This window comes from Argentina anserina, chromosome 3, assembly GCF_933775445.1.
Source record: "Argentina anserina chromosome 3, drPotAnse1.1, whole genome shotgun sequence".
NCBI lineage: Eukaryota > Viridiplantae > Streptophyta > Magnoliopsida > Rosales > Rosaceae > Argentina > Argentina anserina.
This window is the reverse complement of record NC_065874.1, coordinates 11,703,512-11,847,360: the sequence shown is the minus strand read 5'-3', so window position 1 is coordinate 11,847,360 and position 143,849 is coordinate 11,703,512. Positions and strand designations below refer to the sequence as shown.

The 143,849-nt window shown below is 36.7% G+C and overlaps 13 protein-coding genes, 1 long non-coding RNA gene and 1 pseudogene across 19 annotated transcripts; 7 read left to right on the top strand and 8 right to left on the bottom strand.

The window, feature by feature from the left end:
* Positions 1-439, top strand: part of LOC126789164 (metal tolerance protein 11-like) — a 635-nt pseudogene extending 196 nt beyond the window's left edge.
* A 14,550-nt stretch (positions 440-14,989) lies between these two features.
* On the bottom strand, positions 14,990-15,457 carry LOC126789165 (protein GRIM REAPER). The gene has a single exon (XM_050515259.1). The coding sequence runs from the start codon at positions 15,455-15,457 to the stop codon at positions 14,990-14,992; it is 468 nt and encodes a 155-aa protein (XP_050371216.1).
* Positions 15,458-32,343: 16,886 nt separating this feature from the next.
* On the top strand, positions 32,344-37,296 carry LOC126789141 (dynamin-related protein 5A). Its single transcript, XM_050515221.1, has 8 exons — positions 32,344-32,749; positions 33,275-33,466; positions 33,546-33,752; positions 33,915-34,343; positions 34,622-34,849; positions 34,944-35,139; positions 35,595-36,261; positions 36,905-37,296. The coding sequence occupies exons 1-8, from the start codon at positions 32,378-32,380 to the stop codon at positions 37,089-37,091; spliced, it is 2,478 nt and encodes an 825-aa protein (XP_050371178.1). The 5' UTR covers positions 32,344-32,377; the 3' UTR covers positions 37,092-37,296.
* Positions 37,297-47,680: 10,384 nt separating this feature from the next.
* Positions 47,681-48,961, top strand: LOC126789159 (VQ motif-containing protein 4). The gene has a single exon (XM_050515254.1). The coding sequence runs from the start codon at positions 48,014-48,016 to the stop codon at positions 48,797-48,799; it is 786 nt and encodes a 261-aa protein (XP_050371211.1). The 5' UTR covers positions 47,681-48,013; the 3' UTR covers positions 48,800-48,961.
* A 4,893-nt stretch (positions 48,962-53,854) lies between these two features.
* On the bottom strand, positions 53,855-58,953 carry LOC126789149 (probable bifunctional methylthioribulose-1-phosphate dehydratase/enolase-phosphatase E1 1). The gene is made up of 12 exons (XM_050515237.1): positions 58,655-58,953; positions 57,999-58,135; positions 57,503-57,598; positions 57,195-57,314; positions 56,632-56,721; positions 56,088-56,255; positions 55,749-55,904; positions 55,103-55,252; positions 54,924-55,025; positions 54,656-54,765; positions 54,422-54,540; positions 53,855-54,070 (listed from the first exon to the last, which is right to left on the bottom strand). The coding sequence occupies exons 1-12, from the start codon at positions 58,869-58,871 to the stop codon at positions 53,979-53,981; spliced, it is 1,557 nt and encodes a 518-aa protein (XP_050371194.1). The 5' UTR covers positions 58,872-58,953; the 3' UTR covers positions 53,855-53,978.
* A 7,543-nt stretch (positions 58,954-66,496) lies between these two features.
* On the top strand, positions 66,497-72,729 carry LOC126789152 (uncharacterized). The gene is made up of 12 exons (XM_050515244.1): positions 66,497-66,789; positions 67,100-67,164; positions 67,700-67,798; positions 68,278-68,410; positions 68,823-68,882; positions 69,152-69,211; positions 69,733-69,855; positions 70,134-70,205; positions 70,764-70,901; positions 71,024-71,179; positions 71,665-71,769; positions 72,489-72,729. The coding sequence occupies exons 1-12, from the start codon at positions 66,571-66,573 to the stop codon at positions 72,519-72,521; spliced, it is 1,263 nt and encodes a 420-aa protein (XP_050371201.1). The 5' UTR covers positions 66,497-66,570; the 3' UTR covers positions 72,522-72,729.
* Positions 72,730-76,924: 4,195 nt separating this feature from the next.
* LOC126789162 (early nodulin-like protein 2) lies at positions 76,925-78,152 on the bottom strand. The gene is made up of 2 exons (XM_050515257.1): positions 77,813-78,152; positions 76,925-77,654 (listed from the first exon to the last, which is right to left on the bottom strand). The coding sequence occupies exons 1-2, from the start codon at positions 77,985-77,987 to the stop codon at positions 77,098-77,100; spliced, it is 732 nt and encodes a 243-aa protein (XP_050371214.1). The 5' UTR covers positions 77,988-78,152; the 3' UTR covers positions 76,925-77,097.
* Positions 78,153-80,340: 2,188 nt separating this feature from the next.
* On the bottom strand, positions 80,341-86,841 carry LOC126789150 (GTPase-activating protein GYP1). 2 transcript variants are annotated; one of them, XM_050515239.1, is made up of 11 exons: positions 86,752-86,841; positions 86,530-86,659; positions 85,879-86,023; positions 85,607-85,790; positions 84,508-84,578; positions 83,729-83,866; positions 83,537-83,628; positions 82,269-82,540; positions 81,969-82,054; positions 81,693-81,794; positions 80,341-80,786 (listed from the first exon to the last, which is right to left on the bottom strand). In XM_050515239.1, exons 2-11 carry the CDS (start codon positions 86,649-86,651, stop codon positions 80,622-80,624), a joined length of 1,377 nt encoding a protein of 458 aa, XP_050371196.1. In that variant the 5' UTR covers positions 86,652-86,659; positions 86,752-86,841; the 3' UTR covers positions 80,341-80,621. The 2 variants fall into 2 exon arrangements, with proteins under 2 accessions (XP_050371196.1, XP_050371195.1); XM_050515238.1 differs by lacking the exon at positions 86,752-86,841 and having other exon boundaries at positions 86,530-86,716.
* A 4,071-nt stretch (positions 86,842-90,912) lies between these two features.
* Positions 90,913-92,513, top strand: LOC126788805 (uncharacterized). The gene is made up of 2 exons (XM_050514815.1): positions 90,913-92,005; positions 92,140-92,513. Exon 1 carries the CDS (start codon positions 90,997-90,999, stop codon positions 91,822-91,824), a length of 828 nt encoding a protein of 275 aa, XP_050370772.1. The 5' UTR covers positions 90,913-90,996; the 3' UTR covers positions 91,825-92,005; positions 92,140-92,513.
* Positions 92,514-95,189: 2,676 nt separating this feature from the next.
* On the top strand, positions 95,190-96,140 carry LOC126788667 (uncharacterized). Its single transcript, XR_007671401.1, has 2 exons — positions 95,190-95,408; positions 95,526-96,140. It is a non-coding gene; the product is annotated as an uncharacterized LOC126788667 (long non-coding RNA).
* A 2,330-nt stretch (positions 96,141-98,470) lies between these two features.
* On the bottom strand, positions 98,471-100,495 carry LOC126786072 (GDSL esterase/lipase At5g55050-like). Its single transcript, XM_050511778.1, has 5 exons — positions 100,237-100,495; positions 99,710-99,849; positions 99,307-99,540; positions 98,953-99,196; positions 98,471-98,688 (listed from the first exon to the last, which is right to left on the bottom strand). Exons 1-5 carry the CDS (start codon positions 100,493-100,495, stop codon positions 98,471-98,473), a joined length of 1,095 nt encoding a protein of 364 aa, XP_050367735.1.
* A 6,106-nt stretch (positions 100,496-106,601) lies between these two features.
* LOC126786071 (GDSL esterase/lipase At5g55050-like) lies at positions 106,602-108,710 on the bottom strand. Its single transcript, XM_050511777.1, has 5 exons — positions 108,391-108,710; positions 107,873-108,012; positions 107,510-107,743; positions 107,163-107,406; positions 106,602-106,960 (listed from the first exon to the last, which is right to left on the bottom strand). Exons 1-5 carry the CDS (start codon positions 108,650-108,652, stop codon positions 106,743-106,745), a joined length of 1,098 nt encoding a protein of 365 aa, XP_050367734.1. The 5' UTR covers positions 108,653-108,710; the 3' UTR covers positions 106,602-106,742.
* A 10,750-nt stretch (positions 108,711-119,460) lies between these two features.
* LOC126788328 (GDSL esterase/lipase At5g55050-like) lies at positions 119,461-122,150 on the bottom strand. Its single transcript, XM_050514303.1, has 5 exons — positions 121,807-122,150; positions 120,915-121,054; positions 120,392-120,616; positions 120,043-120,292; positions 119,461-119,951 (listed from the first exon to the last, which is right to left on the bottom strand). The coding sequence occupies exons 1-5, from the start codon at positions 122,090-122,092 to the stop codon at positions 119,731-119,733; spliced, it is 1,122 nt and encodes a 373-aa protein (XP_050370260.1). The 5' UTR covers positions 122,093-122,150; the 3' UTR covers positions 119,461-119,730.
* Positions 122,151-126,450: 4,300 nt separating this feature from the next.
* On the top strand, positions 126,451-129,123 carry LOC126789567 (lactoylglutathione lyase GLX1-like). The gene is made up of 9 exons (XM_050515767.1): positions 126,451-126,477; positions 126,975-127,099; positions 127,206-127,333; positions 127,459-127,523; positions 127,620-127,835; positions 127,970-128,020; positions 128,112-128,222; positions 128,350-128,502; positions 128,787-129,123. Exons 2-9 carry the CDS (start codon positions 126,990-126,992, stop codon positions 128,859-128,861), a joined length of 909 nt encoding a protein of 302 aa, XP_050371724.1. The 5' UTR covers positions 126,451-126,477; positions 126,975-126,989; the 3' UTR covers positions 128,862-129,123.
* LOC126789566 (probable tetraacyldisaccharide 4'-kinase, mitochondrial) lies at positions 128,888-132,144 on the bottom strand. 5 transcript variants are annotated; one of them, XR_007671538.1, is made up of 9 exons: positions 131,927-132,144; positions 131,579-131,702; positions 131,209-131,438; positions 130,649-130,802; positions 130,331-130,540; positions 130,094-130,153; positions 129,729-129,806; positions 129,280-129,524; positions 128,888-129,007 (listed from the first exon to the last, which is right to left on the bottom strand). XR_007671538.1 is itself a non-coding variant. In XM_050515763.1 (8 exons), exons 1-8 carry the CDS (start codon positions 132,097-132,099, stop codon positions 129,363-129,365), a joined length of 1,191 nt encoding a protein of 396 aa, XP_050371720.1. In that variant the 5' UTR covers positions 132,100-132,144; the 3' UTR covers positions 129,267-129,362. The 5 variants fall into 5 exon arrangements, 4 of the variants coding, with proteins under 4 accessions (XP_050371720.1, XP_050371721.1, XP_050371722.1 ...); XM_050515763.1 differs by lacking the exon at positions 128,888-129,007 and having other exon boundaries at positions 129,267-129,524; XM_050515764.1 differs by lacking the exon at positions 128,888-129,007 and having other exon boundaries at positions 129,267-129,524; positions 131,579-131,746; positions 131,927-132,072.
* Between the last annotated feature and the right edge of the window lie 11,705 nt (positions 132,145-143,849).

Below are 143,849 nucleotides of genomic sequence, written 5' to 3'. Positions count from 1 at the left end.
TATTCGCACCTGGTCAATGACTATTTTGGAAAATGTGAATTCCCTAGTTGGAAAGACAGCTGCTCCTGAATACTTGCAAATAACTGACATACCTTTACTGGAACCATCACAAGGCAGTACGCCATATCGACACAGTCCGCGCATACACCTTGGCTCACACTACTTTGTCGAGGTTGACATTGTCCTCCCAGCAGCCATGTCCTTACAAGAAGCTCATGACACAGGTGAAGCATTGCAGAAGATGCTCGAGCTCCTGCCTGAAATCGAGCGTGCCTTTGTTCATCTAGACTATGAGTTCACACTCTTACAAACCCGAGCATGCACAATCACACTCTTAAAAACACGGAATATCAGATCCCGCTGTGCATCAACTTTAAAGATAGCAAAAGGATTCTGAATGGGAAGGCAATATCAAAGCTGGAAAATGTGTAGATATTTGTTGTCATGTAGGATTAAAAGATACTAAAAAAAAGGAGCATAATCATTGAATTGATTTCGGTTTTGGTGGAATCATTGGTGGCTTGATGCTATCTTTCAATAGTGGAATCGTTGGTGGCTTGGTGGAATCATTGGTGGCTTGGTGCTATCTTTCAGTAGTAGAGTTGTAAAGAGATGTGTAGTACAGCTTGATCATTGAATTGATTCCGGTGGAGTTGTAAAGAGACATGTAGTAGCTTGAGAATGATTGATTTTTTCTATGTCTGGTACTATTCCATTGTCCTTAGGAGAGCTGTCAAACCTTGAGGAGTTTATGATCAAGGTCACTGGTTCAATATCTTCCAGTCTCCTAATGGAACACAACTTCAGGGTGCAGACTAAGATGAAACCTATTTTTTTAAGAATCTTCGACAGGGTGGATGGAAGATTGAACATGATGGGATCGATTCAAAAAAAGTTGATCACATTCGTTTTAGTGAGCTCAATGATTGACTTACAATTTGAAAGACTGAGTGTAATTTGAAGGACCAAGTAGCGGGACACATTGATTCACTAGAGCCCTAAGTTAACCTCATTGTATTGTGAGACAGATGGTACATATTTGAAGTTGATGTTCATTTGTAAATTGTAATTTCAATGGTCAGAGAGTAACATTCTCTGTAAGGTCTCAGACATTGTTTCAATTTCTACAAAATTACTACAAAATTTGCGGAGCCTCGGCAGCTAGCCCTACAAATTATCAAAATCAAAGTGCATACTTCAAGCTATGTTTTCGGCACGTGATGACAGCATGTCTGCATCACGACTTAAGTGAGGGCATTTGTAGACACATGAAATTTAATGAAGTAAATCATCTTCATTAAATAATTAAATCGACCAAGGACCTGACGAAATTACACACGAGACCCAAAAATCAACAAAGTTGGTGCGGATCCGAATAAAACTCGTGTCAGCACATAAACGGATGATCGTAATCGAAGCTACGTGATTCCGACTTGCATCGAAAAATTGAATGTCGTTGACGATTCGAAATGGTAATCAGACATTTGATTAAATTAATAAATTCCTTAACGGTTATAATTAAGTCAATTATTTTCTGTTTAATTTAATTATGAGAATAACTAATTTTAAATTAATCGGAAAATAAATATTGATTTAATTATACAATTAAAGAAATTTATTATTTTAGTGTCATTAAAATATTCTACAAAATAGAAGCCTTGACACTATAAATATCCCCTTTAACATGAAGAGAATGAGACTTGAGAAGAAGAGAGAAAATCACTTGAGTAAGGTCACTCTCGAGAAATTCCGAAGTCTCCCAAGTCCACGAAAAATCATCAAGCTGTGAAGTTGATCGTTCTTCATCAAATCCAAACTCAAGTCCACGAAAAATCATCAAGCTGTCAAGTCGATCGTTCTTCATCAAATCCAAACTCAAGCCCACAAAGAATCATCAAGCTGTCAAGTCAATCATTCTTCATCAAATCCAAATTCAAGATCACAAACAATCATCAAGCTGTCAAATCCATCGTTCTTCATCAAATCCAAATCCAAATCCAAACTCAAGTCCACGAAGAATCGTCAAGCTACCAAATCGCTCGTTCTTCATCAAATCTAAATCCAAACTCAAGTCCACGAAGAATCATCAAGCTGCCAAATCGCTCGTTCTTCATTAAATCTAAATCCAAATCAAACTCAAATTCTCAAGATCAAGTGCACGTCACCCTTGAGCCAAGTCATATACGGAGATAGAATCAGATGAGTTCACAAAGATTGTAACCCCGTGCCTGATTATAAATAAATCATATTTTTATTTGTACACGTGTCTGCACTCTTGTTTGTTTTCAGATTCTCGTTCTACAGGTTAATGGGAAGTAGAGAAACACCTTTTGACAAGTAGAGTCTTTGAAGTCTTTGGCTCAATGGGAAGTACCGTAAAACCTTTTGAGGAACTCTAGAACCGCTTGCATTCTCTGAATTTGCAGCTCCCTTATAGCGTGAAGCTCCACATGTGTCTTGTAGTACAACATACAATCATTCAGGCATGCATCAATTTTTTCATATGATAAACCTAAGTCTGTAATGAACTTCTTCACCTTGTAGAAGGATTCAGGCAAATCGACATTCGGAAACCACTGTTTTATCAGGATTAACAATGCATCAAAACATGAATCGGTCATATGATGCATAGTTTTCAACTGGTATAAACGGACCAAAAATAATAACTTCAATTTGCCACAACCTGGATAAAATTTTGTTTAGGCCTCCTCAACCATTTTGAAGAACTTGGTAGCATATGCAGTAGGCCCTTGTGGAGGAGTTGATGGCGGATCAACTTCAATTCGCTCTTGTGGAGGACATGATTGTTCATCACCAACATTTGGTTCAGGCATATAATCATGCATACCAAAGGCATCAACCAACAAACTGGACATATCTTCATCATTAAAAAAATGGGGATTTTCATCAATGACATTAGGCACATCCTCACCATGCTTGTCCCATATACCATTAGCATATGTATTATCCATTCCACTGATTTGCAGGTGGTCTTCAACAACATCTTGAGGTGACAGCTGATATCTATTGCAACAAACTGTAGATTTTTCCATCAATCCCAACAACTAAAACTGCGTGGGAGATGAAAGCTCTTAGGCCAAGCATAAATACATCACTACGTTGGTGTTTAAATATCCACTCTTTGTCCATTAGCCTCCAAATACTAAATTTTACAGCTTTCTTTCATATGCAATAATAGTCTGCAGTTAATAGAAGCATAAATTAGAATAGATAAATTTTATTACATCCTTAATCAATTTGTACTAAAGTATGCAAAAGATAAATTGTCAGGGATAACAAAGCTCAATGATGTTCTTACCAATCAATCTAAACATAAAGAAGTTCTTCTCTCCTGCAACATTATAATTCAACTTTCCAAATATATGTTTCATCTCCTTTGCTTCTCAATGCAGAGTGGGATTATAACAACTTTTCTTTTGGACTAAACAGAATAATAAAAGAGAAGCCATCGATCACATTCCTGCTCTAGGTAGAGGATTGAAATATAAATCTTTTTATTAAATTCATATTAGAAGCTTTGAAAACATAACATTATTGTTTCCATGATAATTCATCGATTATTGTTAGGAATAAGAACTAATTGCAACAAACTCTAATACTCAAACTGGATGAAATTTTTTTATCTTATTCAACAGCAACGTTGACTAATATATAGCCTCAAACTCTAACAGAAGAACTAAAAACATGCTTGGGTATCGGCTACAAGCATCCACACATATAACAAAAACAAATACTAATTCAAAAGCAAATCCTAAGTCCAAAGGACTAGGACTTTATTTAACTGACTAAAAAAACCTGAAGACTAGGTACAGCTCTTCAATTATGTCAATAGGATTATCTGTATATCTCTTTAATTTGAAGTACTCCTCATCAAAATTGAAAAGCTTTTTCCTACTTGACTGTTTGTTGACAATACACCATAATCCAATACCTCTTCAAATGAAAATTCATACTCTATTGGAAAATAATTGAATTCAATTTATAACAGAACTTATCAAACAAACATTAAACACTACCAATGTTTATTCAATTGAGACTTACGGCAAACATAAGCATTAAAATGGTATCAACAGTGATGATGAAGATGATGATCTTTGAGGACTGAGGCAGCAACAGTGCGGAGGGTAAGCAATTAAGCCTTCATCAAAGCCATGCGCCTCACTGGGTCCTGGTAACTACTGCCATGAGTACTTGGACTTGGGTATGAACTCTCTACATAATTCACATGGAATACAATTAAGCACAGAAACCCATTATCAGCTTCACTAACGCAACAATAACTTTCCTATGCATCGTGTCTCAAAAAGATGCCCGTACCTTGAAATAGAATTGCAGCAGCTCCACTCTTAGTCTGGGTATTCTACTAAGAGTGAGAAGAACGAGAATTGTTATGAGAGAAATTTTTTGTCAAAGATCTCCATAGATATGGGTCAGAAATAACAGAGATGGAAAAGAGTCTAATATTGATAGATCTGGGCGGTAATGATCGAGTTAGTACGATGGCGCCAAAGGGTTTTCTGTATGGCGCGGTATTTCCCGGATAAAAGAAAGAGTGTGAAGAGAGTATTCGGTATTCTACCATTTGTCTTGGAGAAGCAATGGTATATTCTACCACCCAAATATACATTTTGTGTAGTTTAGGGACATATATATGTCTTTAAACATGAGTATGAATATACTTTAAGTGTTTAGGGACACATAAGTGTGTCTTTTGCATATATAGGGACACATGATTTGTACCAAATTTATATTGAGGGACACAAGCTAACATAAGTCCCTAAAGGCAAGAATATAGGGACACTTGTTTATTTGTTCCTAAACTAAATGTTCCTTAGCCCCAATTTCTAGTAGTGTACGATCGCGAATCCAATTGTAGAGAAGGTACGTAACTGCTCCAACTGTTGATGATCGAGCAAGCCAGGCATTGTTCGAATACCGGAAGAGGTACGTAAGTAGAACAAGATATATATCCCAGGATCAACTGCAAGTTCAGTTCCCACTCCAAGTATTAACGTCAAAATTTATAGTGATAATTACAGTTTTTAAGATTCTAGCTCAAATTCAGCTTGATACCATTGTTGTAAATGACTAAGTACCAGTTGGAGAGCGATTGGAGCTTTGGTACGGTTGACATGAATAATGTAGAATCTAGTGTTCATCAAGCTAAATTTTGTTGGGGTAATCTGGAAAATGAAGAACCACTTGGTCATCATACATATATATGCTCAGAGCTAATTAATTAACTTCTTTTTGTTCATGGTTTTATGAGGGTGATCAACTTTGGAAGATGAGACTCTTCTTAAATCCCTCACTCAATCTCAGAAGAAAAAGAAGAGCACAAAAGATTTAAGGGGTTGAAGATGAGACTCCGGTTGTGCCTTTTGATCTTTGAGCAATCGGCTCTAATTATAATTACTCATGTTTTTTATTGTCTTCTTTCAATTGCTTAGAAAAACCCTAGATCATACTATTGTAACCTAAAAATACACTCGAGTATGGCCATGGGTTGTTTGCTACCCACTATATATCTTCAAAATTTGGAAGTAATAATAAGTTAATTTGCACAAATCACAACTAATATAATCTCAAATATGGGAATTGAAGTAATAGCTAGGTTTGCCACAAATCAAATGTTTGGAAAGAAAGCAAGGAAAACTATCAAACTAATATTCCGAATTTTCACAACTAAATAACACTAGTATATTAAGGTTCCAGGATCCAACCCACGCTGAAATGCAGAAATTTTTTATGCAACAGAATGAAACCTGAAGTAGCATTCAATTTAATTAATGAAGTTCATCTCTTTATCCTGCCAACCGCAAGAAACCACATAAAATCACATCTCAAGCTTTTCTAAAGTTCACGAGTTGAATAGCAGTTTCATAGATGTCACGATCTCAAAATTTCGAGTATAAAACTCAAATTTCGAAGTCATAAAAAACTCTAAAATAATCTCAATAAATCGAAATCATTTTAATGTCACAACGGATCATTACTGAGTTCATGGTGCAACTCAGTCAAATTGATTATTACAAACTAAATTTATAATTCAACATTATATCAAATGTAAATATAAAATTCCTCTCGAATCCTCACCACAAGATAGAATAAATCAACTTCTAGTCTTCAGAGTTGTACGTCGATTTCCGATAATCCACACTTGCGGAATTATCCCATACATCATCGAATAGGTGCATCAGGATTGTAAACACAAACCCGGTAAGCTTTGCAGCTCGTATGAGTAAAACAACAATATAACTCGTATAAAAATATATACAAAAATCCACAAAGCATCAATCATAAATGCACTCATGAGTCATTGGACGACCCATCTGGTTGTCCAATATTGTCAGAAAATATATATGCTCATGAGAAATCGGGCAACCCCTATGTTTACCCAAATGCATTTATAATACGGGAACTCATGAGCGCTGGTACACCTCTGTTACCCCTCATTTTACTACGCCGCCCGACATTGGGCAACCTCTCGCCACCCAATATCAAAAAAAATATGGGTACTCATGAGCGCTGACACACATCTGTTACCCCTCATGTTAGTACCCCGACAAACAGACAAGAGCTCTAACAGAATCGAACATGTCGCCCGGCCAAGGCTAGGTTCCGACATGCTAACATGTCCGAAGACAGGTCCATAGACCACAAAAAATTTTTAACATCACTCACCTTAAAACCACGTACAAAAAATCATCAAATCATATTGTAAATATAAATCGACATGCTCAATAAATAAACATCTACACTAAAATGAACTTATTCGCAACGGAAATTACGACAGTATATAATATAGCAAACCATATATATGTACCTATTTTACCATTTATACACATACACAATCCACCTTATACTCCTGAGCGTAATTTCCAAGATTCCAAACTCGAATCATTTACTTGTAGTGTCGATCACCTAAAATAGATAAGAAGTGAATTTAGCAGCGTTACGTAAAACCTTAAATGCCGAAACAGTAATAATGTTTTACTGTTCAACAATTTCTAGTTTTTACGAAAATATTGTTCACGTAATTACTATTCACATATTACTGTACAAATACATATTTTATTACATATTCATGTACGAGTACATACTGTTTTATGCATTTATATACGTATACATACTATTTACGTATTCATGTACATCATGTACTTATTCAATCGTAAATACTATCTCAACAAATTATAATTACTGATTTACTCTTCAGAAATTACTTTTACAATTATTGTACGTAATTTACATTTACATTTACCGTACGTAAAATAAATTCACATTTACTGTACGTAAATTATTTTTTACATTCACCGTATGTAAAAATAATTTTTACAAAAATTACTGTTTGAAATCGATGTTCACGCGCCGCCGCACGTGCCGGCGTGGGGTTTACGCGCCACTCACTGTGGCAACGCGTGGGGCCCATGCGCCTCTCCTAAAATCGGCGCGTAGCTCGCCACCGCCGCCCCAAAACCCCTCCATTTTCTCTCATCTTCCCCTCCACTGCCCAAGGCCACCTCCTGCCCCTTCTACGCTCTCTCACGCGCCGCCTAAGGCAGCGGTGCTCTCTATCCTCCTCCTCCTCCTCCGATTCACCTCCGATTCCTCCCCAAATCTCCATCAATTGAACAACAAACAATTTCAACAATCAATCAAGAAAACCCTTACCTAGATAGAGTTTCAAAATCACCAGAAAGCTCGTCGGAGATCTTGGATCGACCGTGCTCGATTCATGGTGAGGAGCGGCGCGATTCGAGTTTCCCTTCCGATCACAGGTGGCACTGAGGGTGAAGAGCGGTGGAGGAGCGCTTGCGTTGAGCCCTGGCTTCGTCAGAGGAGAGCTTGGACGGCGGAAGCAGTCTCCGAGCTTCGGGATTTCGCGAGGAAGCTCACGGCGTCCAGGCGAGGTGCGTTGAGCTCGAGGTAGGATGCGGAGGCCCTCGTGATTCTTTTGGGCGAGGCGGTGAGGGCCACGGCGCCCCAAGGAAGGGAATCGCCGGCGAAGAGCTTCTAAGGGAGAGGGAGAGGTCGGGGAGATGGAGAGAAAGAGAGAAAGAGGGAGGCGGGGTGAGGGTTTCCAAAAATGGAAACCCTAGCTCCAATTAATTCATTTTTATACCTATTTTCAAAATCAGAAACTGACTTCCGTCATTAATAACTTTCACGTACGATGTCCGATTAGAACACGTGACGTGTCCACGAACTCGTATCGACGAGCTCTACAATCTTCGTGAAGGAAGTTTTCACAAACGAGTAACGGAGTAAAAGTCGATTCTCGCGTCGCGGAAACGTAACGTTTTTCTAAATAAAAGTTCCGATAATGTTTCCGTTTTCGATTTTACATTGTCGCAAAGCGAAACAAACGCGCTTTAATCACTTTTACAAACTTATCGAACTCTAGAAATTTAATAATTGGTTTCCGAAAAAATCGGGTTATTACAATAGATCACCAAACCATATGCCCAATAATATGAAGGCGGGTTACGTCTTAACGAGTCATTCTTGGCTTCAAGAGTGAGCTCAAATATGAAGACTCGGGGTTCTGAAATGTTTCTCTGCCTCTGCCGGAAACCATGTTGACAAAAAATAATTTATTTGTAGCTTTGTTGTTGTATTGATAGACTGCTGCTTCTGCCATTCTAATTGCTTCTTCGCTGCTTGGGTCCATAGGCACCCAATCAGAGGGAGAGGGCGAAGCAGTGGCAGCGAGAACGAGAGGAAGAAAGATAGCAAGGAGCATAAGAAGGAAATGAACGCATTTTCTTAAGTTGTTTGATTGACGTCTGTAATAGATACGCAGCAGCTTGAATCCCCGTGGTCCTGATCCAGGGATTTATATTTATGGTTCATTCATGGTTTGATAACCAATTAAGTTACAGAAGGTACAGAGAATGGAAAGAATCTATACTATAATTACATGAAAATCACAATGGATAACATATCAATGTACTAATTGGAGAAGATTCTGACTCGATCGTAAAGAAGATATCTCGCAACATCCTAACATGCACAAAGTTTGTCCATTGAGCGCTATTTTACCCTTTCATTTTCAGTTACGAGGATGTCTAATTGTACCTAGTTAATTACATGAAAGAATTAGTAATTAGTATCAAGGCAGCGAATCATGTATAGAAACCTGTACGAAAAATGATGTACAGTATAGAAGAACAAATTATTATAATAGTAATACACTAATAGTCTAATACGCTGTAGTGGACATTTTAACCTTGTAATTAATTGTAATTAAGTACAGTAATTTGTGATGGCAATGTAAGAGTAAATCTTTAATTAAAAGTCTATTTTTCATGAGGTACTTCAAAAATTTAAATATCGATCGACCTAAAAGACATAGAGCTCTAATAACACTATAACAGTGCAAACCTATCGATCACCACTTGATACACAGATGGTCACTTCACACCTGCATATATACTGTTTTGTGGAGCGAGGTATACACCACTGCGCCTCGAGCTCTCAACGTTGTCCACACCATCCTTCTTTTAAACACATCAGCTGCTGCTTGTATGATTGTTTCATTTCCCCACCCATGATATTCGGAGTTCATATGCTCACAAACTCTACATAAGCTTCCCTCACGAACTCATCTCTTGTCTCCGATATCTGGAGTTTCACAAAAGTCAATGTTTATGCATGTATAGTTGCTCTTGCGCCACACTTTTTTATTTTTATGAAGTATGAAATGATATAGCGATCGAGATGGAAGATACCATTGATACACGTCCGGCATAAGATTTGGTAAATCATGTAAGATAGCTGATAAGCAACCGATAGTGAAGTAGAAATATATTGCGACCGTCTGTATTTGTTGGAACATGTGAGAGTACGCCGGCTAACTGAAAATTGTATGAATCTTTATTCTAATGTGATCCTGTGGTCGATGCTATATATTATCCTGTTGAGACAGATCAATATGTAGTCTCATTTCCTCTCTTCCATTCATTTGTTACGTACATCGATTTCAATTTGTGTGTTACGAACTTTACGGAAAACAGAGCAAGTAATTATTGTGTGTACCCGTCACACCACGTGACACTGTCATGTGGTGTACCCAGTCAATCATATTACGCCATGGTATAATTAACATGCATGCGGTGAGAATGACAAAAGTTTATTTACATATAAAAACCAATCAGAAACAATCACAGTAAAAAAATATATCAATAACATTAACGGAGTACACCACGTGGGATATGTGGTGAGTATATCTAAGGTTGAGATACACGTGCGTTATGTTATTAGGTCATTGCATGTCGGAATTGCAATTTTCCCATTGATAATTTTTCGAAGGACAAGTTGAAAATTTAAATATGATGATCAATCATAGGGCTGGGCATTTGGTCCCGAAATCCCGATTCCGTCCCTAAATTTACCGGGACGAGACGGGATTCATGTTTGAAAAATGCATATCCCGTCCCATCCCGATCCCGTTTTAAAATAACGGGATGGGATCGGGATCAGACAAATAAGGCCCGTTACGTCCCGTCCCGTCCCGTATTAAATATAAAATTAAAATTATTGTATTTTATATACAATTTGACTTCATCTCACCCGTTGAATTGTTGATAACTTCATCTCAGCCGTTAAAAAACACTCTCTCAGTCTCTTATACCTCAGTGTACTAGAATGAAGTGGCCGCAAGACCTTGTTCCCAATTTCTCTCTCAAACACAAAAACACTCTTTCAATCTCTCATACCTCCCTTTCCCCTCGAGTTGATCTCTCATTCTCTCTAATGAGTCTAATCTTTCTTTCCCTGCATCGGATCCCTCTCTAATCTCTCTCTCTCTCTCTCTACTCTCTCTCTCTCTCTCTCTCTCTCTCTCTCTCTCTCTCCATCCTCTTCCAATCGATGGCTAGAGGGAAAAATGTTGTTCCTCGGCGGAATGAAGAAGTTTCAGGCCTTGGAGATTCAAACGACATCAGATTCTCAGCGACATCACCTCCTCAACCCTATGAGCCCCTTCAAATTGAACCAGCAAACGAGGAAGTGCAAGAAGCTCATTCAATCCAGCAAACTCCTTCGAGCCAACAAACTTCTTCAACCCAACAAACTCCTTCGACCCAGAAAGCTCCAGGTGATTCTAATGTAGTCAATACTTTGGTTAAACGTAGTAGCTTTGTTTGGGAACACTTCAAAGAATACAAGAAAATTATAAAAAGTAAGGATGCAGAGGGAAACCCAATAAGCATCGAGCAACGTCGAGCCCATTGTATCCATTGTCCTAGAGGGAAAATTGGAGATTTTAATGTGGATAATAATAGTGGGACTTCGGGGATGATTAGGCATATTAACCAGTTCTGTAGGTATTTCCCAACAAGACTTAATAAGAATCAGAAAGTTCTAACTGGTGATAAGTCTAGTTCAAACAACATAAGTGCAATAGGTTATAATGATGATGACTATGTTGTTGCTACAATTGAAATGATTGTCATAGATGAGTTGCCTTTTAGCTTTGTTGAGAAGACAGGGTTTAGGAGGTTTTGTGCTAGGGTGTGTCCTCTGTATAGTCATTTACCCTCGCGTAAGAAATTGGTTACACGTTTCCACAGGTTGTATGTTGTTGGTAAAAAAGAGTTGAAGAAAACTTTGAAGGGTTATAGGGTCAGTCTCACTACTGACACTTGGACTAGTGTGCAAAATATCAACTATATGGTACTTACTGCTCACTTTATTGATCAAGATTGGAAAATGCACAAGAGGATTTTAAACTTCTGTGTTATCCAAAATCACCAAGGGGCAACCATCGGCCAGCTTATAGAGTCGTGTTTACTGCAGTGGGAGATTGAGAAAGTTTTAGCAATTACTATGGACAATGCTGCTGCCAATAAGTCACCTATAGAGTGGTTGAAAGCAAAGATGAATGATTCTAATGCTTACAAGTCTGTTTTAGGATGTAAGTACATGCATGTGAGATGCACAGCACATATATGCAATTTGGTTGTAGGACATGGCTTGAAGAAGCTGCAGAAAAGTGTTTTAGCAATTAGGAATGTTGTCAAGTATGTTAGGTCTTCCCCTAATCGACTTGAAAGTTTTCGCAGAGCTGTGGTAGCTGAAAAGCTTGGGAATACTGGTCTAGTTTGTCTAGATGTCCCAACAAGATGGAATTTTACTTATCTTATGTTAGAGGCAGCCATCAAGTTCAAGAAAGCCTTTGCTAGGATGTTAGAAGATGAGGATCAGCTTTATGTGAATTATTTCAAGGAACCAGAAGAGGAGATTGATGAGGATGGCTTTGTTATTGTTCCAGAATGTTCACTTAGTCGAAAAAATAGAGTTGGACCTCCTAGAAAAGAAGATTGGGAAAAGGCTGCTGTATTTGTTGAGTTGTTGGGTGTGTTTTATGATATCACTCTACGAGTTAGTGCAAGCTTGACTCCCACTGTCCATACAACATTCCATGATGTTGTTTTAATGGAGAATAACATCAACAGCCTCTTCATTGAACCTGAAATGGCAACTGGATCTGAAACAGAGAAGACATTAATTGAAATGGCTGCAAATATGAGTTCTAGGTTCTTGAAATACTTTGGCAACTTTACTGACATTAATCACTTGATTATTTTCGGGCTTGTACTTGATGCAAGATTCAAGCTTAGAAATTATACACATGCTTTGAAGGAGGAAGGTCTGGATGAAGATATTGTGGAATACAAAACCACTGAAATCAAATCTCTATTGATGGCACTCTACAATGAGGTACAACTCTTAGATCTCTATATATTGATTATATATGCTAAGTTTGTACTATTATGCTTCTCTTGTGTGAGTTTGTTTATGTTAATATGATATTCTTTCATACAAGAAGTGTGATCAGTTAATATAAGCTTATTTAAATAACTTTAGCATATATGATTCATGGTTATGAATTGTAATCAGTGTTTTATATTTTCTGCTGAGTTTGATTAGCACTCTATATACATAAATAGCATTCTATATACAATCACTTTGTCTTATGTAGTTATGTTCCCCTAGGATATAAATAAATCATTTTCTATACAATCACTTTGATTAGCATTCTATATACAGTCACTCTGATTAGTAGTGCTACACTTGACAACAAATTCACATTTATATCATGATTTATAATACGATTTCTTTGTCTTTTTTTATTTCTTAATTTTCAGTATGCACCACATGTCGATGGTGGTAGACATATCCGCAGATCAGGAAGTCCCACAAGTTCAAGTAGCACAATCACTACTTCAACCTCCAATCCTAAAAAAGGTGTGAGGGGTAGGATGTTGAACAATTGGAGAAGTATAGTCCAAGAGACTGATGAGACAGTGTTAACTCATGAAGTGGATCAATATTTGAATGCTCATCTTGAACCTATTGATGATAATGATGATAATTTCGATATATTGTGTTGGTGGAAGATAAATGACCCTAAGTATCCTGTTATAGCAGTAATAGCAAGAGATGTACTTGTCATTCAAACATCGACAGTTGCATCAGAGTCATGTTTTAGCACTGGAGGTAGAGTGATTTCTCCATTTAGGAGTTCATTGACTCCTAAATCAGTGGAGGCTTTAGTTTACTTGCAAAATTGGTTGTTGGGAGATGACATTGCTAAAGTTAAAGTTGAAGATGAGTTGCCTTCGACTGAGAACATAGAGTTCTATGAAAAAGCTGAATTAGGTACAATATCAATTTGCTTCTCTTTCTTTATTATTCTATGTTCTTTTTCCAAGTATTTTAACTATTTTTACTTCTTGTGTTTGGTTTGTTGGTTAGACCATGAGAACACTGCCTCAAGTGTTCCAGTGTTTCCCAAATCAAAGGGGAAGACCAAGGCTGTGGTGCATGTTGTTGATTAGATCTTTGTGTAACCTAGAGCTAATGTTGCTGGACATTAAGTTGTTTTGCTGTTGTGTTGGACTATTGGTTTGAACTCCTAAATTCCTAAATATGTAATTGAGTAATCTACTATATGATTTTGTTATGTATGAGACTTAATATGTGACTTTGTCATTAGTTTAGTATGAGACTTAATATATGACTTTGTTATGTTATAAATATTTGCTTTTGAATTGCAGGAGTTTAATTTTATGTATGAAATTCTTGCTTAAATTGATGAATAGTCCCGTTTTGATCCCGGTCCCATCCCGGTCTCGAACGGGATACGGGCCTGGCATGATCACTTTTCAAAAAGTCTAATCTCGTCCATGTCCCGTTCCTTTTAAAAATCTGCAGGACAGGACCGAGATCAAGTGAATCCCGGCATGTCCCGGCCCATTCCCAGCCCTAATCAATCATCAATTAGTCAAGGCAAGAAGGTGAAAACATTCTTGTAGAGCTTAACACAACTCAAGACTTGTGTTGATTGAAGAATTAAATTGCAGGAGCTAACACTGCCTCTGTTGAAAAACTAAACTCGTTTAAGTATAATTATTGTATCATGTTCTCTCTAGGATGCCTAAATTATATATCTTATAAAGTAATAAATTAAGGAGCTGTCAGCTGCGTACGTGATGCATCATGAGATCAACGAAGTCGGACGATCAAAACAAATCTCCTTTTTTTGTTGGAAGAAAAATTGGAATAAGTTTGAAGAAAACATCTAAAAAAAAGTGAAGTCCCTCGTAGTAAAAATGTATGCCAAGGCACCAAACCATGCGTCAGCTGGTGTTATTATAGATTATCAAATCAAGTAAACACTAAACACTCAAAAATCACCTTACGTGAGTACGTTTATCAATATAGTGCGACACAAATTAATAGCTAATAATTACGTATACACTCGGTAAACAAATACAAAACTCGGGAGCTATCTTCTAGCTAGCTAGCTCAGTTCGGTGTAAACCATTTATTCATCTTCCTCTTTACATGCAGGCATGGTAATACTATAATTCTGTTCACTCTATTTTGGTCCTTGTGCGAGTATAATCACAAGCCACGTATGTACTTAATCAATATTTATTAACGCGTACGAAACTATAGTTTAGGCATACCCACAGTATCCATACTCACATTTCACTCCAGCAGAGCACTTCCTAGTACATTTGCCACAGTGTTTGGGATTGTAAGCGACATTAGTACACTTTCCATTGCAGCAACGCTGTGCAAACTTGCACTTGTTCCCGCACTTCCCGCAGTTATTCCTGTCTCCGAGAATGTTACGACAATGAGTCTTGCAGCAGTTGAGTATGCTCGTCCCGTTGTTTGCCCGAACCCCATTGCAGATGTTGTACTTGACAGCGTCGCAGTGTGCACCTTTCTTGATAATGCTGACAAAGAACCTGCCTCTAAGTCTGAAGTTCGGGTTGGGGGCATCGAGCACGTACTCCTCCAATTCGTCATCGTCTTCGTCCTCGAACTCAGACGAGAATGCCGTAGGGTATTGCGAAGCTAGAAGCAAAGCCGAAACCATAAGGGAGAGAATGGTGGAGAGCTTGAGGAAGTTGGCCATTCTCTCCAATATGAGTATCGGCTACAAGAGTGTAAAGGAGGGAAGAGGTGGGTATTTTAAGGGGCAAGCTTCTCATAAAATATCATATTGATTAATTACATTTCATTAAATTGGGAGAAGAAATGTTAATTTATAAAGCTATGAGAATAATCCCATTTTAGGCTGCCGAGTTGAGCATTCTCAATTAGTGCAATGGGTTCGGTGAAGCACATGAAGTAACTTGACAAAATAAGGGTGGCTTCCAAATTATCCGGCTCTCCGCCATGGGAAAGAGCCTTAAATTTGTTGTATCAATGCCACCCTCAAATTAGGGTTTGCAGGGTAGCTAGATTTTCAACTAAGAATTAATTATTCACTTGTTTAATAGCAAATGCTTTTAGATCGATCTGCATGTGCTTCTGCTATAAGAACCTGATATATAGTTTAATTTAGCTCCCATAAATATGTATCAAGCTTTTCTTTGTTCAAATTTCTTAGATCTAAGAGCATCATCGATTATCGTATTAATAAAGGCAATGTTCTTATATACAGAATGATCGACCTTGTTTATCAAGCCGTAATTATACATTATGATCGGAAATGACCACGCCAACTCCGGGCAAGTATATTGACGTTCGGGAAGTCGATTACAAAATGATACTTCCTAGACAATCACCTAGCCTCCTTCACCCTTGAAGCCTTGAAGCTAGGGTGATTAGTAGACGAACTACATAAAAAATCATTAAACCAACTCAAGTCAGAATTAACAGAAACTAAAAGATTATCAGATTAATGCATGGTGGCTTAATTTTAGAGCTAATAAGTATCGATGTGCTTGTTCATGGTCGACGCAAAGTGACAGATCCACTCGTGTAGGGGATCTTCTACTCCGGCGGAAACTGCGTTAAAGTTACAAGAAGGTCACGTTACCGATCCATTCGATAATGACGTGTTCAGTTCTGCTTGGTTGATGGAGGTTCCGTGAATGTGAATAAACAAATCAGGACCGCTGTACATAGAGGGTTGACAACTGCGGCTGTAAGGCACAACCTCTGCATGCCCTAGTTTTCTGACCAAATCAAACCGGGATTGCGCGTATTGCCCCGGTTACCTACTAATTAATTGCAGCTGCTAGATCATATGTAATGTCATATGTGCATGTGATACTAGCACTCACCTATCAGACTTATATCACAGATTCATTTTCGTACGTAGGTATGATCTGTAGTTGAATTCTGGCCAGAGAGAGAGAGATATACACACACACACACACACACACGGCAGCACGCACAGCCAGCAGACTTCCATACTTGAATCTGAAATATGAGAAATCATCCGAACTAATGGTGTATATATATTGATCCAATTCGTACAACGATTATTAAGGTCACGATTTGAACAAATTGTTCGAGAAATCTGTTCGATGTCCCAATAATATATAGACGCCGGCCACCACAACATGAGGCTTTGCGGGAACACAAACGTACTATGGTTAGTTTTAGAGAGATCAATTATCAATGTGTATGTGCAAACCCTTTTTATGGAATTAGAATGTTAACTTTTGCAGTTAGAAGTTAGAACCCTAGCTTGCCTCTACGAAATGAACATAGCATACTTCGATCGACAGAATATATGAGGCATCTCTATATATATGTGCAGAAGCATGACCACAACTTCGTGAAAACATTTGAACGTTGCAGGCGTGGCTCGCTCCCAGAGATGATTTGTGAGTTCTACATGCTTACTGGATCATTTGTCAAAAGGTTAGGGTTTATATGTAGTTTCATACTTGCATAATATTCTAGCTCGATCAAAGCCTCAAACATACTACAAAACTCCAGTATCACTAATCTCAAGAACAACGGCGTCATGCCATTACCCGTGATCGACGGGACCATTGCTTCGCAATTACTTCATATGCGTATCATTACATTTTTCTAGACTATACCTATTACTTCGCAATTACTTCCATTTGCAGGAGACCACAGTCCCTTGTCATGAAAGAAAGAAACTTTGTCTTTAATTCTGGGTAGCCTTGGAGAATACAAAGTACGTAGAGTGGCCTGGCGTACGTCTGTAAGTTGTAAAAGGTATTTTATAATTTATAATTAAGAGAGTCTCGAAAGAGATCCACATAGACCGGTGAGACAAATATAGTTCCAGATATTGCGACGATTCTTTTTCCTAGCTGGTATCAATTTTTCGAGGTGATCTTCACTTTGATATATAGGACTCATGTGTCTTCTTTTGATGTTTGAAAGTTAAACGGACCAAAACCGTGATTATGTTGTAATTGAGATGACCTATTTATTTATCGGATTGACCCATTTATTTTAGTGGTGGGCACGGGACGGGATGGGACGGGACAAATACCACCTTCCTATGAAATTAAATAAAAACCTATATTTTTACTTTTTCATTAACAAAGTAACATTCAATAATGAAATTTTAACAAAAAAAATACATATTATGTTCAAAATATTATAATTTACCATTACTATTTGAGTTGATATAATTTTGGAGTTATTAAGAACATAAATTAGTTTCATTTTAATACAAATGTATAAGAATTTTTAAGTTTTATTAAAGGTGGGACGAGACGGGACGAAGTGGGATAAAAATTATTCGTCCCACGTCCCGTCCCACTATTATGAAACGGGACGGGATCGGGACGGGACGGATATTTTTAGACCTCCGTCCCGTCTCGTCCTTATGAATTTCGGGACGGAATCGGGACGGGATCGGGATTTCCGTTTTTTATGCCCACCCCTAATTTATTTAAACATTAAGTCTGACAAGCCAGTCTCATGGTCCAAGCCCATGTTGGGTCAAGATCAGGCTGAAGTCAGGTAAATAAGCAAGTCGATTGACTCATTTGCATGATAAGGCACAATTAGAGAAAAATTGATTGTGTAGTTAGAAAATTTGATAAAAATAACTATTTAAAATAGTAAAATTGATAAAATACTACAATATATTTCATATTTATTTGTAAAATTATACATTACATATGTCAAAAAAATTATATTTGTTGCACTACTTTGATTAATTAGTGAAATAATGCAGTTTAAATAGTGTAATAGTTAAAAGGTTTTGATTTAAATCCTTTAATCATTTAAAAGGTGTAATATTTACTTCTCATTATTATAATTTTTTAAATATTTATATTAATGATATAAAAAAATTTGTTTAACGGGCCAGTCAACATATTTATCTTGCTCGGGCCGGACCTTAAGCATGGGCTTATATATCTTCGCCCAGTCCGGGCTATTAAAGTAACATGCTCAAGTCGGATAAGATCATTAATGGGCTTAGGTCGTGCCATACCGCTTTTTAACAGGGCGAGCTCGGGCTTTTCGGCCCACTTGTCATATATACTTCAAATGTAACATTGGTATTAAAGTTGTAGAACATTTGCAATCTCTGTTTTTTCTTGTTGAGCTTGTCAAGCTCGATATCTTTGATAGTCAGTAAACATATCTATAGCTAATCGATCACAAAATGTAGTCCATGTATTAGTAGTTTCAACAGTTTTTACCTCGTCTTCATGGTCTCATTGACAATTCATGATCAACTAAATCTAAGAGGTATAACTCTTCAACTTTTTACAAAGGATCATTGTGTTTCTCAATCCAGATGAAGTTGTGCAACACACAACAAGTATTGATGATTCTTACTTGTGTTTTGATGTAAAAAACAAAAGTCGTTCTTAATATGCTCCACCTTTTTTTTCAACACCCCAAATGTAAGTTCAATCACATTCCAAGACAATTCTAAAATCATACACAACTAGTGAGCTCATATAGCAAAGGATCATTGTGTAACTCCTTAGCTTTTAACAAAGGATCATTGTGTTTCTCAATCCGGATGAAGTTGTGCAACATACAACAAACATTGATGATTCTTACTTGTGTTTTGATGTCAAAAAAATTGTTCTAATATGCTCCACCTTTTTTTTCAACACGCCAAATGTATGTTCAATCACTATTTCGGCCAAGGCAATTCTGAAACCATATACAACTAATGAGCTTAAAATCAAACAAAATCATGAATTTTTTTTCCATAATTACCTCAAACCATCTCCATCTTTTCAAGCCAACTCCTTGGAGAACACAATCATGAAAACCTTATATATTCCTTACTAATTCTCATTACCGCATGCAACACTGTATTGAATTGTCTATTGTTTCTTTTAAGAAATAGAAGTTCAAATATGGACTTATACTTCACATTATGCATAATGATATTAAGAAACATAGTCACATATTTTTCAATGACTACATGTCTTATTCTTTACCGAATATCTTTTGCATAACACTTGGCAAAGATTTTACAAACCATACCTTTTTTTTAATCATATGTAAAAACCCGATTTTTCGAAACGAGTATTGGATAGTTTGTAAGATTCTAAATTTGTGAAATTTATATAAACAAATTTTGATTTCTTGCAAAGCAGTATATCGTAAACGGAAACGTTATCGAAACGTTTAATTAGAAAAACGTTACGTTTCCGCGACATAAAAATCAACTTTTATTTTGTCGCTCGTTTGAGAAAACTTTCTTCACGAAAGTTGTAGAGCTCGTCGATGCGAGTTCGTAGACATGTCATGTGTTCGAATCGGACGTCGAACACGAAAGTTATTAACGACGGAAGTTAGTTTCCGATTTGGAAAAGAGTATAAAAGGAAAAATTGTGGGATTAGGGCTTCCATTTTCGGAAACCCTTCACCCCGCCTCCATTTCTCACTATCTCACTTTCTCTCTCTTCTCTCTCGTTCTCTCCCCCGATCGCCCTCCCTCTCTCCGAAAGATCCACACTGGCAATCTGCACCTCCAACCGGACGTGTCCCACACCGCCAGGCTCAAGACCATCGCGCGGCCCACCTCAACTACCCTAGAGCTCGTTGCACCGTGCCTCGCCGCCATGAAGACACCCGAGCCTCGCGTGATCGCCTCCACCGTTCGAGCAGTGCCTCTGTCGACGCAAGCACTCGGCTCTCACCCCTCTCCACCCTCCGACATCGCAGGTGAGCGATTGCGATGCTACTCGAGCCGCAACAAGCCCCCTCGAAGGATCGAGCACCGCCGACGATCCATCCCGCTCCAACGAGGCTCCACCGTACGATCTAGGTAAGATTTGAGGTGATTGATGTTGGTATGTGATTGTGTAATGATTTTGGTTGATTTTGGGTTGGAATTGTGGAGATCGGAGGAGGATTTGATGATGGGGGATACCGCCGCCTTAGGCGACGCGTGAGGTAGCGTGGAGGAGGTGAGGAGCGGCGTGATGCCGCAGGAAGATAGAGGAAAGGGAGAGGAGGAGAAATTGGGCGGCGGTGGTCTCATATGCGCCGTGGTTGGCGTCGGCGCATGTGCCCCACGCGCTGCCACAGTGCGGTCGCTGGTGAGTGGCGTGTGTAACCCACGCGCCGCCACGTGCGGCGGCACGTGAACAGTGATTCCGAGAAGGGTAATTTTGTAATTTATTTTTACGTACGGTAAATGTAAAAATGTGAATTACATACGGTAAATGTAAATTTTATTTACATTCGGTAAATGTAAATTTAAATTAATTTTGGATGTGTATTTCGGTAATTATTATTTACTGAGACAGTACGTACATTTGAATAGTATTTATACGTACAGAAATACTTAAATAGTATGTACTCGTACAGTGATACGTATTGGATGTGTATTTGTACATTAATACATAAATAGTAAATACGTGAATAGTAACTGTGAATAGTAACAGTGAATAGTAACAGTGAACAGTGATCAGTAACACTGAATAGTGAAAGTGAACAGTAAATTCGTAAAACCGAAAATTGCTGAACAGTAACCGATTATTACTGTTTCGGCATTTAAAGGTTTACGAAATGTTTCTAAATTCTTTTCTTATCTTTTCAAGGTGATCGATAAATCAAGGAAATGAATTATCTTCGAAAATTATGGAATTACGCTCGAGTCGATAAGGTGAGTAAAATCTCACATATTTACGAATCTATCCTTGCGGAGATTCAAAATTTTACAATAGTTTTTAATATTGAATTACGACATGTATACGATATAGTGGATTACATATATATTGTATAAATGGTAATAAGTACATATATATATAGTTTGCTATATTATATACTGTTATGAATTTATTGGAATTGGTCATTTCGATGACGAGAATTAAATATTGAGCATGTGATTTGATTTTTGGTACAATAAGATGTGTGATTATCGTACGTGGTTTTAACATGAGTTTGTTAAATTGTTTTGTCTTCGGACGAGTTTTTGTCTTCGGACGTGTTTTATTAAATATGACATGTATATGATATAATGGATTATATATATATTGTATAAATGGTAAATATGTACATATATATATAGTTTGCTATATAATATACTGTTATGATTTTATCGTGATTTATGTCATTTTGATGACGAGATTTATATATCGAGCATGTGATTTTGATTTGTACAATATGATATGAGATTATTGTACGTGATTTTAACATAGAGATTGTTAAAATGTTGATTTGTCTTCGGACTTGATTTTTGGTACAATATGATGTGAGATTATTGTACGTGATTTGAACATTGAGATTGTTAAAATGTTGATTTGTCTTCGGATTTGATTTGGTACAATATGATGTGAGATTATTGTACGTGTTTGGCACGTCGGAACCTAGCCTTTGGCCGGGCGAAAGTTACGATACAGTTAGAGCTCTAGTCTGTCTGCTGTAGTACTGCATGTGAGGTAACGGGTGGTTATCTGCTCATGGGTACTCAGATTGTTTTGGATGTTGGGTAGCGGGTGGCTATCCAATATCGACAGTGTATTACGAGAGGGGTAACAGATGTGTAATAGCGTTCTTGGTACCCGTAATATAAATGCATTTGGGTAACCAAAAGGGTTACTTAATTTCTCATGAGCGTTTTATTTCATATTTCTTTGGGACGACCAGATGGGCCGTCCATTGACTCATGAGTGCATTTATATTTGTTTGATTTCTGGATTTTCGTATATATTGATATGCGAATTATATTTTCATTTTACTCATACGAGCTGTAAAGCTTACCGGGTTTGTGTTTACAATCCCGGTGCACCAATTCGATGGTGTAGTGGATAACTCCACAAGTGTGGATTAGCGGGAATTGACGGACCGCTCAGAGGACTTGAAGTTATTTACCTCCAGCTTGTGTGGGGATTTTGTGTGACTATCTTGTGAGGTTGTTGTGAGGATTATTCATTTCCATTTATTATAATGTTGAATTATAATTTTGTTTGTAATAATCGATTTGACTGAGTTGTATTTTGAACTCATAGATGATCCGCTGTGGCATTTAAATGATTTCGATTTCATTGAAATTGTTTAGTGTTTAACGACTTTGAAATTTTGAGTTTTTAAGCTTGAAATTTTGGGGTCGTTACATCATACTTGCTAACTCTTAAGTTTTGCATACATTCAACTTCAGATCTACATAATCGATGCATATGGGAATTTTCTATGTACATTCCAATCATGCAGGCAATAGCACTCTAATTGTGAGTAACCTACAACAATGACAAGCTATTATTATTGCTACAAATTTAGTTACCACAACTAGAAAAGTTTTCATTTGCTTTAAATTTTGTCTTGTGCTTTGTTTTTCTCAAGGAAGACATATTCTTGCCTTTGGATCTTGGAATGTCCATGAACACTTGTGGACAAGATGGAGCAAAGGGCAGGGCTGCCTCACTCTCACCCTGGAGAATCTGAAAGTTCGAGCTGATAGGGTCATTCTCCCTCAATTCGGATCACTTGAAAAGCACTAAAGCCACCAAGTTTATTTTTTTTACGATTATCCAAATTCAATGTCACACTAAATTTTCCAAATAAAAATATTCAAATAAATATTCTCAATGGTATAAACCCTAAATCGAAGGTTTGATTCCAAATAGTCTATGCACTCCAAATATTCAGTTTCACAGCTCTACTAATTTGATTAAATTCATTCTCTATAAGAAAATGATAACCTAAGAAAAATGGCTATTAAAGAGTAAAAACCCATAAATATGGATTAACATCATAGGAAAATCTATTACTTAATTCATTCTTTATCTCTTTAATCGCCAAATCATTGTTACTATCAACACCATGCATCCATACAACTCTCGCATATCTCGATAATCTTATACAATCCGAAGGGTATTTTTGTTTTGGATCATATTCGAACACTTGAAGTAACCCAGCGTGGTCTCCGATAATATTCCTAATATTGGCTTTGTGTCCTTTTAAATTCCTACCTCACAAATTGTTGAAAGTCATTTTCCCATTTGTCAAAAGTTTGCATATGTTCACGAAAATCAGCAGAAAAATCAAAACGCTCTCGTACACTCAATAGTATGGGGTGATGTTGTATGGGCCAAAAATCGTTCTACTTAGACGAATGTATCATGAAGTAGAAATTTTAGAGATCCACGTAATTCGGATCATCCCCCAATATGGATTGTACGAGAAATAAGAACACAAGATTCAGATCTAGATCAACTTGAGTATTTATCAAATGCACTTCAATAGTTGTTTTTGAATATGTGAATTCCTTGCAGTGTTACCCCATGCAGTGTTCCCGATCATATTCCCGATTGGTAATAATAATTAATTCTTTGCACCATCTTTTTAAAAAATCAACTAAAACCAAGTAAATATGATATTATTTAACAAAAAAAAATTCTTTGGAATTGGGGGCAAATGTAGAATAAAATTGCATAATAGGCGAGAGGAATGAAAAACTCTCTAACCTAAATCTGAGCAAGTTAGAATTTGCTCATCTTTTTCAACATCATTGAACCACACATGAAGAAGTTAGAGGTGAATTCAATGTGAAGTAATCGAAAATCTTAAACATATGGATTTTTACCACATGGGGACCGGGTAATATACAAGTGGCCTAGTTTGTACAAGAATTGGTATAAGAAGAATATACTCCAATGAAAGACGATTAACTTACAAGCTGCAGCTAACAACCACTATTAGATGGGAAATGTGAGACAATTTAGGACGTATAATAGTGACTCAACTGGAGAAATCTACCTTGTAAGAAATACCTTCCGACATGTGAATAAGAACAAGATAAACAAGAATCGGAGAGTGTGGAGCAAAAAGAGAAATGGTGCAATGATTCAAAAAACGTTTTCGCATGCTGAGCAGAAGATGTATGATAAGAAAATTGAGAATAATTTCAAAGGATCCCGAATCATTTTGTGAGCATGGGTAATATGTTAGGACCCTTCTCTTAACTCTTGCACATTAGTACCTCACACACACCTTATTACTCAGTACATTATTAGGTTATGCAACAACTCAAACAAGAGATCAACAATCGATTTTTTAGCAATCAATGAATGAAGGGCCAAGCTATTGTGGTCCTTCGAGTTTGTCATATTTATGTTTTTTTCTCGTATGAGAGAATTCGAGTTTATTTGCGGTATTAAAAGACCATTTGGTTATGAGTGAATATGATGCAATTTAGTTAATATATACACACACATTTACAAAGATAAGTATGCTTTTAGATAGATTTATCCGGAGAAAGTAGATGCCATCAGTGTTGAGCCATATATTATGGCAAACAAAAAAGTTACGACTGGAACATGTCTTGAGCTTGAATGTTAATGAATATCATAAAATACCATATTTATATTACTATCATATCAAACGATGTGATCAAGAGAATATGAAGGAAGCAGTAGCCATGAGTAGAGATTTCCATGATCACATCTACAATTTAATAAAGTAAATCACCAAAAATAGAGGATGATCCTAGAGGTTCTTCAATCTTCATCAAATAGTCAAGATGATGGAATGTTACACACTGAAGCACTAACACATAAGCATATCACACATTATGATACTTTTTTAAATAGTAACAAAGTATACATTAGGCTAAAATATCAATTAGACAATAGTTGATAGACAATAGTTGATAGACAATGCATTTCAGACAATGGTTTCAAAATAAGCATTTCCTGAAATTCAAGTGTGGACAATGGTTTTATAGGTATCATTGTCTGATGTCATGTAAGACAATAGTTATTTCTTCCCGCAAAATACATTGTCCAGGTTTCACCTAAAGACAATGGTTTTGTAATTAGGTATTGTATATATGTAGATTGAGGACAATAGTTTTTCTTATTTTTTCAAAGCATTGTCTGAACTGCTTGGGACAATTTTTATTTTACAATAGTTGACTGAAAGTTGTAGACACATTGTTTCAAAAAATGGCTAACAATGGTTTTAGAAAATAATTCAATTGTCTTAGAAATCAGTCAAATCATAGTTCTTTCCTCCACGTTAGAATACCCTAACCCTTAAAAGATTTTGCTCAATCTCTCACAAACGCCACAAGCTTCACCTTCTCCAGCCGAACTCTTCTTCTCTCTCCCTGAGCTCTCCTTTCGACCAAGACCCACCCAAAAAACAAAGTTGTCCTACACCCCTTTTCCCCCAATTTAAAATCCTAGCCTTTAACCTTTGATTTCTACTGAACTGGAAATCCTTCTTCTTCTTCTTCTTCTTCTTCTTCTTCTTCTTCTTCTTCTTCTTCTCTCTCTCTCTTTCTGTGCGATTTCTAGCCTTGATTCTTTACTATTATCGAGCTCTTAGGAAGCCGGAGAGCATAACCCAAAAGCCAAGACGTCCACCGATGGTTGCGCCACCTCCGTCTACTCACTACTAATCTCTAACTCTCTTCGATTTCATTTTTCTTGTTTAAATCAATTTCAGATTCTAATTTTTGTTGTTGTTGTTTGAATCAATGTAAACAAGCTGAGGCAGAAGTTAGATAGTGATCATGAATTGCGCTCTCTCTCTCCTTTTCTCATTTTGGAGTCCTCTAGATTATCTCTTATGGTGGAAATCTAGATCTACTTTGAGTCGGGTACCAAATAAGAATTAGCAACTTGATGATTGAACTCACTTACAATGAAGCATTCTTATAGTAATTCTCCGTTCAACTTTGAATTTAGACAACTTTGAGTTGAATCTTTATATTTGAGGTCACGTTCATTACTACTGCAAAGCTATTTGGCTTGGATTCTTTTTGTGAAATATTCGTTTTGCACTTTGGTTAATTTTCAATGTTTACTTAAACATATTTGTTGTTGGCCTGTTGCATTATGCATATATTTCTTCTTGGTGGGAGGCTTATATTTGGACCGGATGCGAGATCTCTTGGGTTAACTGTATGCCTCATTGTATCCTTGTTGTAGTTTTCTATGGCTTTCTGGGAATAACACTTGTTGTTCATTTGGGAATTTCAGTAATGATTGTTGTTAATGTTCTGACGATATTTAGAAGTCCTTCTCCTCTAACTCTAGTTTAGGTTTCTACATGTGCAAATCTCTATTTCAATCTTCATTGTGTCCCATATATTTCTTGGGTATGTGACATGAAAACCAGAATTATAATGATGGAGCTTTCTAGGTTGTGAACCTACATCCTTATCCAAAGAGTTATGTGCAACTCTTTGTTATTACTAAGTCAGTGGTAGTTATAAGAAAGGTCAATTGAAAAAAGTTTACACTTGGTGCTCTATCCTAAAAAGAAGAATGTATACTTCTTTCACAAGTTCTAGTTCTTCTTTTGTTTACCTCAGACAGAGATCCTGATGTTGTACCTCAGGAAAAGATTTGACCATCACTGTTTTTGGGTTGGCCAATATATTGGATTGGTAAGAGGATTCTTTCAAAGAGCATTAACAGAACAACATGAACTAGAATTAACTCTTTAAATTTCAAATGCAATAACTAATAAATCTTTGGTCCTTGGTGCAGCGAAATTACATGTGCTTCTTTGTGTTTGTCTTATTAGCAACTCTTCTTTGCATATATGTACATGGGTTTTGCTGGGTCTATATATGTCAAGATGATCATGAATAGGAATGTCGTTCATTCTCCTACATAAATATGTGGTGCAACTTATTAGTTCTCATATTTAAGTTGAATATCGAATGATGTAAACTTATTGTTTCTTCCCAGGTTGCTCGAGTGTTCAAAACCTCAATGATACATTGAGTGCACCTATCAATCGATGCATCTGCATCCCTTATTAGTTTCTACTAACTTTATTATTATTATGTAACTTTGTTTCTTACTTTTGTTCATTAAATATTTTATTTTTATATAGGGACACCTTGTTCTTACATGCCTGCAGTAGAGGGGGATGAAGAAAGGAACAAAGTAATCAAGGTTTAATTTTAGCTAGTGGATCTGAGCTAATGTTATTTAGTTATTGAAGTTTTTTCTCTTTATTGTACATAAACAACTTGATAAAGAATAGTTGAGATATTCAAGCCAATTGGCTTATTATAGTGCATTTGATTAAGTTGTGAAAGTGAGAACATTGTTCGCTTCATGTGTTATGTACTTATTTAAAAGAAATTCTTTGCATTGTTCCATTCAAATGAAAACACAATTCAATTCAACTAGATATACAATAGTATATAGTTAAAAAATATTGTCTGACAAAACGAAAGACAATAGTCAAAGTAGAAGTGACCATTGACGAAATTGGTTAAAAACCATTGTCTGAGATGGATCATACACAACATGCAAATTGGAAGAGTACTATTGTTGAATAGACCCTCATACAATGCTTGTTTACTAAAAGCATTGTCTCCTTTGGTATTCAGACAATGGCTCTTTTAATCATGTCCATTGTTTGAGTTGATTTCAGACAATGCTTTATGTGCATTGTCTAAACCATCTAACAAACATTTATTCAATAGACAATTACACCCATATATCAGACAATGGTTTTTGGCCTAGTGATAGCTTCAACAACCTATTGTAAGTGATGTGAAATATACGTCATCATGTCAAGTGGCTCCCCTTCCTAAATAATGTAACATCTCGTACAGTAGATCATTAGCTCAAAAAGTTCTTATCAAACTTTTTCCCCCATCTTTGAGTCCATCGGCCTATGGTTAAGTTTACATTTAGAGAAAGACAAATGATAAATTTTGATAAATAAAACATTTTACAAAAAGCTGTAATAAAATATACACTAGAAGTTATGGTGTCTTCACACAAGAGGAGACAGCCTTATTTTATAGTTGATGGTCGTTAGTAACTGGTAGATAAGTAAAGGACACTAGATATATGAATATTGTATTTTCATCCTTATTGGTTAGCTTTCATAAGTGTAATAGATGCACTATTCTTTTGCTCTTTCAAGTTTTTTTTTTTAATATTGTGTAATTTGACTTGGAATGATTAAATTACGGTTTGAAGGTAAAAAGATACAAACAATTTATTTAGGAAGCTAATCTAAAGACAACTGTGATAAATAACTTTGCCAAGAGTCTGCAAGGCTGCAACAATCACCAACCTTCCAATTCTCAATTGCTAGTTACTGTTGATGTTTCATATTAGCGTAATTTGACAAAGCCGTATTGGAGTTCTTTTGGAGGATTGCTAAAGGTGTACGTGGTTTTTTGGGCAGATTCCATTTTGTTTACAACCCTTGGTTGTCTAGTTGTTGGCCCTCATCTTAGATTGTGTGATCCCCATGCCAAAGATATTCACACGCTGCTTGTCGAGATTACTACAAGGATTGAAAAACACATATAGATCAGGAAATTCGGCTTGATCCTTTATTTGATAGAGGTGTGATAGTGGACACAATGTTAGTTTATCAGCTACTTTAACATGTAACATTGGGTCTTAAAGCCGAATTTATGATATGTCGCTTGGCCCAACTTGATGATTAGAGGGAAACAAGTAGTTTGGCAAGCATTGATTATCAAGTTGCGGTGGAACTTAAGATTATCACAATGATGCAAGAAAAAAAAAAGATTAGCTAAAAAATTGAGTTTGAGAATGATATCATAGATTTTGAAGGAGCTCGAAGGCAATGTACATAGAACCGATTTTCGGACTCATGATAGTCATTTCGAGTTTTCGCTAATGCCTTTCAATTTTTCCAATGCATCATCCTCTTTCTAAGCATTTTTCGCTTTTAAGGATTGTTTTCCTAAAGGTGTATTGATTTTTTTTAAGATATATTGGTATGTATATAGCAGCAATCTTGAGTCTCATGTCACTCTTCTTGACAAAGTGCTCCATTTACTACATGTAATCATGATCTTAAGGTCAAACTTTCGAAGTTTCGGCTCCTGCCTAGAAAGTTAGTATGCATGTAGGTCACAAATCTCAAATCGACAAGAGGGAGTGGAAATTGTGCTTATATGAGCATGATCAGCTTCTCATAGTATGACGCGTTTGAGGAATGCAACCTCAAGAATAAAACAGTGCTAGTGGGCCCAAGATGGACAATATCTCAGTTATATGGAGTTGACTTTTAACTTATCTAAGAGGCACGGACACGCCGCCTGAGCTGCGTATCGCGTGTCCGACACGGACACAGATACACTCGGACACACTTGGATACGCTTGGACATGCGAACTGATTTTGGACACAGTTTGGACACGTTGCAATACGTATGGACACGCATGTGTCATGTTTGGACACGCAATTAAGGAGGACACGGTGGGGTATTTTTGTCCATACAAAAAACTTAGACCAAAACCCTCACTACGCTCAGTCTTCTCGCTCAGGTCCATGGCAGCTACATCAGAGATCGTCACAAGCCTTAACTTGCTGCTTCATAGCCTCCGTTGAATCCTCGTGGTTCCTGAGTCGCCTAGATTGAAGAAGAAAAGGGTGAGGTCGGCGACAGACAAAGAACAAAGAAGAAAGGGAGAATATTAGAATCTAGGTTTGAGAAACTAAGAACGAAATTGAATTCACTTCTCCTTTTTTTCACCAAGTCATCGAAACCCAGCAACAACAACTCCTTCCTTTTCTCTCATCCCCAAACACCCAAACACCTTTCAGTTTTCTTCTTCTACTGTAAGTCTCTTTTCTCCTTTGTTCAGTGTTCTTGTATTTTGGTTTGTTATCATAACTTGGGGATTGTTTTTAGGGTTCAATCTCTCAATTGGGTAACTGTGTGTGTTTAGGGTTCAGGGTTATTGGTATTCAATGTTTCTATATAGCTTCTCTCTGTTTCTAGCTAAGCATATTATTTCACAAGATTCATAGAATTTCAAATAGCATTCCAAGTAAAGGTAGGAAGGAAAAAATTGTGTATCAGCGTTTTTACCATTGCTTAATTGTTATTGTTCATTCTTAACTGGAGGAAGATGGAATATACATGAAATTTGTTGCTTATTTTTCGTTATGTTTGACGGTTTGTGTGAAATGAATTTGGATTGGCATCAAGGCAATTACACAAACTGTTCAACTCTAGGCTTCAGTGCTTCATTTGGAGTTTGTTTGGCTATAAGCCTACAACTAAAAGTTGGATCTTCTAGGATTGTTCTTCTTTGGAGTTGGTTCATTTAAGTTGCTTGAAGGTTTCATCAAGTGAGAATGAAGTATGTTGTTTTCAGACCAGCAGGTTTCTGTCAAATAGGCTTTTCAGACTTTCAGTTGCTTATTCAGTTAATCTCTTTAGGTTTAGGATTTTTACGCTAGGCCATAGTGATCTATCGTCTGTAACATTTCTTAAGTTTCCATAATTAAACTTTGGCTGATTGCTGGTGTAGCAGGCTTCACAATAAGTTTGTTTAATTAAACTCTGGCAAATATTGCTCTTAGCCATATGTGGTGTTTTTTTTTCGAGGGAAGAAAATGTTTCATGCATTTGACTTGGAAATGCTAGATTATGTAGGATGGCTTAAATTCGTATTTTGACTTAGAGATGCTAATATATGTGGGATGGTTCAACTTCAGTGCATGGTTTACATGTACATTAGAGGTTGAATCGTAATTGTCTCATATATTTTAAATCTGTGATTTTTGTGCAGTAAATGTTTTGACTAAAAATGAAGTAGTTAGGTTTGGTATTTTCAAATGGTGTCTTATAGACAATTGTAATAGACATCCTAAAACATAATTGAGAACTAGAATTGCAGAGAAAGAAGTTTTCTATAATTACTTATCATTTTTTGAAGTTACAGACCTGCATTGGAAAATGACAGATTTTGAATCTGTGATTTTTGTGCAGTAAATATTTTGGCTGAAAATGAAGTAGTTAGGTTGGGTATTTGCAAATAATATCTTCTAGACATTTGAAACATACATCCTAAAAAACAATTGGGAACTTGAATTACAGGGAAATGATTTTTCTACAATTACTTATCATTTTTTTAAAGTTGCAGACCTGCATTGAAAAAATCATAGATTTTGAATTTGTGTTGACATTTTTTTTCTTTTTTAGGAAATATGAGTGTAGGAGGATCAACTCCTATTAGTTCTAGTGTTGGATCAGTTAATACCGGTTGGTAATGTTGGAGATGGAGGTGGTTATGAAGATCGTCAAATAGAGGTCATTGGAGGTGGCAGTGTAATAGTTTTTGCAATATGTACTACAATGGCTTGTATACTAAAGTTCGGGCACATTTGTTGAGCAAATGAGGGGGAATTGCAGGGTGTCATAAGGTTAATCCCAAAGCTATATTACTTATTTTATAAAACTATATATATTTTTTCTTAATTAGATATATACATATATTTAATTAACGTGTACAAAACATGTCTGTTTGTGTCCAACAAAAATTTTATGTGCCGTACAGACACACGTGTCCGTATCTGTACTACATAGTAACTTATCCTTGGTCGGAATTTTACGCCGATGACAGAGACCATTTAAGGGGGTATATTATGACGCCTGGTTTGGTTGCTGGTTTATGATTACCGCATGTGCGATGCACTTAGTTCACATCCAAATCCAAACTCACCAAGGCCAATAACCCAAAACCCATGCCCCGACCCGGCCGACCCACCCATCAACACCATCCCTAACGCCCTCATTTCTCAAAATTCAAATTCAAAACCCCAACACACACACTCCTTCACTTCCCGCTTTCTCTCTCCTCTCTTTCTCTCTCTTTCTCTTCCTCCGATGGCCACCGTCCCCACCACAACCGCCTACCTCACCACCCCAACCAAAACCCCAACCCACTCTCGCAAACACCCCCACCCCAACTCCCCCGCCGCAAACGACATGTCGTCTTTCTCCTCCTCCCTCGCCAACTCCAAGTCCCGATTCGAGGCCTACAACCGCCTCCAGGCCGCCACCGTGGCCTTCGGCGAGAAGCTCCCGATCCCCGAGATCGTCGCCCTCGGCGGCCAGTCCGACGGCAAAAGCTCCCTCCTCGAAGCTCTCCTAGGGTTTCGATTCAATGTCCGCGAGGTTGAGATGGGCACCCGCAGGCCTCTGATTCTCCAGATGATCCATGACCCCACCGCTCTCGAGCCTCGGTGCCGATTTCAGGTCATTTCTCCCTTTTTCCCTCTCCAATTTTATTGTTTAGGTCATGCATTTGTGGTTATAGTGTTTCTTAGTGGATTCTGTTGAAATAGGAGAGAATTATTGAGTAGAAATTGAACTTTAATGTCTCAAAGTTACGAACATTTGGAGGAAATAATGAAAATATTGCGATTTTCGTGTGCATTTTCGCAATCGTGATTAGAATGTAGGATGTTAATGTCTAGAAATTAGACAATACAATGTTAATGTGTAGAGATTAGTGTTCGTCGGGATAGTTTCAGAAGTATGTCCAATTAGTTCTCCTTTATTCGTCGAGGTAAAGAATGCAGATAGAATAGGTGGAAGAGTCTAAGAGGGATATTAGATTCTTGCACTGCAGAAAACTTGAAATTTTAGGGGTGTCTAGCGGTTCTGGTGAATGCTGTTATGTTTCTTTAGCACCTTGGATATAATCTACTAAAGTGTCTCGTGTGCTTTATTAGATTGTTTAATCGCACCATTTACTCATTGCCAGAGTTTTGTAAACAGGAGGAAGATTCTGAAGAATATGGAAGTCCAGTTGTGTTGCCATCTGCGATTGCAGATGTTATAAAGTCCAGAACAGATGCGCTTTTGAAGAAGACGAAAACTGCAGTTTCTTCCAAACCAATTGTGATGAGAGCGGAATATGCTCATTGTCCAAATTTGACAATTATTGATACTCCAGGCTTTGTTCTTAAGGTGATTTTCAGTTTGAGATGGTGTAACTTAATTGTGAGTTATTTAGATTTGGGTTGAAGGTTTGAATTACTGTTGGCAGGCGAAGAAAGGAGAACCTGAAAGGACACCTGAAGAAATTCTATCGATGGTGAAGTCATTGGCTAGTCCTCCCCACCGCATTCTCCTGTTCCTTCAACAAAGCAGTGTGGAGTGGTGCTCATCCTTGTGGTTGGATTCCATTCGTGAAATTGATCCGACATTCAAAAGGACTATAATTGTTGTCTCAAAGTTTGATAATCGTCTAAAGGTATGACAGTTCAGCATGGCTACTGTATGGTATATAATGTTGGGGAAATTTGGCAATATTGAATAGTTCACTCATGAAACTAATTTTAGCTTCCTTGATTATGCACACAAGTACATTATATTGTTTGATACATCAATTTTGATTATAAAGTTACATATGCAGGAATTTTCTGATCGGTGGGAAGTGGACCGCTATCTGAGCGCAAGTGGATACCTTGGAGAAAACACTCACCCATATTTTGTTGCCTTGCCAAAGGATAGGAATACCATTTCAAATGACGAGTTCCGCAAGCAAATATCTCAGGTAGATTCAGAAGTTCTACGACATCTGCGTGAAGGTGTGAAGGGAGGATTTGATGAAGAAAAGTTTAGGCCTTATATTGGTTTTGGCTCTTTGAGAGAATATTTGGAGTCTGAACTACAGAAAAGGTATAAAGAAGCTGCTCCAGCCACTCTTGCATTGCTTGAAGAGCGCTGCTGTCAAGTCACCACTGAACTAGCCATGTTGGATTCAAAAATACAGGCCACATCTGACGTTTCTCAGCTTAGAAGATCTGCAATGTTGTACACAGCTTCGATAAGTAATCATGTGGTGGGTAATCTTAGTCATAACTTTTAAGATTAAACACAAATTTTAAATTGATTTTTAGACTTATGACGTATTGTTTTGGATAAACCGTAATGCTTATGTAAGATTATATTAACTCTTTCAGAACTTCCTGTAATGGGCTTCTTCTTAAATTTGAATAGCATGGGGGCAAGTATAAACTCCTAATTAACCTTTAGAGATTTTTTTTTTGAATATCTGATAAAAGTTCCCTGTTACTGATACATGTTTATTTTGGTTCGTGTTATTGATAAATGTTGAAGGGGGCTTTGATTGACGGAGCAGCAGATCCTTCCCCCGAGCAATGGGGAAAAACAACTTTTGATGAGCGGTCAGAAAGTGGTATTGGTGGTTGGCCTGGTGTTACAACAGAGATAAGGCCTCCCAATGCTACTCTTCGACTGTATGGGGGAGCAGCATTTGAAAGGGTGATGCATGAATTTCACTGTGCTGCATATTCAATTGAATGCCCTCCAGTATCTAGGGAGAAGGTATGTTTAGCTAGTTGCTGCTAAATCAACTTAGCTCGGAAGTTTTCATTTTGATTATCTGTAGGCAGGCTAGTTCTAAGTCTTCTTTTAATAGGTAGCAAATATACTACTTGCCCATGCTAGCAGAGGTGGGGGTAGAGGAGTGACAGAGGCAGCTGCAGAGATTGCACGTGCTGCTGCTCGATCATGGCTTGCTCCTCTTCTTGACACTGCATGCGATCGTCTTGCTTTCGTTTTGGGAAATCTCTTTGAGCTTGCTTTGGAACGGACTCACTACCGTGATTCAGAAAGTAAGTAGCTATAAGTCCCATTAAACTCTTTCTGCTTGTACCAACTCTCCAACTTTATCCTTTCGAAAAAATAAAAACAGAAAACAAAAAACAAACGCTTTCTGCTCTACTACTCCTGTTTCCTTCTACTTGTTAGCTTCTTCTGTATCAGTGACCCCAAAGAGCTCCAAAAAAGTTGGTAGAAGTTTTTTTTATACTCTTTGTTCTCAGTTAGGGAAGTTAATAGGTAATTTGGTATCTGAAATACACAAAGGGGCTGGGATGCTGTGGAAGTAGTGAACATTGAACAATCACAAGTGGATTCAATTAGCAACTATAAATTAGCACTAATTATACTGCTGTCTTGATCTTCATCCATATGTTTTTTTTGGTATATAATTAAATTCACCCTTGTCATTAGTGTAATTTCATGAATTTCTGATATCAAAACATTGGCCTTATTGTTCACTGTGTAGATGGGAGGAAATCAGAAAATATGGATGGGTATATTGGTTTTCATGCTGCTCTAAGGCAGGCTTACAATCGGTTTATAAAAGATCTTTCTAGACAGTGCAAGCAACTAGTCCGCCACCACCTGGACTCTGTTACAAGTCCATACTCATTGATTGGTTATGAGAATGATTTCCAAGGAGGTTATGGCTCCAGTGCAACCTCTTTTGTCAGATCTAACCAGTCCTCAGTCAATTCATTTTTACTTGAGCTGTCTGATGTCACAATGATAGATCAGGAGAATATCCCTCCAGAAAAGAATACGCAGCAAACAACTCCAGGAAAAGGTTCAGAGGCTAGAGATTCTCTTCGAGAATGCCAAATGACTGTGCCTGAGACCCCATCACCTGAACAGCCCTGTGATGGTGGTGCAAAGAAGGATCTTGGAAATGCCAATGATATTGGACCTAAAAAGCGGGTATCAAGAATGGCAGGCAATAACAAATATTTTGACAATGTAAGAGCACAAAATGGGGGTGCCCTTCTCTTTGGAAATGTTGATGATGCTTTAAGATCAGGCTCACCTTATTCAGAAATATGTTCATCCGCTGCACAGCATTTTGCACGCATACGTGAAGTTCTTGTTGAGAGAAATGTGTCCTCAGCTCTGAATTCTGGGTTTCTAACCCCTTGGTAAGTCGCTTCTTGATACATACTTTTAGCCCCTTATCATCTTCCCCTCGGTCTTTAACTTTCCCTGTCCATCATAAGCAACATATTTAGGTTATATCATATTTGCTTGATTTGTTGTTTGCATTGCTACTTTTACTTTACTATGAAACCCAGATAAATTTCAGATTACTGGAAGAGTCAACTGTTTTTCACTGTGTTAGAATATCAAATATCCTTAATTCCACTTGCTGATCTCAAAAATTTCCATTTCATCTAGTTTAAGTGTACTTTTTTGCAAGTCAGGAAAACTGTAAATGGTTTCCCATTAAAATGATAAAAAGAACTCCAGCATTTCTAGATTTGTGTATCAAATTGTTTTTGTTGTCTTTCTTTCTTTCTTTCTTTCTTTTACTGGTATTCCTTTTCGTATGAAAGTACTAGCATTCTTTGGAAATATTACTTTCATATGGCTAGATACTTGGTATGCTGAAAATGCCTTATTTATCCTTTCTTTCAATCAATTTCGCTTATATTTATCCTAGCTCCCAGACCATTTGTGCAAAAATGCAAAATCAAATCAGTGCCTGCTTTTCTCGTTGGAATTTTACCAAGTATTATTATTAAAGGGTTATAATGTGTCATTACTTTTGTCTTATCACTGCAGTCGGGATCGGCTTGTTCTGGCACTTGGTTTGGATTTGTTTGCCGTGAATGATGAGAAATTCATGGACATGTTTGTTGTCCCTGGTGCAATTGATATGCTACAAAATGAGCGGCAGTCACTCCAGAAGCGTCAAAAGACACTCCAGTCTTGCTTGATTGAATTCAAGACTCTTGCTCGAGCGCTTTGATGGTAAAAACAAAGTTTTGGAGAGGTTATCTCAGTGCTTCACATCCAGTAATCGTTTGAAGTTCCCATTTGGTGTGGTGTTAATTTCTTGTTACCGCACGAATGATTGAGTTCTCTGTAAGGCCATGTTGTAGTGGTTAATTTACGGCCATGTTGTTCACTTAAGGTTTTAGCTGGAAGATGATGACACTAAATTTGTGTGTATATAAGCGAAGAATTTTTTCGAAGATTCAATGACTACTCAATTCAGAATTGAACTGTGCAGCAAAACTCAAAATGATATTAGATAAGGATTATGTAGGCTGAGCTCCAAAAGAATGAACTGGACGAACTCATTTCTGCGGATGCAAGAACTAGAAAATTCATTGTGTTTCTGCTTGATACTAAACGACTAAATTACAAGGAGCCTATACTAGTTGGTAGTGAGAGGAAATTAACTCAAAGTGAAAGGATTCAACTTTGAACTTGTTGGAGATGCTATTGAAGGATTGTTTGAATGTGGGGGATGACTCCAACGGAGCAGTAGCTGGTTTGTTTTAAATTTTTGTAAACAGAAAACAATAATAATTGAAGAATTTAACCCGTAAGTCTGAAAAGCATAGACAGCTACAATAATATGTGATGGACTAACTGAAATTGGAGCACTATTCATGAACCTGTGATCACACAGGAAGAGGATATGACTGGTCCCGCTCCTCTCCAACCTTGCATGTTCCATTCCCAAAGGCAAGTGTCCCTAATCTTTGGGGACCTAGCTAGTCCGACATTATAAAGTTTACTATTATTACAATAATCATCAAGGTGGGGTTTTGTTGTAATCACTCTAATCACTCTGATCACTACTGCTCACCATTCACAGACAACCTCATTGTAGGTTTTAATGACTACTGGCCATCGCCAAATTTTTTGAAGACCAAATTCAGTAGGAGTAGTTATGTATGCCATTCCTTTGAGAAACACTCCAGGCCGCATTTAGGTCTTCATCTCGGTGTGAACATGTGACCTGGAGGCTGGAGTGTTCATATAACTTGCGGTGAATAGTTTAGTCCTTCTGATTTACTTAGATTTACTTTTACGTGCTAGAATTTTGTATTGACAGTGTAAAAATAAAAATGTACAAGGTGTGTATATATTATATCAAATCGACGAAGATGTTTATACGTCTGGTTAGGTTGAAATTTTGTCTCTGGTGTACGCATGCACATCTCAAGAATTTTCGTCCTAGACTCGCTAGATCGGATTTCAATCTACATAGCGCGCAGGACAAATACAAGTTGCAATAGTCAGCAAAATACAATTAGTGAAATTGACATGTCTTTATCTTACATTTATATTTCGAAGCATTTTGGTCCAACTTTGGACTTGGTTCGTATGAGACTATGATAGTGACCATCTGATCATTTACAAATCGGACGTGCTCCATTTTTATTAGATGATTCACCTCAAGAGTGGGTCAAATTGCTTGCATGGGATTCAAGAATTATTAAGTTTTAAGTCTTTCTTTGTACTTTGAGGAGTACCTCTTTCATATCCCATGTTTAACATGGATGACCTAAATGGCTCTCCAAGTGTTAGAAATTTTGATAATAATAAGTTTCTTAAGCAACGTAAACAACTCAAAAGCTACAACCAGTATGATCGTCTGTCGAACTATTAACTACATTTTACTTACAAAAAGACAGACTATAGCACTTAGGATGTAACTATAGTCATTTGCCAATGCCATTATCCATCATCCATCGTAAAAGAATTGAATCTTTCTACAATTATCATTGCACCGTACCTTGGCTCCAAACTAGCCGGAGCTTTTCCATCCTTTCAAAAAAAAAATCATTGCACTGTACCAAAGAGAACCAAAGGATAAAAGATTCTAAGTCAAGGTTTTCCCACAAATCTCAATCAAAATGTTCCAAGTCCAACCAAAGCACTCACCAACCACGACACTTCCTACGTGCTTTCTTCCAATTCTTCCACTTCTCTATCAACCCCATCTTCTTCTAGCTTGGTGTGACCTCCTCCTTTGTGCGATTTGGGGTTAGGCAGTAGGTATACAAGTAGGTTTTACCCATCACTTGGTCATATAGTGTACGTAAGTGGATCATATTTTCTTGCCAAACATTTTAAGCATATGTAGTGTTTGTTAATTGTTATCACCTTAACCAAACTCATCAATCACTACTTCACTTCCTTTTTAAGCTTAAGAAGATCGATTGTTTATTCATTTCAATGGGAGTACCACCATAACATGATTCATTTTTAGCATGCTTACGAGTAAAACTTAATTATGTTGCAACTCAACTCATGCTAATTTGTTCTTATTTCGAAACCAGTAGGCAAACAGCCGAAAGGATTTCTGTTGGGTCTTTCTTAAATTCGACAGCTAGTGTATTATATTCTTTCATGTTGACTGTTTCACCGAACTGTAACATGTCTAAGGAACTTTTGCCATTGATCTATATAAAATAATGGAAAGTAAAATGTTTGATCATTAAACATATTGATTATCAATTTTGCAAGTAGTAGAGAGATATTTCTCAAGTGTGATAAGAATGTGAAACCACTTTGGTCGATCCCCATTTTAGCATTCCCCATCTTCTGATGGTGCGTTGGGCGATCCCGTTTGTTTCACTATAGCGAATAAGTATGGGTTTCCTTTATCTGAGTTAAGAGATTAAGGGAAGGTAGGGAAATAATCAAACTTGTATATATAGGCTCGCCCAAATTTGTCATTTGTAACTTAATGGTTTAGAATTACCAAATCGACCAAATATTAACCGATACTTTAATGCTAGAGATCGACACTAAGTTGTATGTTTTTTGAACATGTAGGTTAAAAAGTTGGTGCGGTTGTTATCAATTAGGGTTTATTTAATATGTGATTGGCTTCATGTAATCGGTGATTATCTAGTACGTACTTCAATTCGTTTCAATAAATAAAAAAGATATATAATAAATTCGGAAATGAGTACTGACTACTGCAAGTAAAGTAAACAGAAAAAAAAATACAAAACAGCAGACACAGTGAGATCGAGGTTGAGCAAGCTATTCCAAAGTACATACAATTCCAAAGTACAATTGATAAATAAAACTTAGGGAAAATAAATCAAACTAAGCTTAATTCTCAAGTAGACTGCAGGCAATGTTCCGAGAATAATAGTCTTGGCTAAATTAATAATGTTCTTTGACCGTCTCCAATATGAACCAATTCAATGTAGACAACGAAGTCGTCTAACCCAGTCTCTCATGACACTAATATCAGATTGTCTTTACAAGCGAATCCGTTGTTCCAAGTTGAATTGATGTAATCCTTAAAATTAATCACTGAACAAATTAACTCTTCAGTAAATGTAATCTTTTACTTGGGACACAATTTCTACAATCATTTACTCGTTGTCTTGACTATATGAAAACGGTTTCTGTTCACTGTTTTGATATAGTCGATCACTGTGAATAAGTAAATTCTTCGCACTTCAACAGTATCAAAACTCTCGTATAAAAAAAAAACAGTATCAAAACTCTACATAAGAACTAAACTAATATAACTACTTTACCAGCCCAACTAGTGTCCATTATCCCACTCATTATCAAAAGCATCATGATTCACTTAAATGGTACTGTAAGATTGGATGGTGGATAAAGATCGTTGATCAAATATTTTGACAAGAAATTCTTACAAAAAAGTGATAATACATGCCAGCCCCGTGCCCTTGTATAAATTGAACGGAAAAGAGAGGAGAAAAGGAGTAAACATGTGGGCGGAGCGATAGGTTTATAGGGATGAATTAACAATAACATGGACCGGCTGTGACGGTGAGGCAACAAGAGACCGACCTGCAGCACTGGCGAAGCTTACAAAGTCAGCAATATCAAGCTGCACCAGAAAATTGTCACCTTTCAGCATACATAAGAAGCTCCAAAAGCATTTGCCACCTAACAATGCTCATTTAACTAATAACATTGTTAAATTATACACTTAGTCAAGCCGGCCATCCTATATATTTAACTTATAACCCTAATTATATTGGTGATATTCAGGCCTACTAGTGTGGTTGTAGTCAGATTAGGGACGATCTATGCTAGCTAGAGTTTCCGATAATGTAGATATAAGTGAAGGCTACTATGTAACCATATTATGGAAGAGTTCATGCATGCATGTTGTGAAAATGCTTATTAGATTAACTAATTGGTAACTTTTTAGCGGGAGACCATTTTATTCAAGTAGAAGTATATTTCTATGATCATAGCAGTGAGCTGTAAACAACTAAGCCCATGGGCTATGCCACAATTCTCGCATTGTGGCACACTCCGTCTCCAACCCATGGACTAGTATGTTAATGTGTAATTTTTATTGTTATTTTAGTGAATAATTTCATCAATACATATTAACATTGTGTAGTGGATATATATTTTATTATTTGAAAAAGAAAAACTGTATTTTTCTTGGTTGAAATAGTATACTACAACACTAAACTCGAATTAAACTTGTATTTTTATGTAATAACTCCTTAAATATACAACACTACCGATATAAAACTAATAATTTTTAATGAACCAATAAAAATCACTTATTAAAACTAATAATTAAATTATAAATAAAAGCAACAAATAATAATAATTTAAAATAGAATGAATAATTTCCAACAAATAAGGAGTATTATGACCAATATGACAGAAAGAAAAGAAAAATAATGCTAAAATTTAGTCAACGTGAGTTATTCCTACTATCCGGAAATGTTTACTAATATACCAAATGATCATGAATACTAGTATTTTCTAACTATTTAATTATAATCTATGTAACTTAAATTAGTTAAATTTCATGTAATTTAATTTTTATGAAATAAAATTTCATAATAAATTCATTAATTATATTTTTTTTAATTGATTAAATTTATAATTTATTAGAGTAAAATTATAATTAAATGATAGTATATAAATTAAAAGGTACAAAACACATTAAAAATATTTAAAGGGTTATATTGTAGCACACTTGGGTTGGAGACAGTTGATGTTAAATCAATAAATAATTTCAATTTAATGTGCCACAATGTAGCCCAAGGGCTACAAACAACGTAACCCAGGAGTTACAAATAACCATTTCAGTTGGAGAAAACCTAAGAAACATCGATCATTTCTTTCAAACAATGCATACATGATTGAATTTCATCCCTATCTTCTTTGAGTTAGGGGTGGCACTCCGAACCGAAAAACTGAGAACCGACCCGAAAAAACCGAGCCGAAATTGAAAAAAACTGAACCGAAGAGAAAACTGAACTGAAAACAAAAAATCGAAAAACTGAAAACATTTCAGTTCGGTTTCAATTCACGGTTTGACCCGAACCGTTTAGGCCGAACCGAACCGAAATAACTAAACCTTAAAGTATCAAACGACGTCGTTTAGTTTTTCCCTTATTACCCAAAACAAAAACCCTCGACTCCTCACTCCTCAATTCCTATTATGCCGTCATGAATCTCTTGATTCACCAGAGACTCAGAGAGCTCCTCTTCAGTATTCACGACCTCACGCCATTCTTCTTTCGACTCAACAATAAGGAGCTTGCTGGAGTTGCCGTTGTCAATCTCGCCACCACGTCGGAATCAGATTCTCTCTACTCTAACTGCATCGCATCCTCGCAGTCTCTCTAACCGACGTCAACATCGCACGGTTCACACCTGCTCGCCGAAGCCATTTTGTTTCCCAATGACAAATATGAAGGTTTCACTCACTCCCAGAGGCATGTTTCTCCTCCAGGTAAAACCCTAATCCCATTTCGTATGCCTTGTCACTCTAATCTCTCTATGTTTCTCATGTTGGTCGGCTGGTCCTCAATGGATTTTGAATTGAATTTGAAGTAGAGAAAGGGTATGAGATGAACCTCAATTTGGATGTAATTATAGGTTGACCATTCGGTCCATTCAAGAACTTTGTTTGTTATACTGTTATAGGCCTAGTTCTGTAACTTGTGTTGAAGTTTGAGACTGTTTGTACTTTGGACATGGTTGTAGACTTGTAGTTTCATACTACATGGTTAAAGTTTTGATCTTACTAGGAATTAATCGTATTGTTCTAAATAAGCTTGAACTGTGATTTGTGGCTTATGTAGATTTGTAGTCTTATTTTGATATGTGGCTTCTGAGACTCTGAGCTTAGTGTGTTGAGTGACTGATGCATAATTTGTTGTGGTTTTCTAGTAACTAAAAGTAGTCTTATTTTGATATAGTGACAATTGGGTGTTGTACAAGAAGATCATCAACTTTAGTGCAATTCACAATCACAAGGAAGAGACTATTGCGGCGGTGTTGGAGAGTTGTTTGAAAGAGTGGGGCATATACAAACTCCTCACTATCAATGTGGATAATGCTAGTGCAAATGATCTGGCAATTAGAGATCTTATTAGAAGAGTGAATTCTTAGGGAAATCCAAATGTCATTATGCATGGAGGCCGGAATTTGCAAATGAGGTGTGTGGCTCATATTCTCAACTTGATTGTCAATGATGGGTTGGGTGTGATGAATGATTGTATCAAGCTTATTCGTTCCACGATGAGGTGTGTTAGGTCTTCTCCACAAAGACATAACAATTTCAATATGTGGAAAGAGATGATGAAAATTGATGGGAAATGGGGTGTGATTATGGATGTGCCGACTAGGTGGAATTCGACTTACTTGATGTTGAGATCTTCCTATAAGTTCCACAAAGTCCTTGATATGATGTTTTGTGATGATCCCAATCTATATCATTTTTCGACGGCATCACTCCATCCATTCCAAGTAGTTTTGATTGGGAAGAAGCACAAGGCTATATGGATTTTTTAGAGCCATTTTATGATGTCATCTTGAAGGTATGTTGTTCTCATTATCCTTCAATCCATAATACATTTGTTGATTTGCTTCGAATTAAGTGTGTTTTAGAAACACAAGTTAATCCAAATTTATTTGGGATTAGAAAACTTATGATAGAAAAGTATAATAAGTATTGAGGTGATTTAGATAAGTTGAATCAATATATCTTTATTGCTATATTACTTGATCCTCGCTATAAGCTTGAGAAAGTGGTTGATTATTTTGAGATTTTATTTGGGGAGATGGATGAGAGAGTGGAGGTGAACTCAAAGATGGTGAAAGACCTCTTGTATGATATTTACAAGGTTTATGAGGAAGATGGATGATTGTGTTAGTGGTTTTCAAGTGTCTAATGAGGGGAATGTTTATTATGAAAAATTTCATGTTTATTTGGACTTTAGTGAACTCAATTTACTTTGAAGTTTGGACTTTAAATTTGTGTTTTATGGTGTATGAAACTATAAATTGTGTAATTTAATTGAGATTTTACTTTGGAACTTTAAAATTATGATGTTTTGATTGTTAGAAATAATTGTTTTAGGGTAAAAAAGAGGTTTAGATCCTCAAATGGAACAATTTGTCTCATTCAGTGATTCAGTCTGTTTTTTTTTCAAATTTATTTTTTGAAAAAAAAAATCAAAAAAACCGAACCAAATTAGTCGGTTCAGTTTTCAATTTGGTATATCAGAGAACCGCGAACCGAACCGAAGTTCAATTTCAATTCAGTTTGAGCCCAAAATCTAACCGTTTGGACCGAATTCCACTCCTACTTTAAGTCTCTCCTAAAGTTGCGCTTATATGCCATCAATTAACTGACTTCTTGTAGCTCTATACTTGTTGAATACGTCTTGCTAACTACAGATCTACAGTACATTTTCCACCTTAGGTGTATGGTTTAGTTTACCCACATTTTAGCTCTCAACCCAAACACATTGTCCCCTCTTCTGATTAGGAGTCGGAAGATCTCGATCGAACTTTAACGAGAAGATCTAGGGTCATGATCGATTTGTTAGAATGTGAAAGTTAAGAAGGTGAACTGCACCAACTACATATCCGAATGGTCAAAACCAGGTGACCCGTCATGAAACTTGGCATTTCAGCAGCGTTACTTCATTATTACAGCAACATGTACGTACTTGTTAAGTCGAGTTAAATGCAGTTCAATTACGCAAGTGATTGAATTGAGATATCAGTCTCCAAGTTGTAGTCATTGACCAATATATATCAGTTTAACAATTCTGAATGCACCGAATTAATGATCACGATGAATTTCACATTCAATTTCTTCGGATAATTTAGCTGCCACCTCCATACATGCAGTTGAATATGAAGGACGAAAAATAAAGATGAAGACCTGCTCACTACTGCTTCTAACTTCCAGCAATACCTATTTGCGTATACATTCAATACTGGTCCCAAATTCAAGAATGGTCTAAACAACCCAACAGCACACACTTGCTAGAATGTTTTTCACACAGTAGTAGTCAAAAGAAAAAAAGAAAAGAAAAAAAAAAGAACAACACGATAGAAGATGACCTAATAATCTACTAACTTTAGATTTGCTAAATGGTTTTACATATGGATAGTAGTATTCTTATAGACGTACGGTCTTTCTACGAACAATTCGATCTATATCCATATATACATTGATCTTCGATCGATCTCAATGAACAGGGATCGTGTTCCTTCCTTCATAATGATCCATGGTCCCTTTCCTTCTAATATATCAATTTTCATCATGAGCTCCTGCTTTGTCTCTTTCTTGTTTGATTCCTATATTGCATTGATGGAGCTTTTGACAATATTGGATGGGTTTTATAAAGTCTATGGAGGAAGAAAAGGATGAGTAAAATGGTAAGAGATCAGGAAAAGCCAGAGAATTATGGTCATTCATGCTTTTGTTATACAGTGAAAGGTCACTGAATCCAAATTATGTCCTCAATTAGTAGCCGTGGCCATCACTTCATCGTTTGAGCCATTTTGCGACCAGATCGATAGGCTTCTAGAAACCAAAATTAGTTATTTTGAACTTAATTCATGAGTTGCTAAGAATATCTAATTTTTTTTGGTACAAGATTGATAGTGTGATTTAGCTGATTCTTATATATATATATATATATATATATATATATATAGGCAGGTTATGGAGCGGACGTCTGTAACCCGCCATTAAGGTGCGGACGTCCCAATTCCGGCGACGGCGAGTCGGATTGGCACAAGCGTACTACACACCTTCCGACGATCCCGTCTGTAACGGCAGGAGCTCCATCGGGTGACTTTGTCATTCCGGCTGCCGATGGAGCTCTGGCGGACATAGATAGGATCCCCCGCCGTGGTGAGTCCCGCTGTTGATCCTATATATATATATATATATATTCGGACACATGGGGTTTTCCATGTCCTACTTTAACAATTTCAATACATGCAAGCACCCTAAATATATATAAGTTTCTTAATCAATCATGTATGATGTGCCTAAACAAATCGTACAAGTTAAGCTAATACTTAAGTTGAATGTTAAAATGGCGGATTTCTTATTTAAGTTGCAAATAGACTAGTTAGTCCACAATCCAAACACACTGATTGTCATTGTAATTCAGTTGTGGAGCTGAAGATACGAAGTGAGTGTATATAATGGGGTCTTGGTCCCTAGTTCCACTTTGCTTGCACTAAGCTTCCCTCCCCAATCCATGTAATAGAATTTGATTCTGTTTCCTTTGGAGATACTTTAGTTTGTACATAGTGAAGTATACTATATATATAAATGCTGCAAGCCAATGTGGGTAGGGGAACAACATACTATAAGCATTCGATTGGAGAATTAAAAAAATGAGAATCTAACACATTGCTCTCATCGTGGAACTGAACTGATTCAGTGGCAAAGAATTATTTGAAATAACTACTCTAAGTTCCTCGGGGTTAATGGCATTCACACATTAATTTCCCAAAGTAATAATTTAAGATCTTTTAATGTGATAAATCTCAATTACGTTATTTATACATGTAACACGCACAATGAACCACTTTACATATCATCGTGTGTCACAAAGATTTGTGGCCAACGCCCTGACTTCATTTGGGCACTCTCTTAATTCCCCTAGTCTTTGGAGTGTTGGGTTCCCTAGAGCTGTTAGTAATGCTTTAAACCTTTTTTTTTAGGTCAATATGCTTTAAACTTTGACCTCTTTAGTGCATGATGTACAAGAGGTTTTTCCTTGTTGTAATGTAGTTATAAATAAAGTAAAAAAAAAAACAGAAGATAAACTATTGTTGTTTCTTTCAGCTTCGTATGTCAGCTGACTTGAGATTTACAGTTAATTAAGAATTACTCTAGATGAATAGATCCTAAATTAAAATCTTGATTGGTACTAATAATTTTTCAACCGAGGCATTTTCTTCTGTTTGGCTTCAAAGAACGTGCAACAAAACGCGCCATGAGGAAGCGCGACCGTAGCAGAGAAAAAAATGTTAAAACAAAAGCATGCGAGCATGGGTGTTCCTGATCAAATGCTTCCATCATCTTCCTTCCTCCTAATCCCATCGCAATCGCATCTCACACACAAAATGACACAAGACACAACACAAGAGTCTCTGCAGTCTCTCAGGGCTCTGAAGTCAATGCCCTCTCTTACCCTCACCTAGGGTTGCACACTTCCCCATACCCCCCCCCCCCCCCAAATTCCTAAATCCACCAATCACCTCCTCCTACCTTTCATAAATCCCAAATACAAATACAGTTGCCTCTCTCTCTCTCTCTCTCTCTCAATCACCTCCTCCTCCTCCCCCTTCTTCTCCTCCCTCCTCTTTTCTCTCAACCCCACCACCCAAAAACTCAAGAAAAAGAGTCCTCAATTGAGTCCCCAAAAGCCTTGCTTCCTTCTTTTTAGTCTAATGACATAAAAAATAAGGAAACTAGATACAAGCAAACAAAACATGGAGCAAAGTAGCAAATAAGAAGCAAGCAACACCAACCCTTTTTTCTCCTCTCTTCCTCTCCCATCTCAAACCCTTGTTCCTCCCCCCCTCTCTTTCTGATCTGCTCCAGGCAGGTCTGGTTTTTCTTCCCAGGCCTCCTTTAACATGGAGTACACATCAAGGACTCAAGAACCAATCAGAGATTACCACCACCATCATCAGAAGCCGCCTCCTTCGTACTCTCCACTAAACTCCCCCACCAGCAATGGCAGCAGCAATAATAACAACAACAATAACTCCGGAGTTCAAACTCCGACGACCCCCAAACTGACCCCCAGATCTGAATCCAACCCTTACGCCACCACCTTCGTCCAGGCCGACTCCTCCAACTTCAAACACGTCGTTCAAATGCTCACCGGCTCTTCAGAGACCACAACAAAGCAGCTGCAGCAAACTAACAAGCACACACAGGAATCGTCCTCGTCCTCATCCCCTCTCTCGTCGTCGTCCAAGAACTTCACCATCCCTCCGGTGAAGACGGGGCAGAAGAAGCAGCAGAGCTTCAAGCTCTACGAGAGGAGGAGCCAGAACCTCAAGAACAGCCTCATGATCAATACCCTCATGCCCAATTTCGCCCACCATCGCAGCCAAGCCTCTTCTGGGTTCTCGCCACGTCACCCGAAGGAGATCTTGTCGCCGAGTCTGCTCGACTTTCCGTCGCTGACGCTCAGCCCTATCACTCCATTAAACGACGAACATTTCGACAAGTCGGCGTCGGCGTCGTCGCCGTTGGGGAACTCCTCGGAGGAGGATCGGGCTATAGCCGAGAAGGGTTTTTACTTGCACCCTTCTCCGAGAACGAGTTCCGATACTCCCAGAGAGCCCGAGCCCCGGCTTCTGCCATTGTTTCCGGTCACTTCGCCTAGAGTTTCGGGGTCGTCGGCTTCTTGATCTCCAATCCAAGAATATAAAGAGAAGTGTAAACTATTTTGAGTGTTATTGGGTTTTGGATTGGTCTTTCAATCTCACAGGTACTGATCTTTATGTTCTAAATTGTACAATTTGATATCTTTCTTCCATAAAAATGGTGAAAAGAGCAGGCCTTTTGTTCTTTTTCTTCTCTTTAGCTCCAAAATGGAATTTGAAAATCAATTTTTCCAGCTTCAGTTTCATACTGTTTATCACTATTTGTCCTGCGATCAGGTGCTCCATCCCTCACTTGTAGGTAGAATCTGCATGCAGGCTTATATGAATTTTTCATTTTTACCAACTTGCATTAGTAACCATTTCCATCCCAAAAACAAAAATGCCATGTTTTCCTCTCAACTTGGGTTTGTGTGGTGGGAGAGGACTTTTCCGAGGATGAGGGTGGAGAATAATCAGCATTGAGAAACTTTAGCTTCAAGTTTTTACTGGTAATGATAAACCAAATTGCTTAAAAACATAGTATAAATTTACGTATGCAATATTCTTGTCTATAATTTGAGAATGGAGTTCAACTAGTTTTGAAGGGTTCTTCTGGGGTCCCCTCAATTGGAGGACCACATTTCGCATTCAGTAGTGCTATATATACACGGGCAAGTACGAAAGTTTTACCTAATCATGATGCACTGTGTGAGCTGTTGTTGCACTTGTTGAGCTAAATGTACTGTGCTCCAAAATCTTGGTAACAATATCTCCCTACCGGCCTTAAGAGGAGTTTACCATAAAATAGGAAGTCCTTCCATTTAATGGGGCATGCATGTAATATGTATGGATATTTAGAAATGTGAGTCCAACACTCCAACCTTGTTTCTGGCCGGCCGGTGGGTGGGTGGTAAATGAGCAGTACAATTACTAGAGCTGGTAAGTTTACACCTTGTATTATTGAGCCTTCATTATTTTTTCATTATTATTAATTTATCATAAAGTCTATATTGTTACACTAATGAAAAGATCGATATGGACCGTAAGCGAAGAAAATGAAGGTTAGGCTTTCAAAGCTTCCTTTGTAAGGTCATGGTAACTTTCATACTACCTGGCGTAGGGTGTAGGTCGAACTCTACGACTCTCTCTGTCGATCCTCTATTACATCTTCAGTTGTCGCCCGGTGGTGCCTCCTGCATCACCGTGTTGTCAATCTGATGTTGCCGGACGAACAATATATGACCAATTACAAACTATGTTATTTTCCCCTTGAGGTTCTGCAAGATTGGTTTTAATTATGCTTATTCAGATCATAATAATTCTGAAGGACTGAGGAGGTCTAGAGTTTAGAGTTTAGACAACCGTGCGAGTCTAGACAATGGGGCACCACCAGGCCCTGCCCTGGGGCAGTGCGCGAAGCATGGCGACCGCACATGGCACAAAATTAAGGGGGCACAATGTTTATACATGGGATGATAATCTTTTGGTAATGATAATCTTAATTTTTTAATCTTAATGATTTATGGAAGGTAATAGAGGTGTCAAACGGGCCGGACCGGTCCATTTTATCGTGGGCTCGGGTTAGGCCATTTGCTTAAATATTAAGTCCGGCCGGCCCACGGTCCAATTCTATGTCGGGCCCGTGTCGGGCTAAAAACAGGCTGACCCGGCCCATTAGCATTATATGACACAATTAAAATAAAAAATATTATGTACTTTGAATATTTATTTTATATAACTATTTATAGTAGTAAAATAAATAAAATATAACAACACATTTCATAATCTTATTTTTAAAATGTTACGTATCTCAAAATAATGACGTTTTATTCAGTATTTTGATAATATTTGTGAAATATTGTAGTTAAAATAATGAAATAATCAATAAATTTTAATTTAAAAGGTATAATATTCAAGTTTAATAATGATAATTATTTAAATATTGATATAAATAATATAAAATTATGTATTTAACGGGCCGGCCCATGAATTAATCGTGCTCGGGTCGTGCCGGACCCATGGGCCAAAATATCTCAATCGGCCCATTACAATAACATGCTCGGGCTGCTAATGGGCTCAGATTGTGCCGGGCCGATTTTTAACGTGCCGAGTCCATGCCGGGCTCGGGCTTTTAGGCCCATTTACCACCTCTAGAAGGTAATTAATGGGAGTTATCAACTCCTTTATTAATTTTAGGTCTTCTCGACTCTTCCATAGCTTAATCCACGTACAAACTTAATACTCATATATTAAATTTCTTTAAGTCTTCTTCATACATAGTTAAAAAAAATTCATGTTACTTTATATCACTAACAAATAAATTTTATGAGACTCTTGTCTCTAACTCTCTATTATCCCAAATCTAAAGTAAATACATTTTTCTTTTTCAAATGCATGTTTTAATGGTGAATCAATCAGTCAATTTGTTCAAATGATTAATCTCACAAACATCTTCCGTTTTTTCTCCTTAATTATAAAATATAATATATGTACATATGATGCATATTTTGATATTTTAACATAATTTAATACGAGACAATTGAAAAATGCAATTAGATTTGTTGATGCGCGACGCAAAATTAAAATTTAGTGTCATGTTTGATGTTGTTTTGATTTCTAAATACTTGTATTGCGGTGAAATAAACATTATTATATGTAGTTTACAAGGGCACCCAATTTTTTTTTTCGCCCTGGGCACCAAAATTCCGGACCGGCCCTGGGCACCATTGATGGGATATTGGTAGCTTGATCGAAGGCAGTGATCCATACTGATTCAGGTGTCGAGTCTACTTGGTTTGCCTGTCTTCCTTCATCTTCTTTGTTGGAGTTGGAGCTTTCCTGAAGCAAGACAACTATTTGTGGTGAGTCAGACGGGTCACCACGACTAATTTGCAGAGTGTGAGGCATGGTGATACATTTTGTGAGCTTAATTACGTCAAACCTTACAGATGCGTAACAAGAAGCTCAAAATTTAACCATTCAAAGAAAATCGATCAGTTCACTGTTACGTAATATTGTTGGAGTGGACTTTTAGTCGTTTAGAGGTGGCTGGCAGCTAGTAGTCATTATATCCAATGTTCTAAAACTCGGTCAACTCGGCCGAGTACTCGGCGAGTACTCGGTAATCGGCTGGTTACTGAGGCGATTTTGACCTACTCAGTGCCTCTACTCGGCGGGAAGAAAATCGGCCGAGTACTCGGTCCAACTCGGCCAACTCGGGTCCAAATCGGTCAGAAAAAAAGTAAGATTTTAGGGTTGTTTCGGATCTTCCTAGTGAAAGGGTTGGAGAGGAATCAGGAGTGGATGGTGGCTTAGAGCCTAGGAGAGGTCCTAGAATCCAAGAAATTAGAGAACTTGATGAGAATGATTTTATATCTGATGATGAAGAGGAAATAGATGACTTGAGTTTTGATTTTGAGTCAGATTCGAAGGGAGTACAAGATAGATATGGAGAAGAAGAATTTGAGGCCTAGTTACATATACTTGGGGTTGTTTGCAAGAATTGAATTTGGTTTGCTTTTATTACTTATGTTATTGTAATGAACTAATGGTTGTTTTTATTTTTTAGACATTATTATCTCTTAAATATTGTAATATTTTATGGACTATTTTTATTATTTTAGACGTTATATATTAGAATATATGTTTTAAAATAAAATAAAAATCCAGAAATTAGAATCTGAGTACTCCTCTACTCGCTACTCACCGGCCGGCCGACCGACTAACGAGTAGCGAGTTTTAGAACCTTGATTATATCATTTTAATTAAGGTATATGAGTCAACCGATTTGTTTGAGTTTTTATGGGAATAGATCTTTAATTTTAGAGAATGTTGTGCATTAGAGAATCTATGGCTTGAGCAAAAATTTAACAGAAACTTTCGGATAGAGATCTCCTAACTAGCTAGAGTTGCATGCTCTATGCCTCTATTGTCTCATTCCTTCAAGGTACTTCACATACTTCAACTCTGATATCAATTTACACGAAAATAGAAGTATGTTACTGATCGAAGAAGAATCTTCTGGGCAGCTGAAACTCTCAAAGGGACTCATCACACTCTCACATTCTTCCTCCAGTTTTGTATTGTATCCCCTATTCAGATTTATTGTGATGAAGACTCTTTTGACTTGCAGAGAATAGCATCTATCTCAATGTGTGGTGGACACGAGGAAAAGGGAAAGAAAGAAACAGAAAGTGGGACTTTGTTATGACAGAGAACGAAAAATTGTACAGTCCAGATAACAAAAAACAGATAGACTATGAAGACTTTTCCTTTTCCTTTGTTTAACTCTCGTTGCAATAATGTCTGTCAATCTGTCATTGTTTGCATATCTGGACTATCTCCAGCAGTTGGTGAGATGAACTGAAAAATCCACCAAGATATTTTGCGATTTAGTGCAACTTGATTATCCTTTAGTGCCAATTGTAGCTTGTCAAAGATCTCCTACTTTCATTGAACTGTTCAACTAGTGTTGGGAATATGTAAAATTTGAATGTTCTTCAAGGACAATCATGCTTAATTTGAAAAAAAATATATTCCCTCGTAATGTTCAAACTAAGAAAAAAAATAAATGAACAAACTGAGATAATATAAGTGACGATCGCTAATGCCGGTAGGTACTCTTCACACAATTGATCGATATATAGAAACTAACCACCACAAGTAGCATAATCGTTCTTATATAGTTGGGTGTACTCTCCAACCTATGTTCGAATTCGAAAGCTGTGATGCATGTAGTTATAACATTTCACGTCCCTAAGGGTTAATTTATGGGTCTAGCAACTCTTTAGGGTACTCCAACATATTGTAACAAAGTATAAACAGGTAAAGAAAAGGAAAGCCATAATCACATAATATCCCTGCACTAATGAAAGTGAGATTCGATCCTAAACTTCAATTTGATTAGTATCGTTCACTGAAATGATCATAATTCTAATATTTGTAATTTTGTCTGCCACCTAGTTGGAGGTCAACTAGGTAATGTTCGATGCCAATTAGAATCTGATAACACCAGGCAACATGGACCATTTAAACATTCTTAGACGGCTAGAAACCAATGTGCATAGGATATTAGCACTACTTTATATGAGAGCTGGAAAGTGAAACCAAGGAACAGACTGATCATATATGACCATATCATATGATCCAAAACTGGAACAGCTGGATATCTTATTCATGTACTTATTCAGGTTTATGTGTGTTTTACATGGTTAGATAAGCACGTTTAGATCTCTGAGAAAGAAGTGATCGTCTTGAATCCATGAGAGTCTGGAAGAGGCCCATTTCCTGGTCTGATAGATACAATCACTTCCAATCCTGAAACATGGAAAAGGTTTATAAACATCAATGTCAAACAATAATTATAGGTGATCTTCTGCTGAAGTGTTGCAATGCCTATTGTGATATCTTCAAAGAGCTTTATCACAGGTATTAATGCTGGGACATTTTGGGTTGCTTTTAAGGATGGAAGTGTTACTAATACCAAAATATCACTGCTAGATTACGATGGCGTATGGTACTCGTTAGTTCCCCAAAACAAGACTTAAAACATAGCTGGTGGTAGTTGGTCCAAATCATGGTTAAGGCAGAGGAGACGGTTTCTAGTGTGGATTGCCAATGACTTAAGACTCAGGAGAGAAGTTGGGTAAACCATGGGCATCTCATTACCTGCTGCTTTTGCAGCTACAGCTTCTTGAAAGACATCTGTTAGAAACAAAACCTCTGATGGTCTATCAACTCCAACAGATTCTGCGATCTCAGCATAACTTTTGGTTTCTCTTTTGTTCCTGATAGATGAAGATGACGAAATTTAGCTAGCTTCAAATGAATGAGGGAGAGCTTGAAACTGATAAACTTTGTGCAGTGAAAATTAAAGGAATAGAGAACAAATTTCTAAAGTACCCCACTGTGGTGTCAAAAAATCCAGACAAATATTTTCTCAGGTCCCCATAGTTCGAGTAGCCAAATAAAAGCCTTTGAGCCAACCTACTACCGCTGGAGTATATGTAAACCTGCCACGCAAGATATGTCAATACCCAATAGTGAGCTGTAGGAGTATACCAAAGAAGTTAATCACTATACAAGCCAAACCTAGCTAGGTTTACCATCCAAGGTGATTGAAATTGTTATGAGTAACAAAATTAGAGCTACGACCCGATAGGACTGTTACCTTTATGCCCTCATCATGCCATTTCATGAGAGCTTCTGGTACATCCTCAAACACTATACCCTTCAATTCGTTCTTTTCAAATCCAGTTCGCCATATATGACCCTGCGATGCTAAAAGTCAGCTTCACCCCCAACATAACATTAGCAAGCAATTCACTCTACATATTCAGAACTGCTTACTTGCAATTGTTTCAATGCTGTGATCTTGTGATCGGCTTTTATCATTGATTCAACATTAGCAACCAAAGCACAAACAACCTTCTCTTTCCCAGCTTCGTTAGAAGGGATGGGAACAGCACCAGCAACGCCTTTTTCCAGGTCATCTTGAACCTAGAAGTAGGATGTAAAACTTTCAACAATTCCGAGCAACTTATATAATGTCTTCTAACATGTCTATGTCTTCCAACATGTTCATAAAGTAGTACATGATGGATGATTAAATGGTGTATGTCACCGTCACTGTTATGATAATGACACTTGGTTTCCCAATGTCCAGAAACTTGTCAATTTTCTCAATCTGAAAATATTGAAAAGGTCTTTACAGATCACCCGATAATTCATTTGATCTAAACTCCCAACAAGTCCGCTGTAGATATTAATTACCTATATACCCATAGCTACTGGATCCAAAACAAGAATAGAAAAAGAATTGCCGACCAACAGATTGGCAAAACCAACAATGCAGCAGATGATTTTGTATCAATGAGTTTCTTTAACATCGCACATCATGATATTATATACTTATATTCATGCACCAAGATCAATAAACAGACTGGATATTGCACCTGTATTGTCAACACATGAGCAGTACAAAGAAAATTCTCACCTGGGATCGCAGTAATTTTATGTCATCCTTTGTTTCTGCACTGTCATATGTTTCAGACAAATGCCTCTCTACATTATCGCGAGCATATGGAAAGAGAACATCAGTCACAAATGATATGGGAGTAGTGGTCCCCTCAATGTCAAGAACAATACAACGCTGCAGTAAAACAAAATACATAAAGAAAAGGAAGAATAAATGTAATATTTATAATAGAAGCAATAATAAAATGTTAACAATTTCAAGTTTATCAACCATGGAAATTAATTAATACACAGAAACTCAAGGGAAAGAAATTTGGGCAAAGTTCAACACCCTGAGAAATAAAGAATTTATGCTCACCGGAGCTGGTTTTGATTTGTTATCTGGATCCACAGTCCCTGCCTTTACAGATACAAATCTACCCTTAATGCGTCCTGAATGTATCGGACCATGAAGTGGAGTGGACCAATCCAAACCCAACTGGTTAAGTTTGATAGCAGCATCAAAGAGATAATGATAGCATTCCGCCTGTAAAGAAGGAAAATCATCAGAACTGAAGTTAAAACAACTGGAACTATTGACCATATAAAGGCTACAGAACTCCAGATCAATAGATTTGGACAGCTATATATCTGGCAGAAAGCTGAGTAGTGAACTGGTCATGACTTTTTTTTTTCTCTTTTTCCCTGGATTCCTTTGTTTTCATTTTATTTATTCCTTGAAATATAAACCATGTGCATTGCACATTTTTGTTTCATCACCTAAGTGTGACAAGATTGCTGCTTACAAGATAACCACCTTGCAGCAGAAATTAACATAAGCTTGCCAGTTTAAGCAACCAACATCAAGGAACAAGTATAATCATCAATGATAAAGATCAATAATTACTCTTCAAGAAACACACCTGAGTCTTAGCATTGATCCATGAGTCTCCCCATATATAGACACCATGGTTACGAACAAGCACGGCTGTTGCTTTTGGGTATGCTGCAATCTATATAAGATGAAAAAGGTACATAAAACCTAGATATGTTAATCCGGTTCTAGAGAAGCATTCTAATGTCTGAAAGAACTATCATTGGGTTTTTCACAGAGAGTGATATGCTCCTCCTCAATGCAAAATTCCCCCTTATTTATTATCAAGCAGTTACATAGACACCAAAGGCAAGAAATTACATCAGAGATAGTAAAGTGAAGTGACACAAGGAAATTAGTATATATCTGTACAACGTACAATAAAAATGATAACATCTCACAATATAGAAAAACTTGAGTAATCATATTCTTAATGGGGTCTAATCCAATATTAAAATGTTTTCTCTTACTGTACTTTATGCAATCCAAGATCCAGGTAACAAGATTAGAACTTTATATACAAAAAGTAAAAGCGAAAAAGTTGATAGAATTGCAGGGGATTAAGTTCATATATAAGGTCACATTCAAAAAGTTCATATACAAGGGACATACAGCTTTGGCAAGGGACTCTGTGAGCTCATACTCATAGGCAGTATTCTCTATTATTGGGACCACAAGTTCATCATAATAACCATGCCCCTTGATTCCTTTGATCATCTCCATGTGAGTAATCTGCATATATTTACATCAAAAGAAAAAGAGAAATAACTAATAAGTACCACCAACAGTAAGCAGGAGAGTGAGGAGACATAAAAAAGGGGAAGAAATATATCAGCAACACTGGTCTCCGTGTGGATGTGTGAGCATATCAAAAATTTTGTGTCTTAATCCTCAATAATAGATGCCAGCAATGAACTTACTCGAAATTCTTTGGATGATGGATTGATCATGGTTACAAGACAAGATTCGATGCCATGGCTATGAATAACAGCTCCCGCATTGCACATCTCATATGCCTGGAAAACAGGAATTAAATGTCACCTTTAGCTTCCTGAAGAGTCTACCCTAATGCAAAGAGTTAGCAAAGTAATAAGTAATCAATGAACCCCAACATCCACATACATGACATGTCATAGGCTGGAATGTGAAAAAACATGACTATCTATTATTATTATTTTTTACTTGAAACCAGAAAAAAGAACAGATTCGGTTATTCAGGCTCCAAACTGAGGCCACCTGCCGAGCCCCTAAGATCATTACGAATCAGAAAACTCTAAGATGCAGCTTCAATTGTAAATTTAAACAGCTCGACCAAATACATCATTTTGGAACTGTAGGACATTCCGAGTGATTTATCAAATCAAAACTAGCAGCATATGATTTTGCACGATTCATATGAGTAAGAAGGACTAATACCTTCATGAAGAGTGGACCACAGTCGGAACACTTGGGAGGCTTGTTCGGATAAGGCTTTGGAGAAGGAGAACGCAGGACAGACCCAGTGGGAGATAACACATACATGTCCTCTGGTAACATTCTCTCCTTCTGAACGCCTACCAACATTGCAAGCACAAGAAACATTGATCCCAAATGTTCAGTAACCTGTAAAAAACATAGTACACACCCCTCGGAAAATACCAACAATTCATACATAATATGAAAGAACATAGAAACTCAACCACAAACAAGCTAGCATTTCACAAGTAAGTTCAGATGAGCTAAATCCAACAACATCAGACTGACTAAGAATCATGGTGGGGATAAAATCTCAATCATTAAAAAGCTCACATATGCTTAGCACCTATAAACAACCCAAAACAAAGAAAGACTGAGGATTGAGCTCATATAACCAAACGCAGATACTCATAAACACAAAATGATATAAAACTCAATACTTCAATTAGAAAAAATAAAAATAAAAAGTTAAACAACACCAAAAAGCTCTAAAGCCTTAACCTTCAGTAAAACTGTGAATGCCCAGAAACCAAACAACTAAAACAAGACACAAACTTCAACTCATGTACAGCAAATTGAGAACAAAACCATGAATACCCAGAGAAACAGTCAAGTACCAGAAGGAGACATGATGACGAGTTGCTGAGGCTTAGGAATCGAGTCATCATGGACTTTGATAGTGATGCTTCCACCGGTACCGGACACCCATCCGAGGTTGTAGAACTGGCGGCACAGGTCGGATATCAGAACCTTGGTGTCGTTGACTGGTTTGCTTTCTAAGTAAGCCTGCGACGTCGTACCAAGTGTCACTCCGTTCAGTGCCACTGCCGCCATCTCAGATTGTGCTTCAATACTTCACAAGACTTGAAGAGGCTTTAGGAGTGAACTGTACGATGTTAACTGCAAATGCGGATTTTGTTTTGGTCAGGGATTTGTGTCTCAAATTTTGCTTTGGGTTTATATACGGACCCCAAATTTGCTTTGCTCAAATGGAATATGGTTACTGAAATTACCTTACTATCCCTGGTGAGACTAATATTTTTTGTTAGCAAAAAGAGAAGGATGATCATGAACACCATTTGTGGAAGAAGCGTGTAACATGCCACTGCGAGATACTCAGCCGTTCCAGATTTTGAGGGTGAAGCTAAGAAACATGATTCTCTGGCAAGATCAAAGAAGGGTTAATTTTTTCCACTGAAAAAAAAAAAACATAAACAAGTCCAAATTTGGATAACAGTGTTATGTAGTAAAGAAGGGAGACTCATTTGCTTTTTGTTAAAAAACACATCTCATAGTTCTAATCTCTAATACTATAAATGGGAGCACACAAAAGCATCACCAAATTGTGAACGGTTAAATATATCCCTCTGTAATTTTTTCCTCATACATAGACAAAATGACAATTATGTAAAAATATAAATGTTTCACTAATGTGTTTTACTAAAATTATCTTTCGTATGAAACAAAATTACATAAAATGATTATCTTTCAAAAATACACTTCAAAAAAAATTCGGCAACATATGCGATCAAAATACATGCGTCGCATGGGTACAAGGCTAGTTTGAAAGGAAAACCAATTCCTCCGAGTAATCAACTTGGATCTAAATTACTATATATATAGACATACAGAGATATACACATATTCTTCTGTTATTTCTTTGTCCGACTAATTGAGAAGCTAGCTACAAGTTCCATCAACTAATAAATTCATCGTTGGTTATAGTTCCACATTATCAAGCTTCGTACTGCCGATCTGCCTTCGACCGTGCACAATCTCTAATCGTACCCTTCAAATTGGAAAAAAGGGAAACTTCTACGCTTAGAGGTATGTAATCAGGACCATACTAAAAGCTTACAACCTCCTCGACTATTTGGATGGTTCACTACAGTGTCCAAAGAAGTTTGTTCCAGGCCAGAATTAGTGGCGGATCTAGAAATTCGAGAATGGGGAGACTTGAGTTTGTTAATTAAATAAGTAAGAATATTATGATGAAAAATCTCGCGGTGTGAGAAAATTTTACTTATTAGAAAAAAATACACCTACATAATGAATCTTACTCCTCAAATACAATATAAGAATATAAACTAACAAAATTTGACTATACGGTTCGATAAATTTTTAAGATCCTCAATCACCACCGCATTGTTAATAGAATCGACGTGCTTCTTCTCAATGCGAAGGATTATACAATAATCAAGAAACTCATTTTCCATTTTACTTCTGACTTTATTCTTAGTGATATTCATGGCTGAAAATGCTATTTAAGTGATTGTCGTAGACACTGGAATAGTCAAAACTAGACAAATCAATCTGTGAATTATGGGATAAAATTCCGACATCCTTGTTTGAACCAAAATGTGGCACAACTCAACAATGGATTCCAATTTCTTGATTACCAATTCTTTTGGGAGCTAAGAATTAAGGAGACAATTAAGAGAGAGAGAGAGAGAGTGGAGAAGTGGAGAACCTCACAAGGAGCCAAGGAGTGTCGAACTCAGTCTCAGACCGCCTTTAATATGTTTTTTGTTTGTTAAGGAAAATAAAGGCTAATATTAAGTATTTTGACCAGATTTGGCTATTTTGACTTTAGGTGGGCTTAGTTGTATCTGGGTGGACTTGGCTTCATAATATATACATATGAATTAGTTTCAGTTTACCCCATAAACTTTACACCTAAATCAGTTTATCCCTTAAATTTTTATTATAATCAGTTCACCCCCTATATTTTTAAATAACATCAAAAAATGATAAAATTCAGATTTTCTTGGATAAAATCGGATAAAAACTATCAATAGAATGCTTCAAATCATATATGGAAGACCAAAACAAAATTCTCAATAATTTTACAACAACACTAAAGCTTTAAAATTATGTCTCGTAGCATAGTTATCGATATAATCTATATAAAAATCAGAATTTTGTCATTTTTATGTTATTTGAAAATATAGGGGTGAACTGATTAAAATAAAAGTTTAAGCGGTGAACTGATTTTGGGTGTAAAGTTTAAGGAGGTAAACTAAAATTATATATATATATATATATTACTACTAATTTTTTTGCTTCAAAAATTTAGGGGGGACTCAAGCTCTATACTACATATGCGCCTGGCCAAAACGATGGTGAAGGAGAATCATCATCAGAAACTAGTGCACAAATTAATCCAAGCTACGAAATCTGGTGCCAAGAGGATCTAAGAGTGATGGTGTTCGTTAATGCTAGTCTCAGTAAATATATTTGGGAACATGGATCTAAAGTGCCCCACTACTACTAGAGCTATATAGATATCCGACTTTGTGACAAATCACAGTATGGCTCATCAATGGGTTGGGCTCGGCCTTAGTAAATTTAAATAAGTGATGGGCCGGGCCGGGTCGGACATTTTCACAAATATGAAGATCCAAACCCATCATTTAAGGCAGGCCTTGCGGGTTTTTGCGGGCCGGGCTTTGCAGGCTTGTATTAGAAAAAAAACATAACACTCTTATTTAAAGGTTTGGAACAATAAAAGAATTATTAGAAAACATTCTAAAAAAAGCCACAAATAAATTCTAGTTCGAAATATGGTTGATCGACACAGCATATGTGATCGGTATATATATTTAGGTAACCCGTAAAAATTTCGTCCGTTTTGGACATGGTTTGACCGTCTGTACCTACGGTCAACTAAAAAAATGTGTTTTGACATATTAAAACCCCCATTGACTGAGGCTTCACCAAATGGGTTTTCTCGATGTGACCATGCACAATCAGTGACAAAAATTAGGTGATTTTAGATATGCAAAAGGTTTTTGGCGTTTCGCATCTTGGTAATGGGTCCTCTCTTAGAGCATATTAGTGGTATTTTTGGTTTACCGAAAATTCTGACGGTCAAACGAGGTCCGAATTGGATGAAATTTTTATAGGATCACTAAATATATATACCGATCACATCGGATGGTGTCGATCGATCCCAATAAGTTTCCTTCATATAGTCGCTTCATAATGCAATACTTTTATTATAAACCTAATATAAATGTTAAAATACACTAGTAGACACTTCGGCGATCGACAACTCCAATTCGAAATATGGTCGATCGACACCAGCAGATGTGATCGGTATATGTATTTAGGAAACCCGTAAAAATTTCGTCCGTTTTAGACAGGGTTTGACCGTCCGTACATATGGTTAACTAAAAAATGGACTTTTGACATATTAAAACCCACATTGACCGGGGCTTCACCAATGGGTTTCCTCGGTGCGACCACACACGATTGGTGACAAAAATTATGTGATTTTAGATATGCAAACAGCTTTTGGCGTTCGCATCTTGGTAATGGGTCCTCCCTTAGAGCATATTAGTGTGGTTTTCGGTTTACCGGAAATTTCAACAGTCAGACGAAGTCCGAATTGGATGAAATTTTTACAGGGTCGTTAAAAATATATACCGATCATATCGGCTTGTGTCGATCGATTCCGATAAGTTTCCTTCATATAGTTGCTTCATAATACCATTTTATTTTAAAACTAATAGAATATGTATGTATAATATTTTTTTATTTGGCGGGCTTTTACGGGCCGAGCCTTATGGGCTTTTGGTGGGCCGGACCTTGCGGACTTTTGGCGGGCCGGGTTTCACACTTCTAAACTAAGTTTGGCCCTCTACCCACAAAAGCGGGTTTTGGCGGGCTTTCTTATGGGCTGAGCCGAGTAAAAGCCCATCTGGCTTGCGAGCTTTCGCGGACTTTTCGGATCCACGGGCTAAATAATGAGGCCTAATTCACAGTATCTAGGGACGAAACCAGGATTTTCATTTGGGTCAGGCTCAAGTCTACCTTATGCAGTTGAAAAAAAAAATTATATAAACTCGTTAACAAATTTTATGTTTCATATTGGGAGACATCCCCTCTGAATATCGATAGTTTCATTATTGATTTTTTCGTAAGTTTCAAGTGGAATTAATTTGTATACGATTGTTGTCTAGATCTTTTTTTTTTTTTTTGAAAAGTTGTCTAGATCTTTTAGTTGTTCAAGTCTCCTCACTCCATACTTTCTTTGGTGTTCTTTTTCAATTTTTTCGCCATACCATCTCATTTGTTCAACCCTATATTCTTTCTCATACTTTGGTGAAACACAAAGAGTATATAACCAGTGAATTGGGAATACCCAAAACCAAAAAGCGTAAAAAAAACGGGGAAAGAATTGTAGAGACGGAGAGAGAGCAAGAAATGGCAGCGGCCACATTGGCCGGCTTCGGAGACCTGATCCCCTTTCAACATGACATTTCAGCGAATTTTCCGGCATGGAAGTTCGCAATGTTTGCTTTACTCGATGAGTTGGGTGTTCTTGGTTATGTTGATGGATCATTCGATGCGGAAGATGACGTTTCTATGACATCAGGAAGGGAACTGTATATATACATATATATGAACTATTGAACAAATCTTATGTTTCATATTAATTAATGTCGCCCCTCCAAATATTAATCGTACATTGTAGGTCTCTCCGACACAATTTCATTAGTGATTTTCATAAGTTTTAAGTTGAATTAATACAAACATGATTTTTGTCTAGATCTTTTAGTTGTTCAAGTCTTCTCAATTCATGTTTTCTTCGGTGATTTTTTTTTTCACTTTTTCTCATGCGAGAGAGATATTGTTAGAATAATATTGTCTTTAAACACAATGTTTAGGTTATTTGCTACGCACCATTTTGTACTTGGTGCTAAGAATCTTCGTTATTTCGTATTTCCTTCTTTCTAGCGTTTGTTGACGCGTGTCCACCTTCCAAGAACTCTTACAGCTATTTAGTTGGGTTTTGTGGAGAGGAATAGTATCTATGAAATAATCAATTGCAATTACTTTCAATTTTCTCTCTTTCTCTGCAAATTCTATTCTGTTAGGTCTAAAACTCTAACATATATTAATTAAAACGATATACTAATGGGTGCGGTTATCTCCACCATACCATTTCCTATGTTCACCCTATATTCTTGTACTTATTTTTTCTCCAAATTTTCTTTCGTCGAAATCAGAATTCTTATCGCCTGGTCGCTGGTATAAATTTTCCTATATATGACCAGACCCATTGTTCATAACTTCCCATTGTTCATAACTTCCCATTGTTCATAACTTCATATAACAAATACTAATACAATCAAAGACATCAAACATGGAGAAACCAAAGGAAAAGAAAATTCAAGAATGTCTCTTGCTGGTCTGGTAACATGTATCGTGTTTGTACGTACTATTAATACTTCTTCTGAAAGTGGTTTCCTTGTTGAGTACGCCGCTCATTGGTCCTCTTTTGTAGCTCATTGCGCTTCTTTTGTAAGTCCTTCTCTGCAAGTTCTCTGATCACCAATTCCAAGTTCTCGTCACAATAAAACGGGCGCGGCTCCTCGTCATATGTGTTTGACGCAGTACTAGTACTCTTGTTATGCTCATCCTCATCTTTCTTCTCAGTCTTCTTTCCTTGAAAAGGGATACAACAAGTCCATCTTGATGATGAAGCCATATTCAAGTTTTCCAAACCAAAACCGAACTAGCTAGCTAATATGAGTACTACTCAAACTTTATGTATAGAAATATTACAAGTTGGACTTGAAAACTAAGTTTTCAGTTATCCTAAGCAGTTATCCTACGAGGAACCACAGAATCAGTCAATTAGGATCGATGTTGTCAATCACAAAAACCTGTGATATTTATAGGAGTAGGAGATAGACAGATTCCCTATATCATTTAGGAAAAATGCAAGTGTTAGGAAAGGTATTTTTTTGTAAGTATTTTTCTTTTTTTACTTCCTGGAATTATTTTCTGATAAACCAGAAAAGCGAAAGGCATGTACAAGTATTCGGAAAGTTTTTTTTTAGGAAGGACGAAAATTATATTGAGCAAAAGTATAAATACATGGAGCGATGCAAAAACATCAAAATGAAAAAAGTAAAAAACAACGAAAAACACAAATGTATTTGTAAAAGCAATAAAGGATAACAAGACGCATACGAAGGCCTGAAACTAATTGTAACCAAAGGACTAGATATCACCTGACATCGTTGTTAAGCAGTGAAAATATTGGGAAGTAACCAAGACCGTAACTCTAACCGTAGCAGGGCCGGTCTATATGATGTGATATGAACACGAGAGGCGGTCTGAGAGACACGAAGGCGACCAAGGGTGTACTCCCCTCGAGATATGTAACCGTAACTGTACAACCTCGAGACGTTTCCACGTGACGTTAGCAATCGAACTCTCCATAACCATAACCAAAGGAAAGGACGTTCCAACAATGAAGCCCCGAAGTGCCAGCCTCCAGAATCCCAAATCCGAACCCAACAGTGGCTGGGCCGCAACATCCATGCACCAAACAAGCCCAAGCAAGAAAGTCTCCAGCCTGAGGGTTCCCAAGAAGAGCAAGCCCAAGCAAAAATGGTTCTCTCTCTCTCGTAAGGCGACAACTAACCCTAGCCTCGGGGTTGTGCTTGACGCGGCATCGGACGTCCGATTTTCATCGTGATGTCTCTCAGTCGGCCCTCTCGAGGTCATTCTCTCCCTCTGCTCCTCCAAAGAGTAATGGGTTTCCTTTGCTTCAGCTTTGTCGGTGATTATGGCGCCATATTGTTGATGAACCCGAGTCGAAGTGTGGTGTGGCGGAGGGGTTTTGGCGAAGGACGATGGTCAATGAAGCACGTTTGTGCAATGGTACGCGTATGGTGATGTCGGATTTGGAAGATCATATCTGGTTTGGCAACGGGTTTGAGTTGGTGTCTTGGGTTGCCAGTTTTTCGGGCTGGGGTCCTCGGATATGGATTTGGGATCTGGGACGCAATGGGTTCAGATCTATAAGAGGCGAGTCACGTTGATTTCGGGCGGCAGCAAAATGGGGCTTTGTTCATGCGGCGATTTCCCTCGGTGGATTTCGACAATCGGTGAAGAGAGGCCTGATGCCGGTGAAGGGTAGGAGGGCTGAGGAGGGAGGTGTTTGGGTGGCCAGAGCATTTCCCATTAGGCCTTCTCTAGGTGGGTATTCGGAAAGTTGATTTTTATACTTTTCACGGAAATTAATGAAGAACTTTCTCTCTTATTTAAATACAGATGATTTAATTTATTTTAAATATAAAAAAAAAACAAAAAGCTTCAAAACGTCTTATATTTACGCTCACCATTACATATATTGTAGAGATTTCAAATTGATATTGATCCGCTCCGTGAATATCAATTTAAACAGAGCTAAATTTCAAATTGGGCGGCCGACGTTGTCTTTAGTCGAATTCAAGAAGATTGCCTTTGCACAACCTCGATCCACTTACAGTATGTGCAAGTGTAACATTATCTTTTTTTTTTCTTTGGTAATGAAGGTGAAAACAGACAAGTGACGTTTTCGGTATGAAGAAGAGAATAGAGACAATTCATAGAAGAAGAAAAAATAGAGACATACAAGGGCGATATGTGCAAGTCTTCTTCTATCTGTAGCACACGACGTTATCCAACTCTCTCTTAACTCACTGACCTCTGCAAGTTAGAAAGGCAGAGTTCTCGCTCTTCCATCCCAACAATGTCAAAAGACCGCCTTGTGAAGAGCGTCACGAAGTTTGCTGATACCCAATACAAGCTCTTCACTAAACGCTATGGCCAGCAGCTCATCGACATTTTCGAGCTCCCTGTCAAGATTGTGCTCTCTCCTTTCACTATCGCCTGGGACGTCGCCGGCTCCGCCCAACGTGGCTTTGGCGTCCCCGAGTTGATTTCCAAGCTCTCCTGCGCTTCCATTTTTGTGAGTTTCTTGTAAAGCTTCGACCTTTTTCATGTGGGGGGTTTGTTTTGTGTGGAAATCTTGAGAATTTCGAGTGGTTTTGAAACTTCTGAGTGGAAATGCGTTGTTGGGTTTGTGAGTTTGGGATGAAAGAATGGATTTTCGGGTGTAGAATTTCTGAAAATTTGGATGCTTTTTGGGTGGCTACTGTCGTTTGGTAATTTGGCATAGGATATTGAATTGTGAAGTGGGCTTCAGTATGTTACTGCCTTTGAGAAGTTGTTTATATGTTGGTTGGTGAAGTGTGTGTTTGGGATGGTTGATTTTTCAGGTTGTAGCTACTCTAGGGACTTATGATATAGCTCTGGAGATGGGAAAGAAGGTGATATGCCAGAGGTACTTTTTCCAGTGTCTTTCATGTTTTTGATGGTTGTCTTTGTCTCTTGTTATGGTTATATATTCAGCTTGAGATTCTGATATCTAACACTGTATAGCACTATAGCCTATATTTGTACCCTACTTTTATGTTCATTGACATTGAAAATGAGTGCCAGACTGTTGATCAAAACTGCACTTCAGGCGATATTAAAATGATCAATGGTGTAAAGATAAGATTAAAGTTCTAAACTATCTGGTAAAAAAAAACAAAGTTGTAGTATGCGTAGGCATGTATGCACATAATATAATAGTTTTCTAGTGCTGCCTTCGTCTTGTATACTTTTCACCAGTCACCAGTCACCACCATGCGATCATATAACTCAGAAGTAATTTGTACATCCAATATATAGTGATTTAGGTATGAATCTAGTTCTCTAATTTGGCGAATCAGACTTATAAAGGGTCTTAGCAGTGAATATGGTTCTGTTCAATTAGGTGTTACTATAGTTAAGCTCATGTGCGATGATTTCTGAACAAGTTTTTTCAAGTGTAGGAATTGTGAAACCTGCAATGGTTGGCAGGCATTGCGGTGTACCATGTGCAAAGGATCAGGGAGGGTACACTACCAAGTGAGAAATTACTCCTTGAGAAGGTAAGTTTATCTCCAAATCAGTTCCCAAGTCTGGAACTATGGACTCTAAGAGCTGTAACGTCTTCATACTTTTCAAGGAATATGGCTAATAAACTCCGCCTGTGCGATAATTTGTCAAGTAATGTACTGTAATTATTGATGTCTTAGACTCCTCAGCTGTGTAATTAGTCTCATTTGACATAGGAATCTCCTTAGGAGTTTTGTTTATAGTGTCAATATATGTGGCTTACCCCCTTACCCAGAACATGTGGTGATAAACGTCTAGAACTGAAAAATCGTGCCCCAATAAGTTGAGGCTATATGTTTCAACGTCCAATAGTACTCTGATATTTCTGAGTCTCAACTAGCCAAGATATATGCAGATATTATAGTTTCTGGTAAAGCATTTTAAATAATGCAGCCCACTAGTAAGCGAAATTCGTTTTTGCTAAAGCTGATATTTTCCTAGCATCTTATTTCTTTGATGATTACTCGTGCAGTGGGGAGAAGGAAACAGCTGAATGTATTGCAGATGCTATTGCTGACAATCGCGCTGAGTTGGTTCATCTTCCAGCTGCCATAGATCTTCATACACCATTGCCATCTAAAGACTGCCTGACATGTGATGGCACGGTAAAACTTTTGCTCAATTACAGTTGATTAGTTACACATATTATCTCATTGTTTTGAACTTGTAATCTGTATTTTATCAAAACCATGAGGGTTATCATCTAAAAAATTGAGGTGGCTGCACTCAATATTATAGCCTCCTATGTAATTTACGGTGATGTAATGCGCCATAGTTAACAAGAGTAGCTTAATATTCTCTCCAAGTATTATTGTGGGTTTGTAAAGCCAGCATGTGTGGCAGAGAAACAGTTTTAATGTGTTACACATCTTATGATTGTGTAACCAAACCTTCTATATATTTTAGAATTGTTTGTTGTGATCCAGGCACAATGCAATGATTTGATACTCCTCATCCAGTCTTTCAGCTACTAAGTGATGGCTTTACACATGACTTGAGATATTAATTGTGTTACAGGGTGTGATGAGCTGTCCTGAGTGCAAAAACAAATTACAAGTTCGAATCTCTGCAGATGATGTGAGTTAATTTGGGGTTTCAAGTGAATTGGGCTTAAATTAATTTTATATTTGCTTGGTCTGAAATTCTGAATGTGCCAACTTTGATAGTCCAGATCGTTGTGTGCATATTTCAGCATCATTATCTGTGTATTTACTTATGTTGTGGAAATTAAAGTTCAAAATCATTTGGGGTAAATTATTTATTTTGAAATTCTAATTATATCTGTGAATCTTCGGTGATGTTTCCATGCTTATAACATTGTCTGTTGTTTGTCTTTATACTTGCAGATAATGGAGCCTCCCTGGAAAGCCTACAATGTTATGAAGAAGATGGACTACCCTTATGAGGCTAGTATCATATCATCTGCTATTCTTATTAATTAGAAGTGTCTCTGTTTTTATGTGTGAAATTGCTAGCTAGGAATATTTAGTAGTATGGCAAATTTACTACCCATAAAGCAATTTGGCTCTCACTTGTGTCAGCCTGTCTTATATTGCTTAAGAGCTCCATGTCATCATGGGTGATGCCAACAGTTTTCAAGTACGGAATTACTTTTTTGTTGTTATGGTTTGCTGCTAATTGTCTTAGTAATATCAATGATACATATGTTTGTTCCAGTGGGCAAACTCTATGTTTTAAGATTGGTGTTTTTGTATTCCTCCAGCTACTGTTGTTTATTGTTTATTTTCTGACTATATATATGTATAATATAAGTACTTTTTATTAGCCTTGTAAAAAATACTTCTTTTGATTTCTGTTTTTATGCATTCATACAAAGGAATAGAGTTAAAGTTGGCATGATGAATCATTGAAAAATCAACTTTGACATCATGATCTTATCTGATATTTAGTTGTTGATCTGGTTCAGCATATAGTGGACAGCATGAAAGATCCCAGCATTGCTGCATTTTGGTTGTTTACCTTGCCTCGTGTTGTGGGTGGTTATGAGTATGATGATGATGTCAAGCAAAAACTTTGGTGGCAATACAAGGTTTGTGATGTGTAAGACTTGTGTATCTTATGGCTTTCGATGCACTCCCTTGTTTTATGAACTTTGTCTTGCCTTATAATTCATAATACTTGATAATGTAGAAACAAAATAGAAAATTGTAACTATTTTCTAAACAGGCCTCTTTCCTTGAAAAAAAATGTTGTGATTTTACCGCTCAATATCCTGTTTTCCAGCGGCTTTTGTCATTGTTTCAGTAATCCTTTAGAACAAGATTGTGATATTGCCATACTCTTACCTTGTTCCTACATTTTGGTTAGGAATCTATGCGGTATGATCAACTTCGTGATGTGGTGTCCAAGCGAAAACCTGGCTGGGAGCACTTGCAGGAGGTAAGAATGTTTCTGCTTGTGGGAACTTTAGTTAGATTTGTTTTTTGAATGTGAGCTATATCTTTCTGCATGCTTTAAGGTGGATATACCTTGTTTGTCAGAATTTAGTATATTGAGATCATTGAAAATGCCGTCCATTGTCCAGTTAACAATTTGTTGGATGACATATAGTTGGTGGAAATTCACAGACAACTTGATATCACTCTACTAAGTTCTAACTTAATACAAATTATTTTCGTATCGGCCGTGGCCTCTTTTTATCAGTTGATTTTTTTTTTGGTATAGGAAAAAATTGTCACTCTAAGCTACAGCTCTAATGTCCTGTAAAGACCTCTTTCATAACTTGGTCTACCTGAGCTAATATGTTATAGCTATCTGGTTGTAGTAGTTTCTAATTTAGCTAAAAACTTGTACCTTGAATAATTGAATTCGTACATGTAAAAATTGCATAGTTCCTTTTGTTATAAAAAAAAAAACATAGTTTTTCGCAGTTTACTGTAACTTTTTGTTCTTTATTTTTCATATGAGAAAGGTCATTGATATAAAAATTTATGGTAGGCCTTGATCTCCATAGATCCTGCTCGCGCAAGGGATGATCCTGTTATTGTAAAAAATGTCCCTTTCTATAAAGCGAAGAAGGCTCTTGAAGCAGAAGTAATGAAACTGAATCCTCCAGCAAGACCACAAAATTGGGGTGTATGTAACCTAGCCTATGATCTACTTATTGGATTTCATTCTATATATCATGCAGAAAGAAGAGGAAGATGCCCACCCCTAATATTGTCGATAATTATATACTAACTTTTAAGCATGAGCAGGAACTGGACCTTCCTTTGAATGCATCTTCCTGGAGCAAGGAGGATCTCAAAGATCCTGAAAAGTTTTATGAAATGACTGTTCTTCTTAATGCTCAGCGAGAAATCGCTGACAAAATTTTGGATGCTCAATGGGAGACTAAATGGCGTCAAGAAAAGGTTGGTGACTTCTAGTTTTGTGTACCTGTGGAAGTTAATAGACTTGCTTTCCCTTTTCCCTCTTCCTTGGTGAGCTCAAGGGATACATAGATATTGAAGTGGTGTATAGTATCCAATGCCAATATTTGGAATAAGGCACACACTACCAGAATGTTTTGCTCATGCATTTTTGAAACATTATCTTAAATCAGGGGTTCCACTAGTGTTTCCTCTCTACCCTTGCATGAATGATGTAGGTGGGAAATGCAAGTGCCAACCAATGACCAACACTCCAATAGTTCTGGTTTGAAGAGTTTTTAAGATATATATAAGTAAAAGATTCATAATAGAACACCAATTATGTACGTTTGAGATGCCTGAATTTATTTTGCCAACAGTCCAAACACTGCCCTTAATTTCCAAAAAAAAAAATCCATTTATTCTCTTATTAATTATTAGCTGTTCTTTTCCATTTAAAATGACCTCATATCCATTTTCATGGTCAGTTGAATGAGATGTTGGTGGAGAAGGTACGGCCATACATGCAGAAGCTAGACAGTGGGACCATCTCTCAGCCTATCATATTACCACCACAAGATCAAAATCAGAAGGTTTGACCTTTCTTTTCTGTCAATAATTATTTAAACTCGTGGCAAAGCATTAATATGTATACTGAAAAAACCTTGCAAAAAAGCTCATATAAAGAACTCAACTAATGTTGAATGAGCTAAGAAAAGAAGTATTACATGGGTCTTTTTGAACACACATACACATGGTATATTGCTGATTGCATGCAGTGATAGGATACCTTTGCATAAATATGTGAGTTATGTCTATGTATCATTTCTTATGGCGTTCAAATGCTCGCTTAGTCGCTTATATAGTTATGGCTTAGGTCATCTTACACTATTGATATATTATCACCTTGCCTTCTAATGTTGATCAGCTTAGGGATTGATTGCATGTTTTTAGTTTCTTTTTTCATTGTCCTTACCTGAAAAATCCAGATCTGTTGGACTTTGCACTTTTCTAAGAGGGTAAATTTGACTTGACATGAAACAATAAAAGTGTAAACTATGTTTAAAATAGCCTCATAGGTCTAATCACTTAGGTTCTGACTTCTGAGCCTCCTTCTATTATACTGTAGCCTTCTTTATGTTTGTACGTCCAATTGAGCGCTCTATTCTATAATTTTTCTTGCCCTACAATTTTTCAGCTCTCTTAACGTGTAATAATTAACAAAACTGCATACCAACTCAACTAAAGTAAAATATGAATATGTACATTTATCCTGCCCTGCTAACCTGGTTCATGCCTACAACTATTCCAGAAGAACCGGCAGCGAAGATGGTGGTTCTTTTAATGATCTTCCAGCTATTTTTGTACCGGATGAAACATGGATGGGTTCTTGTTGTAATGATGTATCAATTTTTGGTTGTGTATTTCTTAGTTTGTTTCCCGCGATACTGTTCTTATTCTGTTCCAATTCTGAGGCTAGAGGGATATTGGGAGCCTGAGACCATAATTGATGTGTCTCGGACTTTATATGATGTGTCTCGGACTTTATAAGAAAGATAATATTCGATCCACATATGACTGAAAATATAGATCAATGCCTTGTCAAGCTGTCAGCATGGCATAACACTACGAATCAGAAACTTTTTTTTGAAACTGTGGGGATCAGTCAATCTAATGAAATGCCTAGAGTTTTAAACAGTAATTGAAAATATACTCAATTTGAAAGAAACAAACACTCACAATGAAAAAAGACACTCAGAAATCAACACACTTGCATTAGAAAACAACCCAGAAAGCAAGGATGTAGCTATACACGGGCTACAGTGGGTTGTAGCCCTCCTCAAATTATTAAAAACTTGTCTTTCTAGCTAAATTTTAATGTAAAAATTTAAAATTTAAATATTAGCCCATTTCAAATTTTTATATATAGTTCATAAATAATTATAATTTTTTTTCTAGCCCAACCCATTATGAAATCATGGTCCCGTCATTGTCAGAAAGATACTCAAACGAGAATCGAAAAAATATTTAAATAAGAATTGAAAAGATACTCACGATAGAAAGATACTCACTTTAAAAAAAACAGACACCCACACTTTAAGACACTCAGAAATCAAAAGACATTCACATTAGAAAGCAACAAAGAAATATACTCAAACGAGAATTAAAAATATACTCAAATATAAATTGAAAAAGGCATAAATGCCAATTTGCACCCCAAATTTGGCTGAAATTGTCAATTTGCATCCCGAACTTGCATTTGAGTCAATTTACCTCCTAAACTTGGTAAAAATTGCCGATTTACACCCCGAACTTGTATTTGAGTCAATTTAACTCTTAAACTTGGTAAAAATTGCCGATTTGCACCTCATCCGTTAAATTTAACTGTTTCTATCCAATTTTGCGTCACATGTCATGCATTTAAGGGTAGTATTGTCATTATATATTTATTCATATTGAATAATGAAATAAATTAATAAAATTACTTAAGAGGAGGAACACTTGCTACAATGTTTGTTTTTTCGAAACATGTTATTGATTTATATATTTATTATTTTATGTGATATGGTATGTTAAAAGATATTAGAAAAAATATAAATAAATAAATACATTGAAAATTAAAAATAAATGTGTGTTCCGAGAGAATTACTATTCTACCATTGTGTGTCTTAGCCTTATTAGGTTTTCTGTTAGAGATAGATTCGCATCTCTGTAATAGATTAGGATTCCGAATCCTACGGGATTGTGGTTATGTAATGCCTATATATTGGCCTCATTATCAATCAATAAACGGTTACGTTCTGTTCTATTACGTCGTTAGTATTCTCGTTTTGTTCATCCTCCAACAATGTGTACATATAAAAATATATTTATACACAACACACTATATTTGAATGGGTGGGTATATTGAATATATAATTCAAAGTAGGGTTAAGTAGGTAGAAAAAAAGATGTAAATAAATAATTTGATTAACAAAATAATCCTCATTTTAAAGAATATTTTTATTTATTTTTAAGAAAAATATAAATATATAATGACAATACTACCCCTTAAATGCATGACATGTGACGCAAAATTGGATAGAAACAGTTAAATTCAACGGATGGGGGTGCAAATCGGCAATTTTTATCAAGTTTAGGAGGTAAATTGACTCAAATACAAGTTCGGGGTGTAAATCGGCAATTTTTACCAAGTTTAGGAGGTAAATTGACTCAAATGCAAGTTCGGGGTGCAAATTGACAATTTCAGCCAAATTTAGGGTGCAAATCGACATTTATGCCATTGAAAAAATACCCACAATTATAAAGGTTGAGCTCCCAAGAGGCCAAGAGCATACCAGGTGAGGTATACATGCCTTCTGTATTGGGTACAGTAAGTTGGTCTGTATTTTACGCGCAGCTCATTAACTTGAATTGACGTTCCAATCAGATTCTAGAATTACCATTATGCATGCTGAAAAGAGAGAAGCTAATCTATTTGATCATCACTTGGTGTATTAAATTTGTGAATTTATTTTATTATTAAAGTTTGTGATTGCTTATTGACAAGTCAAACACTGCTAAATATAACACATCTTTTAACATAATACCAGCACACAATCAAATTTAGGATAGAGATCCTAGAGAAAATTGCAGTCCTGAATCGAATGGTGTACAAACTTTACATCACACACACAAGTACGAGTCATGCATTGGTTGGAAACGTGGTATGATCTCCTTAATACCTCTCTATTAGTCTATGGTTTCTAACATAAAATCATTTAATCAAAGCTATGATTGCCTATGAACCACATGTATATTAATGATTTGGCTAGTTCTTGCCGACCATATAGCAAATGAATCACACCCTAGCACGTACAAACTCTTCGAAAATGAAAGCCTACCGGCTAGTTACGATCACTACCACAGTTCCATTATAATGAAATCCTAGTAAGACTATTAGGATAATGTTTCTCTCAGTTATCCATCCGATTGATCAAACCAATTAATAGGTATCACCGTATCACTGCCCATGCCATTTACATGTAAAGGTATATCGAGCTTCCAATGTAGTCGATCTCAAGTATTAATTTACTTCTAATTAATGAAACAAAGTTCTTGATTAGTGTTGTCGGCCAAGAACTCTCCCATGCATCAACAAATGATTCTCCGGAGACTGAAACAGGTAGTCTTCTCCAGCAGTCCGCGTAGAAGATGTGTTATATATGGCCTGACAATGTGTTTCACACTAAGATGCACGGACACGCCATTGTAGTGGCGTATCGACACGCGATACGCATACGGACACGCCGGACACGTCCCAATATGCGCCGGACACGCGAACTGATTTTGGACACGGCCCGGACACGCGGACACGCGGACACGCACCAACTCATAATAAAAGTGAAAGTGTTTATGGTGAGAATCGAAACCTTGATCATCCAAGGCACTCAAGAACTCTTCAACCATTCCAACAGATTCAGTTTTTGTTATATTTATGCACACTTTAATATATATAATAAGAGAAACTCGTGATAAAAATAAGAATGCTTGTGGTGGGATTCGAACCTTTGTTATCCAAGGTACTTATCAAGTCCTCAGCCATTATAACAAGTTATGTTTTCATCATTTTAATACACACTTTGACATATATATACATCTAAAATTCTAAATACTTTCAAATTTATAAAAAAAATTTTAAATAAATATATATATATATATTAAAATAATATTTAATTAACGTGTCCACCACGTGTCCATGTCCAAAAATATTTCTATATGCCATGTCTACGTATCGAATCGTGTCCGTGTCCGTGCTATTTAGGTTTCACACCATAGACCATAGATAGTCTTGTATGATTGTTAAGTCATTGCTAAATGAGTGCAAAACTTGGAGAAAGGCAAATTGACTGAAAGCGATATCACCTATATGGCTTTCGTTTATGTGTTTGAGGGGCATCCATGCATACCTTTCTCCCTTCATTTATGCCCCAATGGCCCAATGCAAAGCCACTTTTTATATTCTATTCTAGCTTTGGCATCTTAATTTACCACTTTGCGCTTCCTTTAAAAAAAAAATTAATAAAATAAGGAATTTACTTTCATCTCATTGTGTGCTCTAATCTTTCATGTTTGGAACTGCTATCTCTGCGGAATGCATAGATCTTTCAAAGCCAACAGTGCTCCGATCCGATCTTTCATGTTTGGGACTGCTATCTTTCGTTTATCCCTCGCACACTTTTAGTTTTTGCTCCTAATAACAAGAAGATAGAAAGAGCAAGGTCATTTTCATAATATAGAAACAGAGTAAGAAACTCATGCGAAAAGCATTATCAACCAAAAATCACCAATACCGGCCACTAATCAAATTTTCAATCAAGAAAGAACCTAAAATTATGATCATGAAAAGTAGACGTACCCCTCTGCCAATAATCAAATGAATTTAGCTCCATTTATTTGTCTTTTTGCTTCTTTTTTTTTGGGAAAAGGAATATGCCTCCATTTGTAGTCCTCGTCAAATTTATATATACTAACATGAGGATGAAAAGTTGAAAACACAGAGTACTGGAAAGATATACAGATGACAAATCACCCTCTCCATATTGATAATTATGTTATCTTCTATATTCTAACTGTTTACAGATGACAAATCATACTACATTGAATGGGGCATTTAATTATATTATGCGAAGACTTGGCAGGAGTATGCCTCCTCCATGTAGTCCTTGTCAAATTTAATTATATTAATATGAGAATGAAGGCACAGAGTAGCAAAACACCCTCTCCATTGATAACTTGTAGTACAAATAATAAAGACCCAAAACAATCATCCCTCAACTCTCAGCAGACACACATATGATCCAGCAACAACCAGAAAAAAAAATCTAATAAAATGACAATGAATTTTATGAACTAAGCTTATTTGACCTAATTAAAGCTGCTCATAAAAGCAAGCTGACCAAAACAACAACCGAAGACACCAACACACTCGATGCCGTTACACCATACGCTCCGGACGGTGCTGTTGAGTCCTGGTTAGACCCTGGTGGTGGTGGCGACGCGTCCCCGGACGGAGCATCTCCGGACGGTGTTGGTGTAGTCTCCATGGGGCTGGGAGGGGACAAGGTTGGAGTAGTAGCGGCCGCCGGAGCTGGAACGGGAGATGTTGTTGGGTTAGAACTTGGCGCCTGTGAGGGTGATGATGTTGATGATGATGATGGAGCTAGAGCTGGGGCCGAGCCTTGGGGTGGCGCAGCCAAAGAAGGCTGAGCCGGTGGAGTTTGCCTGTGCCTGACGGCGAGAACGATGATGATCAGCTTCTGACCATTTGCGCAGTTACCAGGTTGGCCACTGATGAAGTAGAATGGTCCAGAACTATCAAACTTGAACTCGGAGTTGCCCTCTTCTAGCTTCTGAATGGGGTTGCTTGTGTTGCAGTTGAAGAAGCTGTCTTTGTTCACTACCAGAACAGAGTCCGATCCTTTGTTGTACTTGAAATCTGTCACATGTATTTCTGTCCATCAGAACAATTATTGCAAAACGGAACAAACCAAATGATCCCAAATTCGCAACCTAATAGAGTTGTGTATAAATACATGATCGGACTCGTACGTACATGATAGAGAAGATGGAATCAAAGAGGAGACAAATACTTACAGAGGGTGTCATTGACAAGGAACCTGTTCCTCTCAGCCCAGTGATTGTAACTCTCAGATGGTTTCAAAACCCATCCATCTCTCCCACCAACGTAAAACCTGTAACCTTCTGTTGCAGGGAGAAAAGTCGTCAAGCACACCAAGAACAAGAGGGACAGAAACCTCCCAAACTCCATGAGAAAAAAATCCGAAAACCGAACCGAGCTAGATATCACAGGACTAATATGATCAAAGACCGTCACCAATGCTTTATACAAAACTATATGAGGTATATCTGCAATGAAAGTGATAGTTTTAATGCAGACTCACAGAGAGAGATAAATTAGAGAATGAATACTGAAGCTTGGGGTGGCTTGGGTTTATAAAGACTTGGGCATAGAGTCTTACCGTTGCGAAAATCGTGTGTGAACTATGGTATGGACGTACGTTTAAATTTTAGGTGTGGTTTGATTGCGTGCTGTAGAAACCTTACACGTGGCATGATCATAGCGACCTAACGTTCGTAATTTTGGTTTAATTTTCAATTTTGTTAAAACGGTTGTATTGGAAATGTAATGTGGTGATACATTGAGTTGGTGAAGAAGCTACGTGGAATACAATTGAGAATAGAAGAATTGATTACGGATAAAAGAATTATATCGTTTATTTATATATAAGAGAATTAGAATGAATATCAGTCTCACTTCCTCATCAGGAATCGATTCCTGTAAAAACTCTTAACTTGATACCCAAAAGGGAGGTGAGTATTAGAATCAATTCCTCCATCAGTTCGGGTATTAATTTTTGTTACTCAAACTACCCTGATTTAATTGATAATATTTCCAAATTGTCCAACCCAAATTAAGAATCTAAATATATATATATATATATATATTTATAATAGTATTGTTAAAACAAACAAATAAAGAACCACATATATTACGAGAGTACTTAAGGTCAGTTCTTCTCTTTCTCTAATAATATTCTCCAATTTTTTCTTTTATTTACATATTTTATGATCAATAAGTGGAATTTGGTTGGAATTTGATTTGTCTTATTGGATGTTAAATGAAAAGAAAATTGGTGTAGTGACACTTGTATGTCGTTTTGATGGTAAAAATTGGTGTAGCACACTAGCACTATTGATAAGTAGAGGAAATAAGTGACTTCATAGATATATAAGGATATTTCAATAATCAAATTAATTTTAATTCGGATTTCGATGGTAAGTAAACAATATCAATCGTAATTAGTATTGTTTATGTTCTATTCAACATTGTAAGTAAACAGTTCAATAGAATTGAAATCTCCACATCCAAATTCATTTTGTCTCTCATTTATAATGAATTCCATTCCTGATGAGTTTCATTCCAAGTCAGTAAACGTGTCATTAAAGGCGATAAGGGATGGATTGAGTTTGATTGCAAGACGATTTGATTACCATAGGTTACCGTCAGCGCCAGTCCTGAGAGATTTAATGGCCCGTGTGAAAAAAAAATTATGCCCTTTACATAAAAATATTTCATTAAAAAATAAGTGTTTTTTTATATATCATATTTTCACAGCAAATTTTGTAACATAAGAAAACGAAACCTTTGAAAGGGAAAACCTCTCGTTCTTCAATCATGAAGCCGGAAAGAAGAACAAAGTGAGAAACATCAAGCATCCTTACCCAATTTTTCAAAGAGAGAAAAACACAACAAATTTTCAGCTCCAACTATTGAGAGAATTCATCTCGCATAAACAAAATTAGGAGAAATTTGAGCAATTTGAACGATGGTGAGAGTACAAAATTAAGAGATGATGATAAAAATTGGGTAGATTGTGAGTAATTTATGAAAAGTAGAGTGTATTTAATTGATTGTGGAGAAGATCAATCGTCATCTTTTATTGCTACAATGAAATTTTTCTATAATTGATGTAATAAACGAGGAAAAGGAGGAGATTGAACGACAATTAGCAATTAATTTTTTCTTTTCCTTTAGAAGTCGGCTTACATAAGCATATATACAAAAACTTGTTGTGTTCCTTTTGATTTTGTGCCCCATGCGGTCGCACGGCCTGCACTCTGCCCCAAGGCCGGGCCTGGTTACCGTTAGCGATGCATGTTTCTCGTTTCTTGCTGTGGTATAACATATTAACATTTTATCTAGCATATTGTAAAGATTACAAAATGATTTAGGACAAGTTAGAATACGAATTGTAATAGATACAATTTGCGAGTCATCATTATAAATCTAATACAACAAAAGAGCATGTCTAATCAACATTATCACACAAATGGATTCAGATTAGCTGGTCTAAGCAACTCGAGTATTGTGACTAGTGAGAATATAAATAGAAGGTATATTAAGTTGGAAAGTTGTAGCAGTACCCTACCCTCTGCGTTCCACTACTAAACTAATTACGGCTCATCTCAAATTCCTTTAAAATTTAATCGTTCTTTTACTTTCAAATAAGAACACCAAATAGCTATTGCATTGACTTCCATGTCAGAAACTGTACATATTGATGGCCGCTGCGATATTCCAGTTTACTATAACAAAGGACTCGAGGAAGCACTTATAAACAATAACGTGAAATATTGGATTACAAATTACAAATTCCCTCAGCTCCATTCATATAAATGAGAATATTATCATTCATATTTCTGTTTCACAGCTTGTCAAAGGATTCTACAAAAAATGCTCAGCAATACAACTATTACAGACACTTGATTCACAATATCATGGGAACAGAAAACAATTGTACTGAAGGAAAAAGAACAGAACTGGACGGGGCAAAAGAATTTCAAAATCTGATGACAGATGAGAGTGCTATCAGTTTGCTTTTCAGCCGGTGGCTAAATGTCTGGGAGAGCTGTTGAACATACTGTGCCACATGAAAGCTCTTGAAAGCACCATCTCAAGTTCCTTGTCAGTCCAGTTATTAGTTGGTAGGTGTTGAAGAAACATAACCAACTCTTGGAAATCAAGCTTCTTGAGCTCCTCTGACCACTGAATGAAATTACAGAGCAATGAAATTAAGTTATTGACATCCATCCAATGCCAAATCAAAATCTGATGCAAATTAAGCAGACCTTGGATTTATAGGGCAACAGAAAAAAGTATATATGGCCAGATAATACAGTCTAGCATCATTTGCTTGGACCAGAAAATAGAATCATTCTATTAGAAGCCACAAAATTACTCATCAGGTCCATCAATATTCTTTATTTTCTAAGAAAACATTTTTAGCCATTGACATTCAGAATACCCTATAAAATGCTGGATCACCTGGATGTCATTAAAAAAACCAGAATAGGTACGCAATCCAAGAAATCATGGTGCCACAGAGGAAAACAGTAGATTTGTGGGACTACTGAGCATGTCTGGGGGTACAAACACAACCACCCAAGAAACTAGGGTAGAAATGCAGGTTGGCTTAAGCAGAAAGAAAAGATGTCTGCTATTTGTGTTTACATAGAAAGTTTTTTGAATATGCCACCCAAAAGAAACAAGAGGGTGATTTGAGCAGGTTTGCTTAAGAATAAAAGGAAAAATGTCTCCTGTTTGTGTTAGCATGGAAAGTTTAAGCATTGTAAATGCTGCATGCTATGATTGCATATAATAGAAAACTTCAAAACCGTCTATACAAGGACTTAACACAGATTCTTTTTATCATCAATGGTGAGAAGTTTTTATTAAATTTGTGTCCCAGGATAAATCACTGCTTTCAAACATGCAACCCCCCACCATTTATTAGACAGATAAATCCTTACACTCTTTCTTATTAAAGCCTAACAATAGTCACAGTCCCATCAGAGTCGGATAAATAGAAAAATCTCATTATATCAAAGGTTTACAACTGATATACATAACATGTATGGAAGGAAATTATACCCAAGTCAAGTTTGATCTTACCGTTAAAAGAAAGCTGGCAAATATATACACAAGGAAATCTGGCAATGCATCTCCCTCAGCAAGATATGTATCCCACAGGCGGGAAATTAGTTGGAAGGGAATCTAAACAGGGCAACAAAAGACAAAAACAGAAATCTGCCATTAGTACTGTAATAAATAAAGATGTGCACCAAGGTCACACAATTTTAATAAAAAAATTAATCAAAACTATATGATCACACAACATATGAATATAAGATAGAGGAAACTAGAGTGAAAAATTCTCTAGAAACAAACCTCGCGTATCAAAAGACAGTTGAACCACCGGAAAGCAAACTGAAGAAATTCCAGCCCTTGCTCCTCCACATGTCTAGATACAGGTTCTAGTGCACCATATAAATAAAAAAGAGCATGAAATAAGATAGTAGAATTTTGATATGTTCTTGATCCCAGAATTTTAACAAATTTTGAAAATTTTATACATAAAAGTCTGCATTATATAGGCAAAAGTTGGATTGTCCTTTAGCAATACTGGCATCCTAAAATATCCAGGCAAGAAAAAGGGCGCAAGAGGTAAAAAATAAAATGGTGCTTTACCATCAATTCGCCTGACCAATTCCTTTAACTTAAATACAAGCCTCTGGATCCCTGGCTGAGCAAATGTGTAATGGTCTTGCATACCATCAAGTAGCTTTGATAGGCACCAATAGCAATCAGCCTCTACTGTAGATATTTGATCAGTGGAGAGCTCAGAGATTGACCAACTGTCCACACTACCGTCCAGAAATTCTGACAAGAAAACCACAAGAAAGGGAGTAACTAGATCATTTATTCCCTGAACATATCCACTTGCAGGATGTCGAATGGCCCTGGATAAAATTAGAAAAAGTAAGTTTAAAGACGTATCATAATCATAAGAATTAAATAAATATACAACAACAAAAAATTTAATAAAAAGATGGTAACCAGAAATCTATGTTCCATGTCTAAATCATTATTGAAATCCAATAAACGCTTCTGCTATTTATGATGAAACCATTATAAATATTGGCCACTTAACTGAGGCTAGTCATTGGAGTATGCCAGGTCTGTTACTACTCACAGTTATGCATGCATGGTTCACACCTACAACTGGCCACAACCATCGTAACAAAAACCATTTAGAATTGTACAAATAACTAACAACACTAGACCATCCCGTGGACGTAGCCAATAATGGGTGTAATTAACTAGTTCTGAAATAGTGTTTTTCCTTCTCCATAAAACCTAGGTAGTCCAGTGCTTCGCTCAAGAAATATGTTGGCACAAGTGAGAACAACAGTATGAGAATCATACCCCCTACCAGTCCTCTTAATGTACAATGTCAACAAACATTAAAACCACTCAATATAGAGTGTAGTGCTCATGGTACATGTAAACCCACACAAGTAACCACCAACTTAGCACTACTAGCACAGGCAGAGACATTCACACAGAAACTACTTTGGTACCTATAGGGCACAGGAATAATTGTCCCCGACATTTGACAAGTAATTGAAAATAAAGAAAAAAAAACCGCTGTTAAAGCATTATTGTCATGGACATGCACTGGTATTCAGGCTGATACAAGGCACTAAAAAGAACAATGATGAAGAAAGAGAATGGGCCTTCTATTCTAAGATTCTAATGTACCAAAGCTGTTTGGATGAACCTACAAATATGAGAATTGTTCTGGAATTTTTACATAAAACAATTTCAATCTTTATTATTCTCAGGAATCAGCAGACCAGATCGATGAAAACATAGAACAACCAGTTATATACAACATTATTTTCTAAAAGTTAAATAGTTGAATGAAATCACGCAAGTAACATAAAGTAGTTAACCATGTGTAAAGGATGCGCTCCAACGATTTCTGGACTTGCTCCTGCTGAAAAAAAGACACATCTGGCACGGTTCTTGGGCAATCAACAGAAATCTAACAAGCATAAAAACTGTAATTGTCAAAACCGTAATAGAGAGTATTTGCATCAAGCAAGATTGATGATTAATCAATTAATTATATATTAAATAAGCACCTGACGAAGCATGTTTATCTCATCATCTGAACGCTCAGTATCCGGAATGTCATAGTACTGAGAAACACAGTCAAGATACTCAAGGCGCTTCCTTCTTAGAACTCCCTCCCTTCTATCTGAATTAGATGGTGCATATCCCTGTTGTAAGTTCATATTGTAATTTCAAACTAGCAAGAACATCGACTAGATAAAGCAATCCCAGATTTGAAGATGGAGAAATAAATTCAAACTCTTCCGAAGACGAAATGCTAGTTTCAATACATAGGCAATCAAACTAAGGAAACAATTGTTCAAAGAAAACAAATCAAAGTTTTCAGAAAGAGAGGGAAAGACGTCATATAAATATGTATACATATGTCCCCCCCCCCCCCCCCCCCATGGCTGGATGTTTGTATAGTATAAACTTATATTGCATATAGAAATATCACAATATCCAATGGGCCCATAAGCATAACCTTGCAGGTTTTACATCATATATGTTACCTATCACCTAGTAAGTAGAGAATCAATTTCTGTTGTCAGATTCCAAATTAGGGAGCTTTACTAGCTTCCAGGCCATTGACAAGCCTAGTATATCAAATGGTAACCATATAAGGTGTATACTACTGGTCATGTATATTGCTGATGCACTTGCCATTTGTCCTTCCTTTACAAGCTAAATAGTCAAGAAGTCTATATTTTGTTTGGCCTTATATATGTAGCTTCAATATCTGATTTAAGTTCCATGACAAATCCAGATCTTTTCATATTGCCTCTATGAGTGTCAAAGTATGACTTACCAAAAGAAGCCTCCACACATCAGGTCGCATATAAGGTGGTATGCCACTCCAAGCCAACTCACGCAACTTCTCTACACAAATAATTAAAAAGTAAAAAGAGAGCATCACAGTTCCATTAGGACTAAAAGGAAATTTTCTGAAGATATAGATTTATCAGAAGAGAAACCTAGGAATCCAAAATCAAATGCTTCATCAGACAAGAATAATCAACAAGTGTAGGAACTGAGATCTCAGTTAATGAGCCTTCAAACCACAGCATTAGAACAATATAGAAACGGCCCCATATCTCAGGGTATAACTTATATCTTTGCTTATATTTGTCTAGTGGTGGGCGATGGACAGCATATTAAGTTTGGGAGGTCTGGTGGATAAAAGGACTTTGCATGCATTTATAGACTATGTAGCTCTCATAAATCATACTGTATCAATAATATATCCATTGTCTATAGCTCACAAGTCTCCTTTGGCACAACTCTATCCAAATGTGAATGGCCAGGAGCAAGAGGAAACTACTTCTTCACTGTCTTTGATTGAGAGTGGACAATCAAAATTTGTAAAACAAACAGTACTGGAACCTCAGGTTTTGTGCTTCTGTGTGTGTCTTATTATAAGCACGTAGATTGATGGGACGTCTCTCAACTCCCTCCTATTTTTTAAACCTATATCATATGATTTAGAAGGCTCAAGTACAGGGTTGATATTTACTTGGATGATGGATTATGGTGGAATAATACTTTTGAGAAAATCAAACGAAAGGAAAGTTTAGGCTACATGCAAAGAGGGAGGATGGAAAAAAAGGATCATCATCTTCTCCATTGTTTTAAAATCTGACAAAGACTTCCATGGAAGTAGCATCTGGACGTCTTGAGGACTTCTGAAGTTCCAGCTGACATGTATTTCATCAATTTTTAAAACTCAGAAAGAAATATACTTCAATATCTCATAGCAATTGATGATATAGAAGGACACACAATACCCAGAAATCCAAGTACCACCCGGATGATACTCAGCAAAACATGTTACATTTATATCAACATCACGTCATCAATACATAGGAGGAATAAAGAAATGAGAGAGAAGTGTAAACACGTCGTCATACCTAATATGACAGTGGTCCCAGAAAGGACCTTTGTGAACTTCAGAACTCGAGCAGAATCAGTTGCTCTAGCACCAATCACAGATTTCGGAGGTCCTTTGGGAAGATTCTCAACATTCGGGATTGATGGTTTTGAGTTGTTTAGATTTTCACTGGTGTTCGGCTCACTTGGGCTCTCAAATGCTTCCTAGTTAGAAGCAAAGAATCAGTTTTGCACTCTCATCAAATTCCTATATTCCCAAAAATTATCAGACCAAAAGCACATCAAATCGAACCTCCAATGCCTTAGATATGCTAACACTTGTTTCAGCATCATTGTATGAGAAGTTCCTTGCATAATTTAGTGCTGGTTCTTGTGTGTTTGATTCTGATCTCCTAGTCAGTAATACTTTACCAGGCATACTGCGACCTTTGAGCAACCTAATATTATATTACAACAACACATATGACCTTGTTCAGAAAAACAAATTCGATCACTATTATACACTAAAAGCAAAAATTATCATCATCAAACTGTGCCTACCATCACCAAATTTCGGCTAAATGAAATCAAGTTTACATTGCAATAACAAAATGGTGGCATGGGAACTAAGTACAAAAAAACCAAACTCTAGATTCACATAGCCTAATTGCTTCTGTTTTTTGCTACATTTTCCCACCAAACCAGAAAAGCAGAGCACCGACTTTCTCCAATTTACAGAGATTTCACAAATCAAGCAACTTTTCTCACTGATTGCTATCTAATGCATTCCAAATCAACAAAGCCAACATTCATTGTCTCACCCTCTTACAATTTTGAAATCAAAATCTATGCTTTAGGGTGTTGGACATTCTAATCATACAAAAAGGTGGAAGCTTTTATTTTGAAATGGGTTTTCAAATCTGACGAAGTATGAATACAGAAGTGAGATGAGAAATTGAGTTACCCTTGGACATTTCGGAGGGTCTGGTTGAATCTGGATTCAGGGGTTGAGATGGAACTTTCCTGGGAGTTGTGATGCTCTTCTCCACCAGAGCTTTGATTGCTTTTGTTGTTGCTGTTCCTCATGGTTGTGTCTACAATGAGATCATAGTTACCCAGATAAATAATATACGAAACCCAAGTAGGAAAAGCAAAAATTAAAAGAAAGAAAAAATAGATGACAGACTTATAAATCGAACTACGTAGTTCGTGCTTCAGTTTATTTTCTTTTTCTTTTTCTTTTTTCGTAAAGACTTACGAAATGAAGTGATTTCCCGTTGTAAGAACTTAAATCCTATAGATCTTTGTTTGACTTTTCAAAGAGAAAAAATGATTGGTTTTAAATAAATAAAAAGTTATGTAAATAGTGTCTAACCTTTTAAAAAATATGCACTTTCAGAATTATGTCTGACATTTCATTATAAATTTCGAAATGGTATTCTAACGTTTCATTTGATATTTAATTTCAATACCTCTTAGTTAAAAGGCGATCATGTTATTAAAGTTTAAGGGTATTTTGGTCCATTTGTTTTCCCATAACCCTGAAACAATTTTCCCCCATTTGATTTCAATTTCGGCCTCTCTTGCCCTCCCGCTCACATATGCTCTCCAAATTGAAGCCCCCTTCGTCTTATATTTATTGATTCTATTGAGAAAAACTCACGAACCCAAACTAAGGAAGATGGAAGAGAATGGTGAAGAAGAGAAACGCATAGGTCAACGCGTGTATATATATATATTTCACATTTACTACTGATTTTTCAATCTAAATTCTTGTTAAAATAGAAAATAACACGTGACAAGCTATGATTGGACTAGAGGGAAGAGTATTGGCGTAGCTATCCATACCGGTATGGATGCAAGTTTTTTTCTTCTTTTCACTGAACACATGCAAATAAAATAACCCCTCAGTTTACTTCGACATTCAAGAGGATTTTCCTGGCCATGGCATGCAACATCTATATCCAATTCAGTTTGGATGCACACTCTTGTTCCAAGAAGAGAATCAAAGCAAATCTAAGAAGAAGATTTCAGTTTAGAGAGAGAGAAAGCGAGTTGGAGGCTAAAAAAGAGGCCAAAATTGAAATCAAGTTGGACAATCTTTTTTTAATTGACTTGTAATATCCCGATTTTTGAAATAGGTCAAATTATATTTTCTTTTGAGAAATAGAAGTAGGGTTGTCACGAGTTTACCATATTTTCGGTGAATTTTTTAGAATTTTGATATATTTTAACGATTTTTTAAAGTTAGATAAAAAAATATCTGAGATGACGACGTGGCGCCATCTCATTGGTCCAAAACTTAACTTAATTGCTAAGTATTTCAACCCCCACCCCGTCAGTTCTCTAGTGTGTGATATGGACACATGTCATATTGTGACAAAGTGTTGTTTGGTTTGTTGTGGAGTCGACGTGTGGCAATATGTAGCTAATGACATGTTGACATGTGTCAGTTGAAAGTTGTGGGAATTAGGATTTCTCTATTGGGTCAGGTCATTTCAGGGCAGAATTGCCCCCCCAGGGTCTATAATTGCCTCAAAAGGTCTATAACCAGCCCATTTTCGGTTAAGCGTGTGTTTGTCTCTCCAAACTTATATTATTTTATTAGTTTTTCGACGAAACTTCTACGATCGTAATTTTTAATACGTAACTCTTATTTGCAATCCTTGAGTGGCTACAGATTCATATCTTCATTCTCCTTCTATCTTAGAGGTTTGGGCTAAATCCAAATGTGGTTTCTAGAAGGCTCGTTTAGGTGTCTTGATGTAGGATCCAACAGTTCGTCGAGCATCAGCGTTAACTCGAATTTCAGGTAGGGTCTCTTGGGGAACCTCTATTTTATTTGATGATTATAATTATATTTGAATTGGGCTATTTGGGTGATGTTGTTTGATGTAACTCTTGGGTGTTTTCACTTTCGTTATAAGCATGTGTGATTGTTAATGTATATGATCGGTGTTACTGCTTCTCATATAAACATGTGTCGTATGTTTTAATACGAGTATTGATGTTTATTTGGCATGTATAGTGCATTGTGAGATATGGTGACTATGCATTTGAGAGAGGAGATTGTGGAGAATGAGATTGAGAGAAAAAAATTGCATTTTGCATAGTTGAGTTTTCTCATGGAACATGCCAAGATCTATAGTCAGCCCAATATGCACAAATGTGGGGGAAAGTATGCCCTTTCAACGCGGAGTCGATAAAATAATTTTATAAGGTTTAGAGTTTGGAAGACCATGAGATTAACAAGATGACTAGCAAAAGAGATACATACGATGAGATCTTACCAGTTGTTAGATTATGTGTCTGGAATATTAGAGTCACCCAAGGCAGGTAAAATACACAATATGAGACGTGTAGACTCTCATGTTTCTGATATATGGTAATGTCCAGTAATTTGAGTGGGAGAAGTCCATTTGCACTCATGCATCTATTCATGTTGTTTATGTTTATTATTTAATAACTTGATTGTGTAACATTTTTTAAGAATAACGTAAAGAGGTTTTGCCCCACTGAGTGTAAGCTCACCCCTAGAAATTCCTTGTCATGTGCGTACAAGATAACAAGTATTTTGAGAAGACTAGATTCATGAACAAATTGGACGAGTTAAAAGTGAAGAGCCTAGAAAGAAGTTGTTTTATATTTTTACTACATTCCTTATTGTAACATCTAGAGGTGGCAAATGGGCCGGGCCAGCCCATTTTAAGCGGGTCAAAACCATGTCTGTGTTGTGCTCGGGCCGACCCATTTATTTATCGTGTTAGGTTCGGGCTGGCCCATTTGCTTAAATATTAAGCCTGACCCGGTCCACGACCCAATCTCATGTCGGGCTGGGCCCGGGTCCATGACGGGCCAAGAAGCAGGCTGGCCCAGCCCATTAGCATTATATGACATAATTAAAATAAAAAATATTATGTACTTAGAATTTTTGTTTTATAGCTATTTAGAATAGTAAAATAAATAAAATACTACAAGATATTTCATAATCTTATTTCTAAAACATTACGTATTTCAAAAGAATGACGTTTTATTCACTATTTTGATAATATTTGTGAAATATGGTAGTTAAAATAATGAAATAATCAAGAAATTTTAATTTAAAAAGTATAATAATCAAGTCTAATAATGATAATTGTTTAAATATTTATATAAATAATATAAAATTATGTGTTTAATGGGCCGACCCATGAATTTATCGTGCCCGTCCGGGTTAAAAAACAGGCTCAGACCTGGCCGGTCCCATGGGCCAAAATATCTCGATCTGGCCTGATCCATTACAATAACGGGCTTGGGACGAGCCGCTAACAGACTCGAGCCATGCTGATTTTTAACTGACCGGGCTCGGAGTTTTGAGCCAATTTGCCACCTTTAGTAACATCAAGTCACTCCTCGAGACCAACGTGCGGTAGGGGCAAAACCCACCGACATCGAAACCGGGGTGTGACATGACTAAAAAAGAAAAAGGGAGAAACCAAATAAATATTCTTGCAATTTAATGAAGTGGACGTCTCCATAATGGAGCGAGGTGCTCTTATTGTAAGTTGTTCAAGACTAAACCTCAACAAAGTCAGTTGGTATATGATGAAATAAGGGATTGGAGGCCCTAATTAGTAATCGCCACATGACGTAAGTCTAGAGCGTATATATCAATCGTATGGTCATTTGTGGTTGATTTGGATGCGTTCTGGAATACTCCCACTCTCCGAGAGCCGAAGTGTTTTTTTTGGACGACGTCAGTGTGTCGTTTAGCAACAGTACCAGCGGTGAATCCATAACAGTTTTTTGTTTGGGGTGAAAATAAGCACACGCATGGCACATTTTTTCTCGCACGTGGGATCGAAGGAAACCCTAATCATCACTTTATATCCCCATTTCGATAGAAGTGGAAGTCGAACCCAGATCTGGATTGCAAAGCGATGTCAAGAAATGAAGGCGATTCAGATATTTCATTTCCAGAAAGAGAAGGAAAGAGAGCGCGACGTGAAACCTCTTATGAAAGGCAGGGTATAGGCAGAAGTGGTTGGTAAGTCGTTATCTACAATTCCCAATTTGTGAGAGTAAATTGTCGATTTGTGTTTTGTAATTGATTTTGGGGCGTGAAAACGATCGCAGGTCTCTGGGTTCAAATCAATGCAGGTCTGAGTAGGGTTATTCTCCGTCAGAAGAAGAGGTATATCAATGGAAAATTTCAGAATTATTAAATAGAAATTAAATGATCGCAGCGTATCGCGAAATGACGTTATTTGTTTATGTGTTTATGCAGTTAAGGTTGTCCCAAGATGCGTCGCATGAAGTTATGTTGGCCGGGAGGGGGACTGAATGACATCCATGTGTCAGTGACATTCCAATCATCTTAGGCTGTGATCTAGAAGAGTTTGAACGTGTAGTTGCCCGCATACAAAACTACAAGATCGTTGAAATCGAAGAGATGGGTTTTGGACCGGTTCACATAGTCAGAGGTATTAAGTTGAACGTTGAGCTATGCAAAATGTTATTGTCAAATTTTGACTTTAAGAATTCGACGGTTAAGATACATGGGCGCAACCTTTCCATCAACGCCAAGGACGTGGAACGCGTTATGGGACTGAGGTGTAGGGGGACTGAAGTGGATATGAACTGCTCAACTGATGATCCGGTTTTAGTTGATCTGAAGAGAAGGGTATGCGGCGATGATACAGACATATCTTTGAAGAAATTGAGGGGTATGATTTTGCCCACTTATGATGACGAAGAGTTGTGGAAGGTTTGTTTTGCGCTTTATGCCCTTGTCACCGTGTTTTGTTCGTCAAGATCATGTTATGTATATCCAAGACTGATGGTGCCATTGAAGAACCCAGGTCTGATTAGGACCCATAATTGGGCGGGGTTTGTATTTTCAAAGTTGGGTAAGGGAGTTAATGCCTATCAGAGTGGTGAACCAATTCACGTCGGTGGTTGTTTGATATTCCTACAGCTGTTCTATCTCAGTGTACTTGGTGAGAAAATGTTTGTTTTTCCCAGCATGTGTCTACATGTTTTGTCCTGGGGCCAAAATGAGTGCGAGAGAATGTATCAGAGGATTGAAGAAGCTGGTGGATTCTATGCGACTGATGGTGTTTGGGTGAGTCGGAGAAATTGTGGAGGGAGATCGTGTGAGTATTCAGGTTCTGTGGATTACAGTACTGGTTTGAAAACTAATGTTGTTGATGGGCGAACTGAAGTCCGAGATGGGGGATGTGCAAACTGCAGTTGGAAGTTTGGAAACAATAATCTATGATGTCCTTCCTGAAATTGCTAATCTGGCCGACTTCCTGAAATCCATAAGGGCCACTGTTTCTAATTTAAGGCTAAGGAAGGGATGAGTGAACTAGAATGAAAGTGCGGAATGTCGTTGTCGATAAGTTGAATGGTGCAGGGCATGTGGAGCGCCAGTTGATGAGTCTTTGGACACATGCACCGTAAGTATATTTAAAGTTTACCTCACATTAATTACAAAGAAGGATGTGTAATCCTTTAGTGTTCACTTAAGGGAACCTCCATCCGCACGGTGGTCTGGAATAACATAGTGATTAACAAGGTTTTTTTGTTATAGGCTGACGGGCACCGTGATCGTGAGAAAGTGCGTGCACATATGAGGTCTAGAGAAGAAGTAGTTGGCAGGTCTGGTCAAGGGAAAGTGACAGGGGAACACATTAAACTCCCAGAAAGGAGATTGATTCGCAGCATAAACGATCCTTCACCCAAAACCAGGGAGCTGATGGCGTACCTGTTTAGCCGAAGGGGCCGTGGAGTTGATGATTTAGCCAGGTATGGGTGTTAATTGTGAAAGGTCTTGGCATGTGGTTGAATTGATTTTACTGCTATGATCTACCCAAAATTGTAATAACACAATTTGATCTTATTTGAATCATTGTGTTAGTCACTAAATAGAGTCGCATAATATTTGAAAAAATGGTCCTCATTTGAGTACACACCTGGTGTTTATTCCCTGTGTAAAGGGTTTCAATGTTGGTAAACTAAGCAGGAAGACATTATGAGGAACAATGTTTTATAATTTGTATATGATGTTTCTGTTATATATTTTTGTTTAGTTCCATATAAGGTTCCACCGATTGCCATGTTTCATTTATAACCAGTAACGTGATTTTGTGTAAGCTCTAAATAACATTATCCTTACATCAGATTACTTTTTGCTTTCATTCATGAAATAGGCAGGTATGGTGAATTTAGTGTGTAGAAGGGATTTGAAATGCTTATGTCCTGAACAGTCGATCAATAGTCAGGTATCGTCTAAGTTAGTATTTTGATTGTGTTAACTGGTTTAGATATCGCATTATCCATCAATGACATGTATCTCTCAATCAACCAGCTGAACGTTTGCTCCTTCTCATTGCACAAAGAGCATAACCAAATATCACACTTGCTCGGTGGTTGTTAACTCCTTCGAACAAAACCAGAGGCATATCATATATGTTCGTTTTGTAGGTGCTATCTATGATCAAAATATCGCCAAATGCTTTGTAGTCTAAATAAGAAGCATTGTCCCTCCAAAACAATGTGGCTAGTCTGCCATCTCCGTCTCTGCTATACCTGCAGAAAAAGTTGGGATCTTCCCTACCTTTAATCCATAACCAGTTCATTGCAGCTTCTGTATCACCAAGTTCTGAATGCATCCTCCTATACTGGGCAACTTTGTTATACAAGTCCTTAATCAAAACTCCAACTAATGGTCTACCCCCACTGTTGTGCCATAAAATCAAACGCATAACTAACACTCAAACTGGCAGCCTGGAGCGCTTGCACCTCTAGTAGGTCCTCAGTAGATACTTCCCAGAATGAACGAAGAAAATGTCTCTGATACAGCTGCGAGCCCATGATTGTGAGTAGCATCAAATCTAAAAACATAGTACTGAAGCTTCATCACCGATGTACGGTATCGGACCAACATCAACAGCCTTTGGTTTCTTCTTGCTATCGCAGTGCCCCTCCTCTTTACAACAGGACCAACTCCTCCTCCATATTGTTTCCTGCTTATCAACAACGCATTTCTCCCTTCGGAACTTCTTCATGCTAAAACCATTCATAAAAGCGTAGTAGTAGTAGATTTTTTCTGCCTCCTCCACAGTTGGAAAACTTATGTCATCAAAGTCACGCATACTCAGGTTCTTCACGTCCCTACCTTCAGACTTGAACACTACGTGCTATCGAGGCATATATCTTCAAACACAATCTCAGAATTAAGGAGTTCTTTGGCCAATTTACGGCCAGATTCTTCCAACTCTTCAGGATCATCACACCGGACATATCTTTCATGATGCCCATCTTTGCTCCCTTTCCCTCCCTCATCTCCAACACAATCTCTATCTTCATTAGTTAGGCTTCTGTCGGTACGAGCATTATCTTTATCCTCCCCCACACTTGTCATGTCCTCCACCACATTTCCACCATCATTGTACTCATCGTCTGAGAACGGTGGACTGAAGTATCCATCTTCATTAAAACGAAGACTTCCACCACCCACCTCCTCCATCACCTCGCGCAACACTACACCATATCCAAATTCACAAATCAATAACTACGATTTCTAAACAAGTACATAATCATCGATGCAAATTGATTTTGCAGAACCACAGTCATCAAATTTCAAAAGCACACTGGGAATTTTTATCATACTAACCTCTCTTGTCCATGGCGGATACACGGGAACCAGTACCTATATGACGCCCTGACAACAACCGAATAATGCCCAGACAATCAAATCAATCTCATCCCCATACATGAAGGAGAAATGTAAGGGGGAGCATTTTGGGAAAATTCTAGTATACATCAATGTATGTTATACATCTCACATCCAACGGTCGATATTATTTTGTGAGTGGGGTCAGAAAAATAATATCCGTTATCAACCGTTGGATGTATGATGTATAACATACATTGATGTATAGTAGATTAACCCAGCATTTTGAGCTGATTCAAATATAGTAGATTCAACTTGCTTTGCGGCTCCATTCATACCTCGTAACCTAAAAGAGTTCGCACGTGTGGCCATTTCACTTTGTCAAAGTCATAAATAAATCTCGTGGTCAAAGTCAAAGTATGCCTAACACTGGAATTACCCCTGTCATTTACCAGAAAAATTCCACGTGCACTCCACCCCCTCATTAACGTCTGCACGTTAACAGTCTTGGTCCTATCATGATTGTATTCTCCGCTGACTGTCTACCACGTATAAAAAATTCGCTTGGGCTCTCGGCGAGTGGGAGCATACTAGAATTGTAAGACCCTAGATTTTTAATCTCGAATTACCGACACATCAGGACAAATTAATCGATATTTATGTTAAATGTCGAGTACGTAGTTTAATACGTCGTTATTAAGTTACATGTCGCCACGAGCTCGGAAATGTCTTCGGAATATTTTTCCGACGCTCGGTTTTGTTTTTTTACGATTTTCTAAAAGTTGTATTTAGTTTTAAAGTATTTTTCAGTTTTGGATATTTGTTTTCAGGGTTTTGACAAAGCCCAATTCTTTTGTTTGACCCGAGCCCAAGACCCGGGCCTAAATCCTTTTTGTTTCTCTTCCTCGCGTCCTCTCTCTCTCTTTCATTTTCTTTCTCCCTCTCTGTTATGCGTCTCCCACCGAGACCGCACCGAAGACCGACACGTCTTCTCCTCCGTCCAGCACTGCCGTCCGGCAAGGAAGAACACATGCATCACCACCATCAAACTCGCCTCTCATTTCTCTTCATTTCTATGTCCTTAGATTGCCTCTGCTCTTTGTTTCTTCCCCAAATCGGAATTGAAACAGTGAGATGAGATATAGCAATCCGACGCTTCCGGCGAGCTTCTCCAGCCATGATCGGTAAGAATAGCTTATGTTTCTTCTCCTCAATTCAATTCCATCTTCAATTTCAATAATTGAAGCTTAACCCGATTTCTATTTTTCTGGGTTTTCATCACCGTCGCACCACCATCGAAGCTTTCTCCTTCCGGCGATTCCAAGAGCATCGGCGACCTATATACATCGAATTGGTAAGCCCAGTCTTCTTCTTCGTGTTCTGACTTAATTTCTCCTTTCAATTCCTCCGATTAGAGTTTGATTCCAGACCTCATTTTCTATTGTTTTTCTGCCGGCAAATCCTTTCTCAACGTTGTGGCAAATTCGACAAGATCCGAGGGAGACTTTGAAGTAATCAAAACCGTCCAAGGGACAGTGGCAATGAAGAAAGAGGACTGCAGCAGCTCAGATTGGAGTCAAGAATAAAGTAACAGCCTCGGCTCTGCTATTTCAGTTCGTTGAGGTAGCAAGCTTTCTCCTTTCAATTTCTGGTTTGCGATTTGGTGTTTCTGTTGTTGGAGAAGCTGATTTTGTAATGCATGTCGAGTTAGAAGAGATCATAGATGGTTTTGGAGGCCGGAGTAGTGATCGGAGGAATAAGGGTGAAAAGTTGGTTTTTACTGTTTTACTTTTACCATGTTATTGGTTTACTGTGATGTGAAAGGACCAAAATGCCCCTGGCATAAAGTTACTGTTTTACTATTACTTTTACTGTTTTACGGTTTTATCCTAAGTTGCCTTTTACCATTTACTAAATGATTTTAACGGTTTTACTTTTACCTATGGTAACTTAGTGAGAACCCGATTTGAACTAATTGGCGACGAATTAACGTAACTTTTAGTTGCGACTAATGTTAGTTCCGATTCTCGCCCGGTTCGAGAATCGAGAATTATTTAACTAAAAAATGTGTCGGTATAATAAATAAGTCGTCGATATGATTATGAGTAACTTTTATATCTATAAAGTATGCTTAATATCGATCGACTATTGAAATAGGATTATTTTCGGATTTTCCAATAATTGGTCAACATGGTCAATTCCTGGTCGAACTAGGAAATACTTATTCAACGGAAAGTTAAATGTTGACTTTCCTGGTCAAAGTAGGAAAAGGATTGAGTCAACGTATTTTCGATATTCGACTTTGATGTTGATTCTTTTATACCTCATGAACTCAGAATTGATGTTATGAGGATCTTTCGGAGACTTGGAGCGCCAATAGGAGTTATACATTGGATTTGGATATCGGCTGGGATTCTGCACGTCATTCCAAGTAGAGGAGCTAACCCTCCTATGTTGTACTTTGGGCCAAATAAATTGCATCGTCTAGTTCCCGGTTGAATAATTTATGATGCATTAAATGTTGTGAAAATCCGAGACTAGGCACGATTTGGAGATAGGGTAAGTAGTGAATTCTCGCGTATGTTGACCTGAGAGTGACGGGAGCCTAGCATACTAGGTAATCATACGGTGTCAATGACCGTGAACCTCTGGAGGGGCAATGTCCTATTTATTATGGGATCCACATTCTATTCTATACTATTGAGGGCATTCCGTTTAAATGGACACTCTCGCTACTCTGTGACTTGTAGTTGGCCTCGACTATGTATTCGCTAGAATCAGTCGAGCATTGCATGAAGTTGAATTTGCATTAACCTACCTTTGGAGCTCCACAAACTATTTTAGCATGATATTCCCAAACTTGCATTATATTTCGAATATGGTTTTCTCTGGCCAAAAACCTACCCTCAATGTTTTATAAAACTCCTTAACTGATTTTGGTTTTCAAACCTTATGGGCAGGCTGGCCCATACTGGGCAAGCGAGGACGACGCTCACCCCTACTTTAGTTCCTTTGCAGGTTCGATTGTTATTTCTGGAGCTCGGAGCCTCATTTGAGAGTTAATGTTCGTGTTCATCCTGATTACATCTCATTCCTATATTTATTAACAATGTTTTCGAGTAAAGTTTCCCGAGATTATAATTTGAGTTGTAGCCATCTTTATTTTGTATTAAAAATTAGGTTGTCTACTTGTTTAATTTGGGCCGGTGGCATTAACGCTACTTTTCGCATTCTTATTGTATAAATTTATTTATTTTCGCGGAAATTTAAAGTAGTATCATTCGTTATATCGTGAACATGTTTGTCTTGTCGAAAAACTTTATTCACTTGTTCACGTTAGTGAGTGTTTGAGCGAAACCTAATCGCTCTGTTTACTTGCTAATATCTTTTAAAATCTCAACATATTGTCATGTTCTAATTCTGAGATGTGACAAGAATGCTCCGTTGATTTGTGTGCAAGAAAAGTAATGAAGTGTGAAAACTACAAGACCAAATCAGTAATTGAACCAACTCCGCTTCGAACATAAAATTAGTCATTGACAAAGTTCTACAAGGCCAAATTAGTCATTGACAAGGTTCACATCAACTTCCCAGAAAACTTTTATTTCCCGAACATGCATAAAATGGTTGATGATATACCACTGTTGAAGGCATTATATATTTCCACCATTAGACGGTTACGCTATTATTATTATTTTTCAATGTATTTCCACCAATAGTAGGTCTCAAGATTAGGATATCTTTTATTAATAAAGTTAGAATGAGAGTTGAATATTGACCCGTTAAATTTTTGAATCTTTGAAAAAATACCCAGTTGAACATGGTCTTAAAGGATAGGATTGTCATCTTTGTTTTGGTGGAAGTGGGAAAAAGAAGAGGTTTCTCTTCACGAGATGCAGTAACCCTCGATGAGTTTGGGTAGAAGAAAAGGGACGGTTGCTGCCCACGATTTTCATAGTTCAGGGGAACTGCATCAACACGCATCATTCTTCGAAATTTTTGTTCTTCATCTTTGGTAGTACAACTTTTATTTTCAGGAGAGTTAAAACAAAACACAGCGCACGCGGCCTTTTTGAATGCGCTTAGCGCGTCCAGGAAGACTAGTGTACAAGTATTTGATCTCCTTTATATATGTTCCTCTGTAGTATCAGGTGCTTAATTTGCGAGTGACATGTATCTTTCCTTCTTTACTGCTGTTAACATAGTGAATTCAACTCTCTCCCATCCCCTTATTCATCTTGAGCTTTCAGAGAGAAACTAACTTCTTCACATTCATTGGAAATGAGTATGTTGAACCCTCAAAAAGATGTTCCACCAAAATTTTGTTAGTTGCCTCTGTAGGGTGGAATATATCCCAGAACATATGGTCCGTTCTATTGGAGCAGTATCTTGAGACTGGTAGACAAGGAACCTTTGCGTTAACATTTCCGACGAAACAGCATGCAGCTTTAGTCTCATTAAATCCTGAAACAAATTACCAATTGTAATACGTAGCCTTCATTCCAGGGTCAGTCTGTTACGTACAGTATATCTATATATAGCATGCTAGCTAGGTTGTCGATCTGATTGCATGTAATAAAACCACCATAAAGCAATGCTTGATCATTTAACCATGCACATGGAAATTGAGAGTATGGTAGTATATATAACGTGATAGACTCTTCTGAAAGTAGAACACTAATTTTCACTAATTTAGAAAGCAGCTAGAAGGGAGATACGAGCTAGTACCGTAAGATGATGGACTTTGGATCATGTTAAGGAAGATGTCATAAGTCTCGAAGAAGGAGTAGTTTACGCCTAACGCTGGTTTCAATTGTTGCATCATGGACTTGAGCCCATCACTATACATAGAAGAGATGGAGTTTCCTAACTCATTGCATTCTCCTGTTTTAATATCCCTTCGTGCCGGAAAACATCCCACTGGTGGAGCGCCGAGAATTGCGAATTTCCGAGCACCGAGACTATGTATTCTCTGCCAAAAAAGAAGAGTGGACAACGTTGAGCAGTGAGATTAAGTATAACAATATCAACTATGCACACATATACAGAGCTGATCCGGCCGGCTCATTTCAATTTGTGTACCTCCAGGTGTTGCTCAAGAGTGGACAACATCAATTTCACATACTGGTCCGGTGTATATTGCTTTTGGGTGCTGGATGAATCAACGTAGTCGATTATGTCATTGCTTCCGATAAGAACTACATGTAGAGATTTTGCTAGATCTGCTTGGGCAGCTTGAGCTCCTATCTGGTGCTGAAGTTCTGCACAAACTTGTGAATAGTGGTTGACTTGTTTTGCGAAGGGTAGTGACTGACGCTGTAACAACAAACAAATTAATAATAGTGTTCAGAACATCAGTTATTCTATCGATCGATCAGCTACGCACTGGAACTTTTAACGGCATCGATGAGGAATATGTAAGTAACTAATGAAATATAATCATTTTGAACTATGACAAATGTAATTCATTTTTCAGGTTACTTACATGTTCTTCATCGGTACCGTTGAAGATTCCAGCGCCTCCAGAGGCGAAGCTAACTCCAGCTTCCAAGGACCCGTTTAGCTTATTGGATTTTGATACAAGTGAAAGATATGGTGGGGAAGTTGGCAAACTCACTTTCTCGGCTGCTCATGAAAAGAAACTGCTGTAATATTTGATCATCTTTACAAATAGGAGAACATGCATGAGCATAGTATTTGATTACTACAGTGCTATAGATAACAGAGTTAATATATCCACATATATACAGGGAACTGTTACATATACATGATGTTCACCTTCCACCTAAAAACAACGTCACGATATAGATCGATGCAGAGAAGTTCTTTAGTTCCGGCAACTTACTTTCTGAACGTTCGTTTTAATTAACGACATCATGCATGAGACATAGTGTGAGAGATAAATATGTACGCATGCAAAATTACATCAATCAACATGCATTGATGAACATATATGCGTGAATTTCATGATGTAAGTGCCATTATTTCACGTATAAAAGATCATCAACGTACCAAGAAAATCTGCAGCATTCTTGCCATTGCAAAACCTCCCGGTTGCATTCTTGGTCGGGAAATCGATACCGTTAGGAGGAAAATCTGCCTTGGAAAAAGAGTCGGAAAGGTAATTGTTGTTACCAACATCCAATAGGGAGTCTCCGAAAATGTAAATGGCCGGAACCGTCTGAGCCTTTGAGAAAGCGATGAACACAAAAACGATAATGGAGAAGATGGGGAAACAAATAGTAGAAACACCACCAGCTTCCATAGTCATAGTTTTGGGTTTGGTATGAGACATACTTGTGGGTGGTGATGATGAATAAGTGGAGTAACTAGCAACTCTTATAGTGGGAGATAAGTTGATGATGATGTGTTACACACGATTTTGTGAATAGAGCGAAGACGTTTTAGCCGTGTGGGCTGCAGAAGCAGTGAAGCACCACTATACTCCGGGTTGCTCTTATTGTTAATTAACGAAATGTGTTTTGTATTTTTCCAGTAAGGAACTTTTTAATCAAGTATAGTCAATCAAAAAATAGTGCATATGGACAATTAATTTGTTTTATTCAATATTGTTTAACGGGTATATATACAAAAGGGAGGATAAACCCTAGTACTTGAATACTTGAATTGATCATTCATATATTTTTGACGTAGTTAGTTTCTGTCTGATCACATCACTACGTAAAGAATTTTACTTATAGCTAGAAGTTCGAAGTGTCGATCACCATGTGAAAATGTGCTCAACCAGTAAGAATGATATCGAAAGGCTTACCCATAAGCTCCATGTGCTAGCCTGCTAGGTTAGTACGTACTTACGGAAGTTACTCTATCCCGCTTGCGTTATTACACCTAACTACGCAATGCATGTTGTAATATTTCGAAAATTCATATCAAATTTTTAATGAGTTCCATGATATTATTAAGTTAGTTATTGTCTAATTTTATTAGACGAGGATGAAAATAAAAGGGTTCGAAAATATTAACTGTTCGGAAACATTCAATTTGACGAGTCTAATAGTTGACTTTTAACTCATTCGGTTTCTTAGAAAACTTCATACAAGAAAGTCGTAGAGGTCGTCGATACGAATTCGTGGACACGTGGCACGCCTAAATCGGAGTTCGTATGAAGAAGTTATGAATCAAAAAATATTTGGACATTTTTGGAAAATAGTATAAATAGGGGAATTAAAGAGAAAAAAAGAGAAAAATCAGAAATTTCGGATCGGGTATTGTTCATGGGTACTGTCAATGTTCTAAAACTCGGTCAACTCGGCTGGTTACTGAGGCGATTTTGACCTATTCAGTGCCTCTACTCGGTCAGATTTGTAGTATGGAAGGAGACCTTCAAAATGGGACAAGAATCGTACCGATTGGTTGCCAGAGGACGGAGGTTCGACGAGTTGAAGTTCGGCAAAATATGCTAGGAGAATCGAAGAAAAGAAATCCTAGGTTTTTAAATTGGAGCTTTTCGGTTCTTGTTAAATTGAAGTGTTTAGGCTCAGAATTAGACTTTGTAGTGAACTAGGAAGTTGTTAGAAATGTCATTTAGATTGTGGTGGTGAAATTTGGTGGTCATTGGTGGCGGTCGGTGAACAGTAGTGCCACACGAATAGTACGGTGAACAATATTTATGAACAATGTTATGTAAACAGTAAATGTGAACAGTGTTGGTAAAACAGTACATGTGAACAGTGCTTGTAAACAGTACGGTGAGCAGTGTTTTAGTAAAACAGTACATTGGAACATTGATTAGTAAAACAGTAAACCATGAACAGTGTTATGTGAACAATGTTTTATAAACAACATTTAGCTGTACTGAAATCGTCACATGATATTTTAGGTATCAATTTCTAAGCATTTTATCATGCTATTAGGTAACTGACGAAACGAGTGAGGAAATTACTTTCAGTGTCGTGGAAGTTGTACGCAAGAAAGAAGGTGAGTAAAATCTCACAGTGACGAATCTACCCTTGCGGAGATTCATGATGACGCTGAATTTTAAAAGAATGAACTATGATATGTATATGATATAATGGATTGTGTATGTGTATAATTGGTAAAATAGGTACATATATATGGTTTTCTATATTTTATACTGTCATAATTTCCGTTTGCGAATGAGTTCATTATAGCGTTGATATTTATTTATTTGAGCATGTCAATTTGATTTGTACAATGTCATACAATATCATGTGATGATTGTTTATACGTTGTTTTAACTTGAGTTAAGTTAAAACGTTTTTTTTGTGGTTTGTGGACCTGTCTTCGGACGTGTTGGCATGTTGGAACCTAGTCTTGGCCGGGCGACAGTTACGATTCAGTTAGAGCTCTAGTATGTCTGTCGGGGTACTAACATGAGGGGTAACAGAGGTACCAGCGCTTATGAGTACCCATATTTTGAACATTGGGTAGCGAGAGGTTGCCCAATGTCGGGCGACGTACTAACATGAGGGGTAACAGAGGTGTACCAGCGCTTATGAGTACCCGTATTATAAATGTAATTGGGTAAATAGAGGGGTTGCCCAATTTCTCATGAGCACTTATATTTTTAGATATTATTGGATAACCAGATGGGTCGTCCTATGACTCATGAGTACATTTATAATTAAATGTTTTCAGTATTTTTCTTTTGGATATTGGGTAGCGAGAGGTTGCCCAATGTCGGGCGGCGTACTAATATGAGGGGTAACAGAGGTGTACCAGCGCTCAAGAGTACCTGTATTATAAATGTATTTGGGTAAACAGAGGGGTTGCCGATTTCTCATGAGCACGCATATTTTCATATATTATTGGACAACCAGATGGGCCGTCCAATGACTCATGAGTACATTTATAATTAAATATTTTCAATATTTTCTTCTGTGTTTATATGTGAGTTGTATTATTGATTTACTCATACGAGCTGCAAATCTTACGGGGTTTATGTTTACAATCCCGGTGCACCTATTCGATGGTGTATGAGATAGTTCTGCAGGTGTGGATTAGCAGAATTAGAGGGTTTCGCTGAAGATTGTCGAAGATTTCTTTCTGTTGTTTGTGGTGAGGATTGAGTGAATTTTACATTTCCATTGGTTGTGTATTATTCGAGTTGACTGAGTCATGATGTTGACTCAGTTTCGATACACTATTATGATAAGATGATTTCAATATATTTGAGATTGTTTTTGAGTTTTCATGGCTCGATTTTAAATTTCTATCATTCGAAATTCGGGGTCGTGACACATGTCGATTTTATTGTGCAAGTAATTCTTTCAGTCTTTCTTTAACAATCTAACACATATAATATATGAAAATTTTAATGATATATCTAACCTAAGAAGCACGGATACGGACACGAGTGTCCGTATTAGACACAATTCGATACATGGACACGTAAAATGAAATTTTTGTTGAACACAGACATGTTAATTAAATATTATTTATATATATATATAGTTGATTAAGAAAAAAAAAAGTAATATAATTTCTTAAATAACATCTCAAATTTTGAGATTTCAAATACAAGTCCAATAAAGTTTCATACTTCAAATAAAATACATAATAAAACTCAAATACAAATAGCTAATAACTTGAGTTTAGGGTTATTTTCAGTGTATACAGCAATCCCTATTTAGTTAAAACAATTACATTGATTATACCGCAAAACAATTTAACTCAAACTTTTATGTTTCCTTTTGCAGCAAATATACCAGTAGGAGATTGAGATAGAAATCAAGAGGGAATCCAAAATAAATTGCGATAGACAACAACTAGAGCTTCCACTTCTTACCATCTGTTGAAAGAAAATAATGTTCATAAGTATAACTTAGCATTTCTTGTTGTACACAAGTACAAGATAATGTACAGAGCTCCCCCTAATAACTTCATAAACCCCGAACTTGATTTCTGTTGTAGGATCACAAAACCATACGCTAGCTCCACCTTCATGCATTTACATCCCTCATTCATCAAAACTAAATACGTAACCCTCCTTTTGATCACTTACAAGTCAAAGCAGACAACATGAAGCTTAAATTTCTGGTCTTCACACACAAACATAATAACTCTAGTCCGATACAAACCCAAGAGTTTGAGTCTAAATCTACATAAGTTCTACACTTAAAAATTCTAACTTTAATCAATTTTATTGTCAAGACCCAATTTTTATTCATACCCAATTTGAATTGAACCCAAAACTAAGCTCCATATATAATAACAAACTTAAATCAGTGAAAGCAAAAACTACAAAATGGGGATGAAGAAGAGTATACTAACCTGTTAAGATCAAGCTCTTTGTTCTGGATTGACAGAATCAACTCTAGGTTCCTCCATGGACCTTCTTGCTTGGGATTTTGAGCTCCTTCAACTTCAAAGTTTTGGTCTTCTGGTTCATTCTCGTTGGTCTATAATGAAATGGTGCAGTTTGTTTTGGTGGGTTTTTCTGATTCTTGGGGTGGTTCGTTCTGCTTTCTCTTCTTGTTCTTCTTCTTCTTTTGGGTTTGTCTCTGTTTAGTGTTGGCTCTAAAATCTGCCATGGTTGAAGGCATGAGCTCTTGTGTGACTTTGGTTTCTGTGTCCATAGGTTTAGGACAAACAAGAAACTGATTTGAAACCCCGAACTCCATAACTCCATTCAACCATCACCCATAAATCCATAATCGATTACACCCATAACTCAATTAATCACAAATAAAAAAAAAAATTTCTTAATTCAATAAAAAAAAGAGTAGAAGAACAAGAAGAGATCATCGAAGAGGAGAGAGTGGCAAGTTGGACTTACCTTACCGAAGAGATCCTCGTTGGCGGTGGTGGCGAAAGGAGGAAGAGGCTCAGCGATGACAACAATGGGGACAAAGTGGTTGGAGGTTGAACTTCTCGGGTATGGAGTTGCGTTGGCTGCGTAGCGAGATCAATGAGGCAAGCAGTCGTTGTCTTTAGGAGTTTAGGTCTAAAAACTGTTTGAGGACAAAAATTACGCCCCGTGTCCTCCTTAATCGTGTGTCCAATGTGGACACGAGTGTCCCTTACATGTCCGAGCGTGTCAAGACGTGTCCAAGTTCAATTCGCGTGTCCGACTGTATCTGAGCGTATTCGTGTCGGACACGCCGATACGCCATGTGTCAGTGCTTCTTAGTATCTAATTAATTGTAATCTAAAAGATGACTTTTTTTTTCTCTTTAAGTCTTTCTTTAAAATCTAACATATATAATATGTGAAAATTTCAATGATATATCTAACTAATCGTAATCTAAAAGATGACTTTTTTTCTCTCCCTCCTCTCTCTCGTCTCAACTCTAGTTTTCACCCTCATTGACAGTAGCGATACGGTGTTTGTTGGGATGATGCCGGTGGGTTTAGTGACGGTAGTCTTGGTTGCTATCAGGCATCGCCCGAGTTTGGTGCATCTAACTCTCTTTTCTCCTTTTCATTCTTTATCGTTTGAGGAGGTGGAGACTGGTTCTTCAGGGATCCAGATTTGTGGTATTGGATTATTGGATCTTGATGCCTTGCTTTCGTCCCCGTGGGGAAGATTGGAGCATCATCTTCTCTACACTAGTTGGTTGGTGGTGGTCGATAGCAGATTGTTGTCGTCATCTCTAATGTTGTTGGTTGATGTTGGTGGATCTAGGAAGTGGCCTGGTAATTGTGGCTTTTCCCCATAAGTCAGGTTTCCTCTCTGGTGCCGTGAACATGAATGTGCGGTGGGGATAAGCTTTTATGATTCTTCTTTGATCGGCATTAAGATAGAGGCGGGAAGGGAGGAAGGCAGCAACACCAAGTTTGTTGTTTGGGTGCCTGAAATTTTGCATGCCCTTAGCACTTGAACTCTAGCCATTCTTTGGGCCTGGTCTAGGGTTTGGCTTTGGGCCTTCACATGGCTTTGGGCCTTCACATGGACTTGGGCTTCATTACATGAAATGATGGTTCTGGTGATTCTTGCCACAAATAATGTTTTTGGGGTGCACCCCCCCTGAGCAGAGTGATACTTTACTTTTACAAATAAGTTAGTTGTGCTAACGGGGCTTGTTTGGTTACTTTGTGCCGAATGCAGAGATCTAGCATTGTGATGTAAGTTTCTAGTTTTAGTTTTGTTAGTTTGTTACGAGTTAATCATTTTGCAAATTCTTAATTATCGTTGTTTTCGATTAAGGAGTGAGAGTTTGTTTATATTGTTTCGTACATTATATTTTCTGATATATGACAATTCGTCGTTTAAAAAAAACTAATTGTAATATAAAATGTCATTCCGAATTATTAGTTACCTAACATGATTTTTAAAAGGTAAAAATGTCAATTTGCATTATAAATTTGGTCATAATTGTCAGTTTGCACCTCAAACTTGAATTTGACTCAATTTACCTCCTAAATTTGGTAAAAATTGCGGATTTGCACCTATATGTTAAATTTTGCCTATATGTTATATAAATTCCCCTGTAGATAGTGCATAGGGACATGTATCTTTCTTTCTTTACTGCTGTAAACATAGTGAATTCTACACTCTCCCTTAAATATGGACTCTATCCGTTTATCATGAGCTTTCAGAGAGAAACTAACTTCTTCACATTCATTGGAGTTGAGTATGTGGAACCCTCAAAAAGATGTTCCACCAAGATTTTGTGAGTTGCTTCTGTAGGATGGTAAAGATCCCAGAACATGTGGTCCCTTCTATTCGAGCAGTATGATGCAACTGGTAGACAAGGAAACTTTGCGTTAAGATACCCGAGGCCACAGCATGCAGCTTGCGTTTCATTAAATCCTGAAACAAAGTACCAAATTTAGTTTCCTTTATTTCTGTTACAATCTATCAAGCATATGCTAGATATACTTGATATAACATGCACATGCAAATCGAGAGTAAGGTAAGTAGTATAACATGATTGACTGCGGTTTAAACTTTGAAGCTACGTATAAGTGTAGAACATTAGTTTTCACTGATATAGAAAGATACGAGCTAGTACCGTAAGAAGAAGGATTTTGGATAATGTTACGGAAAATGCCGTAAGTCTCGAAGAAGGAGTAGTTTATGCCCAATGCTGGTTTCAGTTGCTGCATCATTGACTTGAGGCCATCACTATATTTTGCAGAGATCGAGTTTCCTAATTCATTGCATTCTCCTGTTTTCTCCTTCCTTCGTGCCGGACAGCATCCAACTGGTCCCGTGCCGAGAATTACGAATTTCCGAGCACCAAGACTGTGTATTCTCTGCCAACAAAAAAAGAGTGGACAACATTGAACACTGAAATTAAGTATGAAAATATAAATTATGCAAAAACGGAGCTGATCAAGCTCATTTCAATTTTGTTACCTGCAAGTGTTGTTTAAGAGTAGACAGCATCAGTTCCACGTACTGGTGCGGTGTGTATTGCTTTTGGGTGCTGGATGAATCTAAGTAGCCAAATACGTCATTGCTTCCGATAAGAATGACATGTAGAGATTTCGCAAGATGAGCTTGGGCAGCTTGTGCTCCTAATTGTTGCTGAAGTTCTGTGCACACTTGTGCATAGTAGCCTATTTGTTTTGTCAATGGTAGTGACTGACGCTGTAGCGATGTGCACAAATAAGTGTTTAGAACATTAATATCATATCGCATATATCAGCTGCTTTTGACACTCATTGGTATTGAACTGTGAAAACTCGATCTGTATCTTTTGTTTCGTTAGTTACTTACATATTCATCATCGGTGCCGTTGAAGATTCCTGCCCCTCCAGAGGCGAAGCTAACTCCAGCTTCGAAGGACCCCTTTTGCTTGTTAGATTTTGATACAAGTGACAGATACGGAGGGGAAGTTGCCAACCTTACTTTCTCAGCTGCTCATCAAAAGCAACTGTTATTACCTTGGCATCTTTACAAAGAGAAGCTAGCTCGTATTTTATTAGACCACCCAGTACTATATAAATAATACGTACCGCCCAAGTAACAGAAATATTCATCATCAGTTATATTATTGCAGGGAATTGTTGTATAACGACACGTTAAGAAAGTAAACTTCCACTATAAAAGATACTATATTACGTCATAAAGAAATTCCAGTAACTTCCTGAAACGTTCATTTTAATGACACAGCATGCATGTTACATATGGTGCGAGAGAAATAATATATAAACAAATACAATCAACATGCATATAAACTATGTTAGCATCATCATGAATCTCATGATGTGATGAGTCTAAGAGAATCAACGTACCCAGAAAGTCTGCAGCGTTCTTGCCATTGCAAAACCTCCCTGTTGCTTTCTTGGTCGGAAAATCTATACCGTTGTGAGGAAAATTTGCCTTGGCCGTAGAGATGGTAAGGTAGTTGTTGTTACCAACATCCAACAGGGAGTCTCCGAATATGTAAATAGCCGGAACAGTCTGAGCATTAGACAAAGCGAGGAACACCGAAACGATGATGGAGAAGATGGTGAAGAAACTCGTAGGAGAAACACGGCAAGCTTCCATGGCCATGGTTCTGGATTTGGTATGAGATATTTCTCTTGTGGGTGGTGATGAATAAGTGGGATTGATTGGCAACTCTTATAGTGGGAGACAAGTTGATGAAGTGTATATTGTCGTGTGTGAAACTGTGAATAGATCGAATACGTTTTAGCCGTGTGGGCTCGAGCACTACAACGAAATCAGTTTTGTAATTTTGCCAGTAAGACAAGTGTTTCTGGACAACTATTTAATCTGTTCAATATTGTTTAATGGGAATAGACAAAAGAGAGGTATCAGATACTTCTAAAAACCCTGGAGACGTGTACTTTCTGTGGTTTGTGGAGCAACACTAGTTGTTGATTCATATTTTTGACATGGTTTCTCTTATTTAAAAGTGTGACATCTATGCGAGGAACGGTCTAAATATCGTTTTTCGGTATCGTATCGGTCTAAGAGTAAAACTATATATTGGAGATATATCGATATATATTAATTTTATCGGATTTACTTATTTTTAAATAAAATTTATATTTCAAAATGTACCAAATAAACTAAAGAAATAGTACTAAGTAAACTAAAGAAAATTACTTAATTTTTTTGACAATTAAAATACACAAACGGCACCTAATAATAAAAATAGGTGTTTAAAAATGATTGTTTAGGCTCAAAATTTCATTATATATATTTAAAAAAAAATACAAAAGATATAAAAATTAGAAATATATATGAAAAATGAAAGAAAAAAACAAGGTTTTTTTTTCAAGAGGAAATAAATATTAAAAAATGAAAAAAAAACAAAAAAAAACTGAATTTGACCAATATTTGATCGATATATTAGAGTTTGACTAATATTTAATTGATATATCGAAGTTTGATCAATATTTGACCGTTGATCGATATATTCAACCCATATGGACGATATCGTATCATTTTCTAAACAGAACATGTGAGCATGTGCTCAGCAAAAGAATGTTATTGCAATAATTAACCCATAAGATGTAGCTTCATGTGCTTCGTTATAGTAGATAAACCCTAAAGTTACTATTTTTATTCCGGTTGGCCTAATTACACCTAACTATGCAATTTTTATTGTGCTAGAGTACGTGCTCGACTGCTCGCAGTCCTATTTATACCAATCCGACATATGTGATAATGTATGACGGCAGATCTAAGAAATGATCTTCCGTAATAATGTCATTCCGAATTATGAAACACGTTCTTGAAAAAATAATTCCAAGAAAAATCGGCATACTTTGAAAGAAATAGATTATGCGCGCATGGCTAGCCACCGATATGATGGTCTGGGTTGGTGAGTGATTCAAGTTCTTCCGAGTTTGCGGCATAGAGATCCGTTAGGAGATGGATTGGTCAGTGTCACTCCTTCTGGTTCTGTTGGAATAAAAATGGGAATGAGTTTACTCATGTCCAATGACAGAGTTAGGATTTTATAATTGGTTGGTTTAGAAAAAAAATTACGATTATTTATGAACTATATATAAAAATTTGGGGTGAATTAATATTTAAAATTTAAATTTTTACACTAAAATTTAACTAGAAATACAAATTTTTTAGTAATTTGAGGTGAGCCGTAACCCGTGTGTAGCTACGTCCTTGCTACTATCTTAGTGCTCTGAACGTGAATGAGAACAAGATGGGGCACGTGAGAACAAGATGGGCAACTGCGACCAAAATTTCCAGGCAATCAAGTCAATTGCTTACTCGTCGGTACAAGCTTCCAACCATTTTCGGGGCACGAAGTGATAGCAATTTTTGGATAGCCAAAGTTTTCCGCCTTCCATATGAGTGGATATTATTATGTATTGTTTTCTTAATATTAGGATTAGATCGACAAAGTTTGATTGGGGTTGTCATTGTCAATTTTGCCTAAAATTTTAAAATGCTACTTAAGATCAATTATCACCTTCGAACTTGCAATTAGTAAGTGGATACAATTTGGTCAACCAAAATTGGGTCTTGTTTGTTAAGTTCAGCATAGACAGCTCTTTCCATCCATATTTTTGTTTATAACTATGCTCTTTCTATTCATATTTTTGTTTATAACTAAACAGAGTTTAAGTTAGCCATAGCTAGTTTCGTAACTGTGATTATGGGTCGTGCATGTATTTATGTTCCCACTTGTGATAATGCACTAATTTATACTATTAATAACCCAAATAAGATTTGTCAACCAAAATACATGTGAAAATACATTAATAACACTAGATTATAGATTAATTAAAAACAGTTATTAATATATAAAGATTATAACAGTAATTAACAAAATAATATATAAAGAATAAATTGAAAAAAAAACTGAAAACTATCGTATAACTATCCATAACTTCATATATTCTATTTTTCTTCCACCAAATCCTGAAAAAAAAAATTGCATGTGGGGAATCGCATGTATAAAGGCTAGTATTGAGATAACGGAAACATGTACTAAATAACCATCTATATATACAATAATCTTCGAAATTAATTATTTGATTAATAACTCTAAAATTTTTACAAGAAAATATGTCATGCGAACCATGACTATCGTACTAGTAATTCTACAAGGTTTCCTGGCCATATGTAAGATTTTAATTTGAAGATCTATCGGTAATTCAGTTTCTATTTTGTTTTGTTTTTACTATATAAGCATTTAAGTCAACCTATTTAATTTTTTTTGTTTAGATCGATCTTTCACTTTAATTGGATTGATGTAAGGTGATTTAGGCGCGTCTACATATAAGCCATGTTTGGTTCACTGATTTGGGGAATCTATAACTTAAAGTGCTTACATTCCTTTGTTTAGTGCTGCCAATTTGGGAACTAACTTACAGATATAAGGGAAATTAGGGGGGAAGATGATTCCTTCCAGACCCGATGGTATTGAACTTACAGGCTCTTTTCCTTTCATAATTTTGGACCATAATATCCCTACTCAAATATGCTATTGTCAGAAATACCCATCAATATCTCGCATTCTACGCCCTCTTTTCATATATGTGCCTCTTCTCGCACCTTCTTTCATAGATAGCATTCTTCAAGAAAAAATAACCCGCCTATTTTTCGCACCTTTCATCAGTCATAGATCTATATATTGATTTGTAGTTAATCGCCTTCACTTACAAAGACTCAAAGCACTCGAACAGACTATCATTTAGGTTTGAGCAATATCCATTGCTTATCTTATCTCTTTGTGTGAATGGTACATGATTTGAGCCTTTTCTTCTTCTCGTTCTATTTGGTTATTGATTTGTGCCTTTTGATTTTGATTGATTCTTCAATTGATTTTGCTTTAGGGGTCCTAAACTAGCAATAATCTAAAAAAACCCAGATTTGTAAGAAGATTCTTCAATTAATTTGATGTGTATAAATGAGACATCTTGCGTTTGTTTTTGATGGTGAGATATATGTTTTCTATATTGGTTATGAGAAATTTTGGATATTTATATTTGTGGAATCCTTGAAAGTTAATATTCTATGTAATTTTCCATTTGTGATATGTGGTTTTGTGGGAAATCTTGTGATGGAAATTAGGTTTTACGATATCTAATAAAACCTCCACAAAAGAGAAACATGACCAAGTGTTCATCGTATTTCAATTAAATAATTCATGACTAAAAGAAACCAATAATGTCGTGCTTAGCTATATGTTATTTGTAGGTCTTGCTTACTGGTAGTGAGTATCAAATACTGTTTTGGTAGCTTGGATCTTCTAGTATATATATTTAGTTTGTCCACCTTAGTTGTAGGAGCTGCATCTGTCAAGCACTTGTGTGTACAACTGAACTGTACATTATGTTTGTATTGTTTTGTGTCAATCATATTCTTATGTTGGAGCTATGGCAGCTATGGCTCACAAAATCTTGTCAAGGACTAAAAATATTCTTAAAATGTTGGATGATGTTAAGGATTTATTTAACTTTGTTGTCATGATATACGTTATCATGTATATCATTACTGAACGACATTATCGCAAGTAGTCTGAAATCAAAGTCTATTAATGATCCTTTTTCAAGAGTCAATAATTTTCAACGCATGGTGTATCCAAGTGATGTAAGGTGCGTAAATGAGCTACGGATGAATATGTATACGTTTTGCAAATTATGCTCTATGATACAAATATCTGGTAGATTGCGAGATACTAGAAATATTTCCGTGGATGAAATGATAGCCATGTTCTTAAACATACTTCCACACCATGAAAAGAACTGAGTCATACAAGTCAAGTTTTTATGTTTAGGGGAATCTATTAGCAGGTACTTTAATGCAGTTTTAGAGGGAGTCCTATGTCTACAAGGACGATTATTAAAATCAATGAGAACCAGTGGTTGATGACTCAACTGATGAGAAATGGAATGTTTTTAAGGTAAATGAAAATATGATTTTTCTTATTAAGTGGAGCCTAAAACATAAAAAATACTAAGGCCTCGTTTGTGTTTTTATAGAATTGTCTTAGAGCGTTAGATGAGACATATATTAGAGTACATGTATCTGAAGTTGAGAAGCCTCGGTACTGGTCTAGGAAGAATGAAATTGCTACCAATGTCTTGGGAGTATGCTCTTAAGATATGCAATTCATTTATGTATTACCAGGTTGGGAGGGTTCTCTTGTAGATTATGGAGTGCTTCGTGATGCCATTAGTAAGAGACATGGTCTTAGAGTCCCTCATGGTGAGATGAAGTGAATAATTATTTAATGTCCTCAAGTTCTTGGGTTTTTTGTCATTTTTACTTTTTGCAACACTTCGAATAATAACTATATGTATTCTATAGGACATTATTATCTTGTTGATGCCTGATATCCAAATGGAGAAGACTTTCTTACCCCATTTAGAGGGCATCGATATCATTTAAATGAGTGGAGAGAAGGACGTCAGCCTACCTCTGTTGAAGAATTCTTTAATATGAAGCACTCATCTGCTAGGAATGTGATAAAGAGGTGTTTTGGATTACTTAAGCTACGGTGGGCAATTCTTAGAAGACCTTCATTTTTTCCTATCAAGGCACAATGTTGAATTATTATTGCGTGTTGCCTACTCCACAACCTTATTAGTAGAGAAATGACTATTGATCCACTAGAAAATCAGTTGCCGAATCAATTTGAAGATGACAATCATAATGATGATGATGATATTATCACTAGTATTGACTCATCTGAACAGTGGAATGGTTGAAGGAGAAATTTAGCAACAACAATGTTTGAGAATTGGACAGCAAGTATGAATGGTGGTCGGGAGCCTGAAGTTTAAGAAATTATTTGATTTTTCTTTTGTTCTGCTATAAGCTGTGTGTTATTTTGTATGAAACTTTATGTTGGTGGGTAGATTGTATCAGTATTGTTTTGTACTATGACTTGGTATCGGCTGGTTTGTACTGAATATTTTCTATTAAGGTTATTTTACTTTCTAATTACTTTTATATTGCTTTATGTTCATTTAGATTCAGTTTCAGTTAATCCTTAATCAATGTTCTATAATATATGTCTATTATGTACTTAGGATTGTGACTAAAACTGGACAATCACATAGTTATACTAGAGTAACTAGGAATCATCCAATGCCGAGCCAATTACGGCATGGATTAGGAAAAATATTTTCCTAGATATTCAATACAAAAGTGTATTTACTATTGAATTAGGAATCAATTATTAAGACAACAAGAATGTCCAAATCTGTAATGCATTAGGGATATCTATAGTTCTAATTCTATAAGGAATAGTCTTTATGGGAGACATCCTTATAACTAGAACTAGTATAAATAATGGCTTGGGTCCCTGCTATCACCATGATTTACAAGCAATTTATTCTGCCCATCCAGAAGCTTAAGTTTGGTGATCAGCAGTAAACAACTTTGATTCATTCTCTAAAAACAATTGGGCCTTTAGAACATGCGCTTCTTGACCCGAGACCCGGCCCAAAAGCTTCTTAAGTTTGAGATCGAGACTGTGAACGTTGTAATCAACGTTCTTCTCGAATTAGGGCTGAGCTTGGGGACGAGATGCATAAAGTGCACTAGATGCACCAATCTCGATTGAGATTCAAACGTCATGCTTAATAATTCAAGGCTGGAAAAAAGATTGTTGCATCTGTATTCATGATTCCGCTTTTAAAGTTATAGTAGCATCATTAAGAAAGCAAAACGTTAGAGTTTTTTTTGGAATTTTTTTTTTCGATTTCAACCACTGTTTATGCAAGAATCCTAGAGCACCTCCATCAGTGCACATAAGTGAATTGGTTTGAAATGACAACTTAAATGGATGTCAATGGTATGTTTATGCAACTCTGATAATTTGTATAAAGAGCATAAGAAATGTATTTTTAGTTTACAAGGATGAGTTCAGGAAATGCTACTTATAAAAGAAAGCAACAAGTTGAACAACACAACTGGACCCCTCGTGAAGATGTTGCTTTAGTTGAGGCATTAAAAAAAATGTCTTGGTGGCTACTGGAAGGTTGACATTGGCTTCCGATGTGGATACTTGGTTAAACTTGAACATATTATAAAGCAGAAGATATCAGGATGTGGGCTTAAGGAAAAGAACATATCGAGTCTTGTTTGAGGACATTGAATAAACAAACACTTGCCATGTACGACATGCTTTCTAACTCAAGTGGCTTTTTATGGAACCATGAAGAGAAAATGGTGGTATGTGAAAAACAAGTGTTTGACGATTGGGTTAAGGTAAGTTTTGTTGGTATTACATGTTTATTTTTTCTTTTTAATTCATATCAAAATTCCAATGAATTGTGCATGTTAACTTATGCTATTGATCCTATTATATATATATATATATATATATATATATATATTTATACATTAAAATCCTAACTTGTTGTGCCATATGAATAGTTTGAATATTCTTTGTTAAGCTCATTTTGCCCTTTTTGTTACCCTTCTTATAGAACTCCAAATACTCTAACTTTTTGATATGTTTCTCTTCTACTTGTTAGCTATCGAATTGGGAATTATCAGTTGATTTCATTCAACCATGAATGATCTTTGCCTTTTCAAAGTTTAGTATGCATTGAAACAGTTCTAGAATTTTCCAGTGAATCTCTTTGCTTTCTGTCTAATTTACAGGTCCCATTTGTTCCATACAACCTCTATTCTTTTTTTGTATGTGAAAGTAGACTTTCTAATAGCCAGTCCAAAACTGATTTCACATTAATTGGATTTGAAATGAATTATTTGTGGATTTTCTAAGTTAGCCATACTGATACCATGTTCTTTAGAAACTTGATAATTTCAGTATGGTTGAGTGCATCTGCTGCCTTACTTCTCGAACTCAGTGTCACAGCCTCGAATTTGTATGATAAAAATTCGAATTCGAATCTAAAATAATCCCAAATATATTGAAATTATCTTAAAGCAACAGTGTATCGAAACTGAGTTCACAGCACGACTCAGTCGACTTGAATAATACATAACCAGTTTATACCTTAAGTATTATAACAATTGGAAATGTAATATTCACTTAATCCTCACCACAAACAGAAGAAAGAAACCCTCAGTAATCCTCCGAGTAAGCTCTTCGAACCTGCTAATCCCCACTTGCAGAACTATCCCCTACATCATCGATTTGGTGCACCGAAATTGTAAACACAAACTCGGTAAGCTTTTCAGCCCATATGAGTAAACCAACATTATAACATACATCACATAAAAAGGAAATGTTAAAAATAACATTTTAAGACATGTGTACTCATGAGACACTGGACAGCCCATCTGGTTACCCAATATTATTTTAAAATATGTGTACTCATGAGACACTGGGCAGCCCATCTGGTTACCCAAAATCATTTAAAACATGTGTACTCATGAGACCCTGGCAACCCATATGTTATCCCTCATGCAGTATAACGGTAGACAAACTAGAGCTCTAACTGATTGTAACCGACACCCGGCCAAGGCTTGGTTCCGATTTAATGCTAACAATGTCTGAAGACCAGAAAACGTTTTAACAAGACTCAATGTTAAAACTACGTACTATATAACAATTCACGCATGTTTATATACTAAAACCAAGCGACTCTTGCACAACAATATATATATATATATATATATATATATATTGTCACTTAAATAATCAATTATACTGGAAAGTACATTATCTCCATTATGGTCTCATCCGCCACAATTAAAACAAAAACAATAAAATTTCATAAGTTCAATAAAAACCGTAACATTTTATAATATAGCAACCCATATATATGTATCTGATTTACCATTTTATACATGTACACAATCCAATATATTATATAGATGTCACAGTTCACTCTTTTATATAAATCATAATTATGAGTCATTTCCAAGGGTAGACTTGTCATAGTGAGATTTACTGATCTTATTTCTCGCGCACAACTTCTGTGACACCAAGAGTGATTCCCTCACTCGTTTCGTCGGTCACCTAATAGCATAACAATGTGCTTATAGAACGAGCTGTAAAATCTCAGGTGAATATTAATTACAGCTGAAACACTGTTCACAAAATACTGTTCACAAAATACTGTTCACAAAATACTGTTTGTGGAACACTGTTCACGCATCGCAACAAATGACCACCGTGCGTGGGGCTCACGCGCCGCCCAAACAGCCACGCGTGACCTCACTCGCATCCCCCAAAACCCTGCAATTTCTTCCTACACCATCGTAACCCTATTATCTAGTCCCTACCGCCCTAAGCGGCTCCCACTGCCGCCCTAGACGGCGGCACGCGCGGCACCACTACCTCCGCCCAAGCTTCATCAAATCAACAAACTTCCAACAACAAAGATGTAAATCACAAGGTGGAGATCGTAACCATACTTGTAGTTCACTCCAAATCGGCTGGAAACCGTCGGAATCACCCCCGCAAGATCTCGGATCGATGGTTGAAGATCAGAGACGATATGGCTCGATTCGAGCTTCACCGCCGGTGGATTGGTGTCTAGGAGGAGGATGGAGGACCTGCGATGGTCGCCTCGTACCCCGCTCTTGTCGGCGACATCGAGCTCAACGGAGTTGTCGTTGTGCTTCGTCGGGGCGGCTGAAATGCTGTACGGGGTGGGTCGCCACCACCACCGATCGATGCGGCCGTGTGATTCCAACGACACCGGCAGTGTCGAGCATGGTGGCCGGAGGAGGAAGATTGCTGGGTCGGGCCGGCTCGGTTTCCTCTTTTGCTTTTTCTGATTTTTGTTTCCAAAAATGTCTCTTTTATAGCCTTCCAAAATCGGAAACCAAACTTTTGTTGTTAATAACTTTCACATACAACATCTGATTAAGGTATGCCGCTTGTTCACGAACTCGTATCGATGATCTCTACAACTTTTGTGAATGAAGTTTTCAGATATGAGTGACGGATTAAAAATCAACTCTTGAGCCACCGAAAACGTAACGTTTTTCAACCTTAAATTTCCGAAATCAGTTTCATTTCTCAAAGACATTGACAAGAATGCGTAAAAATGCGATTTTTACTCGAATCACAAAGCTTAATAATTTACAAGTTTCGGGTATTACACTCAGTTTTGCTTCAAATTTTTTATGTGCCTCTTTCGTATGAGTACTTCTGATCCTGAAGTTCCAAAGCCATCCCTTCCTTAATGAAATTTTAGTGAATTGTCAAAGTCAAGATGTTCATGCCTTAGGTTCTGATCACTCATATCTATTGTCAATTCGTTAGTAAAATTCAATCCTATTTGATTCAATTTCAGTCTTTCACCAATATGTTTGAAGCTTGATTGACTTTTTGTTCATTGTTTCACCAATATAGCACAAGCACTATGTGATTCAAAAATTGGTATAGGACACTGTATTATCTCTATTTTGGACAACAACTTCTGACATGCTATATCAGATATCAAAACTCAAATTACATTCACATCTACATGTATGTGACTAGTTCATAAGGATACAAAAGGACTAAGAATGAAACTATTTATTCATTATGATAGCTTGATTGAAGATTTTGGAAGAGATCGTGCAAATGGACTAGGAGTTGAAGGACCCGGTGAAGCATATGAAGATCTAAATGACAATGATTATGCTGATATTGAAGAACATGGTTTGGATGAAAACACAGGTTCTTCCAATGTTATTCGAACACCTGCATTTCCACCTTTTGCTCGAACTAGGAAGCGAGCGAGAGATGCTTATTCTCAATGTTTGGGAGACATGGCCAATACATTACGTTCTTTTGTGGATGTGACCAAGGTACATTTGGAGACAATGCAAGGAGTACTCATGAATGAGCATATGACATGAAAAAAGAGGTAAGATAGTTAAGGAGCTTATGAAAATTGAAGGCATAAATGATTATGATGTGTTTGATGCAGCTACTGAGATTATTCGAGATGACTCCAAGATGGATCCATAACTTGCTTGCCCAAGTCAAGAAATAATTGTTGGGTTGAGTTTTCTTTTATATTGCTCCTGAGAATATGGTGAATGGAGTAATTCTCTAGATATTTTGAACTAATTTAAAGACTTACCTATGTTATCTATGTTGGAATTCTGATCAATGTAAGGTTATTATATATTATCAATATTAACTATAGTATTGATGAGATATGGATGATGTTATGAATCAAGTAGGCATTCCTTATATTTTCAGTTGGTTTTGATTTTTCTTAGTCTGTATAATTACTTTCACTTGTGATCAAATTCATCGTGAAAGAAGGCATGTAACAAATTGAATTGGTGGCAAAGTCTTTCAAGTTTCAAGTAGGTTGATGTTATTTTCAATTATATATACAAGGATATAATTGGAACTTTAGTATATGTTTGCTTTCCATTCCTACACCCAGCCAAATATCAAAAAGGAATTCAAATGGATTTCATGTGTGACTTCCTTGCCTTACTAAACATATGAAAGGAATTTGGATATGAATTCTAACTTCCCTTCCCCATGGAAAAGAGAAGGGAATTAACTTACATCCAGTCAACCAAACATGGCCATATGGTTCTAATGTTGTATCACGTACGTACTTAACAATAACGTACAGGGGAAAACCATACACGTTGTATGAGCTAGGAACAGAATATAAATCCCAGAAAGACTAAATTGCAAAGCAGCACTGACAACTAGCTCTTTCACTTTCTGAATGAGGTGTTCATACGCACGAAGATTGACAAAACTATATGGCGACTAGCTTTTTCACATTGACCGGAAACGAGTATCGTAAAGGACCATAAAGAATATAATCCACAAGCTTGCGATGAGCTGCCTCAGTAGGATGTGTTCTATCCCAGAAGAGATGATCGCTTCTGTTGCTGCAGTAGGTCGCAAATGGCAGGCAAGGAGCATCCGCATTGAGCTTGCCAAGACCGCAGCAAGCAGCCTTAACCTCAGAAAATCCTGCATAAATGTAATCGCATAAATTAGCTAGCTAGGAAACTGTATAGTTATTGTCTAATAAAATTTCTTTGCGAAAAGGGATCGATAATACCATGAATTGTTGGTTTCTGGATGAAGTTCAGCATGACGCTGTAACCATCAAAGTAGGAGTAGTTTATGCCTCTGAACTCTGATGTCAAATTCTTCAACATGGATACAAGTGCTTGATTGTACTTGATGGCCAATCGATTTACATCTTCATCGCATTTTCTGTCCGCCTGCTCATTCCTTTCCGATGGTGTGCATCCAATAACTCCAACCCCAGTAATTGAAAATTTGCGTGCACCATAACCATATAACCGCTGCAAGAGCAATATGACTTAATATCGGAAGTATTATCTCTTATATATGAATGATGACATTGTGTTACCTACAGATTGACACTTGTATAATTGTATTACCTTCACTTGTTCTTTGAAGACGTGAACAAGGGAGCTCACATACTGCTGTTGTGTGCTGTTACTTAACGAGTCAAAGTAGTTGTAGATGTCATTGTTTCCCGTGGTAATGAGGAACATAGATTTTGATAGGTGATTCTGTGCTCTAGAGACGCCTAGCCCTTGAACAAGGTCTTTATGCACAGCCAAATAATAGTCTACTTGTTTTTCCAGAGGTATGGAAAAGGGCTAGCTTAGGCAAAACAAATATTCAACAGATGAAAAATAATCGTTAGTTACCGCACACAACTTCAAAATAATTGATTATTTTTGTCTTTAGAGACGAAATCTGCTACGTAATGTTGTAAGACTATAGATTTTCATGACATAATGAGTGCTTAATTGAAAGGTATAATTAAGCAATTTCATATTCTGACAATGTACGTAACATATATAGGAGCAGAAAGTAGTACTATTACTACTATAGAAACAATTCACCGGAATATAAATACGGATGAGAAAGTTGTACTTTCACTAATTCACTTACATATTGTGGATCTATGTCGTTTAAGATTTTGGAAGCTGCAGATGCGAAGTTGACGCCGTTTAAGAACTGTGCACTGCTCTTGTTTGATTTGGATGACATGGAGAGATATGGTGGTATTGTTGGCAACCCCATTTTCTCAGCTGCAAAGAACAGCACTTCACTAATTAAGCTCTCTTATTATCCACCAACTACGTAATTAAGATTTAAGTAAGCAGTAATGTACACAGGAGCATTAATTATCCGGCCAACTGCCGATTTGAATGGCAATTCATACTTTCATTTTCGGGGACCCATTGTGTATTATTGAAAATTTGATTGTCTTATCAGATTGAGAATTTGATTGTAAGTTTTTACTCGATGGACATGAAAAATATCTAATGTCAGATTGCTTGGCCAAGCAGCTGGTTGAACTGTTAAAGATATAAGACATGTGACATCACAAATACTCTTTGCATTTTACTTCTTAACTTATATTGCTATCCGTCATTTATTACTGGACAGTCGGATCCGACTCTCTAATTCCGAATAGTCCGACCGTCTAATCCAAGTACTTCGTGATTGTGTTGTGTGGTTCGGTTCGAGACCTAAGACTGACGCTTTTATGGGACACGAAATTAAGACCTAAAGTTCAAGTTGGATTTGGCTTCTGATACTAATAGGTTAAAACTCCGGCTGTCTGTATTCAATTTACAATTCGATTGTGAGTTTGGACTGATAATCTGAGGTTTGGCATGCAATTGTTAGCAGTGGTAAACTGGTAATTAGCCGATATAATAACCTCTTCTACCGACAATTAACAACTAAGGAATAATTAACTTTACTATTTACAAACTAGGGAGATAGGAATTAGCCCAAAAATTAATTAGAAAGATTTGTAGTGATGATCACTTACCAATAAGATCTGCAGCATTCTTGCCATTGCAGAACCTGCCGGTTGGTTTTTTGGTGGGGAAGTCGATTCCATTGTGAGGAAAGTTTGCTTTGGCAAATGAATACTTGAGGTAGTTGTTGTTGCCCGCATCTACTAGGGAGTCTCCGAAAACATACATGGCCGGAATCAGACGAGCCTCCGTAACTGAATATGAGAGCAGGCAGACCAAGAAGATCAAGAAGACGAAGACAGTGGGAGAGAAAGAATTATAGGCCATTGTAGCTAGATATGAAGTTTGTGATCTCATTCACAGCCAACACAAGGCTATTTGTATTTGCAGCGTCTGTGAGGCCGTGCGGAGTTGATTTATGCATAAAGAGGATAGTAAATGAGGTGTGTGAAACTGTGCACTTTTCTGTCTGAAAAGACAATAAATTTGACCGGATGATTGGACAGCCGGGGCTCCATAATATTAAGTTGCAGACTTGCAGTTGTTGGGGAAATTAATTATCATCTAATGTTATGATGCATGGTTGTACTTGTGCATGGCATCCCATATTCCCATTGATCTCGTTACATAGGGACTGATTGCTTTTGCATTCGTTGCTTCACTTGCTTTCATGAGATGGAAGAAGAGATGGCTGCTTAATTATGTTGGTGCAGTAGGTCGCCAGCGGCCATGGTGATCGACCACTTTGTCTTTAGGATTTCCACCGCTTCTTTGGTCTAACGTGGCTCGATATCTTTTACATGTTGATCATGATCGTCCCATTCTTGTTGCCAGTTACACGTTCTGGATCTGAGATTCTGAGCAGTACTAGTAAAATGAGTTCTCACACTGATTTTTCACATACGAATTGTTGTAAGTCCGTGGAAAATACTAACTCATGCAATTATCTGTATGGAATAAGCATTACATGAGTCCACCAAGGATTAAACAATACGAAAATCATTGTGAAATAAGAGCTATAGTATTTGGGTTGTATGAGGAAAACCCAAATCACACCTATTTCAGTGAGGTTATATATTATGTATAGTAATAGACTCTTGTGACTATTAAAGTTTGATATAAAAATCTGTATGAACTAAAAATCTACACAAATATCCATGTAATATTAACATACAGATGTCAGTAAGCAAAGTGCACACATACATCAGTAAGTTATAAATATATTTAATACGGTTTTCTGTAATAATCTAATTAATTTAATAGAGATTTAATTCACTCCAACAACCAACTCTAAACTAAACTTAATGCTCTCTCAGACATAAGATGCCGCCTCATCTAATTCTTCTTCTATTCTCAAACAACCTCAGCCTTCCCCCGGCCAACCCCATATCTCCCATTTCTGGATCAATCAACTAGATCGAGAACAACAAAATAGTCTCTAAAATCGCAAAGAGGCTGGGTAAAGAAGAATGTGTTCATGAAGTCAATGCGTATGGTGGATCCGATGTTGGAGATTTGTTCTTCCATAATAGAGTTTGCAGTTATTGCTTGCGGTTAAGGTTCTTTCTTCTTTTTGTTCATCAACAGATCCCCTCTTCTCATCCTCTGTAGATTTTGATGAAACTCAAATTTGTTTTGGCACCCAATCTATTGAAGTGTACACAATCTCCTTGCTTAGTTGATCCTCATGGAACTAACTGTGGTTGTGGTTCTTGTGACAATTTGACTTAATGCATTGCAGAAGCAACAAACAGAGGTGAATGTGAGATTTGGTCTAAGGCACATGAACTCTCCATAAAAGCATAGCCTTTGTCAACCAAAGTTAATTACTATCAATCTCTTCACCAGTTATGGACTCTCCATAGAGCTGCAAAAATTCATGCTTCATTGGATTCATCATGTAACTATTGTGTAACTTCATTGGGTTGGAAAGATTTAAATATTGTTTAAATATTTTGGACAAAAATTTATATTTGTGAAATAATTTGCAGAATAATTTTTTTTAAAGAAATTAACCTATACCCACATAAATCCGTATATAATATTTTCAATTTCTCACACAGTGAATTTAAACACTAAGGGCAAAAATCTTATTAAAATATATTTATAGAAAACAAATGGAACCCACGCTCACAACTCACATAGTCACACTATAATTAAAATCGTGTGTTTAGCATTAGCCACTACTTTCCAAACTGCACAAAAAAAAATACGTCGTGGCTTCACTGTGGCTAAAGGCTTATTCACACTGATATCCGTGTGAGATCGCCTTATTTCACACAGATTAAAATCTATGGGAAAAACTGTTTTGCTAGTGGTGGCAATAGACCTTGAGGTTTTTCATATGAATAACACTCGGTGCATGCATATAAGTTTCTACGCAAATTTTTGCATCCAAGAAGCCATCCATAATTTCATATAAGGTACTTCATGAACACGATGCAATGACTGAGCCAACTTACAATCCCGTATAACATTTTGACATGCACTGCAAATTCTGCCATATAGCACTGACAAATGATGCTTTATTTTGTGTTTAAGGATTATCGAAAATATTTCATTCAAAATATCTCATCTTTTCAACTAAGTATCTCGTTTCTTGACACAATGGCGGAACCAGAAACTTATATGAGTGGGGGCAATAAATAACTTTTACTTGTGCGAAGCTCAAATTTTTTTCTTAATCTACTATTCTTAAATTAAGTATGTCGATATTTGTCATCAAAGTAAAACTCTTTCGAATTAATCTCTACACGCATCTGTTTTGATCTTTCAATATGTCTAAGAAGAGATGATTTTTCGTCTGATGTTCATTTTTTAAATCTTTCTATCTTACAACTGCAAATTTAAATAAAAGCAAATTTATCTAATGAACAAGTTATAAATAAAAAAACTAAACTAGTAAACATTAAAATAGAAGAATCCAACATAATAAAGAAGCAAAGAGTATAAGGTTTTAAACTTTTTTTGTGAACAATTTAATCTAATAATATAGAAAGTTTCCCTCATATTATAAGATAATTGGAAAGTTGGAGTATTAGACTGGAAGATTATCAAAAATTGAACTTTTGAGTCAACAATATAACCAAAAAAAAAACATAAAGTAGGGGCAGCCCCGCTTGCCCTGTTCCGTGACTTCCGTCTTTGCCTTGACATGGGATTTGACCAATTAGCTAGAAATGCATTATTTAAAATAAAAAAATTTATCGATGTTACCGGACCAACTAATTGATATTAGCCAAACTTTCAAGATGAACTAATAATATTGGAGGAATACTACGTCCTATTTGTCAAGCATCCCATTGTAAACTCTTGCCATATATCGATCAATTAGAGTATTAGTGATAACTTCAAAGACGCCGAGTTATGAATTAATTAAGTAGGTTGGAAAGTTTGGCTCTAGTTTGCTCCCGTTGATAGATGCATGAGGATTTATAAGAGTACTTGTAACAAAATAAGGCGACATAACATGCGCAACTAGCCGGCCGGTACAATACTTTTCATGTGGGTGGCCATTGATATATAAAATGGAACAAGTATTCTTTAGCAGTTATCGATCGATTACGTCACTGTCTAGATATTTGTCTACGGGTGATATATCGATCATGAATGAAAGGTTGAAAAGTTCAGACCATAATGATCCAGCTAGAACTTGGTACAACATTGTGGAAGCTAACAATATATAGAGGCTAACTGGACATAAACTTGAAGAAACCACAAACAAGATAGTCTAGCCAGCTACGCAGTACTCCGGCGTTGAGATGAAGCTAGTTATGTCGTTTCCAAAGATTTTCGACGATGACATCAATGGTATGTATTTACTACACAAGCAAATTATATCCTCCACTGTCATGACCACCAAATTAAATCGAAAATGGCACCATCTATACGTAAAAACAAAAGAAATAACAAGAGATCAAATTCGAAACGAATAACCTTATCATTCAGAGATCTAGCTTATTAAGAAGAAAATGAGAAACTGTCTATTAATTCTTTGCGAATCTGACTTCGTCTTGCGAGGGCTATCTCGTTTTCCACCTTACTCCAAAATTAAAGATGGCTTTTTAGTTCTTGAAGAATTTCTCTTACCATCCAGACCACGCGCTTCAATATTTGAACATAATTTGAGTCATTGCTAGGATTATATGAATCAGAGTGCAATCACGCTGTCAACCTTAATTAAGTAGCATTTGTAATAGTTTTAGCTTTTGGGGGCGTAGAATTGTACAACGTAGATTAGTCCTTGCATTCCGGATAGACAATGCATTCTTTGAACTGTTAATTAGTAAAATCGCCCAATGTCTCTGACATTATTTCCTTCGTTATACTACTAGTTCTCCCAATCAAATAATCGACACCGATCATCTTCTCGATCTATGTACGCACATCATCCCGTCATCATCAATTGTAAGAAAGAAAAATCAACATCCTCTAGATCGAAATATACATCATCCATCATCAGCAGCTATTTAGTTTGTTGAAAATACGATATGGTACCCACAAATTAAGCTCATCTGATCAAAGTCAGAAGCAGCAAAGAATTATAAATAGGGTTCAGGCGCATTTCTCGGACATACGCAAATGATAGAATTGTTAATACTGTTATACCAGTGATCTTCTTCCTAGGCTTTGCTCAGCATCAATTCTAAAAGACGAAAATCCAAGCCTATAAAGATTGGTTATCGAAGTAGGAGAAGTATACTTGCCTTATTGCACGTAAGTATTATCCTGTGAACTCTCTGGTAAGCTCTCTGTGGTTTGCAACCAGCTCCGTATCTATAATTTTATATATACTAAGTACGTGGATGTATTTGTTTTTTTTTTGTTACAATTACGTGGCTGTATTTAGTTACATTAATCATCTACTTTTCTGTAATGCAACCAAAAGATTCATTCCCAACTTCTTATAATCAATCTGCAATAATTTGTTTTAACCCCTTTTCCATGTCGATCTTTATGTTCTGGTTATTAGAAAAACAATTTTTTGACGGTTGTTAGGTACAATCTTCTATAGCTATTTCTTCAGATGAAAACAGAAAATGTGTTTCAGTCTTTTCCGACAGTTATTGATTCGATGTACTTGTGAAAGATACATTCCTTAATTAAGTTATGGTTGTTAGAATCTACTAGCTAAGAGTATTCCTGAAAATTCATTCACATAGATTATGCATGCATACGCAGCCATGCAGATTTATTCTTCAATGACAAATTGTTGTTCATCTCAAATCTCGTTATGCAGATTTGATCGACAGGTATGGCAGCTCTAAATACTCCCCATGAAGATGTGTTGGAATGGGCACAGAAAGATAATCGTCGTTTCCTACGTGCAAATATCCGAGTTGGTGACCTTGATCGAACCATTAAGTATGTAATTTTGTCAAAGCCCTCGATCAATTAAGTTTGATTTATAGGTTTATATAATTGAGAAATAAAGTTGATTTATCTTATCTCATAATTATATGGTCATCAGGTTTTACACCGAATTTTTTGGGATGAAGGTGTTGAGCAGGGAAGATTTCCCAGAAGAAAAGAAATCAACTGCAGTCGTTGCATATGGACCTGAAGAGACTCATTTTGTTCTAGGGCTCACACACCACCGTATGATATAGCTATCTCTGCAACAAACCGATATTTGTTATGAGTTTAACCCTAAAGATGCCTCAAGTTTTTCTTCTAACTCATTTTTATCTTTCGTTTCGCTTTTCTACTTAATTGACATGCAGATGATGCAGTGGAGAAGTTAGACATCGGAACAGCCTTTAATCATTTCGGACTTGCAACACAAGATGTGCGTATCATTAATCCTATCTTTCTCTGATAAACATTTTGTGCTGTATAGCAATTTCATAGTTTCTAATTAGGGAATTCGATGGTGAATGTTCAGGTCTATGGAACGGTAGAAAGAATCCGAGCAGCAGCAGGAGTGATCACTCGTGAACCAGGGCCGATTGCAGAGGGAGGGAGGACAATCTTTGCCTTCGTGAATGATCCCGACGGCTACAGCTTCGAGCTTATCCTCAGGCCACCAACTCCAGAACCACTGTGTCAAATATGTGTCAACGTCACTGATATTGATCGTTCAATTGAATTCTATCAAAAGGTAGCATAGATTTTTAGTCTTCGATTCATTTTAGACGTACACCTATATGATTTTATCACATCATCTTATACAAGCTTGACCATGTTACGTTATTGCATGTATATAACTCAACCTTTTGCTTCAAAACCATGCAGGCATTGGGGATGAACCTACTACTGCAAAAGTACGACGCCCCCCAGTTTCAGGTACAATATACTAGTAATACTTGTCTAGCATGTAAAACTACTAGTTACTACTTAGAGCCTCTCTAACCCTTGGTCTTGGTGCTGCCTACAGTATACAATTGCAATGGTGGGTTACGGCTCCGACTTCACTAAGACGACGATTATCGAGCTGAAATATAACTACAATGTGATAGAGTATACAAAAGGAAATGGATATGCAATGGTGAGTTTAGTTTGTCAAAAAATTTAATCTGAAAAGCAGCAGATATTTTGTTGACTTGACTTAGTAATAGATCAAATCAATCATTTGCCCGTTGATTTCTGTATCTAAATTGTATTGAATTTTCTAGCTTGCTATTGGCACTGATGACGTATACAAGAGCGGAGAAGCTGTTGAACTGGTTAACAAGAAACTTGGAGGGGAAATAATTCGACCCCCGGCTGTAAATCCCAAAACCAACACAAAAATCACTTGCTTTCTTGATTCCGATGGGTTTGAAACGGTAATTAGATCCTTCTTTTAGTTTCTTTCATTATATCCACACATCATCAAAATAGTATTTTCTTGTTACAAACATCCTCGGACTTTATTCGAGAAAAAAAAAATCCTCGGACAATCTGTTATGTTAGCTGTTAAGTTATCAAATTGTTAATCAAGTTCCTAACTATGGATCAATAAAACAATACAATTAGGGTTTTTAAATTTCTAGTCAGCCAAACCAAAACCTTACCTTATAAATCGTCAAGGGCAACATAACCTTACATCATTTCATGGTGATCTCTCTAGGTATTGGTGGACAATCAAGACTATGCTGACTTCAACAAAAAAATCGAAGGATGGGTAATGAAGCGCAATGCGTAGAGTTCATCTGGGGTGTTTCTTGTATGTTTCTATAAAATAGAGGGGGACTTTCATGTAGCCTTTTTGGCAAAAGTTATGATCTTGCCATCTCTGTTAGAGTATGAGACCATCTTCGGGTGCCATTTCTACTAATTCCACAAGTGTCCCTGTTACAGATGATAAAATCAAGTCCCGCACACAACAGTATGTCAAACATTTACTTCTTTTCTGTTTGTAAAAAGAATAATTGCATATCCCTATCTGACTTTGATCGATTCTCAAAGTAAGCCTTAGTCAAATAGTAAATCATCAATTTTCTATGTTTCTGATGTTATAGAAATTTAGAGAGATATTACACCATTATAGAATAAATCATTGTTAAAATGTTAAACTATTAACAACAAGGCCAAGAACTGATAGGGATATATCATATAAATACCTGATTGAGTGGTTGACTTGCATGAGAGTAATCATGTTTCTTTGCATTCTTGTTAGTTTTGCCGGTATGTGACTTAAACGCCTTTAACTTGAGTTCACATATTCATGTGCAAAAACCTCCTTCAACAACTTTTTGAAGCTATCTTCAGTGCATCCTCTGTTAGGTATGATCTTTAATTTGGAACAGAGCACCAGAACCTCAAAAGGATCCAAATGATTGAAAATAGTTGGGTCTCGATCATAATCCTGATGGCATCAAAGTTGAAGTAAATAAATTTAGTCAACAATTCATATTTTCAACACCCAGCTCGCTGCATCGATTAAAATATGCATGACTCATATATCTAATTGTTGTGTATAATACGGAAAGAAGTATACTGAAATCATTAGCACTCTCCTACATTATGGAGCACATCACCCAAGTCAACTGTGAATACATTATTTCCTCACCTTTTCTGTTACTATAACAACAGGCTTGGACAACCTGTCATCCAGTTCTCTTAGCCTCCCTTTGATTAGCTCAAAATCCTATGTCCACAACAACAAGAAAAAGCTAAGCTTGACATGTCACAATTAGCATCTACAGCAAATTTTGACCAAGCCATTTCTTTTATTCTCAGACTAAAATGATACTGTATTAAGTGTATTGATGACAATAACAAAGGACAAAATGAATTTTACATGTTTACTGCAGTACGTATTCAACATATAAGGCATGAAAGGTGTCTGTTCAATGATTTGTTTCAACACAGGACAGACTGCACAAGACAAGAATCTCATGTCAAAACAAGGAACAAGCAGAAGACTAACTCTACCTTTGTCAGAAATATGTGGTGGTCACTGAATTCAATTCGATCAACATAAAATGCTCCAATCTGCAGATAATAATTACAATTTGGACATGAGATCCTTGGTAGAAAAGAACATGTGTGAAGCTTCATAGAAACATCCCAAAAATACAATTAAAATTACATTTGTTGAATGACACCTGCAAACATATGTTTATCTGTGTGTGTGTGATCAAGTTAGACAACTAAGGGTGAGAATAATACCTTCTCTATTGCCTTTGTAAATGCTTTCGCAGAACCAATGGCAGAAACACATAATACAATAGCGTTCAACAAATCCCCTACAGGTTTTCTGAAGGTGGCATTTCCCACGTTGAAGAAATAACAAGGATACATTTTTGTGAAGAAAACAGGAACAGACTTGTTAACTTCTCTCAGCATTAAGCCAGTATCTTTGAGATTTTGTTCTGAAACCTGCGAGACAAAATAAACTTGTATGTCAGTTGAAAATTCAATCGAGCCCATTGATTTAAGAGTCTGCTACCCACTGTTTCAACTAAAAAGTACAAGATATATATATACCAAATCAGCGTGATGGAGTACAACAACATCTGCCTGTCTAAGTGCATCGAGAGGTTCCCTTAATGGTCCACGTGGGATTAAGTGACAGTTACCCCATAATGTTAATCCATTAATCATAACAATCTCCAGATTTCGCTTCAAGCTCCAGTGCTGCCTTCCATTCATTAAATAAATGCATAAGATTAGAGCACAGCACCATCATGAGCAATCTAAATGTCTTTCATCAGACTATCATAAGAACATAAGACAGATAGCAATTAGGATTCTTGGATCACACCTTCTCTAGGTTAGCCTCTCAAAAAGAAAGAGTGGCAGAGCAGGAGCTCTACAAATGCAAGCCCACATGTTATAATTTAACCTAACTGGCATGTCCCCTAAACTTTGAATGATAACCCTAAGTGATCGTTGTCCCCCAATTATGATATAGCACAAATACAAAGTAATATTAAAACTGATGCCGCTATTGAAAAATTTACAGATGACACTATCAGCATCCCATTTCACAACCATAGAAGGAAAAGGAAAACAAAAATGTTGGAAAGCATTTAAGTTTTGCCTACATTCCATCATCAAGAATTACGGCCCCAATTTTTTCGGAACTAAGGTGACTCCCCACTTTCTCACAATGGCAGAATCTCTCAGAATGTTTACTAGCGCAAGTATCAACATAGCCATATCTTTTGAAATAACCAGCAGCAACAGCTGCTCGATTTGAACCAACACCGATCTTGACAGGCCTCCCAAGAAAATGCCTATGTAGCATCTTAGCTTCATCCCCACCAGCATAACCCTGCCAGAGACATCACCACCAACACCTCCAATCAACTAACATAACCATCATTCAAAAGCTCAACCTACATTGACATTGTAAACTAACAATAAAACCAATCTACACATTCGAAAAAAAAAAGAAAAAAAAAAGTAAAGTACCCTTGTAAGAATGAGAGGTGATATCCCAGAATCAGCTAAATAATTCGCAATGAACTCCACCATTGGAGTCTTCCCATTGCCTCCCCATGTCAGATTACCAACACTGATCACCGGCACCGGCAACCTTCAATCCAATCTTTAGCATTAAACCCAGAACCAAACACACAGCTAAAATTTTTAAAAGGTTCAAACTTTAAGCTTAGAAATTACTGAATACAATCAAAGACTATAATTTTTAAAGCAAAAGTAGTTCAAGTTTTGATCTTTATCTATTTTTCCGAGAACCCAGGATCAGAGAAGCAAAAACAGAGCAAGGAATGAGGTGGAAATTGGAGGAGAGGGTGTTACCGGTGCTTTGCTAAGAGGCCGGAATCGTAGAGAGCGCGGCGGAGAGAGAGAGCAGCCGAGTAGAAAGACGAGGCGAAGAAGAGGATGGGGATTAGAGAGCGTTGGAGATGAGAGAGCTTAGAATAGTGTTGAGTATACGCGATTTCATTCACGGCTTTTCTCAGTTTCTCCATTGAAGACTGAAAGACAAGTAATTGGTGCTACACTCTACTGTTGAAATCGAGGTCGGAGTAAATTGCATTTTACTCCCAAAAATATAAAGGAATTCACTCCTAAATTGATAATCCACCTTCTATTTTTTCTTATTTGGTTAAAAATTTGAAAGGGACTGATTTTGGCACTGAGAAAAAATTTAAAAAAAAATCTTGTTCAAGGGTGGTATTGGAAGTGGAGGAGATAGTGAAAATATTATTAAAAAATAGACTAAGGCGTCATAATATAACGTTAAATTCGGCACCGCAATCATACGTAGCATGTCACATTATATTGTCACATCAACAATTAAAATTATATAAAAATGTAATTTTTAAATGAAAACACAATTACATCCTTATTAATCCAACGATTCTAAATTAATAAATTATTATAAAAAATATATATATATTTTATCATTTCTTCTTTTTCATCCGCTTCTAAAGTACAATTTAAAAAATTAAAATTTACAAAAATATGCTGGAAATATGTGTGTGCACGCGCGAAATATATATATATATATATATATAGAAAAAATATATTTACATTTAAATTTTAGAAGATGTAAAGGTAATTACAACATTTATATTTATATTAAAATTTTGGTAAAATTCTTTTGGTTTTTTTTTTCAAATGGAATATTATTTTGTTAGAGTATAATCAATTTAAAGGGATATGTAATGTAACATATTTTGTTAGAGTATACATATCTTAATTAATACCATATTTAATATAATTATGTCCATGATAATCTTTCTAGTGACAAATATGTCAAGATTCATAACTTTCTTATTTAATTTATTTACATTCACGATTAATTAATGGCTCTAATTAATTAATACAATTATCATATAGACACTCCACACACACATGTACACACACACACACACATATATATATATATATATATATATATCTGTATATTTCAAACATATTTTGTATATATCATATTTTTATTACATTTTGAAAATATTTTGAAAAAAAATAAATTATATAAAAAAGAACTACAATTTTTTTATAATAATCTAGAGTCGTTGGATTAACAAAAATAAAATTATATTTTCATTCAAAAATAACATTTTGTGATTATTGTAATTGTTGACATGGCAATGTGACGTGTCATGTCAAGTGGGATTGCGGCGCCAGATCTGGTGCCAAAACATTTTCCTATAAAAAATACTTTTTGGATCATCTAGTTGTTGTGTCTAGAGCTAGGAGGGTTTTCAATTCATCTAGTTAGTTTCTTTTGTTTCTTTATTTAGGCTCTTTGAATCTCGTTTGTAACCAAAAAATAAAAAATAAAAAATAAAATACAATATTATTAAAAAATGGAGGGGTGCAAAATTTGTAAAATTGAGTGTGTCAAAATCAACACCTTTTTTTTTATGGCAAACCAATGCATATAGGTTTTTATAAATTTTTTGTTTCTTGAATAGCTATTACATACACCTATATAGATAACGACATCAAACAAGAGGTTATGAGCCTAAATTCAAGATTAGTATGCGACATAAAACTATTCATTGGTAATAAGTGTAAATTGAACTAAGCTAGCTTATTCTATGACTGATACAAGTATCAATATGCACCTAGGAAGCACGGACACGCGGACAAAGGTTCGTATTGCGTGTCCGACACGGACACGCTCGGACACGCGAACTCAATTTGGACACGGCCCGGACACGCGAGTGTCGTAATCGGACACGCGAGTGTCCGAATTGAACACGCGGACACGCACAAACTCATAATAAAATTGAAAGTGCTTATGGTGAGAATCGAACCTTGGTCATCCAAGGCACCCAACAACTCCTCAACCATTCCAACAGATTCAGTTTTTGTTATATTTATGCACACTTTAATATATATATATATATAAGGAGAAAAACTCATGATAAAAATAAGAATGCTTGTGGTGGGATTAGAACCTTGGTCATCCAAATGATCCAACAAATCCTCAACCATTCCAACATATTCAGTTTTTGTTATATTTATGCACACTTTAATATATATACATCTAAATACTTTTAAATTTTTAAATTAATTTTTTAATAAATATATATATATATTAAAATAATTTTAATTGACGTGTCCACCACGTGTCCGTGTCCAAAAAAATTCTATATGCCGTGTCTACGTATCGTATCATGTCAATTACGGACACTCGTGTCCGTGTCCGTACTACATAAGGTATGCACTCTCCTACATTAAAAATAGAATAATAGAATACTAGTAAAGGTCTAACAACACACCTTTGAAACTAATAAAACTAAAAACTAATTAGACTAGACACTATCCTAGGCCCGAACGCTGTTAAGCCCCACCAAAGTCGCCGCTGCCAGAGACGAGCGCCGGCACCACTACCCTCCAACCAGCAATCTCACTGCAACCACGGCCAAAAAAGGCACCTAGAGAATAAGACATCTCTGGGTTCCAAGATGCCAACAAAAAAAATCAAGAGCCAACACAACCCGAAGAACAAAATTTGGATCCACCAAATCCGAACTCACACAAGCCGCTCCCACCCCCGTGAACCCCATCGTCCAGCACACTCAACCAACCCCACCGTATGTGTTTTGCACTAAGAGATTTCTGCCTAGCATTGACCCACCGCAGCCCTCCTAACACCTCCTCCTCCCGAACGAGATGGATCGACCCACCTGGCCACCTCCGATAATGCTTGCTTCGGCAAAGCCCTTCATCTTCGGACACTAGGTCCTCTTAGCAGTTCCATCTGACGACGCCGGACAGGTTGTGCGAGACCTCACTAGCTCTCTCTCTCTCTCTCTCTCTCTCTCTCTCTCTCTCTCTCTCTCTCTCTCTCTAGGGTTTTTTCTCTATATCCACTTTTACCGACGTATAGCTCTTAGTTAAATTAATAAGCACCCTTTTTTAAAAAACAAACAAAGATTGAGTAATAAAAAAATTAAGTTACTTAAAAAAGAGATACAGTCTGGATCATAAAAAGATGAGTGTAAATTTGTTTCCGAAATAAAATGTCCATTAATACTCATGTTCATGTTAAAAAGAGCAGTTCGATTAATACTCATATAAATCTTGCTCGAACCACTGGATTGATTTATGATGCATGTTTTCAATTTGAAATTGATATGAGTTGTGATAAAATTTATACAAGCAAAGACACACTAAAATTGCGGGATCACCTGAAAACTCATTTACTGTAGTTTTGATACATAGGCAGAGTGTAAAATCAAGGTACAATATCTCACAGAAACATATGCGTGAAATCATATTTCGTACCTTTTATGAGAATTAGAACGTCAATTAAAGGATTTTGTGATTTTATGAGACCTTTAATCGCTATGGATGACACATTCCTTTTGAAGCAAATAGGTCTTATGATTCGTGTTTGTGGTTGCATGCCATGATGAAGAGAATCAAATATATCTTTTGACATATGGGGTGGTAGACTCAAAAAATGATGCAACATGGTCATTGTTTTTGAAGAAATTGAAAAGGGTTCTTAGAGATATAGGGAATTTTGTTTTCCTATCTAATTAACATTGAAGCATCGACCACCAACACGATGACCATCATGGAGCCTACCTCTTTTACACAGCTAACAATTTGTAATCATGACCATCTTGTTGTCGAGAGCCAAAAACTTAATTGTTAATTAGACATATTTTTCGATTATATTTTTGTATCTCAACCGTTTAGATTTTAGGTCTATATAAATAGATTACTTGTACAAATATATAGTAAATTTGATAATGATTAAGATATCAAATTATATTAAATTAGTGAACGGACTAAAATTGTTAAACATGAACCGTTCAAATTCATAATGAGTAAATCACACTTATGAAGGTTTTAACGATTTTGAATTTAAACAAAAATTTACAAGGATGATATACTCATATATATATACAAACTAAACGGTCAAGATCTGAATATAAGATCGAAAAGTATGTGAATTTTTTTAGTCTTAGTCCTCAACAAAATGATCCACGTTGAAAAAGCTTCCCTTGTAATCAATGTTCGAAAAGAAATGAGATCCTTAAGTTATAATACATATAGTGGTCAAAAAGTACCAAGTGTTCGAGTTCAATACATTAACGGAAGACATTCAAAAAATAAAAGATGTAGAAGTTTGTAAATATCTTTCATAGGGTGGTTATTGTAAGTGGCACGCTCATTCTATGTGATACAATTAAGCAAGATAACATCTAACATGGCTGAAAGCTCTTCTCAGATAAAAGCTATCCAAGACTCCAACAAGAAATCTGAGAGCTCTGCTCAACCCAACAAATGAATTCCATGTTTAGGTGGAGGCGGTGTTTACGAAGTTATGTTTCATATGGAGGTGATGACAATGTACTTTTGCTATGAACTAATAATACTTGTTTTCTATTCATATATTTCGGGGTTTAGTTAGGTAGAAGAACTAGGAGAAGACTTTACCCCCAGGTTGATAATAGGTAATGAGAACAAACTGAATATTTCACATTGTAGTTTTGATATATTTGATAAAGCAGGACCGAATTGTATTGTTTTTCAATGAAAATTTATGTGCTTGAAATTGAAGCAACATCAGGATTGGGTTTGCACATGTTGTGCAACTCTCGATCGTGGTTATCAAGGTCGTTTCATCATTTTTGGAGGCCCTATGTGATATGAGTAAGTATGGCCATTGAGACAGAGCAACCACTCTAATGAAATTGATCATGGCATTATTTTTCTACGACTTCTTATTAAATCAGAGTAGAGTGCCATGTAAGCCTTCTAGAGATTGTTAAGCAAATTAACCTTAATGTTGAAATTGCAAGCGAAAGAAGCTGTCACGACCCCGAATTTCGAATGATAAAAATTCGAATTTGAAGCCATGAAAACTCAAAAACAATCTCAAATATACTGAAATCATCTTATCATAACAGTGTATCGAAACTGAGTCCACATCATGACTCAGTCAACTCAAATAATACACAACCAATAGAAATGTAAAGTTCACTCAATCCTCACCACTAACAATAGAAAGAAATCTTCGACATCTTCAGAGTAGTCCGTCAATTCTGCTAATCCACACCTGCAGAACTATCCCATACACCATCAAATAGGTGCACCGGGATTGTAAACACAAACCCGGTAAGCTTTGTAACTCGTATGAGTAAAACAACAATACAACTCGTGTATAAATACAAAATAAACATACTGAAAACATATAATTATAAATGTGTTCATGAGTCATTAGACGGCTCATCTGGTTGTCTAATAATATCTGAAAATATAAGTGCTCATGAGAAATAGAGCAACCCCTCTGTTTACCCAAATACATTTATAATACGGGTGCTCATGAGCGCTGGTACACCTCTGTTACCCCTCATGAAGTACGCCGTCAGACATTGGGCAACCTCTCGCTACCCAATATCTAAAAGAAAAATACTGAAAATATTTAATTATAAATGTACTCATGAGTCATTGGACGGCCCATCTGTTTGTCCAATAATATCTGAAAATATAAGTGCTCATGAGAAATCGGGCAACCCCTCTGTTTACCCAATTACATTTATAATACGGGTATTCATGAGACCCAAGTACTCATCTGTTACCTCTCATGCAGTACACCGTCGGGCATTGGGTATCTCATCTGCCACCCAAAAATCCCAAAAATATGGGTACTCATAAGCTGATAACCCATATGTTACCCCTCATGTAGCACACCGGCAGACAAACTATAGCTCTAACTGTATTGTAACTGTCGCCCGACCAAGGCTAGGTTCCGATATGCCAACACGTCCGAAGACTGGTCCGAAGACAGAAAAATACGTCCGAAGACAGAAAACGTTTTAACAAAACTCAGTGTTAAAACCACGTACAATAACAATCCACTCATGTTATTGTACTGTACAAGCAACTCTTACTCAAATAAAATAAACATAGTTGTCACAATATAATTCATTTGAAAATAAGAACGTAACAATATATAATATAACAACTCATATATATGTATTGTATTTACCATTTTATACACATAAACAACCCACTATATTATATACATATCATAGTTCGATCTTTTAAAATAAATGTAATTATGAATCTTCGCTAAGGGTAGATTCGTCACTGTGAGATTTTACTCACCTTTTTTCTTGCGTGCAACTTCCACGACACTGAAAGTAATTTCCTCACTCGTTTCGTCAGTCACCTAATAACATGATAAAATGCTCAGAAAATGATACGTAAAATATCAGGAGACGATTTTCAGTACAGCTAAATGCTGTTCATAAAACATTGTTCACATAACACTGTTCATGTTTTACTGTTTTACTAATCACTGTTCCAATGTATTGTTTTACTAAAACCTGTTCCAATGTATTGTTTTACTAAAACACTGTTCACAGTTACTGTTTTACTTAAACACTGTGAACAGTTACTGTTTACCAACATTGTTTGCATTTACTGTTCATAACCATTGTTCACAGTACTATTCATGCGGCGCTACTGTTCACCGACCACCATCAATGATCACCAAATTTCACCACCACAATCTAAAAGACATTCCTAACAACTTCCTAGTTCACCACAAAGTCTAATTCTGAGCTTAAACAATTCAATTTAACAAGAACCGAAAAAGCCCCAATTTAAAAAACCTATGATTTTTTTTCTTCGATTCTCCTAGCACACAACGATTGGGGTTAAATCTTTTGGAGGGTTTGTAGTATGGAAGGAGACCTTCAAAATGGGACAAGAATCATACCGATTGGTTTCCGGAGGAGGGAGATCCGACGAGTTGAAGTTCGGCGAAATATGCTTTTTCGAGAGAACTTCCGGGCTTCACCGCTCCTAAACGGTGGTGAGATGGGGGGTGACACTACCACCAATCGACAGGGAATGCAGCAACCTTTCAAATGTGACCAGTGCACCGCTCTATTGTGACCGGACGGTGGAGATACGACAGTCCAAAGTCAGCCACTCGAAGAGAGAAAAATCTGGGATTTTCGAGTATGAACAGTACCCATGAACAGTACTCGATCCGAAATTTCTTATTTTCCTCCATTTTTCTCTTTAATTCTCCTATTTATACTATTTTCCAAAAATGTCCAAATACCTTTTGATTCGTAACTTCTTTATAAGAACTCCGATTTAGGCGTGCCACGTTTCTACGAATTCGTATTGACGAGCTCTACGACTTTCTTGTAAGAAGTTTTCTAAGAAACCCAATGAGTCAAAAGTCAACTCTTAGACTCGTCAAATTGAACATTTTCGAACAATTAATATTTCGAACCCTTTCGTTTTCATCCTCCTCTAATAAAATTGGACAATGACCAACTTAATAATATCAGGGAACTCATTAGAAATTTGATATGAATTTTCGGGGTATTACAGAAGCTAACTTAAAATTAAAGCTTGAAAACTATCAACTACTTCATCTTGTAGTTTCTTTTTGTAAACTATCAAGACCAAAGGAGGAAAAAGTAATCAAAGGCATTATAGGTTTTGAAAATGAGATGTTTTGTCTATTTCGGAGAGAAGTAAAACTTCAGGATTCATGATATTTTTTTGAAGATGAGATTTTAGCTTTACAAATCATGTTTCTTCTAGTTTTGTTGTGTATAAAAATTGAAATTGTACAGTGCAACTTAGAGATAACAGATTAGAATAGACCGGCATATAGTACTCGGGTCGCAATTTCAGTCAGTATAGGTAAAAGATAAAAAAAACGGGATGCCACGTATAGGAATTTCAAATACCAAAGAAATTCGCCGGCGCTTCTATCTATCTCATTCAAATCTTCTTCTTCTTCTTTTTTGGTGAGAAGAAAGGTTCATTAAAAGAAAAGAAAAAGAGCAGGAAACACAAAAAGGGGACACTGCCCTCTTAACGAAAGCCTATCATACATCATAATTTTGACCAGAGAAGAGCGAGGAGAGGAGGTCCAGTCGGGAGCACAACGACCACTAAGAGTTAAAGAGGCAATATGGTGGGCTACTAAATTAGCCTTTTTGCTAGACCAACGCTAGCTGATTTGCCGGATTGAGGAGAGGTATCAGGCTTCTTGAAACAGATTAAGAGAACTCAAAACTGGGGTGGAGGAAGATGTAGAGAGAGAGAGAGAGAGAGAGAGAGAGAGCAGTGATTAAGACTTGAGAATAAGAGACTATAGTTATGTGAGAGTGAGGGTATGGTAGAGCTAACTTGAGGCCTTGAATGATTGCTAGTAGTTCCGCCGCAAAAGGCGAGATGGCAAAGTCAATTCGAATCTTCTTTTTAATTTTTCTCATTTCACACATAGTGGACTCAGCCAACTAATCCAACCAATTTATCATAACCTAGTCACCAACGCTTATTCTTACTAATTAGCCTAATACTTGTCAGAGGTGTTGAGATCATGGTCTCACAGTTTTTTTCAATTATGGAGATTGTGGGTGAGCAAGTCAGCAACTGTAAAAAAAACTTTATTTTTGAGCTTATTTTTTGTCAAGTTATACTCTTATCCCTCATGAGAATATACATACATATAGTGGTAATTAATAAATTCTGGGCAAATTAGGCAATTAAAAAATTTACCATTTAACTTTTTTGATTTTTCTTCTGGCTTTATTAATAGAAGATGTATAACGCTAAAACCTCATTTTAGTGTAATACACAATATAGACTAGTTATAAGACTAGAAGTATTTCAAAAACTATAATTGTAAAAGAAAAGAGGTGATATTTCATTATTTCTTCTCTAAGACAAATCATCATAAAGATTTATATTCAAAATTTAATTTCTACAAGCTTAAGCATCCTTTAAAAATAAAGGTAGGAATGATAACTATTTTAAATTAGGGCTGTAATCCGGTTCTGGTTCCTGAAGGAACTATAGGAACCGAACAACGTAAGGGCGGTTAAGTTCGGTTCGTGTGAGAAAAATGCTACTTTCTTTGGAACCGAACCATTTTATCTAAAAAGGGTTCAGTTCGGTTTCACTTATCAAAATATACTAGGAATCGTTGGATCAAGTCAAAGATATTAATGGACCTTATTGTATATTGATTTAAACCTAGCGCAATTGCTATGAGACCTAACAGACCTCGTCACTGCTTCCAAACTCACTCTAAGTCTCTTTGTTCCCAAAAGCCAAATCTTCAATTGAGATTTGAGAGTTTGAAACTGTCAATTTGAGATCAAGGAGAGTCTTCACGAGTTCTTCAATTTGTTCTCAGACTATTCTGTTCTTCAATTCATTCCCAAACTTCTCTGTTTCTTCACCAACTCGCTAGGTGGTCAAGGAGTTGGTGATATCATCAACGGTGGTGGAGGGCGAGACTAATTGGGATTTTGGCAAGGGCTTGGGTATGATTCCACCATCCCTCGAGGCTTCTTCAAGTGAACAATTTCAATATATGAAGTATTTTTTTTGTTAGAAAATATGGGGATATTGCATATATAATTAAATATCAACTAAATTATAAAATAATTATAAAATAGAAAATAAAACTTAGAATTCTAAGAATGAAAAACAAGAAAGAAATTCAAGAATAATCTCAACCAAATACCGATGAGTGAATAACGATTGAAGTAGTCGAGACGTGTGTATCACACACTGTCCGTAAGACATTTACGCCTCCTCTACTGATGTAAGGACGTTTGACGATTGTCTCCTAGGATATAATGATTAAACAATTCTAGAAATTACACTTCTAGTTAGAACTCTCAACGAACCAATGAGTATCTCTTTCTATCACCAGAGAAGAGCTATGAAACTTTGAGAGAAAAGAGATGATTGTGTGTGGGATGCTTTTGGGACTGATAGGAGGTGGCTATTTGTACTGTGAGGATTGCTAACCAGTAATGAATTAGACGGCTGTTACAGAAAATCAAAGGCATTATAACATACATAGGTTACATATGTTACAAAGTAATGAATCCAATATGTTACAATCTTCTCCATAACACACAGTAACGTTGTCGTTGTTATAGAAGAAGAATTGAACAGTTTTTAGAGAATGTGAAAGGTCCAAAAAGGAGATTTGGGAAGTGAAAAAGAAATATGAGTTCTGACCCCCAAATCAGTGCTGCATTCATGTTCACAGGTCGCGCGAGCACACACGAGTTTCCCTTGGGACCCGAGATTTGTACCCTCCATGCGCGTGTGCGAGGGATATAAGGGGGCTTACAAACTTTACAATTCATAAATAAGGGATTTCAAAGCTTTTCCACCACTTCTCTTTTTCAATGTGAGACAAATACATTTCCTCCATTCCAATAGCCATCTTTGGGTGACAATTTCTCATTCACCTAATAAATAAACATATGATCTTTTAATCCTCATTATGGAGAACTCAAATCTATATTTAATTTTTTAACTAATTATAAGTGGAACACACTTTAATTAATCAATTAGAATTTGGTTTTCAAATGGTTATTAGACCATTTTTCCATTACTACAACTACAATCCATTCGGTTGCAATATGACACTTACTTCCTAATTTGTATTGAGTGGGTTTTGTTTTCACTTCCATGAGGGTGTGCTTTTGTCGTTGCAATGGTAGAAGAAGTAATTGAAGGGTGAGAAGATGCGAAATCATTCTTCATAAGAGGATGATTAGGCACGGCATTCTACTTTCAAGAGGGTAAAATTCAATTTCTGATCTTGTTTTGTTGTTCTTTGTATGCAACTTGAGAGCTACTGAGCTAGGAAGTTGTTTGATTGTTTATGGTCCCTTTGTTACAATTTACGGGACACGGTTGTGTTCACGGTTATGGTAATTTTGGGTACTTTCAGAATCGTTTACAACCCTAATTTAAAGTTCACGATTAAGGCTTGAAGATTATTTAGGAAAAGAATTCTCTTATTTGAGCTCATATAAGATTTTACATAATTTGCTCGAACTGTAGGCGGACTATGACCCGTTTGATGAAAACATATGTGAAGAGGTGTTTCATACTTTCATTAAGTATGATCTAAGCTTCAATACAGTATAATATACTGCTCTAACCTAATTCTAAAGGGGCATTAAAAAAAAAGGCATTTAGAGTTCCTTGGGGAGAGATGTCATATAGGCCATGATTCCAGTCGCATATCTTATAATCTTGTTCTCTGTCTTGAGTGCCTTCTATCATGTTCATACTATCAGTTGTTCAAGAGGAACTCTTCTAAGACTTGATATTCTCTGTGAATTCTCAAATATTTTGACTGTTATTAACTCATCATAAAAAAAATATCTTGACACGGAAATTTCATTATTCATCATCCCTATCGGTTCAACTTCTAGCACCAAACCAGATATCAGACTGATGGTTAAGCCCACATAAAAGTGGTATAACCCAAGAGGTCCAGTAGATGACCTGGTATCCTGACAAGTATAATAATTACAGGGTCTTGGAGGTTGCGCTATGTTGAAAACAGATTTAGAGGCAGTGGTCACAAGTTTTTACTACTATATTCTGTTTATTGTTCGATTTTTTACAACTTGCATTTGTTTGCCTTGTTTTGTCTTACCTTTTACTGAGATATTTGGATCATGCTCCATTGAGTCCAATCTCAGTTTGGTCACCCCCATTGAAATTGAGGAGAGGTGCTAACGAGTATGCAAGTTAGGATCGAAAGAGTCTTCCTAAAGTGGCAAACTTGTTACAATGTGAAGCTTTTACTGCAAGTTGTAATAGTTAATTTCCCTTTTGTTACTCTAGGCATAAATATGGGTGTGGTCTTGTAAGTTCTTTACGTTTTGGCATTTATTGGAAATCACATAAAGCTTGTTCCAAGTTCTCTTCTCACTACTACACC

Bases quoted from the DNA above. Each gene is read 5' to 3' on its own strand.
- LOC126789566 (XM_050515763.1), bottom strand. From the start codon at position 132,099: ATGGAGAAACTGAGAAAAGCCGTGAATGAAATCGCGTATACTCAACAC. The intron at 131,439-131,578 runs GTACTTTACTTT...TGTCTCTGGCAG, and splicing joins CACCTCTCATTCTTACAAGG to GGTTATGCTGGTGGGGATGA. The intron at 130,541-130,648 runs GTATATATATAT...TTTGTCTCGCAG, and splicing joins TACTCCATCACGCTGATTTG to GTTTCAGAACAAAATCTCAA.
- LOC126789165 (XM_050515259.1), bottom strand. From the start codon at position 15,457: ATGGCCAACTTCCTCAAGCTCTCCACCATTCTCTCCCTTATGGTTTCG.
- LOC126789141 (XM_050515221.1), top strand. From the start codon at position 32,378: ATGGCCACCGTCCCCACCACAACCGCCTACCTCACCACCCCAACCAAA. The intron at 32,750-33,274 runs GTCATTTCTCCC...TTTTGTAAACAG, and splicing joins AGCCTCGGTGCCGATTTCAG to GAGGAAGATTCTGAAGAATA. The intron at 35,140-35,594 runs GTAAGTAGCTAT...TTCACTGTGTAG, and splicing joins TCACTACCGTGATTCAGAAA to ATGGGAGGAAATCAGAAAAT.
- LOC126789162 (XM_050515257.1), bottom strand. From the start codon at position 77,987: ATGGAGTTTGGGAGGTTTCTGTCCCTCTTGTTCTTGGTGTGCTTGACG. The intron at 77,655-77,812 runs GTAAGTATTTGT...TACATGTGACAG, and splicing joins CCTTGTCAATGACACCCTCT to ATTTCAAGTACAACAAAGGA.
- LOC126789567 (XM_050515767.1), top strand. From the start codon at position 126,990: ATGGCAGCTCTAAATACTCCCCATGAAGATGTGTTGGAATGGGCACAG. The intron at 127,334-127,458 runs GTATGATATAGC...ATTGACATGCAG, and splicing joins TCTAGGGCTCACACACCACC to ATGATGCAGTGGAGAAGTTA. The intron at 128,223-128,349 runs GTGAGTTTAGTT...TGAATTTTCTAG, and splicing joins AAGGAAATGGATATGCAATG to CTTGCTATTGGCACTGATGA.
- LOC126788328 (XM_050514303.1), bottom strand. From the start codon at position 122,092: ATGAGATCACAAACTTCATATCTAGCTACAATGGCCTATAATTCTTTC. The intron at 120,617-120,914 runs GTAAGTGAATTA...TGCCTAAGCTAG, and splicing joins ACGACATAGATCCACAATAT to CCCTTTTCCATACCTCTGGA. The intron at 119,952-120,042 runs GTATTATCGATC...ACATTTATGCAG, and splicing joins CCAGAAACCAACAATTCATG to GATTTTCTGAGGTTAAGGCT.
- LOC126789149 (XM_050515237.1), bottom strand. From the start codon at position 58,871: ATGGCGGCAGTGGCACTGAACGGAGTGACACTTGGTACGACGTCGCAG. The intron at 58,136-58,654 runs GTACTTGACTGT...CAATGTTGGTAG, and splicing joins CGTCATCATGTCTCCTTCTG to GCGTTCAGAAGGAGAGAATG. The intron at 57,315-57,502 runs GTAAGTTCATTG...AAATATATGCAG, and splicing joins CATCATCCAAAGAATTTCGA to ATTACTCACATGGAGATGAT.
- LOC126788805 (XM_050514815.1), top strand. From the start codon at position 90,997: ATGGGTTTTGGACCGGTTCACATAGTCAGAGGTATTAAGTTGAACGTT.
- LOC126789150 (XM_050515239.1), bottom strand. From the start codon at position 86,651: ATGAGGAACAGCAACAACAAAAGCAATCAAAGCTCTGGTGGAGAAGAG. The intron at 84,579-85,606 runs GTATGACGACGT...TTATTTGTGTAG, and splicing joins TGGGACCACTGTCATATTAG to AGAAGTTGCGTGAGTTGGCT. The intron at 83,867-84,507 runs GTAAGTCATACT...AACTTACAACAG, and splicing joins ATGTGTGGAGGCTTCTTTTG to GGATATGCACCATCTAATTC.
- LOC126789152 (XM_050515244.1), top strand. From the start codon at position 66,571: ATGTCAAAAGACCGCCTTGTGAAGAGCGTCACGAAGTTTGCTGATACC. The intron at 68,883-69,151 runs GTGAGTTAATTT...TTATACTTGCAG, and splicing joins TTCGAATCTCTGCAGATGAT to ATAATGGAGCCTCCCTGGAA. The intron at 69,212-69,732 runs GCTAGTATCATA...GATCTGGTTCAG, and splicing joins AGATGGACTACCCTTATGAG to CATATAGTGGACAGCATGAA.
- LOC126789159 (XM_050515254.1), top strand. From the start codon at position 48,014: ATGGAGTACACATCAAGGACTCAAGAACCAATCAGAGATTACCACCAC.
- LOC126786071 (XM_050511777.1), bottom strand. From the start codon at position 108,652: ATGGCCATGGAAGCTTGCCGTGTTTCTCCTACGAGTTTCTTCACCATC. The intron at 108,013-108,390 runs GTACGTTGATTC...TTTGATGAGCAG, and splicing joins GAACGCTGCAGACTTTCTGG to CTGAGAAAGTAAGGTTGGCA. The intron at 107,407-107,509 runs GTAACAAAATTG...TTTTGTTGGCAG, and splicing joins CTCTTAAACAACACTTGCAG to AGAATACACAGTCTTGGTGC.
- LOC126786072 (XM_050511778.1), bottom strand. From the start codon at position 100,495: ATGACTATGGAAGCTGGTGGTGTTTCTACTATTTGTTTCCCCATCTTC. The intron at 99,541-99,709 runs GTAAGTAACCTG...TTGTTGTTACAG, and splicing joins ACGGTACCGATGAAGAACAT to CGTCAGTCACTACCCTTCGC. The intron at 99,197-99,306 runs GTACACAAATTG...CTTTTTTGGCAG, and splicing joins CTCTTGAGCAACACCTGGAG to AGAATACATAGTCTCGGTGC.